General features: G+C 36.9%; 1 protein-coding gene across 1 annotated transcript; it reads left to right on the top strand.

Annotated features, from left to right (window-relative positions):
* Positions 1 to 93,114: 93,114 nt before the first annotated feature.
* LOC149779669 (D-3-phosphoglycerate dehydrogenase-like) lies at positions 93,115 to 143,850 on the top strand. Its single transcript, XM_089940492.1, has 11 exons — positions 93,115 to 93,340; positions 103,719 to 103,867; positions 107,128 to 107,193; positions 107,811 to 107,964; positions 110,830 to 110,962; positions 112,975 to 113,123; positions 120,471 to 120,623; positions 126,835 to 126,967; positions 131,664 to 131,809; positions 135,344 to 135,560; positions 140,573 to 143,850. The coding sequence occupies exons 1-11, from the start codon at positions 93,206 to 93,208 to the stop codon at positions 140,731 to 140,733; spliced, it is 1,596 nt and encodes a 531-aa protein (XP_089796618.1). The 5' UTR covers positions 93,115 to 93,205; the 3' UTR covers positions 140,734 to 143,850.
* The last annotated feature ends 329 nt before the right edge of the window (positions 143,851 to 144,179 follow it).

The following is a 144,179-nucleotide window of genomic DNA, read 5'->3' as shown; positions in this document are numbered from 1 at the left end:
AAATTCTTCTTGTATATAACAATAGTGCGTCGTAAATAGCCAATATCAGCTATGGTTCCGATGTCCCTGTTCTAGAAAACGATTATTTCCTTCCAAAACTGTACATTCATATGGTAATTTAGGTTCCTGAATTGGCCTTCTTTTAAGCAAAATGGCAAGAAACAGGAAAAGCTAAACATTTATTATTTCGTCCCATGCATTTGATAGATCGTTTTGTATTCCCATTATCCGCATGGTTTTGCATTTAAATCCCATGGTAATCATACTGAGCTAGATATCAAAAGCATCTCGAATACACCATATGCTTTAGTATAACAAATTCCTGCCAACATAAGCTTTCCTGGATTCTGCTTTGAATAGCACAGGATCCTTTGTTTAAATGTCTGGATTCAAGTTTTATTTAGAAATTCATCCCTGTGCAAATTACGAAACTGTGGAGCGAAACCTTAGTAATGACTATAGCGACTCGACTGTTTCAAGATCATATTTGCACGAGGTCTTCTAGTGAAGATTAGATAGACATATGTATGGATCAACAAAGGAAAAGCATAGTACTGTAATATGTGTGGAGTGGAACATTTTACCGAAAAGAAGAAACATTTATTCTAAGAGTTTTATTCAAAGTAAAAAAAATAATTACTATTTTAGAAAAATATTAAAAGAAACAAAACAAAACATACCGCTTTCATCAATGGGGACCTTGGAAATTCTTCATCAATGTCAATGTCTGCGAGCCATCTGAAAGAAAACCATAACAACAGTAAAATCAGGAAAGTTGGTATTACTGCAGCTGGTTGTCTTAAAACAGTGATTGTGGTGGTGGTGATTTTTTTATAATAATAAACATTTTGTTGTCATCATCATTGTTGATTGGAATATAACGTTATGAATGTTATCAATATGTCACATGCGTACTCTTATTTCCATCACATATTTCTTTCAAGCAGGACTCAGTAACCAGATTTTCTTGTGCGACACCATTTCACTCGGGCAGTTTACAAAGTACAAATATTAATATTATGACACTAGGTCTGATTTTAGTGAAAATATAGCACAGACACAAAGTCTATAAACACTATTGATTAAACACAGTAAGTCGATCACCGTGGCCAATGTTACACTTCGACTCACGTTTGCTGTATAACTGATTGAGGGGATGATTCACCAGTTGACAACATGAATTACAGATTAACTTCTTTCGAAGTAAGGGTTTTAAGCACTGCCAACTCAGACGGCACCTTTCCATGATAATTGGATACGTATCTAGAATAAATTTGTCTGCACGCTACGTTAGTACCTTGTCTCAAAATGAATATACATAAGCAAATATATGCAATTAACGAGCCAATGAAATAAGTTCTTTGCATCAACGGATGTGACATTTATCGATGAATGAGTGATTCTGTTTGGAAGCGAAACTGGCTCAGTCAGCTTGAAATGTCATTTTGGGTCAACTTTCCGAGGAAATGTTACTTGGAATTTCAACGGTGGGTTAAGCAAGTTTCTGCGTTAGAAACGAGGAAATTTTTCGCAAACAGCTACAAGTTTGAAGAACGTATTGGATTTTTGCTCGTGGCTTGCGACGATATGGTTAGTATAAATCATACAGTTTTCCCAATGCAGACATTACATTCTTGCCACACACAAATAATAAATGATCCCGTGACTTAAGAGTAGGTTCATTTATAGTGCAAACTTTATCACTTCGCCATTGTTTACATGGTTGTTTTTAAATTATATATACTTCAGCCTCGTGTATCCTAACTCCTTTGTGGACATGAAAAACGTTTGATTACATGGGCGTTTGGATAAAAGAGCTTAATTATACTAAATCTGCATCCTATAAGGATTTACAAGTTGTATGACAATAGAGGTGAATGATGTTCGATTAGGCTAGATTCTACTGTATAATAGTTACTTCTCTGCTGCGTAGAAAAGCATTATGTTGATATCGAACAAATTTACAATGATTTCTTTGAATGGCAAGATGAAAACTCACTCGTTTTGGCGGACATATTTCAATCCAATGCCCAGCTGGAATCTTCTTCCAATTGACTTTCTGCAAAATAAATGAATGGAAACCTATTTCAAACACTGCTTTACTGAAACGGAAAAAAATCATTACTGACAGTTGAAACTTCTACATAACTTTCTTTTTTTAAGGGGCTCATTAGGCTTGATAACAAAGTATCTATTTAATATTCTGATTGCATTATACTTTGATATTTGAATCCTTGATGTTATGACATACGTTTTGAACAGGGATCACAAATATGGAGCAAAGGATGTAATTACAACAAGAAAAAATTATTAGCTTATTTCATTAAGAATCGACTTTCATTATTTATTTTAAGAAATATTTTGAATACTCACTCTTATATTATTAATATTATTATTTATCATCAATCGATATTTTAATTACATTTTTTCATGTTCTAACTATTATTAATATACAACTGCATCTGTTCATATCGTTGTATCTGTCTGTCTGCCTGTCTGTCTTGGATTTTGAGTTATATTTACGGCTTCATGCAAGCTCTCATGAAAACTGATTTATAATATAGGATCAGTTACTCACTGCAAACAAGTGGCTATAAACTCTACGCCGGCTGGAGAGAGTTTTTTGTCCAGTAATTCTGGACCCTTCGTCTTGCTGAGAAGCTCATTGCGCTTTGTAAATGGACGTCTGAAACAAATAAGAAAGACATCTACCAGTGCCTTTAGAGGAAAAGTATAAATGCGTATGTTGATTGACATAACATGTGAAATAATTTATTGTTTATGGGTATCAGTTTTTGATTCTGTCATTCTTAGTCAAATTCGTAGATTTAGGAATTGCTCCTGCATTAAGCCAATGGGGTTTCTTTACCCAGCGATTTCATCCCTGGCGTGAATCCCTCTAGAAGTCACACGCTTCCCATCGATTCCAAAGACTTCTATACAGCTGCTGTTGGAAACTGGAAATTCCGATGCGCCCAGAGCATACATAATTTTATTCCAAGTAATACATGACAACAAATCTCACAAATACACATTTTTATCACAACTTTCTGTCAACTTCACAACTGCACGGTTTATCCCCCTTACATTTCCGTAACGTAGCGCCATTATTTCTCACCGTGAAAATATACAACTCAGCCACCTAATTCAGGGAACTATTTTTATTACGCCACCTTAGGTCAGTCAGATTATGGTTTTATGCCTCATTTCGCCTGTCTCTCTAAACAATATTTACTATCAAAGGAACAATAAACGGCGCCTCCCGACGACTAAACAGTCCCTTCTCGTTTGTTATATTGTGTATTACACCAGTCCCCAATTATAAATATGGAGTCACACAATCAATACACAATTCGATTATAATAGGGACTACTGAACTCCAAGGACACTTATGCGCTCTTACGTGAACTCACAAAAATAAACCACGTCATCATGAAATCTCACCAACACTTCACTCCGTGACGTTTGCTCCTAGTAATTAGCTAATTATTCGGTCTGAGGACTATTTCTCCAGCACCGACTTCCCATAATCAAACTAAGTAATCACAACAATCTAAGAAATCCTAAAAAAGGAAAGTTATAAACAATCACGCATTCTCCGAATTTATTACACTCCTATCATTTTCACAGAAGATTTACTGATCACTTTCATTTTATCAATAGCTGCGTCCACGAAAATTGGTACCCCACCAAACTTAGTGAATTCACTGTAGCTACAAATCCATTTAGACAGTGAGTAAACTGACGGATGTTATGCAATAACGTTTGTACCACATGTCTGAGTCCTTCCTAACCAGGACACATGTACACCTCTGTTTTTATAATATGTACCACTTTTCTGAGTTCTTCCTAACCAAGACACATGGACACCTCTGTTTGTATAATATGTACCACTTGTCTGTGTCCTTCCTAACCAGGACACATGGACACCACTGTTTGTATAATATGTACCACATGTCTGTGTCCTTCCTAACCAGGACACATGGACACCTCTGTTTGTATAATATGCACCACTTGTCTGTGTTCTTCCTAACCAGGACACATGGACACCTCTGTTTGTATAATATGTACCACATGCCTGTGTCCTTCCTAACCAGGACACATGGACACCTCTGTTTGTATAATATGTACCACTTCGACATCCTGCCATTTTTATAGTTGTCGTCAGAATTTTCAGAGGTTCACACAAATCTTTAATTTAAAAGAATTTGATACGTGAACAAGTATGGTAATGTATACTCGATAGGTCCGCTAAAAGGACGTATAGTCAGAAGCAAATGGAGAAGAGAAAAACAACCAATATTACTATTAGTGCTGACTCTACTTCTACTTTCATTCCTGCTGTCACATTTCTGCTATTACCTGTATTTCCTTTATTATTTCTGAAACATATCTAATTGTGACTGCTACCACTATTACAGTTTATCTTTTCTTACTACTACTACTACTACTACTGATATAACTTAAACCGCCACTTCTTTTGATTGTCATGGTTATCGTCTTATCGTCGACAAGATGGTTGTCAGCGGCGTTGAATCAGAACCAACAAGAACGACCACTACCACCACCTCCTTAAATTATCATTGTTAACAACGATTTACCTGCCGGTGATGATAAAATATGAAACACATCCCAAGGAGAATATGTCCGATGCCTGTTGTGGCCTGAACCCCGTCAACACCTCAGGAGACGCAAACCCAATCTTCATCGATTTTGGGCTTCTCCTAACTAAAGTCCTATTTGAGGGCCAAGTCACGGTCTCTAGTCCACCCTGTACAAAGAAAGCACATATTTGAAGATAAGCCTCTCTCTCTCTCTCTCTCTCTCTCTCATAAAACCATCACTACTCAATGTCAATCATTAATTAAATTCCTCCATCATTTCTCCTAAGTTATCAGTATTAGAAAATTAGAATCATCCATGTTTCCAACACATTTACTTACAGCATTAGATCATTGATTCGTTCCACTCGTTTTTATATTTTACTTAAATCATGTTCAGAATTAATGGCTGAAAAAGTATAGAAGGTGAAGATATCCATGGAAATCCAAGTCCCGTATTTTTCTCTGATGTCAAATCATTTATAAATATCCGGGATCTACTACACATCTCCGTTCAAATTGTCAAGTAAATAATGAAAACGTCATATTTCTGCACTCACCACCAAATGTCAAAAATAGCATCAGTACGTTTGAAAATGATATATTGAAAAAGTTAGGAGTTGCTTTTGGCACGGAACACATACTATGCCTGCTTGATATTAAGGCTGGTCGTCATTTGTTTCTTCTTACGGATAAATGCACAATTTAAAGTTACTTACTAGCATAGGCATTCCCAAGTTATTTACTAAAATCTTGCTGGGCCTTATGTCTCCATGGACCACCCCGTGTGTCTGAAGGTAGGCAATGGCCGACAGCAACCGCGCAGTCACGAACTTGGCACAGTCTTCACCAAATACTGTCCTGAAAAGGATGGTACTAATTTCAGCAGCACGATTCATGCATTTCGCAATGCAATATAGAATGTTTCTGTTTTTGGTAAAATTTCATGTCTAGATGAATGTAACTCGGTCCAATCAACCGAATGTACCTTCAACTTTTGCTATATTTCAGTATAGCTGTAACAACACTAAAAGAAACGAAAGCGCCTGCGCATACCTTGCATTAAAAGATTTTCAGCAATAAACACTGATATGTTTAAAATGGCCTGTTTACGTATTTTATTAATTTTTACATAGAGAGCTAGATAGAAAAGGACATATCTTTCCATACATAACATAAAGTTATGGGCATGATGTTATGGACAGTCCGGCAACGTGCGCTGTAACAATGATTTGTTGATGATAAGGAAAAGTAAACCTACTTTTTATCCCGACTTGTGCCAGATGTAATTTTTTATCGCGTGTGTGTTCGACCCCCACCCCCACCCCTCCAGGGAGACACGAAAAGATTATAACTAGCCAGCATTTGTATCTGTGTCAACAATGTTATCGTTTGCCCATAATGAGTAACATTTGAACAGATTTTATTCCTTTGAATAAAGTAATTTTAATGGATATCGAATTACAAATATCCATGCACATTTTCATAACTGCTAGGGACTGACACCCCCCACCCACCTCCCACCCCCCGTAGCACTTAAATCAAGATTCCCAAAGCATCTGAATGGTGGGTGATGTTGGCACACGTTTGTGATGAACTTACGCAATCTTTTCGGAGTATATAATCCCCATTAATGAACTATTCAATGAAATTCGTGTTATGATTTGAAACAATTAAAGGAAAACAAATAATAAATCAACCAACCACCGTAATCCCAGCGAAATAATTGAACATATTACCCAGAGTAATTTTGAAAACTTGCACCGTATGTCGTTAGTAATGTGCATTAAAGGTTCCAAAACACATTAATAAAAATCTAGTATCGTTCTATTATAAAGAACACGCGAGAATTTCTTTGTAGACTTTATCAGAAAGAAATCTTGACTTAAAATTAAATTCTTGCATACCATTAGCACTTTGTGTCAAAATAATAATGCAAAACCCAGAATCTAGTCATCACAAGTAAATGACTTTTTGAAAAAGGTGGAACTGTAGTGTTCCGTGAACTACACGTTTTCTACAAAACATAAAGCTTAAAGGGAAAAAAAGTTATAATATGATATTTGATATGTTTGACCCGCGTGTTTGGAAACTTTCTCGCCAGAAATTAGAATGTATTATTCGCTTCATTAGAGCGTACGTCGCGAGTAGCCGGTGTCTCTGAAATGACTACGAGTGAGCAAACATGTACATGTTGGTACATTTGAGTTTTGAAGTGGCTTCATTTGTGATGAAATGAAATAAATATTATATATAAATAGATACATAAATAAATAAACAACTAAACTTACCTGTGTGGGTCTTTTTTGAGGAGTGTATAGAGATCGCCAAATTTCGCCTCCACGTATATGACCCACCTGTGGCTGTTATATTGGAGAATCCCAAACAACCTGTGGAAAAACCGTATTCTTATGTAATTTGAAATTTTCGTCAAATTATTAAAGTATGTTAAATTGCATACACTTACAGTTTTTGAATAAAATTTTGAAAGTATATGAATGAATCGATTAAATATATGGTTATGCATACCATCTATTTTAATTTTATTTCTGTTTTGGTAAGGTTTAATCAAGGTTTGGCTTTTTATTATTTTCGATACTTAGTTATATTAATTTCGTCTTTCTTTTCTTTCATCTACTTTTTCAATGAAAATTACGCAAAATAATTTTAATACATAAACCTTCATCTTTGAGACAGAAAAGGAAAGAACACGTTAGAGGCGTTACAAATGTAATGCTGTATATAATTACTCACTCTGATAGACTGGGAGACCGAAGTCTTCCCAGCACGTTCATATCCAGTTTCTTCGGAATCCTTCTGTAATCACTGGCCACGAAATGGGTGTCTCTGTAATAGCCCTATTTAAATCAAATACAAAAGCCTCCATAATTGTTCAAAGCACGTACATTCGCATAAAGGTCTTTAACCGATTAAGGTATGAGATGGCACATTTGAACTCCTCTGAGGATAAAATAAGCAAGAAGACCAGGGTCAACATTTCGAGGTCACGATCAAGAAATTGCTGTTAAACGTGAGACCCTAACATCAAGATCGATCGGTAGAGCGAGCACGTCGCAGACTGAATTGTCTTAGCCTGATAATAGTTCATCCAAATTATAAAGAAACGCTATCAAAGGAAATATGATCAAATAAAATAATCTTGAACCAAATCAAACTTTCTGCGAATATGTTATTAACCAAAATTTTTAGGGGCGAGCGAGCCTTTCGCACAAACAACCTCGAACGGGGACGTTACTGCAATGTCTCGCTTCCAGCTAAAATAGACTAAGAAATGAATAAGGACGCTAAAATAGACTAAGAAATGAATAAGGACACTAAGATAGACTAAGAAATGAATAAGGACGTTCAATATTTTCTGAGTTCGATACTCTATTGTTTGTTCGTTTTTTTCGGTGTCACAAAGTATCTTCGTGAGCCTACATACATTTAAGATAGAATTTATTATAGAAAATTTTAATGTGCTTTATAATTACGTTATTTTTCACAATGCTTCTCTATTTGATAAAGTGATCCTTAACTTACGAAATCTTAAAGAGAAAAGAAATGGACCTTGCAGTGTAACTTACTCTGTACAGCTTCTTGTAATCTGCATCTTCTACCAACAATGACGTCAGATGGATCTCTTTGATGTTAATTGGAATCTGGGACCAGTTAACTTCCAAACTGTCCGTGGAGGGAAGCTTTGAGATTCGATTTTCAGAACTAGGTTGGCTTTTGATAGTGTGTAGGTCGGCAATTACTTGACCAGTTTTTGCATTGATTGAACGGGTCTCAGAATCTGTGCTCTCCATATCTCCTTTTGATCCTTGATTGGTGGACTCTAATTTTCCAGGTCTTGTCAACTGCTCATATTCGCAGTAATATACACCAGCGATTAGATGGAGATAAAAGAGAGATTTCTTGTCCACGTAGGGGATGATCTGCATTTTTGTTGGCAGCGACGGATAACTCGACCAGGAGCACTCGAATTTTCTAGAAATTATCCATGATCTTTCTAGTTCTTCGTATCTTGTCGTAATTGGTACACCAATCTGCATTTCTACGGTACTCCCCTCCCTGATGTCAGATGTTTTCGTGATCCAGGGGAGAGGAATTACCTTGGATATCTCCCGCCTCACTATTGGGGATAGTCCCTGATTGCTGGACTCTAATTTTCCAGGTCTTGCAAGTTGCTTATATTCGCAGAATAACACGCCAGCGATGAGATGGAGATAAAAGAGAGATTTCTTGCACACGTAGGGGATGATCTGCATTTTTGTAGGCAGCGACGGATAACTTGACCAGGAGCACTCGAATATTCTAGAAGTTATCCATGATCTTTCTATCTCTTCGTATCTTGTCGTAATTGGTACACCAATCTGCATTTCTACGGTACTCCCCTCCCTGATGTCAGGTGTTTTCGTGATCCAGGGGAGAGGAATTACCGGAAGTATCTCACGCCTCACCACTGGGAATGGCAGCTGCCTCGCATTCCCTTCCGTCAAAAGTATGAGAAGACTATTATCATCTTCCAGACTGAAGATGTCTTTGCTGAAATGTTCGCGAAACTCTAAATCGGAGCGATCTGATTTTTGAGTGGATATGTCAGGATTGAGTTGCGTGTACGTTTGTTCAGAAGATAGAGGAGCTTCAGGAAGAAACTGCAAGAAATAATAAACAGGCTAGTAAAGAAAATCAGTATTGATGATCAATAAAGCAAATCAGTATTGATGATGAATAATGCAAATCAGTATTAATGATGAATAATATAAATCAGTATTGAAGATGAATGATGCAAATCAGTATTGTTTTAGATGAATAATGCAAATCAGTATTGTTTTAGGTGAATAATATAAATCAGTATTGAAGATGAATGATGCAAATCAGTATTGTTTTAGATGAATAATGCAAATCAGTATTGTTTTAGATGAATAATGCAAATCAGTATTGTTTTAGATGAATAATGCATTTCAGTGATAAAAATTACAAAATATGATTGTTTTGTATAAGTTTCTAAAAATGCATTTCATAAGTCTGAGTCTTCACATAATCATTCGTCCAACTTGACTTGGACCACGTTGCTAGGAAAGGAATGGTTAATCTGCAAATAGAGGATACTGAGCCTCGCAGGACATAAGGTTTCACAATAAGCGGGAACGGCATAAACGCAGGCATACATATTTGATAATTCCGCTGTATCATTTGTTGGCCATGCACCGGATGGGTGCATGTTTAATAAAAGTATAAAACAACGGCAATAAATAAATGAATAAATTACAAATAATAATAATAGCAATAACAATGTGGACTTATTGCAGCGCCTAATCTTTTGTAGTTCTATGCGCTTTATAGTATCAGATAACGCATATAAACATATACAACGACAAGATGATAAAAACAATCGAGATGAAATTCTAAAATGCAAACATGCTGAAAATAATTAAGGAAGTAAACATTATTAATCCCTTAAGTCTGTTCGTGTACTAGAAATAGGTGAGTTTTAAGAACACTCTTGAATGGGGTGAGAGTGACCTTGTGTCTAAGATCTCTAGGCAATTCGTTCCATTTATCCAGGACTTGGTAAGTAAATGAACGTTGTATGTATGACTTTGCTTAACAGTATGAACAATGAGAATGCAAGTGTCGAAAGAGGACCGTAAGTTTCTAGATGGAGTGAACACGTGATGAGTTCAGATAGGTATACTGGACTGGAGCAAGCCAACGAAATGCGGCATAGTAAACAGAGTTTGTGTTTGATTCTGAATCGAACGTGTAGCCAATGAAGGTCACAGAGAAGGCGGCGGGAAATGCTCAGTTCTTCGTACTCTACGGATGATCCGAGCAGCCGTGTTTTGAACTTTTTGAAGTTTCTGTAGTAGATACTGAGAGGAACCAGATATAAGTCTATTACAATTGTCCAATCTTGCAAGTACAAACGAACACACAAGTGTTTTAGTGGCATCAGTGGAAAAGGAAATTGCGAATGGAGCTGATGGGTCGCAGCTCCAGACATTCAGCCTTGCATATGTTCATTACATGTTAGTATAACGAGAGAGTACTGTTGAGAGGGACACATAGGATTTCGTACTGACTGTGTCAATTTAATATTGGATTTGTCGATACGCATTGTTTGAGTTAAGCGATTTGAATGAGAAAGTCTTTGCGTAATGACTAGGATGGCTTCAGTTTGATTATCATTCATCTTATGTTTGTTACATGTCATCCATGACTCCACGTTGGAACTGCACTTCTCTATGCCTTAGATGGTAGCCTCAGCTTCAGCTGGGTAGCCGAAATTGTATATATGAGTATCTTTGGCGCACATATGACGAGACAGGGGATGTCGAGCTATGACACTTGAGAGCGATTAGTGTATCGAAGGAAGAGATCTGGGCCTCGACCGAACCTTGTGGAACACCAAAACGTATATCAATTGGGCTGGAATGTTTTATATTTACAGATACAATTTTTGTCCTGTTAACTAAGTAGGACTTAAACCATAGTGAGGCTGTATCATGAATACTAAATACATACTGGAGGCGGTGAAACGGTGAAGTAATAGATTGTGGTCTGCTGTGCCCATTGCCGCAGACAGGCCAAGGAGTCTGAGCACTGTAAACTATTCTCAGAAAGGCAGTTTCAGTACTATTATGAGGGTGATATTACGTAATTAATTAATTTAATTGATTATGTTATGGTTATGGTTACACAGATTTTGAAATATTATCGTCTCCCTCAATCCATCAGCAACTACATCACAAATATAAGCTCGAGATATCCTACATAACAATCAAGATTCTCTCTCTCTCTCTTTCTCTCTCTCTCTCTCTCTCTCTCTCGCACACACATACACACACACACACACACACACGCAAACGCATACAAACTTACCTCAGTCTCGATGTCTTCGATTTTTTGTTTTCTCTTATTCTTTTTCGTGATCCGCCAACAAAGGTTGTTTGTAATAAACTTTCTTAAATTCGAAAGTAACTGAAATCGTTTCTTTTTCATGATGATCCAAACAAAACAGTGCAAATATCACAAGGAATTATTTCGCTAGCTAAAAGCCAAACACATTTCTGGTTTCTATGAAGCGAGAAATGACGTCATTTCTTACACTTACTATTCTTCTCGTCACGTGACGTATGCAGTTTTACTACCGTACCTTTTGAAACGAACTGGCTTTCCATTCCAAATTTTCGTGTTTTGCACAGTGTTAAATTTTAAAAGATAAAGCTAGTCTTGACATTTAACATTCAGGATCATGTGTAAAAGAAATGGGTGTTGCGGACGTTTAATCTTTGAGAGTTTATTCTGCTTATTTTGACGTAAATCGGTTTAATTTACGCATTTTATCTGTACCAGCTGCTATGAAAATGTTGTTTTTAGTCCATATGTTGCTTGTAACTTTCTCCACAAATTCTATATTTAACATTGCTAACATTTTGTAACTTTCTCTACAAATTCTATATTTAACATTGCTAACATTTTGTAACTTTCTCTACAAATTCTATATTTAACATTGCTAACATTTTGTAACTTTCTCTACAAATTCTATATTTAACATTGCTAACAATTTGTAACTTTCACAACAAATTCTATATTTAACATTGCTAACAATTTGTAACTTTCACAACAAATTCTATATTTAACATTGCTAACATTTTGTAACTTTCTCTACAAATTCTATATTTAACATTGCTAACATTTTGTAACTTTCTCTACAAATTCTATATTTAACATTGCTAACAATTTGTAACTTTCACAACAAATTCTATATTTAACATTGCTAACATTTTGTAACTTTCTCTACAAATTCTATATTTAACATTGCTAACATTTTGTAAAGTACTCTCCCCTGTTTAATTTGCAGCGCAAGCTTACTTCCATTTAGAGACTTACTTTCTGTTTCTTGACTTCAGCAATATTTCAATTGAAACCTTGAATTGGTTGCAATGTTATGATGTACCGGTAGTATATAGAAATCGTCTGATGACAGACTAAATCCCTGTTGAAATTATGATCAGCTACATTAGCTACGTATATGTAAGAAATTATGTATCCATCAAATTATATAGACAACATAAACATAAACTCTGAATGAAGAAAAATAGAGGATTTATTCTAGTCTTCAACTGTCAGTAAATAAATGAATATAACATAAATGATATATTCTCTTAGTATTTTCTCTCTATTTCAGTACATGTAATTATAAAACCAACAGTCTCGACATTTTTTATTAAATAATAATAATAATAATAATAATAACAATAATCACATAGAATGTACTATTAAGATTTAAAAATATTCATAGGGGTAACATTAAAATCCCAATAACAATCGAATTCAAATAAATATAATTATCGTGCGAAATGGATGACAATTTATATTACCATAAAAATACAGAGTCGTACAAATGTACCGAAAAATTTTCTTTGGTTTTCTGAATATTTGTATTGCAGAAATGAATGTATATTTTCTAATATGATCATTTTTAATTAATTTCTATTTAGAAAATAATAATATTCCCTTTCACGTTAGAAAACTTATTATACAGTATATATTGCATTTGCATACGAACTTGATACCGGTTGAAGGAAAACTGACTGGTGTGCACGACACCCCCATTTACAAACTTGGGTTGCACTACACAATGTAAAACTCCGCCAGAAAAGTACTTAATACTGCTAGGTATTTAAGGTACAATAAATAATAAATATCGATAAAACTACTGAGATTCAAGATAACTACTGAATACTAATTATAATTACACTTTTAATGACAAATGTATTACCGAACACTAAAGTCATTGTCTTTTATTAGTATTACCCTTGCAATTTCACATAAAATGCATATATAATTACTTGAAATGTAATTGATGAATGCGGATAATACTAATTAAAAATTGTTTTATATTTTGCACAGAGAAAAAAAATTGCAGAAAAAATTTCATCATGATCATATTTTTTTTCTGCATCAAAGTTGAGTTAAATGGTATTTTTAACATTAAAGGGTTTTTCTGAAATATTTGAATAATAATGCTTGATTTGCTCATTGTTCAGTATTTCCTTTCCACGTGTTATTCGATTAATCTGAAACTTCTATCAATAAATGTGAAAAGTGCGACAATTACATATATTATATATGATTATCGGACTTTCCACATGTTATTCGATTAATTTAACACTTCTATCAATAAATGTGGAAAGTCCAACAATTACATATATTACATATGATTATCGGACTTTCCATATGTTATTTGATTAATCCGAAGCTTCTGTCAACGAATGTGGAAAGTCCGATAATTACATATATTACAAATGATTATCGGACTTTCCACATGTTATATGATTAATCTGAAGCTTCTATCAACGAATGTGGAAAGTCCGATAATTACATATATTACATATGATTATCGGACTTTCCACATGTTATATGATTAATCTGAAGCTTCTATCAACGAATGTGGAAAGTCCGACAATTATATATATTACATATGATTATCGGACTTTCCACAAACATGACAGAATAGTCATTTGATTAATCTGAAGCTTCTATCAACGAATGTGGAAAGTCGACAATTACATATATTACATATGATTATCGGACTTTCCACATGTTATTTGTTTAATCTTCAGCTTCTATTAACGAATGTGGAAAGTCCGACAATTACATATATTTCGTATGATTATCGGACTTTCCACAAACATGATAGAATAGTCAATTAAAGACGTAATCGCCCATATGGGTATGCTCGTCTGTTTACATTCCGAAACGGACTATTTAATTTGTCATGAGAAATGGAATTCTGACACATTCAACAGGCATTACTGTGCATAAAGAGCACTATTTAAATCAGCCGTTAGATCTTGAGTCAGTATGACTGGCTTCATAGACCCTAGCTACCTGAATGTAAGGCTGTACACGAGTGGGAATAGACCCAACACGCACTCATGTTTAAATATATTTAATTCAGTCTGCCATCAACTGAGCTGGATGTCAACCAAAGCAGTATGTAACGCCAGAAGCGATAGGTTGCCACTATGACATCACATCGCTAGACATATGCTTTAGACGGGTAGAAATAGTTCCACATCTCCGTCGTAATACAATAGTCCGGGAGAGACAAGGGAGGAAATGTACCCGTAAACAGGCGCAAACGACACAAGGCCCACAAACGCCAGTTCGTACTTAACCAAATCTTGTCCAGTTATTCTAATGGGCATAAAAATACCAATAATGTGTAAGCATCCTATACAATTAATCCAATAAACTGAGTCTGAAATTTTAAAAAATGATTCATAATTAAACTTGGAATTTTGTGTACAAAGTGTACATCGTAACATTAAATACACCAATCTGTTAAGTCAAATTGACTACAAAATATTTTGAATCACGCATAAGAGTAGTGAAGGGGGGCACCCTACGGACAATGGGAATTAGCATTACAGACCCCCTTGGGCAAATCTACGGACAATGGAAATTTAACATGGAGAAAAATCGTGGGCAAATCTACGGACAAGGGGAATTAACATGGGAATAAATCGTGGGCCACTTTACGTACAAGGGGAATTTAACATGGGGAATAGAGTTTGGGTCTGTCTAGGGACTAGGGGAATTTAACATATGGAAATTGAACATGGTGGGTCTGTATAGCGTCAAGGGGAATTGAACATGGTGGGATTGTCTAGGGACAATGATGGTAGAGGATCAAACACAACAGAGACAGAAACATACATACACTAGTACAAGCGTGAGATTTATATATAAAGCATTACCAAGACCTGAAATCTTGCTGGGGTGTTCAAAAATTTGCATAATTGTAATGATGCTATAAATAGCTATAATCAAGGAAATGCTCAACGACAAAATGGATGTGACTAAAAGTAACGCTAAAATGGCGAAATTGTCCCAGAATTTAAAGGAAAATAAACATATCCCCGAAAATTAAGTTACAATGGTTTATACTAAAATGGATAAAATTAGTAACTACTTACAATATCAACTTCTGTGACGATCTTGGATAAATACCTATGTATCTATAATCAGCTGAAATTCCTATGAAATCCCACTATCTATTTATAGCTCCAACTTGTGGGTTTTTCCTTTGGAAAATCCCACTATCTTTTTATAGGCTCAGTTTGAGTGACGTTCCTGTTTATCAATTCTAGTATATATGTATAGCTACAAAATGTGGAAATCCCCAAGTCGATATTTATAGTCTCAAAATTTCCAGCGTCAGTGACGTCACTGTACTGAACACTAGGGGATAAATGGCAACAGTGTTGCAAGTGGCTGACCTGAATACGCGCTACTGTAGGTAGGTAGGTAGAGTGTATCTGATAGGGATAAAGTGAGTTTTATAGGGACAAACAGAGACCAATACACACACACACACACAACATACGCGCGCAGACACACACACACACACACACACACACACAGAGGGAAGAGGAAAAAACAAACCCCAAATATACTATCCACACTCGGGAGGAAAAAAAAAACAACCAAATATACGATCTACACAACGTACGCGAACACACACACACACACACACACACACACACACACTATAAAATGGATAAAATTACTAACTACTTACAATATCAACTTCTGTGACGATCGTGGATAAATACCTATGTATCTATAATCAGCTGAAATTCCTATGAAATCCCACTATCTATTTATAGCTCCAACTTGTGGGTTTTTCCTTTGGAAAATCCCACTATCTTTTCATAGCCTCAGTTTGAGTGACGTTCCTGTTTATCAATTCTAGTATATATGTATAGCTACAAAATGTGGAAATCCCCAAGTCGATATTTATAGTCTCAAAATTTCCATCGTCAGTGACGTCACTGTACTGAACACTAGGGGATAAACGGCAACAGTGTTGCAAGTGGCTGACCTGAATACGCGCTACTGTAGGTAGGTAGGTAGAGTGTATCTGATAGGGATAAAGTGAGTTTTATAGGGACAAACAGAGACCAATACACACACACACACACACAACATACGCGCGCAGACACACTCTCTCTCACACACACACACACACACACACACACACACACTCACGCACGCACACACACACACACACACACACACACAGAGGGAAGAGGAAAAAACAAACCCCAAATATACTATCCACACTCGGGAGGAAAAAAAAAACAACCAAATATACGATCTACACAACGTACGCGAACACACACACACACACACACACACACACTATAAAATGGATAAAATTAGTAACTACTTACAATATCAACTTCTGTGACGATCTTGGATAAATACCTATGTATCTATAATCAGCTGAAATTCCTATGAAATCCCACTATCTATTTATAGCTCCAACTTGTGGGTTTTTCCTTTGGAAAATCCCACTATCTTTTTATAGCCTCAGCTTGAGTGACGTTCCTGTTTATCAATTCTAGTATATATGTATAGCTACAAAATGTGGAAATCCCCAAGTCGATATTTATAGTCTCAAAATTTCCAGCGTCAATGACGTCACTGTACTGAACACTAGGGGATAAACGGCAACAGTGTTGCAAGTGGCTGACCTGAATACGTGCTACTGTAGGTAGGTAGGTAGAGTGTATCTGATAGGGATAAAGTGAGTTTTATAGGGACAAACAGAGACCAATACACACACACACACACAACATACGCGCGCAGACACACTCACACACACACACACACACACACAGAGGGAAGAGAAAAAAAACAAACCCCAAATATACTATCAACACAGAAGGGAGATAATGTAAACCCCAAATAAACTATCCACACAAACGTACGCGAACGCATACAAACCCAAATATACTATCAACACAGAGTGAAGAAGAAAAAGTTTTTTGAAAGCACCTAAGCCCTCACCTGCAATGACCAACTCTGCCAAACACCTACACCCCACCCCTCCCCACCCCCCACTCCCAACACTACAAAACCCATTTAACCCGTTATTTTATGGCATCAGTGTGTGATTTAGGAAACATCAAGACACAAAATGATGGATGAATAGACTGACTATTGTTTACCGACTTGCATGCCTAAAGAGCGTGTGTGAAGGAAAACATCCTTCCATTTCAATTCTAACTAAAACATGATCCAGAGGGATAGAGAGAGGTGAAAGAGCACAATTTCATAAAGTGTGAGTAAAAACCAAAACACGCCATCCTTATTATACAATGTCAAGACCAAGAGACACTTACGTTTTCTTTCTGGTCTATTCTCTTTTAGAAGGTAGTATGAAATTTCACATCAGGGCCAACGCATCGGCTCACATCGTCAATTTTTCCATTTCCATGTCTTTACTGGCACAAGTTCTTCATCATCTTCAATTTCTTCTTCTTCTGAATCCCTCTTCTTTGTTTCGTCTTGTTTTTGTTTCTTCTCTTTTCTCGTAGGGCACTCTGAATTCCAGTGTCCTTTCTCCTGACAACGATATTAGGTATCTTGACTTTTGTCTCTCTTTCTTAGACGAAGCAGGTATTCTGGAGACAAATACCCATTTACCTTTGCAGATATAGCAAACTTCATTAGCACTTACACACTTTCGTTTGACTCTCATCAAATCAACGACCAAAAGAGTAAGTTTTGTTGCCACTTTCGCATGTGAATTATGCTTTCGTATGACTTTTAGCAAATATTTGACCAGCAGGTCGATCTGTGCTGACTCTTCCATCTTCTTGATCGTTTGAGAGCGGAATGAATACTCTGACGCTAAGACACTCTCCTTATATACAGAGACCTGCCGCCTATGTAACCTAGTCAAATGTAATTTTGTAATAAGATGAAACGATTTCATTGAGGAAGTAAAAGGCAATGATGTACCGTATCGCCTCACACAAAACCTGAAGTGTTAGTTCAAATCCGTGTCAGCGATTTCGAAGACGACATAACTGGGCTTTAATCAATGCTCTCCATTTCTGCCACAAAACCACGAGTCCTGATTCACGACAAAAGAAATTTCGTTCGGTCCATAAAAAATAGTATTACATCTGAGAAACGCAAAAACGAACTTCCAGAAAATTGAGAACGACGGCTTACACCTACAACGTAAATGTATGAGTTCAAGTAGTGCGTAAAACTTAGTCAAATTAAATTTTTATAGTCAAGACGAAACGATCTCTTTTCGAAGAAGAAAGCAGACACCAAACGACAATGGCGATCCGTGTCACACAACACTTTTCAAAATGTGTATTATCAGAGGTTTGTTCTAGCGATCTGCACGGTTAAATTAAATGTTGATGTATTTTGCAATAAGACGGACACAATTTCCATGGGATCGCCCATGGTACGATTGTTCGTGCATTAGTTTAATTTTTAAAAATATTTTTTTATATAAATCGCCTATAGGATAGACCCAGTAAAGCGTGACCATTCTCGTCACTGTCTGAATAGCTACTCAAGTCAATTCGAAGCGAACGCGGTAAGAAAATAAGTATAGCCAATGAAATGGCTTACAACGGGTGATGCATTGTTTTGTTCTAGGACTGTGTGGCATAATAATCCCTATGTTCTTGCGTTGTTACCATTACAGTGCAGACACTGAAATGTGAACTTACAAGCCCTCTTTGTGTGTGTGTGTGTTGTACCATTTCCTCTTACCACATCAAAATACTGAGCGTCACAGTATTGGTTCGCGTTTTCAAGCTGACCATTTTTTTTATATTTCACTTAAACATTTCGACATAAACACTCTCACATCGGTAGAGTCAGAACAGACGTATTACAGTATTGAGGGGCATGTTATCTTTTTTTTTCAAACTAATAAATTTGGGGTTTGTATGAAGTAAAGAACCGAAAGTACAGTGAAACTCAAGGATGATGACCCAATCTGTCTCTCTATTGATGCGTGTATTTACTTAAGAAGAAATATGACCTCTAAAACACAAAGAGATACGGCAAGCATGATTAGATTAAACACAACGATGTTTTTTTCCTTCACGCCCGTGTAATTTAGAGTTTCAATCGTCTTTGAAGACAAACTTGGTCTCCTTTTGTAGGGCTTGAAATAATAAAAAAAGCTGAAAAATCTTAAGCACTTTGCTATAGATAATTTCATCAACAGACTAAACAACATAAATACCGTTACAACAATAGAAAGCCTTAAATCTTCTATCAAAAAGAAATGCATGAAAAAAATTAAAGATTAACGATAACTAACCAATGAAACCGAATTTAACAAAGGCAATGACATGTGAAGAAATGCCTCTCACTTTGGAAAGGTAGGCGAATGTACTCTGCCATGCACCATCAACTTGAAAAAAATTATAAACAGAGAGAAACCTGAATTCAAAATTCAGTTGGTTTTTTTTCTTCAAAATTATTTCGTTTTTTTTTTTCTTTTTTTTTGGAACAAATCTAAGCACTAATATAGAGTGGAAAAGGGAAAATGCACATACAAGCTTTGATGTTTCTGAAAAAATGAGGGGATATTCCTGACGTTCATAACCACCTATATATGCTTGGACTTGTCTGTGACTTATCCACAAAACAAGATGTACATATTTCTGGTCAAGCTGCAAGTGTGTGCGTGTTTTTTAAAATGGTAAAACTTGGATATACAATTTTCTCGTGACACTTATAAAGTGAAGAGTCTGTGCAAGTGTCAAAAGCCAAAGTCATATAAGTTTTGTATTTTGTACGGCTTGTAAAGATTTCCACTTTAGGAAATGTGAAGTATCACAAGTTATTATCACAAACAGAAGTGGAACATAGGGGCTTGCAAGAAAGAAAATAACCCAGACAGTTGGTGTCATCAAGAGTGCTAGAGACGGTACCCAAACTTGCTTGCTTGCTTACTTGAATTAAAGTGATTTTCGCTCTAATGGAGCATGTATCACTGGTTTAATAACGCACCGCGTGATTTTTAATTACTCCTGGGAAAGGAAAGAGAGCCTCATCCCCCAGGCTTTTATGTACTCACAGACTATTTTTAAATTTAGCCACTCAGGTGTAGGACTAACTAGTCCTTAACAACCTGACTGAAAGGCTTTACACATGAGTGGGAATTGTCTCACCACGCACTCATTTTTTCTGTCCGAGCGTGGTAAAGGAGGAAAAAAGGTGCTCAGCAAGACAGCCATGGATGTTAAGTACTCACCAAAACGCTAGCCCGTACTTATTTCAAATCAAGTCCCGTTTTTTGCTAATCGACAATAATAAGTACCAATAATGTGTTAACCACCTGTGCAATTAGTTCAAATCTAACGAGTCTGTTAAATTTCCTAACATATTTGTCTAATATTAGTACTTAGTGTACATAAAAATAGCCATACTGATCTTATTTAAATTATTATGTCTAAGCGACATATACCAGTTTGGTCACTGTTAGATTTAAAAAGTTAAGTTTGTTGCAGTGTTCCAATGGGTCAAGTTTGTTTCGAGAATAGTTTAGTCAAGGAGGGATACCAAGCCAAATATGGTTCCCTATTTAATAAAAAGCAATCTTTTGGAGCCCTAAAAAAGTCTGTTTTTTCTGTTAGAAGGTAATACGTTTCTCTTTTGCTTTCACGTTCTTTCCCGCACTTCTAGTCTCATGATTCTTGATATCAGGAAATGCGTAGCCATGATGGGCGGTAATGTAAGCAGCGGCTTCTACCAGTTGACTGAGGGGGTATCCAGTGTAGGTATGTCTGTAGAATTGGGGAAGAACTCTGACCCCTAATCCCCATTGAGAAGGTCTTGGTTTAAAGGTGTCTAGAGATCTGTAGGCAACGTATTGTATGGCTCTAATAAACTGCCCTGCTATGTTGACGTCATACAATGCTTGATCTAGCCCCATTTCGGTGTACTTTTCAACGAGGGTCAGCGTCCCCCTCCTCCTCCTCAACCGCCTGAATTTCTTTTTCTGGTTCTGATACTAATTCTTCAGTTGAGGTAGATAGTTTCAAATCCGCCGCTATGGTGTCTGTCGCTGTTATTGTTGTTGTGGTTGTTATTTCAGCTGAGATTGCCTGTAGTATCGGAGTGAGAAAAGAACGTAGTGCCTCCGATAATTACATTTGAGTTTGCCATACCGTTTGTCTAACATAATTGGACCTTTGTTTTGCCACCACTCTTTCCGGGACGGGTTATTTGTTAGGTATAGTCGGCTGTTGACTAGATGTTATTTGTGTTCTCGAGGTGGGTGGAGTGCTAACTGGCAGAAACCGTAAAGTGGGCAAACGACGTCAAAGAAGTCAAAGTACGTTGGAAAGGATATCCGACCAGTTATCATTCTTGGATCGACGCTTCGCACGTCATCGACTATAAAAAGAAGTGACCATCATTCCCTTTCACACAGATTCAGCTACTGCGATCACTCCTTCACCCAATTCTTCTCTGCAAGATTTACAAAAACAACCCTTGTGGGTGAGGTATAGAGAACGTGTGCCTAAAACGCAAATCGTCTTTTTCTGCCAAATCTTCGTGGTGTATTGTGTCATCGGGGCAGCCATCGCCAATTTGAGTTTGCAACAAGGAGACAAACAATTGTGGACCACTGTATTGAGCAGTTACATCGGTTACCTGCTTCCCAATCCCTCCCTGAAATTCTCCTCGAACGGGAACCACGGGAACCTTGTGTCCAGTGTCAGTGCCAGCCACCACTCCAACAACAACTCCATTTTGGGCGGAGACACTCTGACTTCCAGTATCGCCTCGGAGAGCCACAAAACTCTGGAATTATGAGCAATAACAACCAATTTTACTTAACCTTACCCAGTGACAGTTCCATGGAGGTGTTTCCCAACAACACGTTGTGCTGTTACACGGTCAAATTACCTCAGACCATCCAGTTAGATCACGAAGCCCATTGGGAAGTGGCTTTAGTGGAAATCATTCACCCAACACAAATCAAAAACATCATCGAAAAGCAAAACACTTTCGAGGTGGAAATCCTGAATGCCCAATTGGAGGAAGAAATCAACAAAATCGGGTTTTTAGGGGACACAAGACCAGCCAGCAATCCAGCCTTCATTATCTACACCTTGAAAATTCCTTCAGGTTATTATTTTAGTGGTGAACATTTGGTGGACACTATTGCGGACAGGTTCAACTTAGCCTTTGGCAAAGCACTGAACAGAGCCAAAAAAAGTGTGAAGATTGAGTACCATAAAGTGGCTCATCGTCTCGTGATCAAATTTCAAGATACGGACACATTGTCCCTCAGGTTCAATGGTAGTTTGTTTCAAATTTTGGGTGGACATGCAGAAATGGTCGCAAACAGTATGAGCCCCAAGATCAAAAGTAATATGGATTTTTACAGAGCTTTTGGAAACCCGGTAGAACTGAACCAAGGACTTAATTTGATCTTTGTGTATTCCGATGTGGTGGAGTACAACGTGGTGGGACACACCTCTGTGCCGTTACTGCGTGTCATTCCTTTCAAAGTGGATAGTACCACAAACAATGACCAGGAAGGTGCAAACACCTATCACGTACACCGTGAATTTGTACATCCTCACTATTTACCCGTCAGTAAGTCGTATTTAGACACTGTCAACATTGCTATAAAAGGAGATCTGGGACAAAATATTCCCTTCTCCAAAGGGAAAGTTACAGTGAAACTCCATTTTCGAAAACGGTTCTCTAACGAATTGTAAGTCAAGACAGCGACGAGTGACATTTTCACCCTATAAAATCCGGCCAGATGCGTGTGGAATTTCAGTTTGCAGAAAATCTACGCGCAGATAATACGGTGAACGTCATCCTGTATGCTGAATTGGACAATACGATATAAACCAACAGTTTGAAAGAGGTCATTCTACTCTATTAGAAGTCATGGAAGACTTTTATCAATGTTTGTATAGTAGGGATTCTTTGGACATGGAATGTGAAGATCCTGAGGAAGGAGAACCCCAAGACAAAGACGAAGAAGTCATCATGATGAAGTCTAGATGGCCAGAACAAGAATCACATATAGTTTCCTGTTATGCAATAGTCTTGACAGAAAAAAAATTAAGGAATTGATCAAGAAAGATTGCTATGGATGTCATAACGATCATCCCAGTCAAATTCAACACGATAAATGCTAATGCTGAGTCAAGAAGAAAAATTGGACGAATATCTGGACGAAGCTTGGAGTCTCATCTCGGAAGAAGACGTGTTACAACAGTGGTATAAAGGCTTGCGTGAACATTATTGTCCTCCATTAACAACTCAAGAGATCCATCGCATCGAAGCTCTGTTGGATCAGAGTTGGGAGACAAGGCGAAGAAAACGGTTACTTGTCAGACATTTTCAAGCAGAAAGTCAGGATCAAATTGATGACTTAAGAAAAAAAAACAGAAAATGGATACCTGAGAACTTTTATAACCTTTTGAACCACAGTTCGTACACTGCTTCTTGGAATCCTGTCGTCTGTGATAAAGATGAACTCCCTCATCGCAAACCTAAAGACCATCAAGCTTACGTGATCAACACGGACGACAGTCATCTCCCAGGAACCCACTGGGTAGCCGTTTACTTTCCTCAAGAAGGATGTGTGAAATATTTCGATTCGTACGGATTTCCCCCTTTGGAAGACGATATCATTGACTTTATGAGAAGAAATGCTTAGACCACCCGATTCAATAATGTGAAATTACAAGGCACATATTCCTTGGTGTGTGAACAGTACTGTGTGTATTTTCTGCATCATCGCAGCCTGGGCTATTCCTTAGAACATTTAGTGACTCATTTTGATCCTCGTTCTTCTTCAAGAAACGATGTGAAAGTAGATCGATGGTTTTGTGACCAGTATGCTTATATTTTGTCTCTAACTAGGAAACGTAGTGTCCATCAATGGCCTAATGACTTCCAACAGTGGAAATCACAATTTCATTCACAACGTTGTCAGCCCTGTTTAAAGTAGAGTGTGAATTGAAAAAAATGTTTGGCATTTGAAAAAAATGTTTGATGTTATAGTGTTGGATTATTGTTAAAAAATGTCAGAGTTGTTTGTTAGTATGAATAAAAAATGTTGTGTTTTGAAGAAGAAAAAATGCCTTTGTGGTTTGTTTGGCTATAAGAATCTTGATTCATGCTCTTTGACTTCTCTCTATCCCTCTCATAACACTATTTGAACGTTCCGGCTCGAAAACCGTGTAGTAATGTTTTCCTTCACGTCCGCGCTTTGACCATAAAAACGGGGCAGTCTCCAGTCTGCCCATCCATTGTTAACTTATCTTCCTACGAAGATGTGCTCAAGATTAGCCAAGTTGAACGAAGCCTATGTGAATTTGCATAGGGTCATGACAAGTCTGATACCGAGACCTGAAGAGATAGACAATATCATAATGTTGAAAGTCACTGAAGACCTGAAAGAAGAGCTCTTCAAGGAGGAATTCAAGAAGGAGAAAGAAGAATGGATGGAGAAGTACAGACTTCATAAACGGCAGAGAGAGAGCAGCAACAGCAGCAGCATGAACCTGACAGAGGCTTTGTCGATTGTCGTATCGACACCAAAGAGTTCTTCATCTTTTTTCCGAAGAAGCAGACCTTATCCTGTGAGAAAGCCTGTCATCAGAGGAGGCCGCCATCTTATAACCTAAGCGATCGCCATAGCGTCAACTTCCCAAAAAAAATTTCAGGGCTACCCCATACTCTCGAAAAGAAATAACATTCCATTGCCTATGATATGTTAGTCAGTTAGAAGAAAAAATACAGAAGTGAGTCTATCAGCACATGATTTCTTTATCTTGGTTAGAAAGTGTGACTCTAAGTTGTTCGTTTCCGTCGCTTATCATAATTTTACAAATAGTAATGTTCTGTAAAAAAAGTGAGTGAGTGTTTCTTTTAGGTCTGTGCGTTTTTGTTTTTTTTTTGTTGGTGATAATATGGATAATGTAAGTTCGGGTACAACGAAATTAAAAGAATTAGGCCCAGAACTCGGTGTGGAGGGAAGAAATATACGCAACAGCAGCGGGAGCAAGAAATGCAGACCTAGCCAGTTAGCATTGAGGCATTCTGCGTTTGACAATGCTTTTGATGTCGTACACGTCGTCTTTTTTTGGTGACACGACTTGATTTGAAATAAGTACGGGCTAGCGTTTTGGTGAGTACTTAACATCCATGGCTGTCTTGCTGAGCACCTTTTTTCCTCCTTTACCACGCTCGGACAGAAAAAATGAGTGCGTGGTGAGACAATTCCCACTCATGTGTAAAGCCTTTCAGTCAGGTTGTTAAGGACTAGTTAGTCCTACACCTGAGTGGCTAAATTTAAAAATAGTCTGTGAGTACATAAAAGCCTGGGGGATGAGGCTCTCTTTCCTTCCCCAGGAGTAATTAAAAATCACGCGGTGCGTTATTAAACCAGTGATACATGCTCCATTAGAGCGAAAATCACTTTAATTCAAGTAAGCAAGCAAGCAAGTTTGGGTACCGTCTCTAGCACTCTTGATGACACCAACTGTCTGGGTTATTTTCTTTCTTGCAAGCCCCTATGTTCCACTTCTGTTTGTGATAATAACTTGTGATACTTCACATTTCCTAAAGTGGAAATCTTTACAAGCCGTACAAAATACAAAACTTATATGACTTTGGCTTTTGACACTTGCACAGACTCTTCACTTTATAAGTGTCACGAGAAAATTGTATATCCAAGTTTTACCATTTTAAAAAACACGCACACACTTGCAGCTTGACCAGAAATATGTACATCTTGTTTTGTGGATAAGTCACAGACAAGTCCAAGCATATATAGGTGGTTATGAACGTCAGGAATATCCCCTCATTTTTTCAGAAACATCAAAGCTTGAATGTGCATTTTCCCTTTTCCACTCTATATTAGTGCTTAGATTTGTTCCAAAAAAAAAAGAAAAAAAGAAACGAAATAATTTTGAAGAAAAAAAACCAACTGAATTTTGAATTCAGGTTTCTCTCTGTTTATAATTTTTTTCAAGTTGATGGTGCATGGCAGAGTACATTCGCCTACCTTTCCAAAGTGAGAGGCATTTCTTCACATGTCATTGCCTTTGTTAAATTCGGTTTCATTGGTTAGTTATCGTTAATCTTTAATTTTTTTCATGCATTTCTTTTTGATAGAAGATTTAAGGCTTTCTATTGTTGTAACGGTATTTATGTTGTTTAGTCTGTTGATGAAATTATCTATAGCAAAGTGCTTAAGATTTTTCAGCTTTTTTTATTATTTCAAGCCCTACAAAAGGAGACCAAGTTTGTCTTCAAAGACGATTGAAACTCTAAATTACACGGGCGTGAAGGAAAAAAACATCGTTGTGTTTAATCTAATCATGCTTGCCGTATCTCTTTGTGTTTTAGAGGTCATATTTCTTCTTAAGTAAATACATGCATCAATAGAGAGACAGATTGGGTCATCATCCTTGAGTTTCACTGTACTTTCGGTTCTTTACTTCATACAAACCCCAAATTTATTAGTTTGAAAAAAAAAAGATAACATGCCCCTCAATACTGTAATACGTCTGTTCTGACTCTACCGATGTGAGAGTGTTTATGTCGAAATGTTTAAGTGAAATATAAAAAAAATGGTCAGCTTGAAAACGCGAACCAATACTGTGACGCTCAGTATTTTGATGTGGTAAGAGGAAATGGTACAACACACACACACACAAAGAGGGCTTGTAAGTTCACATTTCAGTGTCTGCACTGTAATGGTAACAACGCAAGAACATAGGGATTATTATGCCACACAGTCCTAGAACAAAACAATGCATCACCCGTTGTAAGCCATTTCATTGGCTATACTTATTTTCTTACCGCGTTCGCTTCGAATTGACTTGAGTAGCTATTCAGACAGTGACGAGAATGGTCACGCTTTACTGGGTCTATCCTATAGGCGATTTATATAAAAAAATATTTTTAAAAATTAAACTAATGCACGAACAATCGTACCATGGGCGATCCCATGGAAATTGTGTCCGTCTTATTGCAAAATACATCAACATTTAATTTAACCGTGCAGATCGCTAGAACAAACCTCTGATAATACACATTTTGAAAAGTGTTGTGTGACACGGATCGCCATTGTCGTTTGGTGTCTGCTTTCTTCTTCGAAAAGAGATCGTTTCGTCTTGACTATAAAAATTTAATTTGACTAAGTTTTACGCACTACTTGAACTCATACATTTACGTTGTAGGTGTAAGCCGTCGTTCTCAATTTTCTGGAAGTTCGTTTTTGCGTTTCTCAGATGTAATACTATTTTTTATGGACCGAACGAAATTTCTTTTGTCGTGAATCAGGACTCGTGGTTTTGTGGCAGAAATGGAGAGCATTGATTAAAGCCCAGTTATGTCGTCTTCGAAATCGCTGACACGGATTTGAACTAACACTTCAGGTTTTGTGTGAGGCGATACGGTACATCATTGCCTTTTACTTCCTCAATGAAATCGTTTCATCTTATTACAAAATTACATTTGACTAGGTTACATAGGCGGCAGGTCTCTGTATATAAGGAGAGTGTGTTAGCGTCAGAGTATTCATTCCGCTCTCAAACGATCAAGAAGATGGAAGAGTCAGCACAGATCGACCTGCTGGTCAAATATTTGCTAAAAGTCATACGAAAGCATAATTCACATGCGAAAGTGGCAACAAAACTTACTCTTTTGGTCGTTGATTTGATGAGAGTCAAACGAAAGTGTGTAAGTGCTAATGAAGTTTGCTATATCTGCAAAGGTAAATGGGTATTTGTCTCCAGAATACCTGCTTCGTCTAAGAAAGAGAGACAAAAGTCAAGATACCTAATATCGTTGTCAGGAGAAAGGACACTGGAATTCAGAGTGCCCTACGAGAAAAGAGAAGAAACAAAAACAAGACGAAACAAAGAAGAGGGATTCAGAAGAAGAAGAAATTGAAGATGATGAAGAACTTGTGCCAGTAAAGACATGGAAATGGAAAAATTGACGATGTGAGCCGATGCGTTGGCCCTGATGTGAAATTTCATACTACCTTCTAAAAGAGAATAGACCAGAAAGAAAACGTAAGTGTCTCTTGGTCTTGACATTGTATAATAAGGATGGCGTGTTTTGGTTTTTACTCACACTTTATGAAATTGTGCTCTTTCACCTCTCTCTATCCCTCTGGATCATGTTTTAGTTAGAATTGAAATGGAAGGATGTTTTCCTTCACACACGCTCTTTAGGCATGCAAGTCGGTAAACAATAGTCAGTCTATTCATCCATCATTTTGTGTCTTGATGTTTCCTAAATCACACACTGATGCCATAAAATAACGGGTTAAATGGGTTTTGTAGTGTTGGGAGTGGGGGGTGGGGAGGGGTGGGGTGTAGGTGTTTGGCAGAGTTGGTCATTGCAGGTGAGGGCTTAGGTGCTTTCAAAAAACTTTTTCTTCTTCACTCTGTGTTGATAGTATATTTGGGTTTGTATGCGTTCGCGTACGTTTGTGTGGATAGTTTATTTGGGGTTTACATTATCTCCCTTCTGTGTTGATAGTATATTTGGGGTTTGTTTTTTTTCTCTTCCCTCTGTGTGTGTGTGTGTGTGTGTGTGTGTGTGTGTGTGAGTGTGTCTGCGCGCGTATGTTGTGTGTGTGTGTGTGTATTGGTCTCTGTTTGTCCCTATAAAACTCACTTTATCCCTATCAGATACACTCTACCTACCTACCTACAGTAGCGCGTATTCAGGTCAGCCACTTGCAACACTGTTGCCGTTTATCCCCTAGTGTTCAGTACAGTGACGTCATTGACGCTGGAAATTTTGAGACTATAAATATCGACTTGGGGATTTCCACATTTTGTAGCTATACATATATACTAGAATTGATAAACAGGAACGTCACTCAAGCTGAGGCTATAAAAAGATAGTGGGATTTTCCAAAGGAAAAACCCACAAGTTGGAGCTATAAATAGATAGTGGGATTTCATAGGAATTTCAGCTGATTATAGATACATAGGTATTTATCCAAGATCGTCACAGAAGTTGATATTGTAAGTAGTTACTAATTTTATCCATTTTATAGTGTGTGTGTGTGTGTGTGTGTGTGTGTGTTCGCGTACGTTGTGTAGATCGTATATTTGGTTGTTTTTTTTTTCCTCCCGAGTGTGGATAGTATATTTGGGGTTTGTTTTTTCCTCTTCCCTCTGTGTGTGTGTGTGTGTGTGTGTGTGCGTGCGTGAGTGTGTGTGTGTGTGTGTGTGTGTGTGTGTGTGTGTGTGTGTGTGAGAGTGTGTCTGCGCGCGTATGTTGTGTGTGTGTGTGTGTGTATTGGTCTCTGTTTGTCCCTATAAAACTCACTTTATCCCTATCAGATACACTCTACCTACCTACCTACAGTAGCGCGTATTCAGGTCAGCCACTTGCAACACTGTTGCCGTTTATCCCCTAGTGTTCAGTACAGTGACGTCACTGACGATGGAAATTTTGAGACTATAAATATCGACTTGGGGATTTCCACATTTTGTAGCTATACATATATACTAGAATTGATAAACAGGAACGTCACTCAAGCTGAGGCTATGAAAAGATAGTGGGATTTTCCAAAGGAAAAACCCACAAGTTGGAGCTATAAATAGATAGTGGGATTTCATAGGAATTTCAGCTGATTATAGATACATAGGTATTTATCCACGATCGTCACAGAAGTTGATATTGTAAGTAGTTAGTAATTTTATCCATTTTATAGTGTGTGTGTGTGTGTGTGTGTGTGTGTGTGTTCGCGTACGTTGTGTAGATCGTATATTTGGTTGTTTTTTTTTTCCTCCCGAGTGTGGATAGTATATTTGGGGTTTGTTTTTTCCTCTTCCCTCTGTGTGTGTGTGTGTGTGTGTGTGTGTGTGTCTGCGCGCGTATGTTGTGTGTGTGTGTGTGTATTGGTCTCTGTTTGTCCCTATAAAACTCACTTTATCCCTATCAGATACACTCTACCTACCTACCTACAGTAGCGCGTATTCAGGTCAGCCACTTGCAACACTGTTGCCATTTATCCCCTAGTGTTCAGTACAGTGACGTCACTGACGCTGGAAATTTTGAGACTATAAATATCGACTTGGGGATTTCCACATTTTGTAGCTATACATATATACTAGAATTGATAAACAGGAACGTCACTCAAACTGAGCCTATAAAAAGATAGTGGGATTTTCCAAAGGAAAAACCCACAAGTTGGAGCTATAAATAGATAGTGGGATTTCATAGGAATTTCAGCTGATTATAGATACATAGGTATTTATCCAAGATCGTCACAGAAGTTGATATTGTAAGTAGTTACTAATTTTATCCATTTTAGTATAAACCATTGTAACTTAATTTTCGGGGATATGTTTATTTTCCTTTAAATTCTGGGACAATTTCGCCATTTTAGCGTTACTTTTAGTCACATCCATTTTGTCGTTGAGCATTTCCTTGATTATAGCTATTTATAGCATCATTACAATTATGCAAATTTTTGAACACCCCAGCAAGATTTCAGGTCTTGGTAATGCTTTATATATAAATCTCACGCTTGTACTAGTGTATGTATGTTTCTGTCTCTGTTGTGTTTGACCCTCTACCATCATTGTCCCTAGACAATCCCACCATGTTCAATTCCCCTTGACGCTATACAGACCCACCATGTTCAATTTCCATATGTTAAATTCCCCTAGTCCCTAGACAGACCCAAACTCTATTCCCCATGTTAAATTCCCCTTGTACGTAAAGTGGCCCACGATTTATTCCCATGTTAATTCCCCTTGTCCGTAGATTTGCCCACGATTTTTCTCCATGTTAAATTTCCATTGTCCGTAGATTTGCCCAAGGGGGTCTGTAATGCTAATTCCCATTGTCCGTAGGGTGCCCCCCTTCACTACTCATAAGCAATATAAAAAATGAAATTTTGACAGCGGTCTCGAAATGATCAAATTAGGTTCTAAGATAGAGATTTTATCTAAAGCAGTTTTCAGCCAAATGGAAACTGCATGATTTTCTAAGGCAATTCTGGTAGGTTGCTCGACCTTTTCAATATCGAGTATGCCCGGGGTCTTCAGAAGTAAGGCAACACTTGGTACACAGTGAGCTATCGTACAGTCCCACATTCGTCGCTGGTCCCACTCTTGAAAAGGTCTCTCCTTAGGGTCCACATCGACTACCGGACCGCTAACTTCCCAGCTGGTATGTATTCGCTTGAGTACTGCAGAGTAAGGTTCCTTTTACTACAGCAGTATACTCTACTATTATTCAATAATAGAGACCCGTTGTCATGTAGGTATTGACGGACAACTGCCTTTGTCCGCTCTTGCAGTATGCTTTCCATGCCACCGTCATGCAACTTCGTCCTAGTACCAGCTGGGGCTTTGAAATAGCACCTCAATGGCGCCTAGAAAACCATGGTTCAGCAAAGGCAGTTTTCCAGCGAAGTAATCCTGCATTACTCTTTGCAGTCCCGGGCAAACCTAAGTCCCTGTTTGGCTGGTGGGTCATCATTTCTTCATTCATCGTGATTAATTCATAGAGGCCCATGGTTCTCGGATGTAGTGCTCCCTGATGTTTGCTGGTTCTACGTCCTCTTGCTGAATGATGAATGAATATGAATGATTCGCTAACGACCTATCTATCTATTTGGATTGTAGAGGTTTGCGCTTTTCCGAGCATGTACCTCTGATTTGTGCCCACATGGTAGGCTGTTTAATTGATCCTAGGGGAAGGAATTGTAGCCACTTCCCCCAGGCATGTATGTGTTCAGAGAGCACATTTTTATTGAAGCTGTTAGGCAGTGGACCTAATAGAGGTTCTAACTGTCTGAATGGAGGGCTTGAAGGCTAGTGGGAATAGATGCAGCACACACTCAATTTTATTCAGTCGGCACTATTCAGCTGCATTTAGGTATGTATGAGTGGGAATGGACCCATCACGCACTCATATGTTTGGTACTGAATTTTCAGTGGCGTTAAGTGCGTGCCTGCACGCTGATTGTTTTTTATGGCCAGCTGTGGCAAGGGAGAAGAGAGCGGACAGGTGGATCCAAGGTCACAGGTCGGTGCTCCTAGACTCCAGTGTATCGGGTCTAAATTGTCGTTCTACAGAATTAAAAAAAAAAATCTGTGCTGTTTTAAGTTAGAGTTTTGCTAAGGAGAAGTATCGTAGATGACAGTTTTTAGTAACGCTTGCCGCCTTGTGTTGCTGGTCCTGATGGTCTTGGACTTTTGAGACCATCTAATGTTTTGGATTAGGGTTTTTAGGGTCATGCGTGTCTAAAGTATCGTGGTTTTATTTTCGGCCTTGTGCTGCTGGGCCTGATGATCGTTGATGTTTTAGACCACCTTATAGAAGCTAATTTGAGGTCTTACTTTCCTAAAGTTATTTATTGGTCTAATTTAAGGGACCTAGACATGTTCGTGTTATATATATATATATATATATATATATATATATATATATATATATATATATATATATATATATATATATATATATATATATATATATGACTGTCACCTTCGACTAGAGTGTTCGTTTCTCAGAGGTATTAATGGTGTTATGTACATGCTGGGCTGTCAGATAGAGTTTACAGAAAGAGGATAAAGGAGAGGTTAGTTTGAGGTTATAAAAGAGAAGTAATTATAATATTTTCCCTCCCTTCCCATTCATGTTCCTAGCTGCATTATTTATCAGGTGTTATTTTATGTCAGGTTAAATTAGTTTGGTGTTATTTTATCTTCAGGCTAAGTCTATTTGGTTAAGACAGATATCTTTGCCGAATACTCAGGTCGTTAAGACTTGTCAAAGACATCTGATCTTATTTATTCCCTAATTTTAAGTTTGTTAGCCTGTCTGCTAGTTATGATAGGTTTTGGACTTATTTGTTTTGTTTATTTTTCTCGTTTGTGAATAGATTTATTTATGTGATGTTATTTATGTGATGTCTTACCCTACCGCTTTAGTCCTGTTTAGTGATTGACGTTTTGTTGAATGTTATGTTTTTATTTTCTTATGTTTGCTTATATTTTATCATGTTTATTAATTTGTTTAAGGTACCATAGTATATTTTTGTATGTAGCTTCGATGTTTTTATTAAATATCTTGTTTAATATTTCTGAGTATGTCGTAGGGTATCCGTATTTCTTCTGTTCTTGGAAGTTAGTTTGTTGATTATGGTATTTGGGGCAGATGTTGAAAACATGGTCTAATGTTACCATTGTTGGACAATGGGAATAGTTTGTGGTTTGGTTTGTTTCTTTCTCGATATGTTTTCCAAAACTGCTTCTTAGTAAAGATTTTCCTGTTTTTAACCTATTAATAATGCTGAAGTCGGTGGTTTCTGTGTCTTTACGTGTCATGATGGTTCTGTTTACCTCTTTTTGCAGTTGGAATAGACGTTTGCCCTTGTTGGTATTTTCCCAGAGTTGCTGCCATATCTTGTTTATTTTAACTCTTATTTGACTGTATACCTCTTGTACACTGTAATCAAGGTGTGATAGTGTAATGTTTATGAGGCTAAGTTTTGCTTGTTGGTCAGCTTTGTCATTTCCTGTTAGATTAATATGCGAAGGTACCCATAATAATTCAATGCTTTGTTGTTTTCCTTCAATCTCTCTAATCGATAGCATTGTTTCTTCTGACATTTTACCTCTGCCTTTTGTTATACCAGTCTCCAAGGATTTAAGCACGCTTAGAGTCTGTTATAATAACGTATTGACTGTACGTTTGGGTTTTAATCCATTTAAGTGCATCATTTCTTGCCCAGAATTCTGCTGTTTAGATAGAACAATCATCCGGGAGTCTGTCTCGGTGTTCGGGTATTATTATTGCAGCTGCTGTTCTTTTTCGTTCTTGGGATTCGGATCCGTCTGTATTGATTTAAGATGTTCAGAGTATGTTTCGTCGTTGGTCTTGCGTACTTCTGTTAGTAGATCCAAATGTCTAGGCAATACGGTTGATTTTGGGGGTGTACTTTTTCCATGGAGTAGGATCGCATATTTTGTGCTGTTCTGCTTGAGTGCCTGGGAGTTCCATTTCTTTGCAGTGGATATGTATTTTTTTGCCTGAAAGGGGTGGGGGTGGGACACGTTTTTTGCTGAATGGAGTGTTACAATTTTTGATCGTAAGTTTGGTTGGATTGGAACCTTTGTTAATTGAGTTTCGAGCGGCATATCTCAATATTTGTTCCTCTCGTCCCAGATGTAGTGGTAAATCCCCTGTTAATATTTGGAGTTCCTCAATTGAGGTATTAGGTAGAGCTCCCGTACAAAGTCTAAGCGCTTTGTATTGTATGTTGCTTAGATTTTGGAGCCGAGTGTTGTTGGCCGATGCATACACTTGGCAGCCATAATCAAGTTTAACCCTGATTAATGATCTGTAGAGCATGAGCATTGTTTTTTGGTCCGCGCCCCACTTTATCCCCATGATACTTTTTAGAAGGTTGAGGTCCTGTTGGCATCTTTTGGTTAGGGCTGTTATGTGCTTTTTCCAGTTGAGGGTCTCTTCAATTAACATTTCCAAGAAATATGTTTCTTTAGCAGATTTGATTGGCTTATTTTGTAGATGGAGTTTGGGATGTGTTATATGTCTATTTGTCGTTGGGGAGAAAAGCATTACTACAGTTTTGATGTCTGATATTTTAAATCCCCAGTTGTCTGTCCATTTGCCGAGTTCTTCTAGGCTCTGTTGTATTTGGTTGATGTTGGTTTGTTTATTTGGGTTGCCTGCTTTCCAGATTCCACTGTCGTCAGCAAATTGATTAGTTTGTTAGTAATATTGTCGTGGAGGTTGTTGACCATAAGGTTGAATAGTGTGGGGCTTATCACACTTCCTAAGAGAGTTCCGTTGTCCAGAGTGTATGTGTCAGAGAGAGCATCTCCTACTCTGGTTTTGATTTGTCTCCCCGTAAGGACTTTTGAGATCCATTGGTACATGCGCCCCGTTATGTTAAACTGATTGAATTTGGAGATGAGGCCTTTAGTCCAGACCAAATCAATGCCTTTTCAAGGTCTAGAAATATTGCAATTAGGTGCCTATCTCTTTTTCGTTTGGCATTGAAGACAAGTTTAATGTTTGCTTCCAGTCTAATTAGTTGGTCAATGGTGGAACGTTTATTTCAAAATCCACTTTGGTTTTCTGTGAGCAAATAGTTTTTTCCAGGTGGTGTCTTAGCCGGTTGTTAATCATTGTCTCCATGATTTTACAGATGGTGTTAGTCATGGAGATGGGTCTGTATGATGGTGGAATTTTGGGGTCTTTCCCTGGTTTTGGTATGGCTATAACTATTGCTTGTTTCCACAATGTGGGTATATTTCCTGTTTTCCAGATTAAGTTGATCATATCTTGTGTGATGACTGGCATATTTACTGGTAGATGTTTATAAATGTCATAGCCTAAGTTGTCTTCTCCTGGGGATGTTGTCCTTTTATTAGCTAATGCTTTTTTCCATTCTTCAATACTGAAATAGTCGTTGATCGGTGACTCTTTCTTGTTTTGATCCGTACATAAGTGGTGGAATTCTTTTTCAATGTTAGTCTTTGTGTCATGAATTTTTGGGAGTGATTGTTGTTACTGCTAGCGTTGGCAAAGTGTTGTGCTAGTTGTTCTGCTTTTGCTTGGTTGGTATCAGCTCCTGCTAGTTTTGGTGTTGTTATTGATACTGTTCCTCTCATGGCTTTAATTTTTGTCCAGACCTCTTTAGAGTTGGTGCGGTGGTTGAGTGTGGAGCAGTATGCGCGCTATGAGTTAGTTTTTGCTTCATTTATTACAGTTTTGGTGTTGACTTCCTTTTGTTTGTAAATCAGGAAGTCCGAAGCCAGTTTTGTGTGTTTAAATCGGTTAAGAGCTTTCTTGTTTTCTTTAATGGCTATTCGATAGTTCTCGGTCCACCATGGTATACTGTTTTTGCTGGCTTTCCCGCTTGTTTTGGGTCCGCTGTTTTGTGCTACTCCATTTATTGTTTGGATTATATTGTTGTAATATTCGTTGGTGTAGTCATTATAAAGATATTCTAGTTGTATTTAGCTCAACTGATGTTGGAACATTTCCCAGTTAGCTTTCACTATTTTCCATCTTGGCATATTTTGTTGCTGCTCTTTGAGGCTTTCTTGATATATTGTAATACATATTGGAAAGTGGTCACTGCCCAATGTGCTTTGCTGTAGAACTTCCCAGTCCGTAATCAGTGCAATATTTGGTGTTGCAAGTGTGAGGTCTAATGGAGCTAGGTTTCCACTGATAGGGTCAAGTCTGGTAGGTGTGCCTGTATTTAGAATTATAAGCTGGTGCTCCCTGGCATATTTTCAATGTTTTGTCTATTGTATCTACATGGTCCCCACCCCATTCTGTGTTTTTTTGCATTGAAATCCCCACATATAATGATATTCGTGTCCTTATCTTTAAATAGATTTATATAGCTTTGAGAGGGGTTAGCATTATTTGCCCCGGGTCATATATATTATAGATGCTGAATTTTGTTTTGTCCTTTGTTGACAGTGATTGTTTGACAGTCTTTAAGGTTTCCTTTTAAGTCAACGTTTGGGTTTATTTCTATCACCAGTGAGAGGGTATTAGCCCTCCTCTTTTTTTCCCATTGTTCCTGTGTTTGAGGAATTTTGTGTCATAATCGGTTATTTTAGGTATGGTTTTACTTGTTTCAATTAAGTGTGTTTCTTGGAGACACACGATATGCTGCTTGTTGGTGGTGGTTTTGATGGCCGTTATCAATTCGCCATGGTTTGGTATTAAGCCTCTGCAATTACATTGCCATATGATGAATTGATTTGAATAGGTTTTATCATTATGTGTATCCATTGTTATAGGTTGTTGTTTTTGTGTTAAATGTGTTGTAGGGAGCTTTGTAAGTGCTATTTACCCTTTGGATTTTTTTGTCTAACATCCTGAATAGTAGTAATGAAATCCTGCTTTTTAATCTGGTTATGTTGTGTGTTTTTCTCGTAGTTCCTTGATGTATTGTGTTATTTGGGTAGGGCTGAGATATTCATCATTTGCATCTTTGTCCCCTTTTCCAACGCTGTGGGTTTTATTACCCCTGTTTATGGGTTGATTATACCCTGATTGTTCAAGCTCGCTTTGTAGTGGGTTGTTCCCGTTTTGTTTACTGTTTACCTTATTCGTTGATTGTTGTATATTGTGTTCAAGAGGAGTATTTGTTTGTGTCTTGTCGTTTCCATTGTTTGTTCGGGATAGGTTGCTTGTGGCTTGACTTCCTTCAGTGGGAGTTGTTGCTGATTGAGTAGGTGTCGTTAGAATTGTTTGGGTCGTTGTTTGTGTTGTGTTGGTACTTTTGTTTTGTTTAGTTTGTTGGCTTTGTTGTATGAAATCTGTTGGTCTTCTATTATATAGATAGTTTTTATCTGTGTTGTAGTGTAGGGACACTCTTTACAGTAAGGAGCATGCTTTCCTATGCAATTGGCACATTTGAGAGTTTTAGCTGTACAGTTTCCTTTGTGTTTGCCGTCACATTTGGAACATCGTGCGTGGTATCGGCAGCTTAAAGTAAAATCGCCCCATTGTTGACAGTTGTTACAAAAGCAAGGTTTGTTTATATACCTTATTAATTTGAACGCTTTTTCTGGGGACCTAGCTTGATTGTCTTTGGTGGTGGTTCTGCAAATTCTAGCAACACCGTAGGAGTTTCCCTTCCCTGATGATTTCTTCATTTCCTATTGTGTTGTTAGTTGTGGATAGGTTGCTGTGATAAAGGTCTTGGGCTTCAGTTTCGGTTTTTGTTTTGATTTCAGTTGTATGTTAATCATTTTGTTCTTCTTTGACTTCGTTATTAGCCTGTATTTTGATGTGGTGATATGTGAGATCATATACTATTTCTCCAGTAGTTTTCCATTGGAATGTGCCGGTTAATTTGAGGATGGCTTTGAATGCACAGTTTGGGTTGTTCTCTTCTCTGCTTCGTGTTGTAGTAGGTGGTATGTTGGTGCCCCTCCATTGGAGGGTTTTTTAAGGGGGTTGCATTAGTTGCTTGGTGCCTTTTGATAGAGACCGTCATACCTGTAATGCTTGTTATTTCAATGTATTTCGCGAGTTGTCTTGCACTGTTGAAACATATGATAATATTTAGCATCCGGTCGAATGATCCTAAATGTTCCTCCGTGATGCTGTATTAGTGTGGCTGCTAGACTTTTGCTGCTCATTTTTATGAATCTTTGGTTGTTGCTGCTGATATATAATGTTAGTGCTTGTGGGTGGTATTGGTATTTCACAGGTCAGGTTCCTTACGTTGGTGATCCCACATAGTTATGTGTGTGTTTTCGTGTGGGATTGGAAGGTTGTCTGTGTTTTTCATGTTTGTTTAGTGCGTGTGCCTTTTATTGTTGTCTTGTCTGTTAACCGATTGCGTTTTTGGATTTGTTTGTTGGTTGTTGTCGACTATTGTGGTTCTTTTGATGTTTTGTTTACCTTTAATTGGTTGTTTTCCTATTCCCTGCAAGAAACGTCTTATTCATATTCTGGTTTGTTATAACCATTGTTTGTTGTTGTTTCCTGTTATTCACGGTCTGCTTCTTGAAGGGCCTTTTTCATTTCCTCTATTTTCCTTTGTGTTATGTGATCCGATGGACCTGCTTGTTAATATTGTGTACGGTGTATTTAGTATTTTTAGTTGTTGATTGGCGTTGTGTAGTTGTATGTGTTGTTATTTTTGTTGTTGTGGGCGTTGCATTGCTTTGTTTGTTTGTGTAGTTAAATTTACTGGTGTAGTTGTCATTGTGTTATCTATCACCATTGGGATAGTGACTATCACCACCGGGTTGGTGTGTACTTCAATAGGCTCCTCATTGTTGTTCTCTGTTATATCTTGTCCGTTTTGTAATTCTTGATGATGTTGGGTGCTGCACGTTATGCAGTCGATAGGTGTTGTATATGTTGTAGTAATTTCTGTTTCCTTATCTTGGTGTTGATTAGGGTTGCGTGCCATGTTGTTGTTATGTAATCTTGATTTAGTAATGTCTGCTGATTTATTATCAGTCTTATCCTGTGTGGGTGTCATTGGTGTTATCGGTAATATGTTGTCTGTCTCAGTTAAGTTCTCATCTTAGTCATTTTGATGTTGTTTGAAGGTGTGTATCATATAGCTGGTATTTATTGTTGTTGTTATAGCTATACCTGTTGAATTGTTGTCAGTGTTGTCCTCTTGTGAGGACGTCACTGATGTTGCTGGTGCTATTCTATTGTATATCTCTTCATTTCCTATTGTGTTGTTAGTTGTGGATAGGTTTCTGTGATAAAGATCTTGGGCTTGAGTTTCGGTTTTTTGTTTTGATTTCAGTTGTGTGTTAATTATCTTTTTCTTCTTTGACTTCCCTCCAAAGGGGCCCCGAGTGGCCGAGTGGTCTAAAGCGCTCTTCGTTACGGATCACTGCCATCTCACCTCTGTCTGCGGCGGTTCGAGTCTAACATTCAGCCAATGTGGGCATGTGAGAAAGCTTGCCAGTAGCTTCTCGTGGGTCGGTGGTTCTTTCCGCGGTTTTCCGGGTTCTTCCTCCACCATTAATACTGGCCGCCATGTATAGCCTATCGTGCTGAAAAATGGCGTTAAACCCCACAACAACAACAACTTCCCTCCAAAGTTGTTATTTTGTCTTTTGGTTTGTTTTGTGTTTGCTCTTGTGGTCCTGGGTGAGCATGCTTGTAAGGTTTCTAGCTCACGTTGAGTTATTTATTTTATTGCAGGAGAGGTGAGGTAAGTTTCTTTAGTGTTCCTTTGGGGAGTTCTTCACGTGTTGTTGGACATGTTTCATCTATGTTGTGGTTGTTTTAAGATTGATTGGGTTTTTTTCTTTAATTTTTTGTTTCGGCTTGCTTTTCTTGACTGCTTCCTTCCTATTTTTGCTTAGGAGAGCAATTTTATTCCTGTTACCTTGAGATATATTTAATTACCTTACCTTGTCTGTTTTGTATGTTTTAATAATAGATGGTGATTTATATATTGTATCAAGTGCTTAGACTTATATTGGACAGTATTAGTTGATATAGTTGTTAGATGGGTTTGTTATTAGTTTACGTTACCTTTTATTGTTATTGTGTTAGGTAAATATAAATATTAAAGATATAAATTTGTTTAAGTATAAGATTTTTACAACGTCTTGATTTGTTATAATAATAATGATAATAATGAGGACTTTGTATAACGCCTAATCTTTAGAAGCTCTAAGCGCTTTACAACATTAGACAACACCTATAAGATAAAAAACATACAATGATATTATTACAAAAACGAACAACATGAAATTAGAAAAACATTAAAAAATAAAAAACATGAGAATATTTCAGGTAGGAAACATTATGAGGTCTTTAAGTTTGTTCTTGCAGTCGAAATAAGTGAGTTTTGCGAGCCCTCTTGAATGTGATTACTGTGTCTTTGTGTCTAAGTTCAGTGGGCAATTCATTCCACGTTGCTGGGCCATGGTATGCAAAAGAACGCTGTCCATATGACTTTGTTTTCATAGTGGGAATAATGAGTATACGATTGTCAGAAGAGGAGCGTAAGTATCTTGCTGGTGTATACACATGGATGAGATCGGATAGGTACGTTGGACAAGAGTGCGACAGTGAAACGTAGCACAGAGAATAAATTTTGTGTTTGATTCTGGATCGAATGGATAGCCAGTGTAGGGTACAGAGCAGCGGGGAGGTGTGTGCTCTGATCGTAGTACTCTAAGTATGATCCGAGTAGCTGTGTTTTGAACTTTTTGAAATTTCTGGAGTACATATTGAGATGAACCAGACAGAACTGAGTTACAATAGTCCAGTCTTGAAAGTACTAATGAACACACAAGTGTTTTAGTGGCATCAACTGAAAGATATTTGCGAACTGAGCTGATGCGTCTCAGCTCAAGATATGCAGCCTTGCATATGTTCATGACATGTTGGTGCAATGTGAGAGTACTGTCCAGAGTAACACCTAGGTTTCGTACTGATTGTGTGAATTTAATGTTGGCGTTGCTGATATTTATTGTTTGAGGTAAAGGATGTGAATGAGAAAGTCTTTGTGTTGTGTTCAGAATGACCTCAGTTTTATCATCATTCATCTGCAGCGTGTTACAAGTCATCCATGATTTCACATCAGAAATGCACCTCTCGACACCTTGGATGGTAGCATCAACTTCAGTTGGGTGGCTAGATTTGTATATTTGGGTGTCATCAGCGTACAATTGGTGAGACATTGGATGATGATCTATGACACTTGAGAGTGGCTTAGTGTACAAAATGAAGAGAACAGGTCCAAGAACAGACCCCTGTGGAACACCACAACATAGATCAACTTGGCTGTATTCCGTTTGCAGATACAATTTGTGTCCTGTTGACCAAGTAGGACTTGAACCACAGTAAGGCTGTATCATGAATGCCAAATACATGCTGGAGACGGTGAAATAATATATCATGGTCTATTGTATTAAATGCTGCAGACAAATCAAGGAGGGTGAGGACTGTAATCTTTCCGCTATCCAACGCAGAGAGAATGTCATTAACTACTTTTAGAAGAGTTGTTTCAGTATTGTGGCAAGGGCGATCTGCAGATTGCACATTGCTAAAAAGACTGTTTGAATTTAGATGAGATACAAGCTGTGATAAAACAACCTTTTCTAAGATTTTTTATATGAATGGGAGATTAGAAACTGGGCAGTAGTTCTTTAAATCGTTATGGTCTAGTGTTGGTTTCTTCAGCAGAGGCTTTACAATGGCAGTTTTGAAAAATGATGGGAATTCCCCGGATGAGAGAGAGGTATTAATAACATCAGTTAGTGAAGGCAATACTGGATCTAAGCACTCAAGAAGCAGTGATGTTGGAATTGGATCACGTTCACATGACTTTGGTGCACTCTTCATCACGATTGTACGTACAAAATGCATAGAGACAGGTTCAAATGCTGCCAATGATTGCCGCTCAAATTATGTCAATGTCTTTTATTATAAACAGACTTTGGTGAAAAATATTATGACAACACTGGTTTGTTGCTTCTATTTAAAAGGATTTCACCCAGTTTTTGCTAGGACGTTTTTCCTAGCACCTGTTTGGGGTCTGTTCAAGTTAGTATAGTAATGCTGTAGTCTAGAATTCCAAATTTGTGTGGTAATTTCTAACTTATTTGTGTCAGTTATATAAGGTCAAAATCTGGTTGGTGGTTGAATTCTTGGGTTGGGTGTTTGTTTTTTATTATAAAAACTCAGGAATGTGACGTAATCAGCTTCAACTGCATTAAGCCTTTGCCACGGCCAAGGCCTACTTCTGGCCTGACTTCAGTCGATGATGATTTGGTAGAAATCAATAAGGGTGGTATCGCAGACGTTGTAACAGGGCTGGGTTGTTTGGCTCGGAAGGTCTTTTTCTCTTGGGTTGTATTAAAGAAGTCTGATAAAATTTGTTTCAGACTCCTCTGCTCTGCTAAAATGTCTAAGAGTACCGTCACCGTTTGACTTTCACTGTCCTACTTCTCTCCTAGACTTTGTTTCTTCTCTGCTGCTTCTTCTTCTTCTTGTTGTCGTTTCCTTCTTCTTGTCTCTTCTTCTCGCTGTTGCTGTTGCTGTTGAAGGAGAATAGCTTGTTCTGCTTCTTTCTGCTGTTGTAAAGATTTCTCCAATTCTTCTGTCTGTCTCTATTTAAAATCCTTGACTTGTAGTAATGAAGGAGAAGGTGGCGAAGGTACTGGTACCGGAACAAATTCTTGCGAAGAAGAAATAAAATCGACTAAATGCCAATTAAAATTGACCTTGTCTGGAAGTAGGACTGTGTTGACCTTTCTAGCCACTGCTATACAATCGTTTCTCGTCTCCATGGCCGGTGCATCCCAATACCGCGTCTTCTTAGTTTCCGTCATGTTTAAAAACTCTTGCATGGATTGACTGCGCACAGACGCTACCGCACCTACATAGGAAATGTGAGGCACGGGTAGCTCTCTTCGGATTGGAAGACAGACTCCACACTATGACTGGATTTTGGAACGCGTGTTAGGATTGGTGAAGAACTCAATCCTTTTCGATCCGCCCTTCCACTTTAAATAGCCCCGTTCATTTCATTCCCCTCGCCTGTTCTCGTCACAAGATGTGGACTAATGTTCATTCAAGCAAGCCGCAGGCAGCAACCTCGCAAAAAGTCTAGTGTTTATTCTCAAAGCCAAGTGAATATTGTTTTGATTATTTGAGCTTCGCTCACTATTAGTGAATTGTTTCACAAGGACCTCTAAAAAGGTATAATTTTTGTCTTCGTAATTTCATTGTGTAAATTGTCCATTATTTATATTGTACAAAATGTTTTGAATTTTGTTTTATTTTATTTTAATTTTCTTGCTTTTTTGTTTGGAGTTTTAAAATATTTTGTGAAGGTATTATACGCCCAGCACCTTAAACAACCTCTAGTGGGTAGTTCTCGAGCTATTCCATGACAAGCATGCTGGAAAGTAGAGTGAGCAATGCTGAGAAAGGTGGAAGGATCAAGAATTACTTTCCAACTAACCTAAAAGTGACAGAGCATGGAAGACTCTTGCCCATAGGATGCCAGGCTGACAGGTTCTTGACCTCACAGGTTTTACAGAACCACGCCCGGCGGAAATCCTGCAGTATCTAGTATTCAGAGGAACCAAACCTAGCGACATTAAAGGGCTGCAGAACTGGGGTAGATGCCTCTACTTCCTATTTGCAAAAGGAGAAACGCACATATAAGGGATTAACCAAGCCATATAATTCAAGGGCAAAGCAGTGAAGATTTACGATCCTCCATCCCTAATCAAGAACCTGGGAGAGACGTCTGTGTAGGTTCACTTCTCCGGATTACCCCTAGAAGTGCCCACGAGTGAACTTACAAGCAAGGTGGAGAAGAAAAAGTGAAAGTTATAAGGTTGCACATGTCCGCTTACTGGGGCTTTCCGATAATATATACGGGAGTCAGAGTTCTGAGCCTTACCATGGATGATGTCAAAAACATTCCCCCATTCTTCTACACGATGGGATTCATCATCAAATCATGGTACAAGGGATGTGATAACCACCATCCTTGTAACAGATGTGGAGCCACTGGCCACTCCCCCAGAGATTGGCACTACCAGGCATTGACCAATGCATCTCCAAACACGGCCACGAAAACGTACGCCGCAGCTATAGCAACTACTACAGAAATACAGTGGTACCTCGGGTTACGAACTTAATTCGTTCCAGAACTGGGTTCGTAACCCGAAACGTTCGTAACCCGAAACATTGAAATCAATGAAATAGAGACAATCCGTTTCAAGATGAAAGAATCGTTCTTTTTTATTAACATCCGGTCGTTTACCTGACAAAACGCAAAGAATACGTGTACTTCACGTATTAAATAAAGAGAAAGAAAACAACCAAATAAATTAAATGTAAAATAAAAAAGATTTTGTATATCTTTCTTCCCAAGAAAACGATCATGGGAAATTTGTCACTTTGTTTGCTATTCTGAATCATTAGTTTCAGGAGTTTCTTGTTGCTGTTTCTTGGCAGCCAACTGGGAATCTTTCTGCACCAAGAAACTATCAAGGGAAATTTGTCGCTTCCTTTGCTGGAGAATCTTTCTGAAGTGGGCCATCGCGTTATCATTCATCAGGTTTACTGCACGATGGCCAAACTTTCTTCCAGGCAGACTTCAAGGTACGGGTGGAGACATCATTCCAGGCCTTGTCAATGAGGTTGATGCAGTGGAGGATGTTGAAGTGGTCTTTCCAGTAATCTCTCAGAGTCAATTCGTTGTCATTAGTGACCTGAAAACACCTTGAGAAGAACTCTTTTGTGTACAGTTTCTTGAAGTTGGAGATCACTTGCTGGTCCAATGGTTGAAGCAGAGGAGTGGTGTTGGGAGTTAGTACTGCGTGGCCTTCGTTTGTACTGTACGCGATCGTTTGTCTCCAACGTTAAACCTTGCTCTCTCTCTCTCTCTCTCTCTCTCTCTCTCTCTCGCCTTCGTTCGTAACCCGAGGCACTGTTCGTTACCCGAGACAAAAAATTTTCGAAGTTGTTTTTCGTAACCCGAATTGTTCGTGACCTGAGGCGTTCGTAACCCGAGGTACCACTGTAACAGGAATTGCTAAAATAGAGACCTTGCAAGCGGTGCCAGAACCTTTAGAGGAGAAATCAGAGTCATTACAAGAGGACAGTCAAGAGAACTCAACATATGACAAGGAGAAGTGGGAAGCAGCAGATCAGACCAGCTCCGCTGAGAGAAAAAGGGCCAAAACCAGCCAGGAAAGGTTCCGAAAATAAGAGAGAGAGAGAAGTTAAGCTGGTAGTAAAGACCACAGCCCCCTTCTTCGTCCTATAAGAGCCGCAATTTGGAGAGAATCCAAAAAATCCAACACTTACTGAAAGCCCAGAAATATCAACGGTAGAGGAAACAATCGCTTTAGAAGGGAGAGAAGAAATATCAACCGGAACAATTAATCCCCAATTCAACGACAGGGGGAAAACCAGGATCGTAAGAGGTCAACTCCCATATTGCCAGCTAAAGGGAAACGAAGAGCATCCACACCCCGAACTCCTTCCCAAACAGACATAAGCGAACTGATAAAAAGTTTCAGATCATCAGAAACAAGAGAATTCCGCAAGGAAACTAGAGAGAGAGAAAAAGAACAAACAAGGTGCACTGTCTCCCTGAACAGAGGCAAAAGAAGGAATGTCAGCCTGGAAGAATATAGAGCAAAGAGAACTGCCCACTGAAGCTAACAACCTTAACTATAAATAATTTTAATCAACTTATTAGATACCAGTTACCAAAAAAATTATAATACCAGTACAGAGCCAAAATGGAGGGACTAAACCTACATATCTTGACTATAAACATAAACGGCATCACAAACATAACTGATATAATTATATTACAAGCTAAAATCTATGATATATACCTAATACAAGAAACAAACGGAATGCCGGAGCATGTGGTGAAAAAAACTAGAAGATCTTGACGCTTTAGTTTTTACCAGTAACCACCCAACCGAAAGTAAAGCTGGGGTGGCAACAATAGCTCGGCGGACCGCCAATCGCTTAAACCTGGAAAATCTTATAGTACAAAATGAACTAGAAGGACGCTTAGTCAATTTAAATTGAATAAATGGCATATTTTCAATATATATTTACCACCGGGAGAAAATCCAAGAAAAATTAATTTTATTGTTAATGCAAACCGCTATATTCAGCGATATTCTCTAGATTATTGTGTAATAGGAGGCGATTTTAATTGGTTAATGAATGACTTTGATAAAAGTGAAATACTCACGGAAACCGATAAAAACAATTGCATAAATGGATCAGAATTTTTTTAAAAACTAATAATTAACAGATGCCTTTAGACACCTAAATAATAACAGTATGGAATATACATATAAATATGATGATACTAAAGAAATCCGCTTAGATAACTTGTATGTAGCAGAAGGGCAAACTAACACAATCAAAAAATGTGTGATTATGCAGAAACAAATATTGGACCATAAATTAGTCTTTATTGACCTGTTTTTCATAAACACAATTATATGGGGACAGGGTGTGTGGAAAATGAACAGTGCTCTCATGTTCGACGACGAGTGTGTGGGTACTATTTGCACACACCTGAATAAATTAAAAGAAAATCATACTGTTAAATTTGTCATGTGACCTGAATTAAAAACAAATAACTAATAATGTGTTCGGTAAATGATTATATCGCATTAAATATACTTAACAAAGACAACAACGATAATTATTTCTACAACAAATTGATTCATGGACTAAATGACGATAAATATTTCATGCAACCAAAAGATACACAAATCACATTTAATATCATTGACCTTGACAAAGGTCACGAGAAATAATACCTATCATTGGTAAAACAACTGACGTAACGATGTTTTCACTGATTAGGATTAATGAAGAGTTTGTAGAAGGGTTTAATCGCCGATTCAACATCTTATCTCTTCCTACTGGCTAAGTACAATAATTTCTTGATAGACCACTAGCAAAAGAGGAAATAAAAGCTAAACTGATTGTTGATGAAATATTTAACAATGACAAGGTCAATCTTGATATAAATCAAGGATGATAAATAAAAAAAATAATTAACAACAACAAGGACAAAGACGAGATAAAATTACCAAAGACATAAGGAAGGAAGAAAACAGTTATATCTAATACTCCTTGATTATATTATATCTCATTTTCTTTGCTATTATTATTGTTGTTGTTGTTATTATTATCATTATTATTATTATTATTATTATTATTATTATTATTTAAGAAGCCATTATTTTATCTAGTTTAGCTATTATTCAATCATTCTCCTTAAATAATCTCTGATCACGCAGCTCTTTGATTCCTTTTCGTTTTTTTCCGCATGCTAATTTTTTTCAATAATTAGTTGGTTATATCTTTGTATCCTTCTGTTTAACCATGATTCCATTTTACGGATTTTTTCTTCAACAAGATTAATATCATCAACAAGCTCTGAGAGTTTCTCAGATTTTATCAATGACATGTACTTGTTATTCTCAGATTTTAATCTGCTATTCTCAGATCTCTTTTTTTATACTATCACGATAATTATTATCATCAGATTTTAACAACGATATTTCATCGTGCAATAACGATATTGATCTATGCTCTTTTGACATTGTCAAAGAAGGGTGATTTAACTAATATTTCTTATTTGTTTTATCTCACTATACAATTATTGGCCTGAAATTATTATACCCAATAATCTTGTCAGCATTTTAATTTTTACTGACATTATCACCAGTAACATTATCACTAGTAACATTATCACTAGTAACATTATCACTAGTAACATTATCACTAGTAACATTATTACTAGTAACATTATCACTAGTAACATTATTACTAGCAACATTATCACTAGTAACATTATCACTAGTAACATTATTACTAGCAACATTATCACTAGTAACATTATCACTAATAACATTATCACTAGTAACATTTTTACCAGTAACATTATCACTAGTAACATTATCACTAGTAACATTATCACTAATAACATTATCACTAGTAACATTATCACTAGTAACATTTTTACTAGTAACATTATCACTAGTAACATTTTTACTAGTAACATTATCACTAGTAACATTATCACTAATAACATTATCACTAGTAACATTATCACTAGTAACATTATCACTAGTAACATTTTTACCAGTAACATTATCACTAATAACATTATCACTAGTAACATTATCACTAGTAACATTATCACTAGTAACATTTTTACTAGTAACATTATCACTAATAACATTATCACTAGTAACATTATTACTAGTAACATTATTACTAATAACATTATCACTAATAACATTATCACTAGTAACATTATCACTAGTAACATTTTTACTAGTAACATTATCACTAATAACATTATCACTAGTAACATTTTTACTAGTAACATTATCACTAGTAATATTATCACTAGTAACATTATCACCAGTAACATTATCACTAGTAACATTATCACTAGTAATATTATCACTAGTAACATTATCACCAGTAACATTATCACTAGTAACATTATCACTAGTAACATTTTTACTAGTAACATTATCACTAGTAACATTATTACTAGTAACATTATCACTAGTAACATTACCACTAGTAACATTATCACTAGTAACATTTTAACCAGTAACATTATCACTAATAACATTATCACTAGTAACATTATCACTAGTAACATTATTACTAGCAACATTATTACTAGTAACATTATCACTAGTAACATTATCACTAGTAACATTTTTACTAGTAACATTATCACTAATAACATTATCACTAGTAACATTATTACTAGTAACATTATTACTAATAACATTATCACTAATAACATTATCACTAGTAACATTATCACTAGTAACATTTTTACTAGTAACATTATCACTAATAACATTATCACTAGTAACATTTTTACTAGTAACATTATCACTAGTAACATTATCACTAATAACATTTTTACTAGTAACATTATCACTAATAACATTATCACTAGTAACATTATTACTAGTAACATTATTACTAATAACATTATCACTAGTAACATTTTTACTAGTAACATTATCACTAGTAACATTTTTACTAGTAACATTATCACTAGTAACATTATCACTAGTAACATTATCACTAGTAACATTTTTACTAGTAACATTATCACTAGTAACATTATTACTAGTAACATTATCACTAGTAACATTATCACTAGTAACATTATCACTAGTAACATTTTAACCAGTAACATTATCACTAATAACATTATCACTAATAACATTATCACTAGTAACATTATTACTAGTAACATTATCACTAGTAACATTTTTACTAGTAACATTATCACTAATAACATTATCACTAGTAACATTATTACTAGTAACATTATCACTAGTAACATTATCACTAATAACATTATCACTAGTAACATTATCACTAGTAACATTATCACTAATAACATTTTTACTAGTAACATTATCACTAGTAACATTTTTACTAGTAACATTATTACTAGTAACATTATCACTAATAACATTATCACTAGTAACATTATTACTAGTAACATTATCACTAGTAACATTATTACTAGTAACATTATCACTAGTAACATTTTTACTAGTAACATTATCACTAGTAACATTTTTACTAGTAACATTATCACTAGTAACATTTTTACTAGTAACATTTTTACTAGTAACATTATCACTAATAACATTATCACTAGTAACATTTTTACTAGAAACATTATCACTAGTAACATTTTTACTAGTAACATTATTACTAGTAACATTATCACTAATAACATTATCACTAGTAACATTATTACTAGTAACATTATCACTAGTAACATTATTACTAGTAACATTATCACTAGTAACATTTTTACTAGTAACATTATCACTAGTAACATTTTTACCAGTAACATTATCACTAATAACATTATCACTAGTAACATTATCACTAGTAACATTTTTACTAGTAACATTATCACTAATAACATTATCACTAGTAACATTTTTACTAGTAACATTATCACTAATAACATTATCACTAGTAACATTATTACTAGTAACATTATCACTAGTAACATTATCACTAGTAACATTATCACTAGTAACATTATTACTAGTAACATTATTACTAGTAACATTATCACTAGTAACATTATCACTAGTAACATTATCACTAGTAACATTATCACTAGTAACATTATTACTAGCAACATTATCACTAGTAACATTATCACTAGTAACATTATTACTAGTAACATTATCACTAGTAACATTATCACTAGTAACATTATCACTAGTAACATTATCACTAGTAACATTTTTACTAGTAACATTATCACTAGTAACATTATTACTAGTAACATTATCACTAGTAACATTATCACTAGTAACATTATTACTAGTAACATTATCACTAGTAACATTATCACTAGTAACATTATTACTAGCAACATTATCACTAGTAACATTATCACTAGTAACATTATCACTAGTAACATTATCACTAGTAACATTTTTACTAGTAACATTATCACTAGTAACATTATCACTAGTAACATTATTACTGATAATTTCATCATCAACGATAAATTTATCGTCATTATTAACCACACCAGTACAGTATTTATTCATATTAATAATAACCTCATTTGTCCTCCAAATTTCATATAATCTGATTAAACTGATATGAGACTGCCTAGCCATGTCAGTTGCAGACATATAATTACGTAGAATGATAATTGTTTTTTCATCTTGTGGCGTTATGTTTGTAATTCGCGGCATTTCAATATAAAAATAACAATATTTTTCAGCTATTATTTTCTAAAGTTCATGGCTGGGGAAAGTGTACAAAAAATTATTATAGTAATTGCATAATTTCCTCACTGACGATAGAAGCCTCAGAATAACAAACAAAATAACTGTTGTATTATTGATTGGCGAAAGTACGATAATTACTATATATATATATATATATATATATATATATATATATATATATATATATATATATATATATATATATATATATATATATATATATATATATATATACTTATCGTACTTTCGCCAAACAATGATACAGGTCTCACAATGAATAAATAACTGTTGTATCATGATATTTTACTCCGACGTACGTACATATATTTCATGACTGGCAAAATGCCCCAATATTATAATGTATTTATAATTGTAGCGTTCCGCCATCAACGATTCAAGCCTCAGAATAACAAAATAACTATTGTATCATCGATTGACGGAAGTGTCGAAATTACTATATATATATCTATATATCTATATATATATATATATATATATATATATATATATATATATATATATATATATATATATATATATATATCGATACTTCCCTCAATCGATGATGGATATCTCAGAATAATAAAATAAGAGTTCTATTATTATATTTTACCTGAACATCTACTAACTTGTAAGAGAAAAACTGATCAAATTGCATATTTTCAAAGGGTGAAAACCCCCGCGATTCTCTAAACGATTTTAACGATTTATTGATAAATTCACGTGAAACAGTCTGAATCGATGTTTTATGGCAGATTTATGGATGATTTTTAACTGAAAAATGAACAGAATCGGTAAAAGTATCGATAAATCCTAAAATCACTTAGAGAACTGCGTGAGGTTTCACCCTTCGAGAATCTGTAATTTGACTGGTTTTTCATTACAAAATCGACTAAATTAAGTGAAAAAATGATGAATTTTGACTAAATGTCATCAAAATCTCAGATGTTTCTAAGAAAATTATTTCAGAATGATTCTAAAGCAACCAAAAAAAATATTATTCACCACATCTTGTTTGGTGCGTGTGTGTGTGTGTATGTTTGTTTGTATGCCTAAGCGTACGTTTGTGTGGATAGTAGCGTGTGTGTTTGCATGCGTGTGCGTACGTTCGTGTGGATAGTAGATATTAGGGTTTTTGATAGTAAATATTGGGTTATTTTTTATAGTTGATATTGGGCTTTTACCCTTCCCTTCTGTGTGGATAGAGAGTGTGTGCTTGTATGCGTTCGCGTAAGTTTGTGTGGATAGTAGATTTTGGTTTTTTTATAATAAATATTGGAGTATTTTAGATAGTAGATATTGATTTTCATCCTTCCCTTCTGTGTGGATAGTATATTTTGGCTTTGTTTTGTTTTCTTCCCTCTAGTTTGTGTGTATGTGTGTGAGTTTGTTTGTAGGCGTTTGCTTACGTATGTGTGGAAAGTAGAGCGTGTGTTTGTATGCGTACGCGTACGTTTGTGCGGATAGTAGATATTGGGGTTTTGATAGTAAATATTGGGTTATTTTTTATAGTAGATATTGAGTTTATTTTCCCCTTCCTTTCAGTGCTTTTTCTTTTCTTTTCTTCTTCTCCCCTCTGTGATGTGTGTGTGTGCGTTTGTATTCGTTCAGGCACGTTTGTGTGGATAGTAGAGTGTGTATTTGTATGCGTGCGTTTTCTTTTGTGTGGATAGTAGATATTGGGGTTTTAGATATTGTTTTTTTTTTACCCTTCCCCTCTATGTGAATAGTAGAGTGTGTGTTTCTATGCGTATGTGGTTAATATATATTGGGGTTGTTTGACAGTAAATATTGGGGTATTTTTGATAGTAGATATTGGGTTTATTTTCCCATTCCCTTCTGTGTGGATAGTATATTTTGGCTTTGTTTTTCTTCTTCCCTCTGTGGTGTGTGTGTGTTTGTTTGTGTGTATTTGTGCGCGCGTACGTTTATTTATGTGAGTGTATTGGTCTTTGTTTCTCTCTATAAAACTCCCTTTATCCCTATCAAATACATTTCACCTACCTACCTACCTACAGTAGCGCATATTCAGGTCAGCCACTTGCAACACTGTTGCCATTATTCCCCTAGTGTTAAGTACAGTGACATCATTGAAGCTGGAAATTTTGAGACTATGAATATAGTCTTGGGTTTTTCTACAGGTTGTAGCTATAAATAGGTAATGGGTTTTTAAACAGGAACGTCACACAAGTTGAGGCTAGAAATAGATAGTGGGGTTTTCCAAAGGAATTTCCCACAAATTGTAGCTATAAAAAAAAGTGGGATTTCAAAAGAAGTTCAACAGGTTATAGTTATAAATAGATACTAGGTTAGTTCATTGGACTTTCTTAGAAGATGAGATTATAAGTAGATAGTTGGTTTTTCATAGGAATTTTCACAGATTGTAGCTATAAATAGAAAATGAGATTTCATAGGAATTTCAACAGGTTATAGCTATAAATAGATAATAAGTTAGTTCAAAGGACTTTCCTACAAGATCAGATTATAAATAGTTACATAAATAGTTACTAGGTTTATCCATTTTAGTCTAAATTCTGGGACAATTTCGTTATTTTAGCGTTACTTTTAGTCACATCAATTTTGACGTTGGTCTTTTCCTTGATTATAGCTATATATAGCATCATTACAATTATGCAAATTTATGAACACTGCCAACATAACTTAGGTCTAGGTAATGCTTTATATATAAATCTCGGACTTGTATTAGTATATGTCTGTCTCTGTCTCTGTTGTGTTTGGCCCTCTAACATCCTTGTCCCAAGAAAGACCCTATACAATTTCCCCATTGTCCCTAGACAGGCCCATCCATGTTCAATGTCGGCTTGTCCCTAGATAGTCCCATATTCAATTCCCCTTGTCCCTAAACAGTCCAATTCCATTGTGGCTATACGTTCACTATATTCGATTCCCCTTGTCCCTATACAGTCCCAACCTATGTTAAACTTTCCCTTGTCAAGATATTGTCCCACCCATGTTAAATTTTTCCTTGTCCCTATGCCTTCTCAGGGTGTTTTTCCTTATGTTCTCATTTGCCCTACGGTATCAATCTATGTATATGTGTTGTATGTGTTATATATGTCTATGTATATATCTTTCCTGTATTTGTCTCTCCAGAGTAGCACGTATTCAGGTCAGCCCCTTGCAACATTGTTACCAATGTTCAGTACCGTGACGTCACATCACTGTTCTATTCCTATTATTGCTATACAACACCCCCACTTTCCTTTGACGCTATACAGGCCCAATATTCCCCATGTTCAATTCCCCTTCAAGCTAAGCTTGCTCAAGGTGAACTGAAAGGTCTTGACGCTATACAGGCCCAAGGGGGTCTTTACAGTATTTTCCATTGACGTTATATCGCCCCCATACACTACTCTTTCGTTTTACTGTTGACATAAACAAAATTCTCTAGTAAATTTACATTCATTAATATAAAAAAAAATCTCTGAGAGTAAAATAATCATCTTTGGCAATATTCATTAATTCTTCCTCTGTATTTTCCTCAAACAAATTAGTAGGATGAATAAAATCAGGATCATTTTCAGCACAAACACAAAATTCATTGATTTCACATTGATGATTTTTGTGTTATCAATATCAGGGACTTCGAAAGTGTGAATTGGACATCCCGCGTGAATAATTTTGCAGATAATATCACACACATGATTATTCGCTGACATCATATAATAATAATAATAATAATAATAATAATGAGGACTTTGTATAGCGCCTAATCTTTAGAAGCTCTATGCGCTTTACAACATTAGACAACACCTATAACATAAAAAAACATATATAATGATATGATTACAAACCCAAGAATAGGCGGTTGGTTTGTTTATGTGATATAAAAATCAAGTTCTTGATCCATGCAGTTTAATTTGCATTTGCCTATGACAATTAGTTTGTCACCAGAGTAGCTTGTGAGGCGGGTCTTGGTTTTACTTCAACGTTGTCAATGTGCATTGTTTCCAAAATATGATTTGGAATGAGGTTTACTTGCGAGCCAGTATCAATTTTAAATTTGACAGCAGCACCATAAAGAGTGGCAGTGACGTACCATTCTTTGTCACTGGTTTCAGTGTTTGTCTTTGTCAAAGTTCCTACAAATGATCTTTCTTCCTCTTCACTTGAGTATTCTTGCATACTATGCACCCGTTTTGTCTTGTAGCATTTGAGAAAATGATGCTGTTATCGACACATGTAGCAAGTTTTTCCATAGGCTGGACACCTATCTTTTGCATGTAATTTGCCACATTTACCACAGTTGAATAATCTGGAGTCTGATTTCATATATAACATTTACGCAAAATTTGGTTGTGCCTTTTCTTTTCTTTTTTCTTCATTTTGACACCATGAACTTCTGATGCCGCTGCTTCATTTTGCATACTTTGAATCTGCTTTTTGGATTCTTCATCTGCTCTGCAGATAGCCAGTGCTTTTCGTAATGTCAGTTGATCTTCTGGTAAAAGTCTTTCTTTTACTTTTTCAGAATTAGTCCCACAGACAATTCTGTCTCTCATCATTTCATTCTGTAGATTTTCAAATGTGCAGTTCTTTGCAATCAATTTAAGTTCAGTTACATATTGGTCAATGGTTTCATTCTTTTGTTGGATTCTTGTATTCAATATGTGCCTCTCTACTGTAATGTTCTGCTTCGGACTGCAATAGTCCTCAAACTTCTTGATAAGTGGAGCAATTTTTCAGCTTCATTGGCCTCAAAAGTAAATGTGTTGTAAATGTCTCTACCATCCTGACCAATAATATATAGGAAAACAGTGAATTGTTCTTTGTCTTCTTTATCTGCAAGAGCAACATCTAAGTAAAACTGCATAGTCTGCCTCCAACTCCTCCAAGATTCTGCTAGATAGTGAGAATTTAAGTCCATTTCAGTGGCTGATTGAGTTTTTCCATGATATCACAATTAACACATAAACTTGTTCATCCAAATTTTAGTGTTGTTTTGGAGATATACTTCCTAATGGTATAATCCCCAACTTATTCCAAAATTTTCACTTCTGACACCATGTTATAAATAACACAAAACATGGTTTGGTCTAACTACTTTAATGGCTAGACTACAACTGTCTCAAACAATGAAAACACACGCATGGTGGTTTCTCACGCTAATGTTATCATAAGGCATATAGTGTTACAACTGAGAGAAGCCTGGAGCTGACCTTGGGTGACCTGTAATTGTCAGACTATTGTAGCAACCGAGTGTTAATACCGTATATTACCATATCTAACTCTGGCACCCATTATTATGGTTGACTTTGATGTGTGATCTAATGTCACTGTTTTTGGATTACACCTAAGGATGACTTTATTATGATAGTGAAATGTCAACGGGAAAATGGTCTTAAAACATTTTAATGCCAATCCAACAAGCAAAGATCTGAATAAATGCAGTAAATATCGAGCTAAAGTTCGACGAGAGTAAGAAGAAAACCTGTAGATTATATGTCTCTTCTTTTAATTCAATATGGAATATTGTATATATATTTTTTAAAAAGTACTTTCAGAATCAGTATGGAATATTGTACAAAAAAAAAGTATTGTTAAAATCAAAATGGAATACCGTACAAAAAAGTATTGGCAAAATCTATATGGTATATTGTACAAACAAAGTATTGGCAAAACAAAAAGCAGCTATATCAAACATGCAAAAACAACTAATGAAATGGTCACGACAGTACCATAAATCTCACATACATTGACCGAAATATTCTCAAACAAAAACAACCTCACAAAAGAGTTGCTCTGTAAACATCCACGACCTCGAAAGCCGGAAGGAAAATGTTCCTCTAAATGTTTTATCTGCTTATTATGAATATGACAATAAACCTTTGACTCTCAGAACATTACATGGTTATTGATAGAGCCCGGAACACCTCGGCAGGTCTAGATACACCTACCTGATCCAGCTTTCAATACACTGCTAAACATTTTTTTTTCTTCAAAAACAAAACTAATTAGGAAACTAGCGACTTCCAACAGCCTTGGTGGGACGCGACAATGATACCAGTTTATGAAGCTGGAAAGGACCAAACCGAGCCCTCGCATATGTTGCCAAAAGTTATTAGCAAGTCGTATTTGCAAAATCATGGGACGGATGATGAATTTGATAAACAACTTTTGTATCTCGAAGAAAAAAATAATAATATCAGTCGTTACAATATAGATTCAGACTCCATGGAAGCATGATAGAACATCTTTTCAGACTCCATGGAAGCATAATAGACCGTCTTGCCAGACTCCATGGAAGCATAATTGTCAGACTCCATGGAAGCATAATAGACTATCTTGTCAGACTCCATGGAAGCATAATAGACCATCTTGTCAGTCGTTACAATATAGATTCAGACTCCATGGAAGCATAATAGACCATCTTGTCAGACTCCATGTAAGCATAATAGACCATCTTGCCAGGCTCCATGAAAGCATAATAGACCATCTTGTCAGACTCCATGGGAACATGATAGACCATCTTGTCAGACTCCATGGAAGCATAATAGACCATCTTGTCAGTCATTACAATATAGATTCAGACTCCATGGAAGCATAATAGACCATCTTGTCAGACTCCATGGAAACATGTCAGACGTTAAGCATTTAGTAGAGACGTTTTCATAATAAAGAACTATAGCTGCCGTCTTTTTCGACTTGTAGAAAGATTATACATCAAATGGAAGTATGGTATGATGAATGCAATGTTAAACATAGGCCTAATGAGCCACCTACCTAACTTATCTCCAATAGAGATACAATACAGTTGAACGTCAACTAAAGATACGCTTGCTCAGAGTTCAGAAATGGACAGAAACAAACGGATTCAATTAAACTGGTTGTATGCACTTCTTCTGATCACATCGAATGCATGATGACCTAAAACTCTTTCTTAATGGCTGTCTTCTTCAGGTTCCGACGGAGATCAACTGTTTAGAACTTGTTTTCGACCGTAAACTAACTTTCTTCCGCTTGATTAGTTACTTCATTGGCAAATATCAAAAAGCCATGAATTAATAAGGATCGTAGTAAATACAGAATAAAAGCAGATGGGACGGTACTAATCTGGTTATAAAGGTCATTAGTAAGATCTAAACTTGACTATGGTGCGATTACGTATGTACGTCAGCCTATAGGTCTTGACTCCAGCAGCCAGGTCCAGTACACAGTTATGGACTAGGACTTCGCCTAAGTACATTTCAAATTCCCCCTTTACGATTGTGAGGGGCAAATTTCTGTCGATCTACGAAAAGCACATTAGTTTGGACCAGAGAACAATTAATTTGATGTATGGGGACAGGCGCTTGTTAAATCGCTATGCTGCAGTGATTCAAAATGCCTGGTCGGTAGTGGTAGTGATTTTTAAATTAAGCATTCGTTTACTTAACCGCGAGACGGACTATTAGGGACACAGCTAACTTCGATTTCATTGTGGAACTGTCAAACTTGAAAAATTCCAGTAACCGTTAGTCGAAAACCTGGAAGGTCAAATTGACCCCAATTTTAACGCCTAGAGGAAAAGGCGGTAAATATATTTCATCCTGATTGGCTACGCTAAATAGGGGCGTGTTTCCCACACTAAATTTCTTAGCTGTAAATATTCCCCCATCGAAAATTCTAATCAGTCTAAGCTTTGCTGCAAGAGTAAAGGTACAGGGCACTCCGAGAGTAATTTGGAAGAAAAGTTCTCGTAAAACATTTGCCCAAGGGACCGGATGTGTGGCAGGTCGACGGACACAATTTTGGCGGTAGAAGCGAGAAACGCTTGAAAGCAAAGAAAAAAACGTGGGTGGGGGATAGCTCTTCAGACGTATTCGCAGAAGTATCCTCAGGTGTACCTACGCACTGACGTATCCAAGCATATGTGTATTTACATGCTTACACATCCACCTACCCACACAAAGTTTGAAGGACGAAGGGAGGCGAAACAATAGGAAGGTTAGATTGAAGAAGGAAAAAGGAAGCAATGAAAGGGCGAAAGGACAGAGAACAGCTACAGTGAAATTAGAGGGAACCAAACTAAGTAGATTATGCAACTGTACAAGGCAACGACTTCGATTGTTCACTCTATCGTATGATGATCCAATTTTATCAGTTAAATAGATCTGCTATTTTTATAAATATATTTGCGTTTTGAAATTCGGTGAAACATTTATTCCAAAAAGAAGTGTATCTTCCTAATGTATTGTGTTATCACCATTGTTTATGTAATTGATTAAATTTTAATTTTCTATGTACGGGGGCTCGAGTCATTCTGTTCTATATATCTGCTCAGATCTCTGTTTATTCTACGTGTAAGTTTACTCGATCCAGGCAATAACACCGAGAGTAATCATCTCCTAGATAACGAGAACCAAATAAAGCGGACACCTTGAAAGAAGGTACAATCCGACAATCAACCCTCACCCTTTACAAAGAGTGGGGGCGTTTTTACAACGATGAGGCAAAGAACCATCGATTTATCTCCGAAAAACGAAATTGGCTTTTCAGTATGCTACCAAATTATATTCTATTCCACTAAATCCCGCATATGACGTAGAATTAAGGCTCAAATGTCAAATCTTGTACGCTCACGAGCCTTTTGGCTAATAAATTCGTCCTCACTCCGATGCAGCAAATACTCCAGGTTGGAAATACTGCAAAATTCCGAGTTCCAAAAGCACCACTTTAGTTGTCCACATCCCCATATTTGCTTTTTGCTAGTTCACAGAGCCTTCATCAAATCGTCTCCTTCTACAGAGTAGCCAGAGCCTCATTTCGTAGCAATACATTGATGAATGCAGACAATGTTGGACCTGCCCTTGCAACAACCTATGGCACCATCTCGAGTCGATTACAACAAAAAAGTTTCAACTTTCACTATAGAAACTGCAATCATACTTACAGCTTTGAGCTATATTTCAACCTCTCAGGAAACAAATTTCGTCATCTTGTCCGATTGCCTTTCAGCATTGAGACCATTGCAGTGCCTTCAGTATGACAACCCGTTATTATCTCAGATATTACAGAAACATGATGTACTGATGCAGTCTGGAAAAAGTATTCTGTACTGCTGGCTGCCTAGTCACATTGGTGGAAACGGTAACGATAAGGCAGATAAAGTAGCCATAACTACTCTTCATTCGCTCGTTTCTGAATGAACGATTCTATACACTGACTTCAGCTAATGTATAAATCGTCAAGTTCCTCAAATTTGGCAAAATATAGGAAATAAAACTCTACACTCAACTTCAGTCCATGAAACCCACTCTTGGAGAGTGGATGCGTCGTACAGAAACCAATCGCAGAAACGAGGTGGCACTGTACCGAACGCATATCGGACACATATACCTCCAAAAGAGTATACCTCTACCAGAGTGCATACCATGCCAGTGACCACTAACGGTACCAATTACGCAAGTCCAGGTGGGCGGAGCTTAAGGTGTATGGAACATTGCATTCAGAAATAAAGAACAACACTAGCTGTGATTGGTGCATTATATAAGAGTTGTACTTTCTGTTAGGCTTTAGAAAACGTTGTGCCTCTTGGCAACATGTGAGATTATGTTAATTCATATCTGGATCATATTTTGTATTTTTTATGATTTTTTTTAAATGTGGTACACATGGCTGAAAATGTGTATGTTGTGACTAGATAACTCTTATCCCTGTCTAGTTCCAGCAGAGTTATCTCTCTTAAATGCAATGGAGTACCTGGTTTTGTCCTTGTCAAATTGACAATCTAGCATTGTTCTCTATGACAGTGTGTTACATGCATGCTGAGGTAGGATAGAAAGTATATTTATTTCACAAAACATTAGCATTGAGGTATATGGAAAAACAATTGGTACCGTGATAGTAACATTCTTGTCGAGTGTGTCGACTGCAACCATTCGAGACAGAAGTATCGTAATGCTTTGTCGTCGAGATTCTATTAGATTGCACGAGTTGCCTCCCATTTATATAATGCCACCAAACCAAAATATGGTGGAGGCAATTGAATCAAAAGGATACTTTGTAAATTTATCATCGAAAGTATGACTACGTACCAGAAAGAAGAAATAATATCCGAATTCTCATTTCAAGTCAATGTCATTAACATAATCCACGTGCCATAAGCAGACATGGGAGAAAAATGCTCAGAACTAATGAAACACGTTCAGATTCCTGAAATAAATATTCAATCCATTTCAATCAACTATACTGATTAATTCTGTCCCACTGCTGTGTAAGTGTAATTTATATAAATTGTATGCCTCTCTAAATAGGCGACCAATGTCAAACTTAAGCAGTAATTACAATTTAGTTTTCTACCCGGGGCTATTTACCGTCGCGGTCCGGATATCTTAATATTACAGTCCGTGATTTTTGTTGTTCTTGAGTTTAATTATATTGGCGTGCGCACAGTTGTTCATGTGCCTCTTTTTTCTGACTGCACCGCAGCCTGCTAGTTGTTCCTGGGGACGGGAATGGTGCCACCTCCCCCAGGTTTAAATGGATTCAAGGAACCCTGAAAGTTTGGCCTCAATCGGTGGGTCCATAAAGGTCCCTTACAGTTGAATGGTTGGCTGTCATTAGTGGGAAGGAGAGCTCGGGAACGGTCCTGCTTGCTTTGCATCGCTGGTTTCTTGTTGCATTTGCCTGGTGTTTCTTGCGATTTTTTTCTTCTTCAAAATGTTCTAAAAGGGGAGGGGGGGATGTTCTATACTGTTTATAGAGGTTCTTAGTAGAAATCATGTATGAAGAGAGATTTTCAAGGATATTGTGGTATTACTAGTCGAGGTGTTTAGGGTGTTTCCTACGTTATGTTATTTATAAGTTTTTAGATATTACCTCTTTAAATTACTTATTAATTAATGTTTTTAGAGATTGAATGTTATTTATACTTTATTTAGCAAGAGACCGGAGTCCTAGCCGATTACACGGTTCGTTAAGGACATCTAGGACCGGAATCCTTGCTGATTACTCGGTTCGTTAAGGACATCTAGGACATCCGATTTTGCGGTTTCCTTAGTTTTTTATAGATGCTTCGTAAGTGAATTATTTATTAATACTATTATAAAACTGAATGATATGTTATGGGTTTTTATGTGGTGGCTTCTAAATTTATTTAGCTAGTTACTGGGTCTTTTGGTTTTGTGGGGATAGTAATTATATTTTGTTCCTAAGTCCTGCTGAGTCTATGAATTAATTTATATTTTTATATGCTGATTGTTTATTTTTATTAGAGTCCATAAGTAACTCTGGGTATGTGTGTGGTGATCCAACCTCTTTTTGGTTTTTGATAAATATTTTCCGAGTGGGTTTATATTTTGGGCATATATTGAATACGTGGTGTAGATCTTCGGTGGTGTGGCAGTTAAAGCTGTTAATGGTTGCTGGTTTGGGTCCTATAAACCTTCAAAAACTGCTTGCTAGTTTAGTTTTGCCAGTTATTATCCTATTTAAGGTCTTCTGTTCTAAATAGGTACCCTTAGGTAGCTGTATGTTCCTATCTACGTTTTTGGGGGGTTTCATGGTGATTTTTACCTTTTGTGGAGGAGTTCCAAAAATCTTGCCATGTTTGGTCTATATATGTTTGTGCGAAGCATATTGCTTCTGTAGAGCTATAGTTAAGCTTGATAGAGTTTTGATCTCCTAGTTTGGTTTTTGCAACTTTGTCTGCTGTTTCGTTGCCAGAGATTCCAATGTGCGACGGTATCCACACGAGCTCGACTAATTCATGTGCTGTGGTGATATCGTCGATTAATTGGCATGCTCTGTCGAGGAATTGTTCCCTAGAGTGTGTATTGCGATTTTGGATCGATTTGATAACGCTTAGGGAATCGCTTATAATGACTGCTTTAGGTATTTAGTTGCCTTTGATCCATTGTAGTCCGTGATGCTTTTGAGCCCGTCAATACGTTTCCCTCTATCCAATAAAAAGTATTTTTTATATAAAAAAACAACATTATGTCACCTAATTCCATGTACTATCATTAAAATGTCACCTTTTTATCGCTTCTTCTGGGATATTTACCAATTCGCGTAGCCGTTATCATTTGTAACTAGTATAACCCGACTGTCTGATAGTGTGTGTGTGTGTGTGTGTGTGTGTGTGATTTAGATTTATCCTGACACCAGGCCGACCAGGCCTTACACTAACCTCTTAATGCTGAGCGCCTAGCGGGGTAGCTGTTGTACCATTTTAGAAGTCTTTGATATGACTCGGCCGGGATTGAACCCACGACCTCCCGCATCCGCGGCGGCTGTTCTAACCACCAGGCCACCGGAGCCTGATATTGCATTGCTTTCAATATAATTCCCGCCTAAAATTCACCCATGATCCTTTCAAAAACGAGACAAATTACTTGTATAACCCATTCAGACTCGAATTATGACTAAGTGGACGTATGCAGGCCCATTACTAATAATTTGTGTTTACTACATCCAGTATTTCATCCTATAAACGCATAAAAGGACTTAATTAATGGAACTGTTGCCGATCTTCGGATATATTTTTTGTTGTTGTTTTTTTATGGTTGTTTTTTTTGGGGGGGGGATTTTTTATCGACGTCGCTTACAGGATACAAAATAGTTTAAACTGGCTTTAGCACAAAAATTTACTTATTTAATCATACCAATGTCATTAATAATAATAATAAAGATTACACCATACAAGTAATAAACTTAAATAATTCTGCCCAGAAAAACTCAAGTGCTATAGTTTGTGACTATGGCTTTTGTGTACTTTCTAAACTTTAAAACAGAACATGATTTATAGTAATGAAAAACTGCTAAAAGATGAAATCAACGTTTTACTCATAGATGAGTCATAAGCAGCAGAGGGGGCGAATCCGACATTTTGTCCAATCGTCATTTGGCTTAATTAATACTTTCTGCACTCAACGATCTAGTGTCGTCAGCGCCTGGTAAAAAAAAAAAACGACGACGTCGTTGGGGGATCGTCCAATCGTCATTTGGTTTAATTAACACCTTCTGCGCGTCGATCCCCAGCGTCGTCAGCGTCCGGTAAGCACATCGATGACCGCGTCGATGTCATCGCCCCCCTGCTGCTAAGGGGTTATTTACAATGAAAATTATTTACAATTTAACCGAATATTTGGTCAAGTCCGATACGATATCGTGTCCGATGATAATCATCCGGATCGAGTTTGGTAACGCTGCAACATGCTTAACTGGTTCTCTTGTTTTAGTCGCCGAAAAATCAATTATATTCATATCTCTATACATAAATTATGGATCTATATTGTGTGAAGTGTAGAGTGCGTACTGGCACAAATGATATGACAACCGTTACAACAAGAAATAACAGATCGGCGCTTACTGGTAAGTGTGTACAATGCGGTACAAAGAAATTTAGATTTATTTCTATTAGACCCGGGGATGCTTTAAAAAAAAGCGAGGAGGTGATATTGCAGCCAAGTTATCAAAACTCCCCGGAACACCGTGGGCAAAGTATCCAGGAGAAAAGCACCTCCCAGGATATAGCTACTGTGGCCCCGGAACACGATTAGATATCAGACTCGATGATCAAAATCAGCCCAAACCCGGTGAGTATCCAATAAACGCTATCGATAAGGCGTGTCATGCTCATGATGTTGCTTACTACAAAAGTAGCGATCTGCAACAGCGTCATATCGCGGATGTAAAATTAATTCACGCGTTAAATGCTATTCCTGATAAATCATTCAAAGAAAAATTGGCTTCATGGTTGGTAAAATCGGCTATGAAAGGTAAATTAATGATTGGAGTTTCTCGCGCTGGTAATTGAAAACGCTAGCGTTTATAATAACAACATGGAATCCATCTATTATTCTCCGAGAGGATACTGGAAAGGAAAGGCCGCAATTGGTAAACTCGCAAGCGCTGCAAAGGTAACAAAGGCCGTTGCGGCTAATTGGTTATCCAAACAGGCTATATGGCAAATTTATCTACCACCGCCTAAACAAATCAACTTTTCGCGCTTTGATGTCAGTGTACCTAATGAAGTTCATCAGGCTGATATACTATTTCTGCCGCATGACAACGGTTACAAATACGCGCTAACCGTAGTTGATGTTGCGAGTCGATACAAACAAGCGGAGCCGTTAAAAACAAAGTCAGCAACTGAAGTAGCCAATGCGTTTGAGCGGATTTATCGAAGAGGTCCTCTGCGCTGGCCAAATCTATTACAAGTTGATCCTGGTAGTGAATTTCGCGGCGCTGTTTTATCAACGCTGAAACATCATAGCGTCGCGATACGACGAGGTCATACTGCGCTACATCGTGATCAGGCAATTGTTGAACGATTCAATCGGACTCTTGCTGAACGGTTATTTGGGTATCAATACGCGAAGGAATTCATCCAAGAAAAACGATCTCGTGAATGGGTCAAAAGGTTGCCAGGCGTAATTGCAGCGTTAAATAACGAGATTACCCGAGCAATCAACATGAAGCCCAGCGACGCGATTAAATACGAGTACATACCCGGAAGATCAAAAATAGATAGCGTTTCCAAGCCGATTCTCGGCGATGTTACCGTGAGATATCTACATGAACCAGGAGAGCTTGAAGGCGGTAAAAAAAGAGCTACTGATCCTATTTGGAGTGTTACCACACATAACATATCAACGATAACACGATCAACTGGTAGACCACCGATCTATAGACTGGATTCAACTGCCCCACAGCGCGGATTTACACGCGAGCAACTACAAGTGATACCTGACGATACTCAATTACCCCCGCGTGGTCTTAACTAGCGCCGTTGCGTCTATTACACTCAAGACAAGTCAACCTCACATTGTTTTTGACATGACCGAGACTGTTATCGATCCTGTCCACGGTAAATTGGCGAGCGTCTTTATCCGAATAGCGCCAACTCATTACACAATTACAACTCGCGCAGTGATTATTCTGTTGTTGTCGTAACGCAATTATTAATTCGGCATCAATATCAAAACGCCGCTGTTTTTTTTTTATCCTGTTGGCGGTAACCCGAGAGTTTTCTATCAATGACGCTTGCATCGATGGTGACTTTGTCGCCGGCTTCGTCACTGGCTTCGTCAATAACAATTCTTCGAAGCTGATTTATCCTTCGTACTCGGGACACTGCAAGATAGACTAGATTCGACCATTCGATGCGATTATCAACCATCCAAACAATTGTGTCCGTGATGGTTAGTCCCTGCGAGGAATGTATTGTTGTTGCGTATCCTAGCGTCCACGGGGATTTATCAGCACGTAGCGCGTCCTCGACGACGCTGATATCAACGAGCACAATATCATTCAGCACGAGAATTTGTTTTTCTGTCCGGCCCGGGATTTCAACTTCAATGTTCTGCCGCCGTGTATCCGCGGGTCTATAACATAACGGCACTGGACGCGTTGGAAACTTTTCCTTATGCAACGTAAACAACTTCCGCTGAAGTGTGTCCCTGACTATCTTTCTACTCGCTACAATCAAATCGTTTGGTCTCCATGTTTCCCAGAATTCATTTAACGGCGTTTCCGGAATCACCTCGCGGATTATTTCACACTGAATTCTATCCGGCTGTAATCTGATTAATTTTTTAACCCCGCGCAGTTGTTCATCAAGTGCTCGGTAATCAGTATCGGTTTCTTCATAATAGTCCACAAAACCCTTTAACCAATCATTTGGGCCCTCGCCGACAAATGGTGGTGGTTGACCATGGTCGCCACACATGATCACCGCTGTATTCGCGAGCAGCAACCAATCAAGAAACATTTGTAAAACATCTAACGAAACAGTACATATTTCATCCCAAATGATAACCCCAGGAATAAATTTTTCACCCATTCGATCAGGAGTCCACTCACCGCCGCTGTATCGAAAAAAGCTGTGATAAGTAACGGCGTCAACATTTCGTTGTTTTATCTCTCGCGCTAGTCTATGGGTCGGTGTAAGCACGATTATACTTGCCCGCGTTCGAAATAATTCAATTGCCCGAGTCGTCTTTCCTGACCCGCCACAGCCGCTTAAATAAACTGTTTTATATCTACAAATTGGATCAGAACACGGTGGTGCATTAGACCATTCTGATAAATTATCACCGCGTAAGTAATTATTTTCAACGGTGACATCTGCTGACGGGGAATAATCGCGTCGTATTTCATTTTTAATTCTCCATGTACCCCAACTCTCGTCCGGACTAGTAAACTCGGCTACGTTTTCCTTATACGCTACGTCAACATAAAACGAATCAACGGCTACTCTAACCGCGGTGTCGGGAAATCGATTTATCATCGAGAATAAATTGATAGCGGCATAACCCAGCATAGACGCCCTCAAATGTGGATATGCCGGGCTGTCTCCATCGCTGTAGGTAACAACTGTACCCAACTTTGTTCCATTGGACAAGAAAGCTGTTTTGCAGTTCACGTATCTATTTTTTGCCACTGCGTCCTTGATTACGAAATCATATTCTGCGTCATCTATAATCAGCCGTGAGCAATATCGTTTGTAATCGCAGTTTTTTCCACCTTGTGTGAACTTACCAATTATTCTTCTACCGAGATCTTTTGCCTCGCGGTTTCGTTGGTTGAATATCCTCCTGGACCATTCGATGATATATTCCTCGTCGGCATCAATGTGTTTTCTGGACTCGTCAATTATGCTATCTAGACGCTCCGGTTCTGGTAACCAGACTTCAGTCTGCGCCCGGTATGATATAATCGCGTCACTGACAATCAACGAAATTAGCATTTTACAATCAATCATATACCGTAGCAGCGCTATTGGCAGCCACTTCTTTTCAGACATGTGTCTACCGATCCAAATATAACAACAGCGATGGAGTCCTGCCGCGAATTCAAATGATACTATGCGAGCGAATCCGGTTAAATCAAAATCAGGCAGTGGTCCATTAATAGCAACACGAGTCATTTCATGTCTGGGGTGTCCAAATCGTCTAAAGTACTTAGCGGCGGATCCATACCCGAGAAAACTCGCTGGATAACAGGCAACCATATCAACGGAAATCATAGCGTCGCGGTTGTATTCAGTGTTCCATAATCCACCGTGATAATACTCCAAACAACTGGATTGTACATCCGGCAGAAATTCCTTGCGCGTTGGTCTCCACGCATTTTTCCTTGCTGCAACATGAGCTACAACCGATGGAATCGTAAAACAATTTGTTAGCAGTTGTTCATCATGCTCCTCAAATTCCATGGCGGTTTTTTTCATCTTGTTGTGAAACGCTTCAGTGCGATATAATTCACCGTTTGGTCTTACAAACTGATCAAAGGTATCCGCATCGTTTTCAGCGCTGCGAAGTAACCACACTGATACAGGGTCGTTTTTACACAAGTAGGCAATAGCATCAAATAGTTTCCTCTCCGCGAGAAAACCATCCCGGGAGAATTCTTCTCCTAAAAATTCTTCGGGTATATACTTTACTGTTCTATCCCGTGGAAATATTGTGATCGCGGGCGTCCATGCGTGTTCGTTATGATCAATAATTTTGATTGGGGCCCCATTTGATTTGTACTTTGATTCGTATAATACTTCACCGGTTATCGTTGTAACGGTTATTGGAAATCTCAGCGATGTTTCTAATCTCGCTATGTCGCTGATGGTTGCTCCACGCTCTTTTACGGTTAGTTCCCACTGGTTGATTTTGCTACGTCGTAAATCAGTCAATTTGTTTCCTCGACACGCATTTGTAAAATGCTCTATTACTCGTTCTGCTACACAATTTATCCCCGTTGACTGTTTCATTGGTTTCAGTTTTCCGATATCAGGTTTCTTATTTAACGGGTATATTCCATAAACAACTGCTGTTTCAGGATACGCTCGTTCATAGTATGGTCTGTCAATTCCGGTTAACAGCCCCGGCTTGGAGTCGCGGCTAACAATGACTGTTTTCATGTCGCTGAGAACTGGTTCAAATTTATCACGTATGATCCAATTACCTGATTCCACCCGGACAATGAATTTTACTCTGAAGAAATACCTTTTACCGTCAAGTTGTGATATTATCGTTGCTGCGCGGTTGTCGTTCATGGTAGCATCAACAACGCCATCAATTCGAAAAGTTGACCAACTATGAGATGCGCCATCACGCTTGAATTCATCGATACAATCGCGTATTTTACTCAACAGGGTTCTATCGTTTATTAACGCTTTTGGTGTGTCCTTGAGGACTCTATCGAGATTGAACTTAATATTTTTCCGGGGCTTAATTGCTGCCAATCTCTCGAACTCATTCATATAATTAAAACAAGTATTTAAATGAAAGAATATAGTATAATGAATCACTGCAAATGGTTGATGATTGGGTCGACAACCCCGTGCAATAAATCATGTAGAGGTGAATTCTGCGGATATCATTTACAAAGCGTTCGTAATGGTTCTCTTGGCCCCATCCCGTGCTTGGTTTGCCACGTCGGTGTAAGAGGAAAATCGCAGTTGTGTATTAATTGTGGCGGAAAGCGATACAGGGAACTAAAACGCTATATGACAAGCGAATTAAAAACGCCGTCATTGACCCCACCGCTGACTTCGTCATCAAAACCCCCCAAGACTACGTTGAAAGATTTATAATTAAACCAAATAATAAATTAGACAAATAGTATTATTATATAAATGGACCAAGAATTTCAGCCGCATCCTGTGCTCGTCAATTACGAGGCATCTCGCGACGGCATTGTTAGAAACCGCAAACTGAAGAAGCCGGTTGGTACCGTAAGTAATCAGGGGTATCTGATGTTTGGTGCCGGAAAGAAGAAGTACCATGTTCATAGGGCGGTATTTGAGGTATTCAACGGATTAATCGAAAATGGACTTGTGATTGATCATATTAATAATAATAAGACTGATAATTCTCTTATAAACTTGCACGCTGTCTCGCAGAGTCAAAATACCAAAAAAGGCCAAACCGGTAAATACCCAAAGAAAGCAAAACCCGTAAAGTCATTTGATACAACAACTCACGAGGAAAAAATATTTCAGTCGATGAATGAAGCCAGTAGATACTTTGACATTTGTATCGCCTCAATACGAAAAGTAGCAGAACGAGTATATCAAACAGCAATCTCAAAAAAGACCGGGCATAGAATTCGATTTTCATATGTAAATATCAGCGAGTGACGAAGTCACCGGCGCCTATGGCGCTGACGAAGTCGCCATGACAATAAATTGTCCATTCCGGAAGAAAACAAAGTATTCAGTATTGTTGAACACCTCGGGATTGATACACGGGGTTTCATTTTTTTTTATTTAAAAACAAGATGTTCTATAAGAATAATGAATATCGAAGACATCAATAATATATTAGCCGAGATTTCAAAATTAAAAAATCAAGGAATTGAATTATCTGATGGTCTCGACAGTGAAAAAATATTATCCGATTATGAGATTATTAACGAACAATCGAAACGGGGGCGTTTTACCCTGGCCCGCGAGTACTTTTTTATAAAACGATTACAACATACGATCAATGAAAACTTGTACCACAATGACGCAAATGCATTCATTGGACTATTCACTGCCGTTGAAATAATACGAAAAAAACTCGGACGTGTTTATGAACGACGCCGGGAGATTTCTAGTAAGATCAAAAACATTAGAAGGATTATAGACGAAAACTCCGGCGAGAAATTAGAAATTGCTTCGCAATTGCAATAATGGTAGGCGAATCACTTACTACTCGGCTAGCCAGAGAGCGGCTAGCAGCGCTTAAAAAGTTCATACCGTTACGAGACAGGGTCCGAGAACAACTTCAAACGCGGCAGCAACTACAAACCGATTTTACTGTTGGAAGCGAGCAACTCTTTGCCCCGGTAACTAAAGCGACCAAGGATGTTACGGCGGCAACTGTGCCCGTCCTCGATGCGCTTGAAAAGATAGCGGCAGAGACAAAACAAACAAAAAGGTCTTTAGAAACACTTCCTGCGAAAATAGCGGCTGCTACAACACGGAGGCCACCACCACTCGCTATAACCGAACCACAAGAACCTTATGTTACAATGGCCGACGAGGAAGAATTAGGTGCTACTGCGAAAGAACCAGAAGAAGAAATACCGGAAGAAACACCAGAAAAAGAAACACCGGAAGAAAAAAAGAAGGAGGGGAATATACCCCGTAATGTTCTTAAAAAGTTCGCAATAGATCAAATTAGAGACATCGACGACGATGAAGAATTAATTAATTTTGTTGTTGCAACATCAACTAAGAGCCTTCGAGATGAGTATATCAATGAAGGTTACAAGAAAAAAATAACCTCGACGGATAACTGGGCAAGAATAGTGTATTTAGCGAGTAAACGTAGAGACGCATTACCACATCGTGGTGATCCCGATTACGATGAATTCCTCGAGAAAGTTAAGAGTAGAACACCAAAAAAAGGAAAAGGATACTCTGTTGGTAAAGAATCCTACGGCGTTACCTGTCCTGGCAGTGTTCTCAGTGATATATCACGGCTAGAGGTACTAATTGGAGGAAAACGAGCCGGAAATAACTCTACGGAAATAATCAATGAGGCCGCTGATATTTGCAAGCGGTTATTTGCAGGCGGTATCATGGACATTAATGCATATCGAACGCTCATAGACGAGTTAGTGGATGATTAAAAAAATTATAAAATTATAAAATTATAAAATTATCGTTTTTGTTAATTTTTGACCGTTTTTTGACTGTTTTTGGCCATTTTTTGACTGTTTTTGGCCATTTTTTGAGGGCAAAAACCCAAGGAAATCATTTAGAGAAAATCGATGTTTTTCTGAAAAATCGAGAAAAAAACGACTATAGGCAACAAAAAACGACCAAAAATGACTAAAAATCAAGAAAAAACCAGAAAAAAACCAGATTTTTATCGAGGGCAAAAACCCAAGGAAATTTTGATAAAATTTATTCCGGTTTTTGATTCGGTGGGGGGGGGGTGATCAATCACTGGTGATCACAATCACTAATTGGAAAACTGGTGTTTTTAATAAAGATGATCATACACTACAACCACGATAAACCAGTACTCGTCTACGTGGTAAACTCGCGATTGCCTGTTTACCGCGCGTGGTACGGAGACGGTCTCGGTAGCACCATTGCGGGGTTATTTACAAGAATGGCTCCAAAAGTAGCGCCGTTAGCCAAACAATTAGGAATGAAGGCTATTGATGTTATTCGTGATAAGGGAATCAGCGCTATTGGAGATGTTGCCGGAAAGGCGCTTTCAGCCGCGCGGAACAAATTAATGTCGTTGGTAAAATCCAAAGGATTTTCACGAAAAAGAAAACAGATGCCATCAACGACAGTGATGCCTGCGAATGTCAGTAAAGTAATAAATAACGCCGTGGAAGAAAAATTAGAGTCGTTGGCGGCGACTTCGCCATCCGCCGATGCGTCAACCAACGCGATCATTAACGCAATAGCGGGGAGTGGTTTAAATTCAAAGAATTTACGACGAAAACGACGTTGATAGATTTCAATTGAAAACACCGACATGAATAATAATAGAAATGTTTGCGCGAACCGCTGACCCCGCGTTTGATATGGATGCCCCAGTGCGCAGGGATGATTCTGTCCGTGATTATCAATATTATTCTTATTATGCAGCGCAACCTGACCTACGATCGCGAATTGAACTTCAAGTCCAAGATACCAGTAAATATTTTTTGCCGTGTGAAGCGTTTATCGAAATCGAGGGAGAACTCGTGACAAATGCTGCCGATAATACACCGTACGCAGATGACGATCGTGTTCGAGTTGGCTTCGTTAACAACGGTATCATGGCGTTATTTGAGAGTGCCAGATATCTTATTGATGGGCGAGAAATTGAATCAATAGAACGCGAGGTTGATGTTGCAACGACGATAATTGGGTTAGCGAGGTATTCAGATGATTATACAAGATCGGCGGGCCCATCTATGATGTTCGCAAAGGACACCACTAATAACGCTGATCATCTTCAGTATGTTAACGTGCTAGTGGAAAGAGATACCGCAGTTGACCCACAGGCTGAAGCAAATAACCCAGACCGCAGAGCAAGACCAGGCGCTAATTTCAATATTATAAAGAGTATCAACAATGATTACAATCTAGGATTCGCAACACGAGTAGGGATGTTGCAAAGACCACGCCGGCAGTTTTCATGCGCGATTCCACTCCATCACATATTTGGATTCTGCAGAAATGTTAGAAAAGTTATCTATGGGGCCAAGCATACAATCGCGCTGACGCGAAGGGGCGATGATAACAATGCAATATGGCATGCTGCTGGCGTCGCTGCCGGTAAAGTCGTTTTAACTAAAATGGCATTGTGGATGCCGGTGTTGACTCCATCAGTTACCACGGAAGCACGATTGTTAGCATTTATGGAACAGGGAGGAAAATCGTTGTTGAGTTGGCTAGCGGTAACAACTGATGCTAAAGAGGATAACGTCGCCGATACGTTTACATGGCACCTGGCATCAAAACAGGGTGTTTCAGCCCCGCGTCATATATTCATAGCGCTACAGAATAGGGAACGATTAGGTAATCAAGAACGCAGCCATATGATATTTGATCGATTAGGAGTCAGGGAGGTTTCGCTGAGAATAAACGGACAACAGGAACCATCCGAGGATATACAGCTTAATTACGGTGACAACCATGTCGCACGTGTGTATCATCGATTGCTGTCATATATGGGTCGTGATCAAAACGTCGACACTGGTCTGCAAATATCACAACTTGATTTTAAAAACCTGTATCCGATTTATTATTTTTCGTTGGAACATCTTGATTTAACGAGACAATCCGTTGTTGATATACACTTCCGAGCTCGTATAGCCCCGGGTGGTGCTGATTATAGAGCGGTTGCTGTCATTCTCAGCGATAAATCAATGCTGTTGGAAGGTGTTGGTGGACGAATGAGAATCGTTGATGCGCCAGTGGAAAACATGTAATTGAAAGCACAAAACGCGTTTACAATAAATGTCGTATAGTGTTGTCGGTGTAGAGTTGACCGATGGTCAAGTCAAGAAATTACGATCAAAGTCCGCTAAACAATGTGGAACCACAATAACGCTGAAGCCGTCACAGATGGCAGGTGGTAATCATAAGATATCGTTGACGGCGCGTCAAATAAAACATTTCAATGATGCGATGAAGAATAAAAAGGGAGTTCAAATAGATTTTTCAGCCGCAGCAATTAAAAACATGGAAAAGACCGGTGGGATATTTCCGCTGTTAGCTGCGATTCCAGCGTTGATTGCCGCTGCCGCACCAGCAGTGGCTAAGGCGGCGGCGTTAGGAGCCGTTGGTACCGCGGCGGGAATGGCATTAAAAAAGGCAACCGGGAAAGGCTACAAAAAAAAACGACCCGTGGCCGGAAAGGGTCTAAGACTACCGGGAACCCCGTATTCATGGTACTCGGGAAAGGGTCTAAGACTACCGGGAACCGTTTATTAACGCAGGAGTCAATGACTCCCATGTCTAATTTTGATTTAATAGACGCCGCCGACGCGTTAGCGATAAAAAACTTCAGAGGTGTTTTTATGAGGGATCAATTACCGGCGGCACCAAGGAATATTGAAACCGGTATAATTAACCTCGATGGGTCCTCCGGAGCGGGAACTCATTGGGTTGCGTACGCGATTGATCCGCGTGCGATCGTCTATTTTGATTCATACGGGTTAGCCCCGCCGAACGAGTTCATGCGGTATGTCCGGGCGTGTTCAGCCCGGGCGTGTTCAGCCCGGGTTTTTTATTCCACGCTGCCAACACAGCGATTAAGCGACCCACCGATATGTGGCCGTGAGGTATTAAACGTACTTGCGGCGATTTCATCATCGCGAAAACCACCTCATGTGGTTGTAAATGAATACACTAGTGGGAAATTTAGAGACAATTACATTAGATAATAATGATTGATATTTGGGGACGACCGGTTTCGGCGCTGAAAAAATCCACGGAAACGCCCGCCACCGATGACATAAAAAAACTAATTGAGGATGAAATCGCTGATACGTTGAATTTAACCAGTGTTGACCCAGGTGAAATAGTTGTATTTCAAGACCGCCAGGGTAAATTGAAATCCAGTAATGTGTCGCTGGATGACGTTTTAATACGACAGCGTGATGCCGCCGAGGGCACTATCGCGTTGTATACCGGCGACGGACGACTCAAGCCGGGTGAACATATATCGGCGATAACATTAATCCGAGACGGTTTTACAAGGTTGGATAGATCAGTGACCGAACTTGACGCGCGGGTGAATAAATCTGCCACCGAGGTGAAAAAATCTGTCACCGATATACAACTCACTACCGCTAGTTTTTTTGGGACCCCGACGATAACCGAACCGAATCTTGCAACAATAAAAAATACTATTTTGGAGTTTACGACGCTGTCGGGCCAATTTACCTCGTTACGAAAAAATTTTAACAGGGTTGATAGCGCCGTTGATAAATTCCTTGGTAAAAAAAATATCAAACCGGATGAAATCACAATAACTATAAATGATATCACTGCGTATGGACAGGAAATAGAAACAATCAAAACTGATGTTGCAACGAACAAAAGGAGTGTAGACGTGCATGAACGGGAAATAGAAATAATTGGCGCTAATGTTGCAACGATCATAAATAATGTAGACTCGCATGGACGGAAAATAGAAACAATCAAAACTGATGTTACAACGATCATAAATAATATGGACGCGCATACACAGGAAATAGGAATAATCAAAACTGATATTGAAGCGAACAAAAAGAGTGTAGACGCGCATACACAGGAAATAAATACACTCATTACTAAGTTTACAGCGAACAAAAAAAGTATAACCGAGAATACACAGGAAATAAATACACTCATTACTAAGGTTGCAGCGAACAAAAAAAATGTAGACGCGTATGGAGGGGAAATAAGTACACTCATTACTAAGGTTGCAGCGAACAAAAAAAATGTAGACGCGTATGGAGAGGAAATAAGTACACTCATTACTAAGGTTGCAGCGAACAAAAAAAGTATAACCGAGAATACACAGGAAATAGGAACGATCAAAGCTGATGTTACAGCGATTAAAGACGGGCTACCGAGAGTAGCAGAGCAATTCGAAAAAATAAAAACCCCTCATGAGAACATCATCAACACAGTATACACAATTCGGCATGGATCATTCGATTGGACTCCTACACAGAATACAGTAAATATCACCGCAACTGTTAAGGGCATTTATCGACTGACACTGGTTTCAATGATGCAGTTTAATATATTATCGTCGAGTTCATCCGGGTTTAACAATACAATATCAACAATTATAGACAAGAACGCAACTGAACTGTTTACAATTTATGCCGTTGATAGAAATCTAGCCGGGGCAAACATCACATGGTATGTGGAATTTGTAGCGAATCTAAGTAATTAAAAACACTAGCTCTTTTAAAATAAAAATGACCACCGGGGTAATTGAATCAGAGGTATCACCGACGTCACATCAATATCGATTCGATACCGCAAAAGAATTTTCCGCGAACTTGAAAACGCTTTCCGAACAATACCGTGCAAAAATAAAAAAATACCGCCGAAAAATAACCGCCATCGACGCGGTCGTGTACTCGGTGTCGGGTATAGTGGCCGGTACCGGCGTCGTTTTATCCACGGTGACCACGATAGCCCCGATCGCTGTTCCAATCGCCGTCTCCGCGATGACAACAGTTGCTGGAGTCGCCAACGCAATCACTAGGAAGATATCATCGTGTTTTCAGAAAAAACTCAACGAGTATACAGTAAAACATCAAATAGTATCCGACGCGTACTCGAAATTATCCGGGTTGATCTCGTTGTCAATTGATAATTTGTTCGTATCCGATGTTGAATTCTCCACGATGGTCCAGTTGTATAGCTCCGCGATGTCAAAAATCGAGGATTTTCAACTGGAAGCCGGAACCACCTGGTTGTTGAAATTAGACACTAAAGACAACGAATAATAATAATGTCGCTGAACCCCGAAGGGTTTCAATTACTTCAGCGGATCGCGGAGAACACCACTCCGGTACAAACAAGTATGATATCGATAACGTCAACGAAACCCGAATTCAGTGTGAACTTCCCATCGCCGGTTCCAGTGAAGGAAATAGCGCTGGCAAAATTGCGAATATATCACAGTTGGCCTAATATCCGAGCGGACGCATTTAACGGACAACAACCTAATAACTCGCTGGTTTTTGCACGGACAAATAAACCCGATGGGACCCCAGACTGGGAGGAGGTTACAATACCAACTGGGTCATACCAAATAGAACAAATCAATAAAGAATTTCAACGCAGGATAAAATCAATCACAGGAAAAGAATCAAAAATCGCTATTACGGTTCATGAACCGACGTTATCGTCGACGATTGAAATAAGCACACCGGGGTATATGGTTGATATTTATAACAGTTCAATAAGAACCATACTAGGATGGCCTGAGAATCCACCCGCGGACACCCCCCCTTCAACTATCCTCAGACACGATAACGGAGATGGTGGTAGGCATATTGCTCCACACAACGTAAATATTGCATCGGTGATAGCGATTAATCTAGTGTGTGATGTTATCGAAGGGAGTTACCAGGTGGATACCAAGCAATCAAATCAGGCTCAACAGGGGTATATCCTTTATTCATTTTCACCAACAGCCCCTCCGGGATTTTTAATCATTGAAAGTCCGATTAATCCGGTCTATATGCGATGCCATGATCGGTTTTTAACGAGAATTAATTTTAGAATTACCGATCAGTCAAATAACCTAATTGATCTACAAGAGGAGGAGTTAGTGATCACTCTGTTTGTAAGATCATGAGGATCTTCATTGTAAATAACCACTTAGCAGCAGGGGGGCGATGACATCGACGCGGTCGTCGATGTGCTTACCGGACGCTGACGACGCTGGGGATCGACGCGCAGAAGGTGTTAATTAAACCAAATGACGATTGGACGATCCCCCAACGACGTCGTCGTTTTTTTTTTACCAGGCGCTGACGACACTAGATCGTTGAGTGCAGAAAGTATTAATTAAGCCAAATGACGATTGGACAAAATGTCGGATTCGCCCCCTCTGCTGCTTCATATGTTAATATTTGTATACCAGAAGAGACCAGCTCGTGTATACCTTTTTCATATATCAGCCAATAAGACGTAGCCAGAGAAAAACGGCGAACCTCATCAAGAATGAATTGTCCGAGCTTGACTTAAGTGAGCACGTTCAGTAAAATGACATACCGTGTCAGCACTCTTTATCACCCAGTCAAGCGAGTGATTCACGGATCAGTTGTCCGAGACAAAGCTTAGGCTCAACAACAAAACTGAACGAGTCCCCCACCCACCCGGTTAATTTAAGTATATATGCCATGATGCAAAATAAAAATCTCCACCTACATGAAATGAAAGATGGAAATAAAAAATATGGCAATACATGAAATGAAAGATGGAAATAAAAAATATGGCAATACATGAAATGAAAGATGGAAATAGAAAATATGGCAATACATGAAATGAAAGATGGAAATAGAAAATATGGCACTACATTAAATGAAAGATGGAAATAGAAAATATGGCAACACATTTAATGAAAGATGGAAATAGAAAATATGGCAATACATTGAATGACATGAAAAATTATCATATGGCAATATATTGTACAAATTTCACAAATGTTTTAAGTTTTCGAATATAATTTCTTTTATGCAAATCATGTTCGCAGGAATAGGCCAAAACACTCATGATACACACGTGAAAAGCAGTAGTCGTTTTGTTTGCGTTATGTAAATGCGTTTTGGTAGATATTCATGCCGTTATAATAACTTCTGTGACACTTATAAACGCGTTGCGTTTTATCAGTGAGACCTTCCATAGGACTGGAACCAGTCAGTGTATGTGTGCTGTACAAACACTAATCTAGTTTTAGCATTTGTTCACTTTTACTTTTTGACGGAGGGAACTTGGTCTTCGGTTTAACTCATAATGTGATCGCTATTGTTTTGAGCACAACGTGTATTGCATCAAACGAAGCTCGTCATCTATATCTTCTACCATATAACATTACCATTTTATGATCCAATTCCTATTTCTCCAAGACAGAACAATAATATACAGTTATTTAATGGCCATATAGGGATCAAATCAAACATTAGCCTGGAGGCGAGGTGGATAATTATATGTATTACTGCCCAAGGCCATATGCCTTGGGTAATAGAACAGGTACGTGTCTACAAGTTTGAATGCCGCGTGCTCACGTTACAACTTAAGAGTCTTGAGTTACCTGTCATTCAGACGTCAGAAACAGCGTACCTCACTGGATATATTAGTTGTAAGATAATTTTCCCACACTTGTATGATGATTACTATATATATTCAAGTATTTAATATGTGCTGTCCTTAAATTCATACTAGTAATTCAACACTGAATATTTACATTTAATTTCTGGATATTTGATTGGGTATTTAAAACTCATGTTCCTGCCATGTATTTCAACAGTTGGACAGTGTAAAGGTCTAAGTCGGGAAAAGATAATAGTAGGAAATATATAGGAACCTGTATTTAGAATTCGCATCCCATTCAGCCTACAATATGCTTCAGTTGTATATGGCCATTAAGTTATATTTACCTTGCACAACTGGTAATAAATATATACTGTAATCTCTATACTAATTAGCAATTTAATATATGTACATATGTAAGTCCTTGACTAGGAGTATACCCCCAATGTGTCACTGTTTGATTTATTATTTATCAGTACATAATTTTACAGGGATAAAAATCTTCAGCGTTCTTTTTAAATTCATTGTTGAAAATTTAAAAACTTATTATTATTCTTCTCAGTTCAAACATGAAGGTTGTGAAATGCGAGGCAGCATCGTTTCCCAATCTGGGCCTGTCATATTATGGTGTTGTCCATAGGTACTTCCATATGTAAAGTAAACATGTACTTGTCCAGCCCATTAGTGTGCATACTTCACGAGAATTTAATAGAACTTTACTAGACTGATTATAACTTAATAGTTTCACGCCTCTGTCTCATATGTACATAACTTGTGTCATTTCATTCGATTTTATTTTTTTTTTCTGGGAGAGGGAACTTGCTCCTACTGATGCAAAAGGACAATTTGAATCGTTCATGCCAGTCTGCCCTCTCACGTTCATCCCTTGATGCTGCATCGCACAATTGCACACAAAAACGTATCATTTTAGGCACACCATGAGTCGATTCTTGTATGATACGCCATGACATTAATGTTTTTGCATTAGAGACGATAATGCATAATGACACGCTTAGGGGCATGCATTTTTTGTTAATTTTCTATGATTTTGAAATAACAAATTATATTACCTGCTCCAATTGTTACAAAAATAACTGTTGCCTCTATGCTTGTTTCTGCTGCAAATACATGCAGTCCAATAATAAAAAACTGAAAATATATTATATGATGTTCAGTTCTGAGTTTGTAATTATAGCACATGTGTACAGAATGTACTGAAATGTCATTTATATTAGGTTTCTAACTTGAATTGAATATAAAAGGGTGGCCCTCGTTGGGCTGAAGTACACCAGTCTTCCAACGTCTTGAAAAGCGAATTCAAGAGCTAAGTACCTGCGTTAGATCCATCTCACCAAAGTTTCTCTGTTCTAGCATTGTTAATAATTTGCCCAGTTATGACACGTTCTCTACCTCGTCATCTTTACTGGTGATCTACCATAAAACAAGCATTTCCACGTTTTAATATCACCCATACTGTGTATATATGTGTGTATGTATGTATATATGTATATATATATATATATATATATATATATATATATATATATATATATATATATATATATATATATGTGTGTGTGTGTGTGTGTGTGCGTGTGTGTGTGTGAGAGAGAGAGAGCGAGACAGACAGAGAGACAGACAGAGAGAGAGAAACGCAAACACAGAAATATGCAGATCAAAATTCAGTTTTGTCGACCTAAATTGTTTTTTGTTTAATCGTATTAAATTTATTTTTATCCACAAAAGTTTAAGTTCACAAAGTACAAAGAAATTGTAAAGACATTAAAAACTGCTTTAGTGGCCCGAAATGTAATCAGATCGTTTGTGTATGCGTATACACGTGTTTTACACATTTCAGTTGCTGACCTTCAGCGGATTTGCTTACACTGTGTTTGCAAGGTTTGTGTTGAAAAGGTCAACCCTGAAGAAATTCGAAAATGTATATTTAGAAAAATCCGTGTTTGGGTCTAAAGATCTAATTAAATTATCATATATGAATATGCTTACCCAATTTCACTTGTGTAATGTTTATGTTGTGCATATTTGTGAATGAAAAGAAGCAAGCTCTTCATTTTTAGCTTTAACTCAACAAGCGTTACCCATGTCGTACTCACAAACTGAAGATAAAAAAAAATGTCTGATTCGCTCATTAAGGGAAACAAAAATAAGTCGGGATGGATATATGGTAGGGAAAAAAACGAAATAAGGCAATACAAAACAAAGGAATAAGATATAAAAAAGGAAAAACAATATGTAAACAAAACAAAGGTGACGCCTGCATACTCAACAAAGCAACTGATTAACTAACTGAACAGCAAAGAAGTGTATGTTATATTTGCCATTGCACACGTGTCACCAATTATGCACAGTAAGTAAGACTGTAGACGCTTGCGATAGACGTTTAACCTGGGCACACAAAGGTGGACAGCCTGAACTATTTGCCTAGGGCGATCAGAATGAGCTGGCAATTTGCCTAGGGCAATCAGAATGAGCTGGCAATTTGGTAAGAAAGAATATGCATTAAAATGTGAAACATACCGTCTGTACTCGCTTATAAGTCGGATTAAGCTGCAAATAGTATAGACGTTCATCTACTGTACCATAATGCAAACAGTATAGACGTTCATCTATTGTACCATAATGCAAACAGTACAGACGTTCATCTACTGTACCATAATGCAAACAATATAGACGTTCATCTACTGTAACATAATGCAAACAGTACAGACGTTCATCTACTGTACCATAATGCAAACAGTATAGACGTTCATCTACTGTACCATAATGCAAACAATACAGACGTTCATCTACTGTACCATAATGCAAACAGTATAGACGTTCATCTACTGTACCATAATGCAAACAATATAGACGTTCATCTACTGTACCATAATGCAAATAGTATAGAAGTTCATCTACTGTACCATAATGCAAACAGTATAGACGTTCATCTACTGTACCATAATGCAAACAGTATAGACGTTCATCTACTGTACCATAATGCGCTGACAGATCAGGATCTATGTTGTTTGTTTTACTTGGGTGGTGGGCATCAGACAGATCCCCCTAATTTCCCCCCAAAATAAAAGTGTTTTCATGTTTTTATGTATCCCCTAAGGTGTGTTGCGTTGCGTTTTTTTTTTTTTTTAAAGTATTTGATTATATAAAACAAAGTGTTAAATACAAAAATTGTGATTGTGTGTTTGTTATCCTTAATGTATTATAAAGGGTTGTTCATTCGATCTTGGCTTCAATATCCAATTCGGAATCACTTCATTTGTATATTCAAGTAATCTTTGCTAAGATCTCCTATGCCCTGTATATGCTATATGTGTATTTGCTATATTGTTTGTATGCTATAGATTTTTATGTAAGGACAACATTATTTCCAAATCTTCTCCTTGGTTGTCTTGTTATTGGGTAATATATTTAACAACAAAAAAAGGGGGAAAAATTGTATGGAAACTATAAATTCCGTGTTTTCTTTTTGAATTACTTTCTTAAACTTTAAAATCAGTTTTGGAATGAGAAACGGTTGCTTTTACAAAATAAAAGACCCTAATGTATTAGTGTGTGCGATATTGTGAGACGTTTCTCGTTTTTCCTATGAATTTTTCAAGGGTGGAAAGACCATGGTCTTTTTAGGGAATCGCACTGTCTTCATTTTATTCATCGTGTTTCTCCTTCTGAGTGGACACAACCTCATCCGCGACCTTGAATTTGTTCAGAAGATCTGCACTCTACTGACTAGAGTTTTATAACCATTCTAATACAGATGCTTCTTGTCAATTATAAAAATGTATCACTAATCAAAAAGACCCGAAAGGTTCTAAATTTTAAAATAATTTTTTTTGTTAGTTGGTTACTGGGACTAGGTTTATTTTTTCTGGGACTCTTTTGCATGCCTGTTCACTTCGCGTCGCGCCTTGTGACAGCCCTGCGATATCTATGCCCCCTACTTCTTCTAGTCCACATGTTCCCTCTCCCTGTAAGTGAAAACTGCAATAAAATTCTTAGAAAGTTTGGCATTTTCAAATAGAAGGTGTGTTTCCCCTTTAATTGTGTGGTGTTAGTTGGTTATAGGCATGGAAGGATCAATGATTGTAATTGTGTATCATGAAGTTTTTAAATTAGTTTTAATTATTTTAGCTCTTATACTGCCATAGGGTGAAGAGATGAGGTGGGTGCTCCAGCCTGCGCTCAAACTAGTACCCGCCCCATCTTGAGCTGTAAACCGAAGCCACACACCACCACCCATCTCCCCCCCCTCCCCCATTTGCAGGCTACTTATCTATCTTTATAACCTGTCCACAAGCCATCATAATTTTTTATTACATAATCCGTGACTTTTATTAATAAATTTTTATCAAAATTCTCATCAAGGAAAGGTATGTTGTTCCTTCGGTACTTTTCTCTCTTCCAGATTTCCATGATTATTTTTAATCTTTCATCTTTCCTATTTTCACACTGGGCTATTACGTGATATTTAGTGAAGTTCGACCTTTTACATAGTGGTCTAAAGCTACAACAACAACAACAACAACAACTACTACTACTACAACAACAACAACAACAACAACAACTACTACTACTACAACAACAACAACAACAACAACAACAACATAGTGGGCATTTGGGTATGATTCTAATCATGTGTCTTCTTAAAGCCACTTCACCCGTCAGCCATGTATTATGCAGGTACATGAAAATTAGACTTTATATTTTTAAAGATTTAATTTGGAACCAGTGCCCCCACACTCTTTGCTAAATTATACCCTAGTTTTCTTGTTCTACTTTGCATCCTATATTTTAGTGACCTCTTCTCTTATCCATGCGTATGTTTCATCTTTAGGTTTTACCCATGATTCCTTTTTGTCTCTAAATTTAATTAAAAAGCTCATTTATATTTCTGAATTTTCTCGGTACTTCTAACTTCTTCATTAATAATTTGTTTTTATATACGTTTGGTCTGTTCCTTATTATGAAGCCAAACCAGTATAGGTGCAGTGCGTCCCAGAGTGTCCATGGTTCTGGGTTTAATTTTTTGATTCTGTTGATTATAATTGAGCATTGTAGAAGTATTGGACTAGGTAGTGCTAAACCCTCTCTCTTATTTGTCATATATAGTATTTCTTTTATTATGCAACAGGTTTTGTAACCCCACATAAAATGTATTATTTCATTGTCTAGTTTATTGAGCCTTGTGTTATCTATTTCTAATGATTTTAGTATCTAATTGATATTAATATTTAAATATGATTTAACCACTTTGGCCCGATCCATTAGGCATAGCGTCATTAGTGCCCAGACATATGCGTTTTCTTTAATCTTTTTAATCATATTTCTATAGTTTTCTATCTCATCACCTTTTCCGAAGTAGATTCCTAGTGCTTTGACCCGATCTTTCACGCCAGTTTCCTATTTTTAAGATCTCTGTTTTATCGTGGTTTATTTTCGAATTCTTTCACTAGATGTTTAAAAGATATGGTATCTTTTATAAAATTTGTACAATCGTCAGCACGTTGGAGCATCTTAATTTCCTGTCTTAGGTTTGGGATATTTATCCCTTCTATTTCCTTGTTGTTTCTTATCTTGTGACTTAAGATTTCAATTGCTATTACAATTAATAGCATAGATAGTGGGCATCCTTGCCTCACTGATCTCTGTATTTCAAATTATTTCGTGGTCGGCCCATTTACCTGTACTCTTGAAGTTATTTTCTTATACAGGATTTCAGTCCAGCTTCGGAAATTATTTCCAAACCCATATTTCTCTAAAACGTTCTGTATGTAATTGTGTTCTAATCTGTCAAAGACTTTTCTTGGTCGAAAAGTACCGTAGTAAATTTTTGACCTGTTTCATTTATGTAATCAATTACTGTTCTTATGCTGAGGATATTGTTTTGAATGTCTCTACCTTTTCCCCACACAAGTTAGGTTTATATTTATTATTGTTCACAATCCCTTTTTCTTTTTATCCTATTAGCTAAAATTCGGCTTAAAATTGTATAATCTCTCTTTAAGAGGGAGATGGTCCTTCAGTTTTGTAATTCTTCCCTTTCTCCCTTCCCTTAGTATATTATTGTAGTTATGCCCTCCCACATAGTTTTTGGCATTGTGCCTTTTCTTATTAAAATGTTATTATATAGCATTTCAAGGATCGGCGATATCTCACCTTGGAATATTTTTTATAGAATTTCGTGGTGAGTCCATCTCCTCCTGGCGATTTCCCTTTCCCTAGTTGTGTAATGGTTATTTTTATTTCTCACCGTTCCGGCGGCCTAGTGGTTAGAGCGTCCGCATCGGATGCGGAAGGTCGTGGGTTAAATCCCCAGCCGAGTCATACCAAAGAATTACAAAAATGGTACTAACAGCTGCCTCGCTTGGCGCTCAGCATTAAGAGGTTAGTGTTAGGACTGGTCGACCTGGTGTCAGGATAATGTGACTGGGTGGGACATCATGCTACATGTCTGCGGCATGATGTCACAGTGCTAGACATCACTATAAACTGCCACACTGCAGACATCGCAGCGATATGACTGAAAAATTGTTAAAGCTCGGTTAAAAATCCAAGTCACACACACACACACACACACACACACACACACACACACACACATTTTTGTTTCTTTTGTCGAGATGAAATCATCACATATGTCTGTATGTTTTGCCGATATCACCTCGCATTGTATCTCATCTATATGTTTATTTATGGTATTTGTGTCGTCAATTTGTTGAGATGTGTCAAGTTCCTTTTAATAGTTTGAAATTCACTCCATTATTTCTATATCCCCCAGTTAATTCTTTATTTTGTCCCTTATTTTATCTAATTTCTTTTCCTCTCCTTTCATATTTCCTCTCATTTACACGGGCCTTCCGCCGTCTTATATAACTGTGTGTACTTTCCCGCTCTTATTTGTCTTCCATTATTTTCGTCTTCCTTTATTTCCCGGAGCACCGCTCCGGTGGCCAAGTGGTTAGAGCGTTCGCCTTGGATGCGGGAGGTCGTGGGTTCGAACCCTGGCCGAGTCATACCAAAGACTTCTAAAAAATGACACTAATAGCTGCCTCGCTAGGCGCTCAGCATTAAGAGGTTAGTGTTAGGATTGGTCGGCCTGGTGTCAGGATAATGTGACTGGGTGGGACATCATGCTACATGTCTGCGGCATGATGCCCCAGTGCTAGACATCACTTTAAACTGCCACACTGCAGACATCGTAGTGATATGACTGGAAAATTGTTGTTGTTGTTGTTGTTCTAGGGTTTAACGCCATTTTTCAGCACAAGATAGGCTATACATGGCGGCCAGTATAACTGGTGGAGGAAGAACCCTGGAAAACCCAGAGAAGAACCACCGACCCACGAGAAGCTACTAGCAGGCTTTCTCACGTACCCACGCTAGCCGAGCCTTGGACTCGAACTCACGCAGACAGAGGTGAGATGGCAGTGATCCGGAACGGTGAGCGCTTTAGACCACTCGGCCACTCGGGGCCCCCTGGAAAATTGTTAAAGCTACATTACAAATCTAAATCACACACACACACACACATTTCCCGGAGCATTTTCTTCACCTCTTTTTCTTTTTCCTCCGTGTTATTCTTTCCTAATTGCCTTTTTAAAGCATCTTTTTCCATGTTGCGTAATTCCTTTCTTCTTTTAGAGTAACCGATCGCGATTAATTTTAATTTTAAAAATTGTCCCATTCATTTATAATGTTTCTATTTTCTTGTCTAAATTCCATTAAGTCTTTTTTTGTCATTTCTATGAATTCTTGTCCTTCCAGAATGTTATTGTTCATTTTCCACTTGCGTTTTTCCCACTTGCTCCTATTTTTTATACTTATGTCTAAATTTATTAAATTATGATCAGAGATTTTTACATCTGATATTGCTGTGTTTTTATATAATTTTTTTTCTCATAGTTTGTAACATAAAATTTGTCCAATCTACCAGCTTGTTTGTCTTTATATTCATATGTATATCCTTTGCTTAATAAGTTTAACCGCCTATAAATATATAATAATTTGTGCTTTGCTATTAGATTTTCCATCTCTTGTTTGTAAAGTTTATCATTAGGTGTTAGTTCTACTGTTCTATCAATGTTCTCCCCCACCCAATTAAAATCTCCCCCAGGATTAAATTATCCTTAGAGTGTTTTTGGGGGTTGGGGTGGGGATTTGTTTCTATTTGCTGGGAGGTACACATTTATTAGGTGGCATTTTTCTGTGTATCATCCTCCCTTTTAAAAAGTCCTCTTCTTCATTTCTTTCCCAACTTATGCCCTTTCTGTTGATTTTTTTATATATTATTGTTGCTACTCCTTCCCTAATATCGTGTTGTACATACTTGTTTGTTATCACTATAGCGTTTAGTTTACTTTCTATCATATTTAGTTTACTTTCTATCATATTTAGTTTACTTTCTATGATATTTAGTTTACTTTCTTTCATATTTAGTTTACTTTCTATCATATTTAGTTTACTTTCTATCATATTTAGTTTACTTTCTATCATATTTAGTTTACTTTCTATCATATTTAGTTTACTTTCTATGATATTTAGTTTACTTTCTTTCATATTTAGTTTACTTTCTTTCATATTTAGTTTACTTTCTTTCATATTTAGTTTACTTTCTATCATATTTAGTTTACTTTCTATCATATTTAGTTTACTTTCTATGATATTTAGTTTACTTTCTTTCATATTTAGTTTACTTTCTATCATATTTAGTTTACTTTCTATCATATTTAGTTTACTTTCTATCATATTTAGTTTACTTTCTATGATATTTAGTTTACTTTCTTTCATATTTAGTTTACTTTCTTTCATATTTAGTTTACTTTCTTTCATATTTAGTTTACTTTCTTTCATATTTAGTTTACTTTCTATCATATTAAGTTTACTTTCTATGATATTTAGTTTACTTTCTTTCATATTTAGTTTACTTTCTATCATATTTAGTTTACTTTCTATCATATTTAGTTTACTTTCTATCATATTTAGTTTACTTTCTATGATATTTAGTTTACTTTCTTTCATATTTAGTTTACTTTCTATCATATTTAGTTTACTTTCTATCATATTTAGTTTACTTTCTATCATATTTAGTTTACTTTCTATGATATTTAGTTTACTTTCTTTCATATTTAGTTTACTTTCTTTCATATTTAGTTTACTTTCTTTCATATTTAGTTTACTTTCTTTCATATTTAGTTTACTTTCTATCATATTAAGTTTACTTTCTATGATATTTAGTTTACTTTCTATCATATTAAGTTTACTTTCTATGATATTTAGTTTACTTTCTTTCATATTTAGTTTACTTTCTATCATATTTAGTTTACTTTCTATCATATTTAGTTTACTTTCTATCATATTTAGTTTACTTTCTATGATATTTAGTTTACTTTCTATGATATTTAGTTTACTTTCTTTCATATTTAGTTTACTTTCTATCATATTTAGTTTACTTTCTATCATATTTAGTTTACTTTCTATCATATTTAGTTTACTTTCTATGATATTTAGTTTACTTTCTTTCATATTTAGTTTACTTTCTTTCATATTTAGTTTACTTTCTTTCATATTTAGTTTACTTTCTTTCATATTTAGTTTACTTTCTATCATATTAAGTTTACTTTCTATGATATTTAGTTTACTTTCTTTCATATTTAGTTTACTTTCTATCATATTTAGTTTACTTTCTATCATATTTAGTTTACTTTCTATCATATTTAGTTTACTTTCTATGATATTTAGTTTACTTTCTTTCATATTTAGTTTACTTTCTATCATATTTAGTTTACTTTCTATCATATTTAGTTTACTTTCTATGATATTTAGTTTACTTTCTATGATATTTAGTTTACTTTCTTTCATATTTAGTTTACTTTCTTTCATATTTAGTTTACTTTCTTTCATATTTAGTTTACTTTCTTTCATATTTAGTTTACTTTCTATCATATTTAGTTTACTTTCTATGATATTTAGTTTACTTTCTATCATATTTAGTTTACTTTCTATCATATTTAGTTTACTTTCTATGATATTTAGTTTACTTTCTATCATATTTAGTTTACTTTCTATCATATTTAGTTTACTTTCTATCATATTTAGTTTACTTTCTATCATATTTAGTTTACTTTCTATGATATTTTGGAGTTATTTGGTAAGGTTATTGTGACTTTCTTGAATAAAGAAAATATCATATTCGGTTTCTTTTATTAGTTCAATTACCCGTTCTTTATCAATTCCATTTGTATTAACTGACGCTACTCTGAACTTTAATTCTTCCATTTATTTCCCTATCTTGCCAGGTTGCCGCATCTTTTGCCGTTGTATTATCTAGTTTTAGGGTTGTTCTTGTTAATATTGCTGCTTATTTTTTATAATTATTTTATTTTTAAATTTGTATATTTAAATTTGGAGGTCACTGGCCCTGTGTCGGATCTTGATGGTTTGAATTTTCATTTTGGATATTTTCCGTTTCCTCTGAATCGATTTCTATTTTGCTGTCTTTTTCATTGTCCTGGTCAATTTCACTGTCAGTCTCATCGTTCGTGTCTGTGTCCGTGTCCGTTTCCATGGTATCTCTTTCTGTCAGGGGTTCTTTCCCCTTTCTTTTTCTTCTTGATGCTCAGAGCTAATGTTTTGTCTGGCGTGATCGCTATTTGGGAGATTTGATTCTCTGTTTGTTTTACTGATTATTTTAAAACTGATTATTTTAAACAAACTCCATAGACACACATCTGCTGGCGCCTTATGCGATCGCAGATCTGGATTCTCAGTTTGGAGTTGGACCCCACTAATAATTGCGTATATTGTTATGTATATTTAATTTAATTGTTTGTTTGTTAGTTTTAATTTTTTTAAAAATTTCATTACATGTTATTGTAATGTAAAATTGTTTGCTGGACTTGACCTTGTCTAAAACTGAGTTCATTTCTGCTTGACCTGATTAATTATTTTTATTTTTTTTTAAATTTCATTTATATAAACAACTAATACTAGCTTCATTATTCTCTATGTGTATGAGCTTATTATCAGGATTATTATTTAAGTAAACAAAGAAAGAGTAAATATGTTGGTCAGGGTCAGAGTTTTGGAGATTCCTACGTGAATTTGTATAGGCTATTGCACTGTAAATAAACAACGCTCATTAAATCATTCTAGAAAGTTATTTTCCATTAGGTAATGGTTATTTTTAGAAAATGCTAATTTTGACTTGGTGTCAAGCAGAGAAATTTATCATCTTGTGACTGTGAGAATTTTACCAGTCGTTCTTTAACATCTAGCACTTTAAGTTGTATTATGTTGTGACCAGTTTGGGCTGAATTTTCTTTTCTTTAAATTATTTTATTCAGTTGATTTTCTCTGGCAATACAAAAGTGCTCTGATAAAACTCTTGGATAAAGATATTCACTGGAATTTATAATATATGCAAACCTGGAATAATATTTTTGTGATTCAGCAAGAGACTGTTGACACATCAGCACTTCGCAGACCATAACAGACACGTCATCGCCTTCAATTTTGGATCTCTTCGGGACTTGAACTGAGTTTTATTCAGGACTTTTTATTACTAGGACTTGTGTCTTCAATTATTGGATTATTTTTGGATTTAACTCGCAATACCGTGAGTTTTTCCTTCTTCTCAATTTTCACTTTGTATTCTAGGGAAATAAATTATTTGTTATATTTTACAAAGTTTGTTGTCTTCACTCTTTTCTGTTAATTATTTTAAGAGCATAGATTGGTAACAATATAAGTATGGCGACATACATGTATTTAAAATTGACTACATGCTAGCTAATCAGTCCAAATTTAAAATGCACCATGGGTTCATATCACCAGATCTATTATTTAAATGTATGGACAACATGTATATCTCAATGAAAGGCCATACTGCTTTGTCACTTTACTTCGGGATGCTAATCGGTCTAAGGTAAAGCAAGGCCAAACTAGCCTTGGTGTAAATGACCTGTACATGCAGGGACGTCATGGGGGGGGGGGGGTTCTCCCACCCCCACCCCCCGAATTTGCACGTGCTGTAAAATTGCTGTAGCCTATATACGAAAATTAACAAGCCCGTCAAGTTTTGCCACCACCCCCCCCCCGAAAAAAAAGGTTGAAATGACGTACCTGTGTACATGCATTCGAATGTAGCAATAGTCTCTACTCTAGTTTTACATGTACGTTAGTCGGTTGGTGGGGCTTGTACTTTCAGGAGCTGGTTAGTCAGCGATGAATTAAAATTGATAGTTTCTAAACTCGTTCTAGCTCAGTTGGTAGAGCATTTGACTCAACCAGAACGTGTCGACCCTTTTGGGGGAGGTGGGGAGAAGCACTTTGCTCCTATTTCCTGGGCATGATATAGACAAATATACGTAAAATTGAGGTCAAACCCCACCCCCAACAATAACTTAAAAGGATACTCTTTTAAATTTATAAAGTTTTTAAAAAAATAAATATTAAAGATATACATACAGGTTTTATTTCTGAATATACTGAGATAATCTCTCACTCGGCTGAGTTTATTTTTTTTTTTATTATTATTGGAAGATCCCATGTGCCCCATGTTAAGTGATGACAATAAGGGCACTGTTTAGGCATCCTAGCTATTTAGGTACGGAAAAAGTCACCAACTCATGGTTACTAATAGTTACTATTTGTTGTTGACGCAACTATTTGTAATTAACTGTCTGTTACAATATGTCACTGACTTAATTGTCTAATGCAAGACAAAGACTCGACTGTGCTCCAAAGGGCCAATCTTCACAATATATAGACGCATGTACACGGTCATATGCCGTGCTCTGCGCGTGTGCCATAGGCACATATACCGTCACGCACAAACAACTGTAACTTCTTTGGTTAATGTAGGCCAAGTACCCACATCAGATAAGAATTGCAAGGTTAGTGTGCCTTCGATTCAGACAACATGGGTTCGATCCAGGAGCATCGCAACCATGCTGAAGGATCCTGAGCGGTAACACTTTCGACGTCAACAGAACTAGGTCATCATGATGTACCAAATCATTAACCAACTGGATGAAATACCAACAACTGGGTACTTGATCCCAGCAAAAGCATCAACCATGGGCCATGCCAACATACATATAGGGTACCATACTGTTCCTTTGAACGCATAGAGTTCATTCTTCCCCACAGGCATCCGTCTTTTGAGCTGCTTGCCAACGACAGCCATTACAGCGCCTTCCATTGATACCTTTAAGGTCTGCATTGGTGTTGTAGTCCCCATGTCTTTGCATGTACACCTTGTGTTAATTTAACCTGTTTTTAACTGTACAAAAGGGTATTCCTTCACACATGTACATAGTTCACTACAGTGGGACTATGCCTGAATATGGGCTAAGTACCTAATTGGAAGATGAACGTCGACGTAACTAAGCTTCCTGTTTTCTTTACAAAACTGGAATATTAAATAAAAGCTACATAAAACGCCCGAAGGAAATATAATATTATATTCCAAGCGCGGAAGGTAGGGCTGGTCACATAACGATGTAGGCAGTTATAGTACGAAATATAACTCAATGTTTGTATTTCTAATGTATATTATTAACAACAGTGTTGAACTGTGCGAGTAATCCGCGTGTAAGTTACTCGCGCATAAAGCAATAGAGAGCATTTGCTGTTAGGCACCTGTAACGCGAGGACAGAAGACAGGTTGATGAAAGATGGCACTGACACTTAAAAATGTTCTAATAAGTGATGAAGTTGATCCGCAATGCATTGAAATATTGAGAAGAAACGGTATTGCTGTGACAAAAAACACGAAATTAAGCAAGGAGGAGCTTATTGCTGAAATACCGGTAAGCCTAGTTTGTAAACATGCGCACGTGGTGACTGTTTGTGAGGCCGCTTGTAGCAACCCAAATACAAGCACATGAACTTTGTATCAATTTTCTGATGTAAAACTATGAACTTTTTAATCAGTTTGGGATATTTTAAAAATGTAATCGCGAATATAGTCTGTCTTACTGGAGGAAAACATACGTTTGCATTATATATATATATATATATATATATATATATATATATATATATATATATATATATATATATATATATATATATATGCTGAATCATATGGGATTGCATAGTTGCTTATAATTTACCAGTAAGTTAGTAAATAATACATGTACCAAATTTATAGATGCAGTAAGATAATAGCCCTTGTGATTCTCCAGGTGAAAACTTGCTCGTCAGCTATATCTGGCATCTTAATAGGATATCTCACCTTTCCAATTAGAGCGTAAAGTCGTCAGTCAAAGTCACTGTTATTTAAAAGATTTTATTGTGCACAATAACTTGGGATTAGACCAGAATGTTGCAAACATTTAATATAAAATTATACAATTAATTTGCTTCCATTATGGTTGTTATAGTTTCCTTAGATTTGTTGTTGAAAAGGTAAATGGTCAAAGTTAGTTGAGATGATATTGTCATTTATTTGTATTTATTTAGAAATGAAATTGGTATTTTTGTCCCATTTGGGTTTAATACAATTTGGCCAGTATCATGCCCTTGTATTTTGAAAGGTTATGCATTTTAATCTTGCAGGATCAGCTGTCAAGTTGTATTGTTGAGATTTCTTGTTTCTTATTGCTGACCCAAGCACTTTTCTCCAATGGTAAAAAAAAATCCCCCCCCCCCCAAATCACATTATATATATATATATATATATATATATATATATATATATATATATATATATATATATATATGTATGTATGTATATATACATATGTATATATAATGTTTATTTTTAAAAATGACCTGCCTTCCCACATTTTCAAACAGGTGAAAAGGGAATGCCTATTTTGTTGTGGCCGTAGGTACAAGTTTAAGACCATAGAGTTGTCAAACCAAATTTAAATTATAGTTTGAAAATTTCTCAAAAACATGGGGAAATTGTACAAGTTTAAATGCTTTCTGTTTCCTTTCATATCTTGCATGAAACTTCAAAATGAGGTGGAATGAAATATCTGATTTTCTTGTGGAAAACAGTAACATGAGAAATGGAGACAGATTGTAACCACTATTTAGTTTTTTGTACAACCATTAAAAGTATAAATGAATGTCATGGTAAGCAACGTATAACCTTTTCATCATTATTCAACATATAACCTTTTCATCATTATTCATCAAACAACATTAAAGGCAGTAAGCACATGTTGGTTAACAATGTATACAGTTGGAAAAAGTTAAGGCATAATTTGGTATACTGGTAAATTAATTATGGTAACTTGCTGGATATATTGTTTCATTGTCAAGTCTCATAAATTTCAGTCATCAGAAGACTTACGGCATAATGTTCTAACTGAATAGATGTATCTTTCATGTGACATGGGCATTATCATAAAACATACATGTATTGGACAAATAGATGTATCTTTCATGTGACATGGGCATTATCATGAAACATACATCTATTGGCCAGATAGATGTATCTTTCATGTGACATGGGCATTATCATGAAACATACATCAATTGGCCAGATAGATGTATCTTTCATTTGGCATGGGCATTATCATGAAACATACATGTATTGGCCAGATAGATGTATCTTTCATTTGACATGGGCATTAGCATGAAATATACTTGTATAGATCTTTATAGACCAAATAGATGTATTTTTCATTTGACCTGGGCATTGTCATGAAGTATACTTGTATAGATTTTTATAGACCAGATAGATGTATCTTTCATGTGACATGGGCATTATCATGAAACATACATGTATAGATCTTTATAGACCAAATAGATGCATCTTTCATGTGACATGGGCATTATCATGAAACATACATGTATAGATTTTTATAGACCAAATAGATGCATCTTTCATGTGACATGGGCATTATCATGAAACATACATGTATAGATTTTTATAGACCAAATAGATGTATCTTCCATGTGACATGGGCATTATCATGAAATATACATGTATGGATCTTTATAGACCAAATAGATGCATCTTTCATGTGACATGGGCATTATCATGAAACATACATGTATAGATTTTTATAGACCAAATGTATCTTTCATGTGACATGTGCATAATCATGAAACATACATGTATAGATCTTTATAGACCAAATAGATGTATCTTTCATGTGACATGCGCATTATCATGAAACATACATGTATAGATCTTTATAGACCAAATAGATGTATTTTTCGTGTGACATGGGCGTTATCATGAAACGCATGTACAGATCTTTATAGACCAAATAGATGTATTTTTTGCGTGACATGGGCATTATCATGAAATATACATGTATAGATCTGTATAGCTTCATAACCAAAGTCACCCTATTTATGCTTGTGAAAATTATGTTGATTTCTAATAATTTTGATAACTGGTTACATCTGGAACTTACTGTCCAGCTTGAGGTAAAGTAGATGCATAACTCTGCACAATGTTGCTCAGAATTGTGTACAGGAGCTGACATGGTCATCTGATATTGTTAACAGACTAACTTTTATAAGTTAAAGTATACTGTATTATTTTACTGTTTAAAACCCCATGAAATAGCCAATCTTTATAGCTGGAGCCTAGAGGAGTTAAAACTGTAGTAGGAAAAATTTACAAGTAGAACTTTGTTAGAATATACAGCTTTCATTCAAGTAGCTGGGTCAGAAGCCAGGTCGGGAAATCATCAACCTCTGGTTCCAAATGGAACTTTTTTTGATTGGTTGAAACCAAAGGTGGGGTTAGACATTAATAAATCACCTAGGTCAGGTTTTCTTTTATCCTCTTTTTTTTTGCTGAAATTTGGCCCCTGTTCATTTGTTAAAGGCTTAACGTTAAAAAGAAATATATGCCAGTTTAAATTTGAACTTATGCCTTTTTGGGGACATAATGACTGAGTTATTGACCCCTTTGACTTCAAACTAAGCCCTTGCATATTACATCAAGGTTTCGTTCATTGTTGCAGGGTCATCCATGTTTTATGGGTATATTTTTTGTCTTGTTAAAACATATCTCCAAATTATGTTCACAAATATATTAAAAATTGGGTTGGTGGCTTGTTTGGGTCATGTTTAAATAGCAACTACAGAATTTGGTCTTGAGACAATGGATGTAAAAATGTCTTGCCCACCAACAAACCATGCCAGCTAACCTGTACTGGTCTGGGCAGAATTTTATCCCTAAGGCAAGTATTGTGAATTCAGAACACTGCAAATGCATATATTTGGTATGTCTGTGAAAACTACCTAGATGGCAGAGTCGTTATTCAAATGGTTTTGAAATGCACTCATTGTAAAGGTAGTTATTAATAGTTCACAGTTGGCTTGCAGTCTGATTGGGCATTGGTTATGCATGAGCGGTAATTGACTGGGTTGTAAATAGGTCAGGTGTTGTGTTCATAATCAACAGAAAAAGCAGCAGCAGTCCAGTTGACTGGGTTTTAAATAGGCCATGTGTTGTGTTCATAATCAACAGAAAAAGCAGCAGCAGTCCAGTTGACTGGGTTTTAAATAGGCCATGTGTTGTGTTCATAATCAATAGAAAAAGCAGCAGCAGTCTAAGCCATACATTTTAAATACATTTTCACATTACTGTGAATGGTGATAACAATAGAGTTGGGTGGGGGTGGAATGTCACAATTCCATAACTTAAAATAATGGTAGTAGAGACACTTTTACAGGACTGTACATACTCATTTATCAGTAAAGTCCAACTACAAACAGCACATTATGCACCAACAGATCAGGGTCTATGCTGATTACTCCTCAGATTAAAATGACCTAGCTTTGTCAGTGCATTATGTGATAGCAGATGTGGGTCTGTGCAGTTTGCAGGTGGGCTTAAGCAAGTATATATGCTACCTTTACAGGCAAGATTTTATCTGGATCATATTTTATAATAGGATATTCAGCAGAGTTACACCTAATGCACTTATTCCCTAACTTTATTCAGGATTTTTGTGTTGTTAGCTAAGGTCATTCTCTGTTCTTGTCATGCTGGGATGATGCAATGATAGAACATAGATGATGCAATAACTGTCAGCATACACAGGCATTGACAGATGACTGCATACATGATGCAATACATGATGCAATGACAGAAGGGACATTGTTTGCAATATTAATAGTCAGTATACATGTTTAAATATATCATTTATGTCTTAAATTCTAAGACTTGAGAGGTTTTAGGGTAAAATATTACAACAAAGACATATATTTCTCTTATATCCAGATTTTGAATGCTGTTTCAACTTCATCTTGCAAATATTTGCCAACCCTTTACTTTTTTGTGTTGCCTGGATTGTTGATCCTCAATATAAAGACCACAAGGTCAATTTTGGTCAGTCCTGAGGCCGCTGACCACTATTCACAGCTTGGATTAGCTGTAGTTTCCTGCAAATACAGATAATCTCTCTCTCTCTCTCTCTCTCTCTCTCTCTCTCTCTCTCTCTCTCTCTCTCAGAATATGTACTTAAATAGCTAATTGCTGTAATGTAGTCATCAGTGATGTAGACCTGCAAATACCTGGACATATGATATTATAAAGTGATGAACTGAAAGATGTAAGACCAGATATGATTATGCTTTGTTTGGTAAATACAATGCATTGGGGCTATGTACGCTCAGCACATGCAAACATATGCCATTGGGGCTATGTACACTCAGCACATGCAAACACAGTGCCATTAGGGCTATGTACACTCAGCACATGCAAACACAATGCCATTGGGGCTGTGTACACTGAGCACATGCAAACACAATGCCATTGGGGCTATGTACACTCAGCACATGCAAACACAATGCCATTGGGGCTATGTACACTCAGCACATGCAAACACAATGCCATTGGGGCTATGTACACTCAGCACATGCAAACACAGTGCCATTGGGGCTATGTACATTCAGCACATGCAAACACAATGCCATTGGGGCTATGTACACTCAGCACATGCAAACACTGCATTGGGGCTATGTACACTCAGCACATGCAAACACAGTGCCATTGGGGCTATGTACACTCAGCACATGCAAACACAATGCCATTGGGGCTATGTACACTCAGCACATGCAAACACAATGCCATTGGGGCTATGTACACTCAGCACATGCAAACACAGTGCCATTGGGGCTATGTACACTCAGCACATGCAAACACAGTGCCATTGGGGCTATGTACATTCAGCACATGCAAACACAATGCCATTGGGGCTATGTACACTCAGCACATGCAAACACTGCATTGGGGCTATGTACACTCAGCACATGCAAACACAGTGCCATTGGGGCTATGTACACTCAGCACATGCAAACATAATGCCATTGGGGCTATGTACACTCAGCACATGCAAACACAATGCCATTGGGGCTATGTACACTCAGCACATGCAAACACAGTGCCATTGGGGCTATGTACACTCAGCACATGCAAACACAATGCCATTGGGGCTATGTACACTCAGCACATGCAAACACAATGCATTGGGGCTATGTACACTCAGCACATGCAAACACAATGCATTGGGGCTATGTACACTCAGCACATGCAAACACAGTGCCATTGGGGCTATGCACACTCAGCACATGCAAACACAATGCCATTGGGGCTATATACACTCAGCACATGCAAACAAAGTGCCATTGGGGCTATGTACACTCAGCACATGCAAACACAATGCCATTGGGGCTATGTACACTCAGCACATGCAAACACAATGCCATTGGGGCTATGTACACTCAGCACATGCAAACACAATGCCATTGGGGCTATGTACACTCAGCACATGCAAACACAATGCCATTGGGGCTATGCACACTCAACACATGCAAACACAATGCCATTCATTCAATTCTGATGGCAATGTAATAAGCCCTTGTGACCTAAGTGTCACAGCTGGAGGATTCATTGGCATGATTTTGTACTAAACACCAGACTACATATTTATTGGGAGCAAATTGCCTTTCCTAAGTACATGCCAAGGGAGCTGATCCAGGTTTGCCTGGGTGGGTATTGAACCTAGAACCCATAGTACTCTACCAACTGAGCTACTGCATTTCCTGAAAGGAATAAATATGTGGATGATTTTTAAATACAGTGGAAAGATAATATGGTACATGTTTATAAATATGGGGATGATTTTTCAATACAGTGGAAACATAATATGGTACATGTTTATAAAGTTTTAAATAAAAAATTCTGGTAAAATATGCTATTACTAGACAAGTCAAGTTTCCTTTATTCCATAGCGATGTTCCAGCTAGGATTTTAAATGACAGGGGTGCAGACCACGGCACTTTGATCACGGTTTCAAGATCAGGGCACTTCATGAATGAATGGATGTCATATCGTAACCAAAACAAATTAAAAAAACCTAAGTAACTTGAACTCAGAATCATTTATTTCTCAAACTGTACACTATTTCAGCTAATATGTTACTAAAAGCTAGGATTCTTCTTCATTATGTTTTGGGTCTTGTTGTTGTCTTGGTTTCCTTAGTAGGTTGATTTTGAGAGAATCTAACACAAATATAAATGATCGTTTTATTCTTCATGCTTCAACAATATTTATGTAGATTCGAAGTTAAAGATTTGCAATAAAAATATACTAAAAATAGTAATACAACAACAACAATAATGATAACAAATGACCTTATGGTCCACACAGTATATGATAAATGGAAAATTAATATCATAAAAATTAAAACCATGAAACTTAAGGAATAATTTCTTTCTCTCTGTATTATATAAATAATATAATATTTTTTTTTTTAAAATAGTTGCTTTAAAGCATCATTGTTTTAATTGTGAGATATGTTAATTCCATTATAAAGGCAAATCAACGTTCATCCACATATCGTGCATTCTGAATAAATTAGTCAACGAATCAACGATGCATATAAATGAAAAAAAAGAATAAATTGAATTGAGGGTTACAGCACATCAATAATTATGTCTTTATAGACACATAAGTAAGAGTATATAGACAAAAAGGGCTGCGGTTTTCTGTTTTCATATTAAATCAACACATACCCAACAGAAACAGTTTTAGCTTACCAAGACAACGGCTCTTCATGATGGTGCAAGGATAGGGGTATCCAATAGGAATAAAATGCTCTTATTGAAAATATTGTCAGTTTCCTCTTTAGCTTAGATCCCATCTTTGCAAGTGAATTATGAACTCTTTCTCTGGTAGGAATTTTCTGTGTTGATTGCGCATGCATTGATAATGAGCCTTGATGATAAAAACCAAAGTTAACAAATGGCATGACTGTTGCTTAGCTGGAACACTGCATAATATATGCAAGGATTCATGCTCATTTTTGGTAGGCATTAATGTTTAATCTCAAACTTGACTTCATGTCAGCTATTGATTGCCCAAATTAATTTTGATACAGACCATTTTACAGACCTACAGCTCTTTAATGCCTCAAGTGTAATCTTGATTGCAGTGGCATGTGAAGCTCTTGTATGCCCAAAGTGTAATCTTGATTGCAATGGCATGTGACGTTCTTGTATGCCTAAAGTGTAATCTTGATTGCAGTGGCATGTGAAGCTCTTGTATGCCTAAAGTGTAATCTTGATATCAATGGCATGTGAAGCTCATGTATGCCTAAAGTGTAATCTTGATTGCAATAGCATGTGAAGCTCATGTATGCCTAAAGTGTAATCTTGATTGCAATGGCATGTGAAGCTCTTGTATGCCTAAAAAGTAAGCTTGGTTTCAATGACATTCGAAGCTCTTCAATTCCTGAAGAAAAAGCTTGGTTGTAATGGCTGGTGATGTTCTTAAATGCCAAAAAGTAAGCTTGGTTTTAATGGCTTGTGAAGCTCTTTGATGCCTAAAAAGTAATCTTGGATGAAATGGCTTGTGAAGCTCTTTAATGCCTAAAAAGTAATCTTGGTGAATGGCTTGTGAAGCTCTTTGATGTCCTAAAAGTAAACTTTGTTACAATGGCTTATGATGGTCAATAATGCCTAAAAAGTAAGCATGGTTGTAATGGCTTATGAAGCTCTTTAATGCCTAAAAAGTAATCTTGGCTGTAATGGCTTGTGAAGCTCTTGAATGGCTAAAAAGTAAGCATGGTTGTAATGGCTTGTGGAACTCTTTATGCCTAAAAAGTGAGCATGGTTGTAATGGCTTGTGAAGCCCTTTAATGCCTAAAAAGTAATCTTGGTTGTAATGGCTTGTGAAGCTCTTTAATGCCTAAAAAGTAAGCTTGGTTGTAATGGTTTGTGAAGCTCTTTAATGCCTAAAAAATAAGCATGGTTGTAATGGCTTGTGGAGCTCTTTAATGCCTAAAAAGTAAAGCTCTTTAATGCCTAAAAAGTAAGCATGGTTGTAATGGCTTGTGAAGCTCTTTAATGCCTAAAAAGTAATCTTGGTTTGAATGGCTTGTGAAGCTCTTTAATGCCTAAAAAGTAAGCATGGTTGTAATGGCTTGTGAAGCTCTTTAATGCCTAAAAAGTAATCTTGGTTTGAATGGCTTAAGCTCTTTAGTGCCTAAAAAGTAAGTTTGGTTGTAATGGCTTGTGAAATATCAATTCATGTATACCATCACTACAATGTTCCTCATTATAATGTAGGTGTGCATAATGTAGGTATGTGTAAAGACTCATTATATTGGTCAAATTCAGTCTTTGCTGCATGTTATGTTATTCCCATTTACCTAAAAATATCTGGGGAAGGGGGTAGTATTTTAACTGTTGATGTGTTTGTTTCTATATTCTTTCTTGTGTTTGTATGTTCATTTGTTCAGTTTTATTTCATTTGTCTGTTTGTTGTGCCATTTTAATCTTAGACCCACTTTAACCAACACACAGAACAATTTGTACAGTGCTCTTTCACTTAATGGCCCTTCACAATATCGTCATTCCTGTTGTAAGGTGTGGTCATGAATCCCATTTCATTAGTAAAATGTAGAATGTTCTTTGGTACAAAGCAGTCTTGTACTCCACGCAAAGAGAGTGCTTGTGTCTTGTGCTATAAATTTATATTGTGTGACATATATTATTTAATACACCAATGAAAATCTCTAATATTTCAGAGTATGTTTGACATTAAAACATGCTAAACACCTCACCATGCAGTTTCACAAGAAATATTGCAATAATTTGGAATTCCATGTTGTTGAGTGCTATTTCTCAAGAAAAGCCTTTTCCCAAGTTGTTGTACAACATAAACAAGAAATTTGAAACAGTAGTTGGGGTTGTGTTGCATTACAGATTGTCAAACATAGGATTGATACTGAAATATTCTGTATATATTGCTGAAATAAACCTTCAGCTGACCATAACTCAAGTCATGAGAAATACCAGTAAGTGTTGAAAATGTACACCGATGTGTGCAGACTCAAGTGTCTTCACAGCATTACACATATTAAAGAATGGGCAAGATCAGCCCATAAACCATCAGTCAGTATCAGTATAGAAATGGAACTGATTTATCAGACTATATGATGGCATCTGGCCTCTACTCCTCCCAAATGGGTGGCTATATTAACATGTATTTTGTGCCAGTAGACTTCTTATGATACCTGATTTTGGTCCTAAATGAAAATGGTGCCAGTCATATGTCCAATATGGCTGCCATGATGGTTTTAATGAAAATATTCCAGTCACAACTCACCCAGAATGGATGGTCATATTGACCTGATGTTTTCATCGATGGACTTCAAATGATGTCTACTTTGTCTGAAATGAAAATGGTGCCAATGTTAAGTCCAGTATATCCATCACAGCAGTGAATCAATATTGGAGATGGTTTCAACACTTAGTAGGTTGTTGTTGTTGTAGGGTTTAACGCTATTTTTCAGCACAAGATAGGCTATACATGGCAGCCAGTATAAATGGTGGAGGAAGAAACTTGGAAAACCCCGGAAAGAAAAACTGACCCACGAGAAGCTACTGGCCAGCGTTCTCACATACCAACATTGTATGTAAAAGGAATGGTTTTATCTTAAATTCCCAGAAATTCTCTTCATCCAGTAGAACGCAAGTCCTATCTTTTTAGTTCTTGGTATGTTATCTTGTGTAATTTTGTCATGAGGCACCAACTTCTTACTTTATAATTTTGTTTGCTGAACTTTAAATACTAATTGTGCAGAAACGGCAGCTCCAAAATTCTTTTACTTTCTGTCGTTCAAATTGTTATGATAAAAAGAAAATGGCTTACTATACAGTTTACATATGTACATTATACAAAAGGTTTAATTTTTGCAGAAATATGATGGACTCATTGTACGGTCAGCCACCAGGGTCACAGCTGATGTTATCAATGCTTCCAATCTGAAGATTATTGGGCGGGCTGGTACTGGAGTGGACAACATTGACTGTGATGCTGCCACAAAGAGAGGGATCATTGTTATGAAGTATACTATCTCAGTAGTTTTCGGTTCTTAATCATTATGAACATATTTGATCATGCATGTTCTTAAATGTAATTTTACCTTAATAATGTTAATGGGAAAGAATTAAAGTCTCTAAATAAGTTGATTTCAGTATATATTATCCTTTTAACCTAAAATTGCGAAGGCAAGGTATCATATTTTTTCAACTTTTGCTCAAACTTAAATTGATTTCTTTTATAGTTTGTTTTGTTTTTTAAACCTTTCAGGATGTTGTCAATTTTTTTTCTTCACCTAGCATGCTGAATTTTAACAACATAATGTAACGTCGCCCTCTTAGTAAGAGGGGTGGTTAATTGGATTTGGCTGGCATTATCTAGAGGATGACCTCTCTCGATGTTATAGCCTGGTGGGAGTGTAAAAAGAATAGCACTGAGCAAGAATATTGGGAAGAAATAAAGCAATACAATCCCCCTTAGAAAATAAAATTAAACAATTAAATCAAAACAAATTAAATGTGGCAATTCCAATTCAATCTAAATTATGTCAACAGAATTTAATAGTGTCCAGTTATCCAGTGTCCAGTCTGGATTTATTCCATCATAATAATGAGTGGTGAAAAGAGCGTAATGTCCATGACTGATCGCATCACCTCTCTTCTCTTCTTGATTGTGTATCAATGTCTTTTCCTTGAGCCTTCCTATTCCCTATGCTTCACCCCTTCCTGGACTTCCTAGTCCTTAATTCTGAATTTATCATTCCTTTTTCTTTGGACTTGTGCCCTTGGACTGTTCCGTCTCCCCCAGGAAGCCGTTCATTAAAGGACAAAACTACCCCTAAATATCTGTATGTACCACTTTCTACACGGACATAAAATTCCCTCACTTCATTACTCAGAAGCATGCTAGCTATCCACACACTGCATAAATTCTAACTTAGTACAGTAGAATATTACCCTCGCTTCACAACGACAGGCCATAAATTACCACGTTAGCATCTATCGAACATTACCGTATTCTTTTACCTATGCTACTACATGTTTGATTGCTTTTGCATGAAATTCACAAATTCTAACTCACAGCAATCTCAAACATACAAGATTATTTAAACATTACAAAATCAGATATAAAAAGGTAATTATCATTAACTCGACGATAATCAGTATTGTCCAAACAGACAAAGGAAATTATTTCATATAACCCTATGAATCCTACACATATGAAATTTTGGATTACATGCAGTCAATTCTACTAATGAACTAATAACTGTAAAATTAAAAGGTAAATTGCATAACAACTCTAGCATCAACACATATCCATGAAACTGAATGAAATAAATTGTATAACAACTCTAGCATCAACACTTTTCCATGAAATTGAATAAACGCTGCATAATATGGAACCTAGTCATAGCAAACAGTTGTAAGCAGCGGTTCCTAAATTTTCTCCAAGATAATAATTTCTTCTGTCAGATTTAGACAGCATAGAATCTGTGAACTACCGGGTATATCAATTTCCCTTTGAAAATGATAATTTGACATGGTTTCCTATCAGTCGGTTATGGTTGGTAGTTTACATTCTCAGGACAGTGTAGTAATGCCCAGGTCAGTCTCCCCGAGTCATAAATTTTAGCCTTTCAAGTTTTAACACTGACACGGGGGAAGAAAAGAAGAAAGGTCGAAGTGACCCTTCACAAAGATTTTTCTGGCTTACATGCGATAATATTTTCATACTTAATGCACTCAACTTTTAGGTTCAATACAATTCAAAATTTGATTTATGAGAAATATCTTATTTTCTTATTCCTGAAACTTTTATATCTCCACCTAGTGTGTTGGGTTTTCAATATGTTGAGTTATTAGAAGTATCTTGCCTACCTAGTATTCCTGTCTTCACCTAGCATCCAGGATTTCATGGATGCATATTCATTAGAAGCATCTTATTTGCTCTGTATTCTTGAAATTTTTTACTACAATGTTGATTTTGATTTGGAGTTTTACAGCACAAGTATTTTGTTTACTGAAGTAAAGTGCCTTGCCCAAGGAAACAACATGGTAGCTGATTAAAAGCTTGATTCAATTTCAAGAGATTTCGGTTTCCTGTGGTTTTGGTTTCGAGAAGTTTTCACTGTAAAATGTCATGAACTATGCTAAGAGACTTCCCAGTATGAGATTTCCCATAGTAAAAATACTATCCATTATGAAAAAAAGAGATGACATGTTACAAGAGAAGTTGTATCATAAGAGACCACCCATTATGAGAGAAGGACTATCCATCACTATTCATTATGAGAGAGACTCTCCATTATGAGAGAGGGACTATTCATTATGAGAGAGGGACTATTCATTATGAAACGTGGATTATCCATTATAAGATGGGGATTATCCATTATGAGAGAAAGATTATCCATTGTGAGACAGGGACTGTCCAGACTATCCATTATGAGAGTGAGACTTCTCATTAGGATAGAACACTCGTAATGAGAAACCATATTTTGCTGTTAGAATGACTGGCCTTGAACGGCACCATGTACAATATTATGTGATGGAGCAATTGAGAGCAAGTGACCTATTTAAGAGCACAAGAGCTGTGTCCACAGTAAATTTCTATATCCAGCCCTTGGTCTCGTAGTCATGGTCACAGGACCTTTCTTAAGAAAGTCGGGAACAAAACCACTTAACTGTAAGGTCCAAAATATCTGGGTTGGTCAATAAGTACTTTGTAGACCTCAACTGCAACAGTTTTTATGGTGTTGTTTTTGGTTTGTTGCCTTTGATATTTTCAGAATTTCTTTGGGGTTAAATTTCTTTGTTGACACAGTTATTTATACATTCAATAAAACTGTCCACATCACAGTAAAATTGGCTCTCATCATCCTTGTTTCATTCAGTGACATAATTTTTCCCAAGTATATATTATCTGTACTCAGAAGCCAGGTACAACTTAACTTCAAAACAACACAGACCTAGATCTGCCATTGCATAATATGCCAGCAGATCATTTTTCTGTGTTGTTTCTTCAGCTGAAAACTTGTAACAAACTACATATACCCAGATCTGCTGTCACATCATGCAATGGCAGATCTAGATCTGTGAAGTTTGCAGTTGGACTTAAAAGCAAGTATATAGAGTACAAGTATGCCATAATGTGTACATTACTGAATATAGATCATTGTGACCTACAAAGGCTTGTAAGAGCTGCTTGGAGCAGGTTTCCAAAATCTAGCCACATACCTTGATAATGTTATGAAACCATATCTTAGAACTATATCCTTCATTCTTTCAGCACTCCAGGTGGGAATACACTTAGTGCTGCAGAACACACCTGTGCTTTGATATGTGCATTATCCAGGTGAGTTTAATTTCAGGTATGCATATTCTGAAGAAGTATCCAGTAACTTTAAGTTGTTCATTAATGCATCTGAAAAATCAACTTTTAGAATAAAATGAGCAATTATAGTAGACAAATTTTGGCATCAGTTATGTAAACTCAAAATTGCTGTTGCCATCCCTTTCACAGAGTGCCCACATACTTGACAATTTTAAAAATACAGTCTATTACTCCACATTAAAATATGTTAGGTGCTTGGTTAAAAAGTGTCTTTATTTGGTATAAGTACTTCCAGAAATGTGGCATCCTCACTGTGTTTATATTAATACAGTCCAGCATGGCAGATCATGAAGGATACAAATCTGCTGAATTGTCATAAGCATTGGGAATTAATTCATCTTCAGTTTGTAAAATTTTTAAAGAATTTTTTGTCTAATGCTGTAACATAAAATGCAAACATCACATTGATAAACCAGTGGTTGTTACATGGCAGCATAGGAACACAGATCATTCAAATGAGACATCTTTGCAGAAAACTTGATTTAATGAATCATCTAGTGAGAAAATTGGTATATGTATTCTCAAGACTTGATGACACCTAATACTGCACAAATTAAGACCCTTATTCATGTCATCAGAGATATTCCAAATGCTGTACAGTCAATGAAAGAGGGACGCTGGGACAGGAAAAAGTACATGGGGTCTGAACTTAATGGGAAGACCCTGGCCATCATCGGACTAGGCAGAATTGGCAAGGAGGTCGCCCTAAGGATGCAATCTTTTGGAATGAAGGTATGAATTTTTGGTAAATGCAGGGCTGATCAAATTTAATAGCCCAGTGTCCAGGACTATAAAGTTTTTATGTAGATAAGTAAAAATTTCCAGTTTGCTTGTCCAGGACAAGTGCTATTTTCCTATTTCAAAACAGTGAGGCAGGCACTAATTTTTATACTTTAATCACTATACAACCTTTATGTGGCCATTCTGAATTCTTAAACCTAACCTCTCATTATTGATTCATTCACTGCCTATGTTACTGCCAAAAGTGGTCATTGATAACTGTCCCATATGAGTTAGTTCTATTACTGTTTGGCTGCATATTGGACTAAGTGACCAAATTATTGGCTAGTCAAAACACTTGAAAAAAAGCTGGTATGGTTAATTAGCAGTGTTGTAAATGACCTTGAGTTTTTTCAACCCAGATGTGTGCGAGCGAATCATCCTTTGATTTAAATCCAACAATTCAAATTGATGCAATTGTTGAATGGCACTACCAACATAAAGTATCCATTTCCTTTATGAACTGAATAAATGACATTAACAGTTCTTTAATTTTTGTAATTGATTATAAGGAGGATCAAGTTCAGTATGTGCTAATTTCTTGTTGGTTAATTTTGCGTATAAGCAGCTGGATGTACATCAGAGTATAAGTACTAGTGGTTGTTGTTGTGAAATGGGGTGATTTTTTTGTTTGTTGATAATATGAGTATTTTCACTTGGATTGCCATGAAAAAGATCAAGAGAAGGAAAAATGCATGTTAAAGTGGAGGGGTAAAATGCAAGGCTGCAATTCAGTTCTGAGATCTCCAAAGAGACAGCAACCAGACTATCTGGCAACGAAACATATCAAATATAACACAACAAAGAGACAGAGAAATTTCAGCCACATTGGGTTGATAATTATCCATAGCTTGAATTCAGTAACTGTGAAGGAATAAAAAAAATTAAGCTATTGCAGATAATATCTTAAAGTGACATAGGTTGGATATTCAACTAAAGTATTCATGAACTGAACTGACACATTCAGGATTGAATCATGTCTCATGACAGTTTTGGACCTCATAAAGCCTTTGCAGCACAGTATATACATGTCATAAAGCCTTTGCAGCAGTATATACATGTCATAAAGCCTTTGCAGCAGTATATACATGTCATAAAGCCTTTGCAGCAGTAGATACATGTCATAAAGCCTTTGCAGCAGTAGATACATGTCATAAAGCCTTTGCAGCAGTAGATACATGTCATAAAGCCTTTGCAGCAGTATATACATGTCATAAAGCCTTTGCAGCACAGTATATACATGTCACTAGCCAACATATGCAGAAAATCCTGGAAGTTGGGGTTGCCAATACTCCTCCACATGGAAAGACCATTTTAAATTTAAATGAGAATGAAAAGTACAATGAGAAAACTCTTTTAACACAGTATACCCTCCCCCCCCCCCCCCCCCCCCCCCCCCCCGGCCTGATATGGAAAACACTGAGAAAACTCTTTAACACAGTATACACCCTGGCCTGATATGGAAAACAATGTTCTAATTTGAAAAGGCTGTGTCCAGGAGAAAAACTGTGATAAACTTGGTGCTCATTATAAGAAGAAACTTGGGGCAAGGGACTTTTCTTTGTCAATTGAGAAAATCTCGATACATCTGAATTCCAGTAGCTTTATTTCTGTTCTGGCAGACGGAAGTATGGATTCCCCGTAACGGAGCAAGAAATTATTGTGTACATAATATACCCTGACAGTAAATAAAAAGTTACGCCCTGTGAAGAAATAAATTTGCTGGACATTGTTTCTTTTGAATTTGTTTCTTTGGAATAAAATGCATATATCTCACCCAATCTAGGCAGGAGATGGAAATTTGGAGACGAGAATATGTAGGTTTGAGTTTAATGAAACAACTTATCCTGAACACATGGATAAAGAAAAATTTGATCAGCCCTGAAATGTTTTTAAATTGTTTAAGTAAATTTTTCATGTTTGTGATTTACAGTTTTCATGAACCACACAAAATAATTTATTTTCTAATCTCCTGTGATGCAGCATAAACAAAATGTTCAAAAACTGTTATGTTTTCAAAATTGTATGTGCATTGAAACTCGGATCTGTAATTTATCTCAGTTTCTTACACTGTTCTAAATATTTCTTTATGTTAAAATTACCTTCTTGAACTCGGTTTCACCAACAGATATCTTAAATGAAGTCTGAACTTAGGACACTTGATTGATCCATTTAAGATGACCAATCAGATTGTTGGATTCTAGGTTTAAATTTAATTCTTGACTTAACATGGGTTGGTGAAATTGAAACCTTGTTATAGGAGTTAATAATTTGTGTGCTTCATATTGTCTTACCGTGGATTATCTCCCATCATGGGAATCTTGTGTTACTGTATTATCTCCATAGGATGTTTCATTCTACTCATGAATCTGATGGACAAAATATGTCCGACATTTTTTCCCGGCTAACAAAATTGTGTCATAATGGGGCATAACTCTGGAAATAAATCAGATGTCATAATGGGGCATAACTCTGGAAATAAATCAGGTTATATGACTGTTATAGTAGCATATATTCTTAGATAATAAAATCAACTGTTCTCAAATACGATTCAGAAGTTGTAAGAGCAGTTGAACACACAAGCCATTGTAACTGATGAATGCAACAAAAATGGGGAGACAGACTTGACTAACATGTGATGCTCCTGATCTTATTTTTCTTCAGGGTATTAAAAGCCAGGGAGATGAGAAATTTACTTGTTTGGAGTGATTTTATAAATGAACTGGGGATAATTATACAACATTACTCATCACTATAGGAATATATTCTCTTAGACTTTCTCCTTATCTTGCTGTACATAACTATTTTCTCTTCTAGACAATTGGTTATGATCCTATTGTACCTGCAGAGGTCAGTGCAGAATTTGGAGTCCAGTGGCTTGCCTTGGAGGAGATTTGGCCACAGGCTGACTACATCACTGTTCATGTTCCACTGATTCCACAAACCAAAAGTTAGTACCAGTCAGCTGTGTAAGTTTGCTAAATGCTGATCTAATCCAAGGGCCTTCATGTATAGGTTTGTGTTGTTCATGTTGGCAGTGTATCTGATCCAAGGGCCTTCATGTACAATTTTGGGTGTTAATGTGCACACTGTATCAGATCCAAGGGCCTTTGTGTACAGGTTTTGGTGTTGGAAATTTTCAATGTATCCGATCCTAGGGCCTTCATGTACAGGTTTTGGTGTTGGTATGTGCAGTATATCTGATCCAAGGGCCTTCATGTATTGGCTTTGATGTTAGTGTTGGCAGTATATCAGATTCAAGGGCCTTCGTGTATTGGCTTTGATGTTAGTATTGGCAGTATATCAGATTCAAGGGCCTTCCTGAATAGCAACTGGAGAAATTCCAAGAGCAAGGCACTTGACATAATTAGACCAACAAATTCCATGAGCCAGGCACTTGCCATAATTAGACCAACAAATTCCATGAGCCAGGCACTTGCCATAATTAGACCAACAATTTGTTCTCTACCACTTTTTATTTTCCCCGATGTTACTGGTCAAGGTGGAGAATGTTTGAACAGTGACAAATGTAATGGTGGATGATTAGCTTTGTAGAAATTCCATATATCTGGTGGCTTGCAATTAAAGAATTCAACAATCTCTCATTGACCTATTGCACTGAATCTTAATGCTATATGACATATGTGAACTGCAAAGTTAAACACATGCATGTGCAGCTCCTCTCTAATTAGGCCACCTGTCATTTCAGCAGCTATCACACATTTGTGTAAACTGCTAACACATGGTTGTGCAGTTCATCGCTACATGGACATCTATCATTCAGCAGCTGTCAAACTCCTGTGTGGACCACCAATACATCTTTCTCCAGTCTATCTCAAAATCGATGTCATTCCAGCAGCTGTTAAACATGTTTGTGAACTGCAAACATGTACATATGTAGTCCTTCTCTAGAAGGACATCTATCATTCCAGATGCCGTTAAACTCCTGTATGATTCATGCTTGTGGGTCAAGGTCAAGGACATCTGTCATTCCAGATGCCGTTAAACTCCTGTATGATTCATGCTTGTGGGTCAAGCCAACCACCCTTGACTTGCAGCTTCTGCTGTTCTGTGTTCTGACCAGTAATGTAAAGTATAATACTTGTAAATACCTCCAATGTATAAATGGATTTCAGCAGTCACAGGTGGTGATTATGTAACTTGTGATTGGTTACTATCCCTGCTTGTTGGTTGGGGTGGAGGACACTATGGGATTCATGTACTAGGTTGAGAGAAGATGATGGGATAATCACCTGCCTTACAAAAAATCAGTAGGCTTAGAAAGATTCCAACAATTTCGTTTTATTAATCAATGCTTTAGGCTCGTTTTGATGGCATATTTTGGTTTATGTTTTACAGTTAAGTTGAATAAAGTCATGTGAATCTGCAGTTTATATTCTATAAATTAAAAAAGTTTCAAAATACCTATGCCTCTACTCAGAGACCTGTTAGGCACAGATATTTTGCACTTTTGGACTTTTTTATAATATAACCAAACCTTGAATATGTTAACAGAAAAATTGTCTTTTTATTTAAAATACTTCTGACTCTGTAAATTGCTCTGCCATAAAACATGAAGCCATTATTAGCATCATCATTACTAAAAGCAGATTTGGAACTGATTACAATGAAATAAATAGTGATCATTATAATAAAGATAACATGTGTCATGAAGTTTGACCTTGATGTTTGCTGTAGTTGTTTTATGGATAACTTTTGAAACTTTTTCATATTGTCCTCATTATATATATATATATAAAATGGTGAGCCCAGGGGAGGTAACTTTCACAAGCTGACTTTATCAGTATAAAAGTTTAGATGCATTATTTCCCTTTTCTGCCTGCTTCATACCTTTTGGCACAAGAGATTTATTGTTTTAATTTTTAATGTGATATTTTTATTTTTCACACTTTTCAAAAACTTTTATAACCAGACATTTCAGTATCTGTCCTTTTCTTTCAGATCTCATTAATGAACAAGTATTTTTAAAGTGTAAACCTACTCTGAGAGTCCTGAATGTAGCTCGAGGAGGTATCATAGATGAGCAGGCATTACTAAAGGCCCTTAACTCTAATCAGTGTGCAGGAGCTGCCCTTGATGTATATGAAGAGGTAAAGATAGGAGACACACAAATTTTGAGACAAGCAATATATGAGGATCATATCATTTAGGCTTTGTTCAGCATTGTAAACTATCATAATTTTTGTTCTTTTAAATGGCCATGACTTCCTATCTCAGTTTATGACAGATAGGACTCGTACTTTGTCAAGTTCAGAGATTTCACAACAGATACATTCCCTGATCACATTAATGTTAAGATATAAGCCTGCTACCTCCCAAATCCAGCCCTACTAAAATAACAAAACTTCCATCTTTTCTGACTATATCCTTTAGACAGAGGGCAATAACTCTGGCCCATATCCTTGCCTTGCTTGCAACATAACTTCCCATGAAGATTCTGGACAAGTCCATCCTTTTTGAACAACCTAGGTCACAGGTGTTCCACCCATGCCCAGATCATCGTCCCCTTCATGTCTGGTTCTTGTCAAGAAAACCTTGCAAGAGAAGTAAGACCTTCATTTGTGGAGAGAAGGCTTATGATGGAAAGTGGAATATTTTGAGGGACTTATGCAGGGTCAGTAACATCATTCCTTTGAGTTCCTTGATCCCAGAAATGGCCAACATTTTTGTCAGGCTCAGCAAAAAAAGTCCGCCCCAGTAGCCATCAAAGGCTATGGCTTCATAATATCTGATACATTCAGGCATCATGGAAGAAGAGATATTGGGTATGATAAAGCACTTTCAGACGTACCAGCCAGTTTTGGTTTAAAAAACCCAAAATCCTTCACCTTGGTTACAAAATAGAATCATTATCATACTCATTTAAAATAAATTCAAGCCTTTAACCAGAACCTCACTAAAGCTACTTTCAAACAAAACATGTTTCCTGATAGCATTAGTTTTGATGTGTTGCCCTAGTGAGTTACCTACCCTTCATTTGACCTGATCTAATGGTTTGGTGGTTCTCTTGATGCAACAATGCTTTGTGTCCAAATATAGGCATCAGTCAGAGCTGCCATGTGCTTCCTCTCTTAGATAGACATGTCAAGAACTGCAACTTGTAAATCTTTATCCCAGAAGCAAGATATCACCCCTCAAGACCCATCTTTGTAATGGAAGTGGGTTATGTGTGCCATGTACTCTGAAGTCTCACAAGATTAGAGTAATTAGCCTAATGAGGATTTCAGCTGATTAAATTAGAGCAAGCTCAGTGAGCCTTACTTTAAAATTAACACTTGCACGTAATGTTTCAGTACCAGAGATAATAAAAGCTGTTGGCTGGCATGCAGAGTTAAACATCTTGAGTTTTTATCTAATAAATTCAGCTTCCCAGAGACAAACTCTGAATTTGGCCCAGACAACCTTCAGATCCAGTTAAAGCCAACATAACATCCTAGCTTTGCTATATTTGACAGTGAAATCTGGCTGATAAGAAGAATTCAATAACAGTCTTAACTGGATATATAGGTTTCACAGATCAAGTGACCATATCTGGGTTCATATCAAGTTGGAGAGCAGGTTATCATTCATATATGGAATCCTTCTATTCCGTGGAAGGATACCCACTCAGCAGCAACCTACCTATTTTATTCCGTGGAAGGATACCCACTCAGCAGCAACTTACCTATTCTAAAAACATTAGGTTGGTCAGGCAACATACTTGAAGAAGAAAGGAAATATTTTTAAGTAAATTGTTTCTCTGTGAATGCTTGCCTGATCACATTGTCTCAAATCCATCCCAACCGCCTTGCCATGCAAGCATCCTCATTGGTATTTTGCTCAGATTAAAAACTTGTAAATAGGTGGCAACAATCAGAATTAATTAATGGGGAGAAGTCTTTGCACATTGTCTATATGATGTAGACAGAAAAGATGAATTTTCATCTTCTTAGTAGGGCTGGATTCATGAGGTGGCAGGCTTTTATCCATACATAATGTGTTTGGGAAATATTTCTCAGAGAAGCATACCTTACTTCAGAATTAGCTTTCCAAGGAAACAAGAGCAAAAATAGTTTTGTCTTTGGATTTTTATTTTCCTGAGTGTTATGGCAAATATTTTGAATTGTAAAACTAGGGTCAATAGTATGATGATATTAGACCAAGTTTAAGAGGTGGCCATTGTTAGGTACATGTATTATCGTTATGGCCATTGTTAGGTACATGCTTTATCATTATGGCCATTGTTAGGTACATGCATTATCATTATGGCCATTGTTAGGTACATGCATTATCATTATGGCCATTGTTAGGTACATGTATTATCACTATGGCCATTGTTAGGTACATGTATTATCATTATGGCAATTGTTAGGTACATGCATTATCATTATGGCCATTGTTAGGTACATGCATTATCATTATGGCCATTGTTAGGTACATGCATTATCATTATGGCCATTGTTAGGTACATGCATTATCATTATGGCCATTGTTAGGTACATGTATTATCACTATGGCCATTGTTAGGTACATGTATTATCATTATGGCAATTGTTAGGTACATGCATTATCATTATGGCCATTGTTAGGTACATGCATTATCATTATGGCCATTGTTAGGTACATGCATTATCATTATGGCCATTGTTAGGTACATGTATTATCACTATGGCCATTGTTAGGTACATGCATTATCATTATGGCCATTGTTAGGTACATGCATTATCATTATGGCCAGTGTTAGGTACATGCATTATTGTTATGACCATTGTTAGGTACATGCATGTATTATCATTATGGACGTTGTTAGGTACATGCATTATCATTATGGCCATTGTTAGGTACATGCATTATCATTATGGCCATTGTAAGGTACATGTATTATCATTATGGCCATTGTTAGGTACATGCATTATCATTATGGCCAGTGTTAGGTACATGCATTATTGTTATGACCATTGTTAGGTACATGCATGTATTATCATTATGGCCATTGTTAGGTACATGCATTATCGTTATGGCCATTGTTAGGTACATGCATTATTATTATGGCCATTGTTAGGTACATGCATCATCATTATGGTCATTGTTAGGTACATGCATTATCATTATGGCCATTGTTAGGTACAGGCATTATCATTATGGCCATTGTTAGGTACAGGCATTATCGTTATAGCCATTGTTAGGTACATGCATGTATTATCATTATGGCCATTGTTAGGTACATGCATTATCATTATGGCTGTTGTTAGGTACAGGCATTATCATTATGGCCATTGTTAGGTACATGCATTATCATGCTGGCCATTGTTAGGTACATGTATTATCATTATGGCCATTGTTAGGTACGTGTATTATCATTATGGCCATTGTTAGGTACATGCATTATCATTATGGCCATTGTTAGATACATGCATTATCATGCTGGCCATTGTTAGGTACAGGCATTATCGTTATAGCCATTGTTAGGTACATGCATGTATTATCATTATGGCCATTGTTAGGTACATGCATTATCATTATGGCCATTGTTAGGTACAGGCATTATCGTTATGGCCATTGTTAGGTACATGCATTATCATTATGGCCATTGTTAGGTACATGCATTATCATGCTGGCCATTGTTAGGTATATGCATTATCATTATGGCCATTGTTAGGTACATGTATTATCATTATGACCATTGTCAGGTACATGCATTATCATTATGGCCATTGTTAGGTACATGCATTATCATTATGGCCATTATTAGGTACATGTATTATCATTATGGCTATTGTTAGGTACATGCATTATCATTATGGCCATTGTTAGGTACATGCATTATCATTATGGCCATTGTTAGGTACATGCATTATCATTATGGCCATTGTTAGGTACATGCATTATCATTATGGCCATTGTTAGGTACATGCATTATCATTATGGCCATTGTTAAGTATATGTATTATCATTATGGCCGTTGTTAGGTACATGCATTATCATTATGGCCATTGTTAGGTACATGCATTATCATTATGGCCATTGTTAAGTATATGTATTATCATTATGGCCGTTGTTAGGTACATGCATTATCATTATGGCCATTGTTAGGTACAGGCATTATCATGCTTTTTGAGGTTTCCATATTTGTATTTATTCAATCAATAGTCACATGACATGATTCCAAACTAACTTTTGTAAAACAATCATCATATGAATATGACCTGTAAAATTAAGATTTGAATGGCAGTAATACATTACTTGCAGTATTGTGGGCCCCAAGTGGCCGAGTGGTCTAAAGTGCTCACCATTCCGCATCACTACCATCTCACCTCTGTCTGCGAGGGTTCGAGTCCAAGGCTCGGCTAGCATGGGTACGTGGGAAAGCCTGCCAGTAGCTTCTCATGGGTCGGTGGTTCTTCCCTTGGTTTTCCAGGGTTCTTCCTCCACCAGTTATACTGGCCGCCATGTATAGCCTATCTTGTGCTGAGAAATGGCGTTAAACCTTAGAACAACAACAACTTGCAGTGTTGTATCTTTTCCTGGTATTAGTCACACAGTTCAAGGCCAATGTTTCCTCCTCCAGTTAGTTGCTGGAGGTATTGAATATAAAAGCAACAGGATCCCAGTCTGATACCTTAGTCCACTTCCTACAGTGATAGTATCATCTTTGTTTTCCTTGAACTTCATACATTTACACGTATCTCTAGGGCATGGTCTAAGTCAGATTCTGTCAGTCATATCCATTATGTGTTGTATTTATCATGTTCTTGGAGTCCTTTATTTTCATGTATATGTGTCCATTTTCATTGATTTTGAGGGTTTTCGAGTACATTGCTTGCAGAAGCAGTACTTCTTGTGTTTGATCCCTTAAAGAGTAATTGGTAGGCAAAAAATGATGTACCCTGTGATATTTCTGAACATTTAAAAACAATTTAATGGGGCCATGAGTGGTCTTAAGCGCTCATTGCCATCTCACCTCTGTCTGATTGTGTTCGAATCTCGGGTTCATCCAATATGTTTATGTGAGAAAGCTTGCCAGTAGCTTCTTGTGGGTCGGTGGTTCTTTCCGGGGTTTTCTTGGGTACTTTTTCCACCATTTATACTGGCTGCCATGTATAGCCTATCGTGTGCTGAAAAATGGCGTTAAACCCTACAACAACAACAACAAAATAATTTAAGTTATATGGCAGGGGCCATCGTTAAATTTCTGGTTCTCATTTAGCTCGTAAAAAAATATTTTCAATTTATAGCAAAGTAACACCATGTTATATCCATATTATATAAAAAAGATGAATTATCTTGAGATAAAGGAAATTAAATATCTTGGCTAGAAAGAAAATTGTACCACCACCCCAGTGAAATGGCAAGTACCTTGTAGCAGATGAATTTGCAGTGTGTATGTAAATTGTTGTACACATTGTCATCTAACAACTGTAATTAAAGTGAGATGACAAAGTTTACACAATAGCTGATACCTTGTAAAAGTCACAGTGCTGACATTAGAGAACTTGTTGATACAAATGGGAAGTATTGACACTGAAGCATACAATTTACTAACGACACTGTATATAATAGGCATGGAAACTTTGGGATTTTTCCACACGGGCAAGATCATTATCATAGAGGACTAGTAAGCATAAGATGCAACTCATCAAATCAGAAAATATTCTGTGGATGAGGGAAATTAAGTAGAATTCTGTGGACGAGGGAAATTAAGTAGAATTCAAACAGAAAAATCCCCTGCTCTTCTGAAAATTTTGGTATTATCATACCTGTACTTAAGACATTAACATATGCTAGTAAACAACTAAAAAAGTGATATTTTCTTCTTTTTTTCCTGAAATTATTTCAAAAGTTGGATTTGGACCGTATATCTTTCACTGCGGCCGATTAGGCCACCATTTTGGTATATGTGACACATATCAAACATGGGATTAAAGGTTATAATATAATTATATTTGTAATATTCAAAATTTATTTTTGACAAAAACAACTATTTTGTAAAAACAAAACCTTAATAATTTTTGGAAATATTTTGTTATGAATGCTTTTAATATCATTATAACAAGATTACTCTGGAATTTCTATATATTCCTTACTCTCAGAAACTACCAGGGTGCATTTAAAAAAGTACCTAATAGTAAAAAAGTTCAGTGGTAAATTGGTATACCGATAATACTGCATGCCTCAAAATTTTATATATTCCTTTTGCCTTCAGTAGTACCACATGGTTTTGGCAAAGGGGGACATAAAAAAATACAATGGGGGATGTCCACACCACCTGTATTTCTTGGCACATGCAGACACTGATGGTTGCTGCATTTGTGTTTTGTTGCCCAGCATGGTTTGGCAATTTTCAGAAAAGTTTCAGGGCCTATAGGACAAGGAAGAAGGGTCCTGTGGCTTCTTCTTCTCCTCTGAAATACCACTTCCATTCCCAGTAGATGGATGTAGCACCTTGCTGTTGTACAGAAAGAGAAAGATGTGAAAGAGGTGTCAAATGTTAGGATGTTGTCTGCTTCCACTTTGGATGGGGGGTCTGATGGAAGGATCCACATTAGCTGACCAGTCATTGCCCACCGCAGAGTACCAGGCACTGGTCACCAGGAAAGGTTTCTAGTGAATATCATAGATCTGTTGCTGGGCATCTGTCCCCAGGAAATGTGTCTAGTGACAGGCACAGAAGGTCTGATGCTGGGCATCCGTCCCCAGGAAATGTGTCTAGTGACTGTCACAGAAGGTCTGATGCTGGGCATCCGTCCCCAGGAAATGTGTCTAGTGACTGTCACAGAAGGTCTGATGCTGGGCATCCGTCCCCAGGAAATGTGTCTAGTGACAGGCACAGAAGGTCTGATGCTGGGCATCTGTCCCCAGGAAATGTGTCTAGTGACTGTCACAGAAGGTCTGATGCTGGGCATCTGTCCCCAGGAAATGTGTCTAGTGTCACAGAAGGTCTGATGCGAATTACCAATTGGTAGAGGCTATAATGCCCTTGGACTGGTGGTTTGCACCAGGAAAAATATACAGTAATGCAATAATAATAGCAGGCAAGTTTTACATCAATAAAATTAATTTGACTTCATCTGCCAATCACATTTTAAAAAATAGACCTTGGTTCAAAATTCCTGCCACAATCGAATCTGGTTGGGTTTTGTAATAATTAAATTCGGCAGACAGTTTTATTGGATTGAAACCAGAGAGACAAAGTGATTACTGAGATAAAAGACAAGTTATTTTAGCAAAATAATGTGCAGATTTATTGATTTTCTGAAATAGATCACTGTTAAACACATATCTATTTGTAATAGTTTCAGTAATTTAATAATGTCCCACTTTAATAATGTCCTACTTTAATAATGTCCCACTTTAATAATGTCCCACTTTGATAATGTGCATTTTCATTCCAGCTGACAATTTTGCATGTTTGCTTTATAAAAGCCTCATCTGCATGTATAAATAACTTACTCTTTCAGGAGCCTCCAAAAGACTTTTCTTTGGCACAGCATCCAAAAGTGATTGGCACTCCTCATCTTGGAGCTAACACTATAGAGGCCCAAGAGAGGGTTGCATTGGAAATTGCAGAACAATTTGTAGATGCTGTAAATGGAAAGAGTTTATTTGGTGCGGTAAGGACATGCTGTCAGTTGTATTTATAGCTTCACATACAAAATTATAATTACCTGGTTGGAAACCTTTTCAGATACACTTTCACTAGCATTTGGAATCAGAGCTATAACATGTTATATAATTTTCATTAAACCCCCAGTGTAATAACAGAATGAAGCATATAGTTTTAATGCTTTTTGTCCATATTTCTACACAAGTCTGTGTGTTCATCCCATCAGTTTCAAAACATATTGGACTTCATACCATGAAATTTTGCAAACTTTATCATGGTCATGAGGAGGTGACCAAATAAGATTTTTATGAGGTTTTCACCAGAAGACTTCTTTTGATGTTGGTTCTGTATGAAAATGGTACCAATCTGACTGCCAATGGATGCTGTGGTAGCCATCTTGCTATCGCTGCTTCTAGGTTGGTGGTCGTATTGACATGAAATTTTCATCAAAGAACTTCTCATGTGGTTTTCATGGTCCTGAACATGGCGCTAATCTGATGGCCCCCATGGGAGCCAGCTTGAAAATCTTGTTATTGCTGTTCGTAAATGGAAAATCATATTGATATGGAGTTTTCAGCAGAATATTTCATACAATATTTAATTGGTCCAAAATGAAAATGGTGCCATTGTTACACCCATCATGGTTGCTGTGACTGCTATTTTGAAAACTCGGACACTACTTCTTGGATGGTCATGTTGACATGGGATTTTCACAGAATGACTTCAAATGGCAAGTTTGTCCTAAAGTCAAATATTCCTAATTTGAAATTCATTATTGCTAGTTTGAAAACCTTATCACATAGGAATATCAGAAATGTTTTCAAAACTTGTTTTTTTAAAAAGAAACAGTCTTTGCTTCTTAAAACGCATGTACAGACTCTAAGAGGTGCAAAAATTGACAACATCACGGACAGAATAATGAATACTGACCTAACCAAATACAGCCAAATTATTATTTTAGTAGATGGAAATGATGCCAGTGATGGAAGGTCACTAAATCAAATCAGAACATATTCTGAAAGTTTACTGTATGCTGACGGATATTGCAGCCCAGATACATGTAAAATTATGATATCAGGACTACCTCCTCATGTGAACACCAGGGTGAAAGAAATCAATGATCTGATAATTGACCTATGTGAAGACTTAACCTACAGTACATTCCACAACTGACATCTTTCTTTCTTCAGAACCAGGATGTCAACCTAGGTCACTACCAGAGACAAAATTCATTAAGCAGAAAAGGAACCTATCAACTACTGAGAAATATTAACATGTATGCCCCCATTATCAGTCACTATAATGAAGAGTACTGTCTGTACTGTGGAGAAACTGGACATGTGACACAGGTATGCCATCATGGCAAACAGATTGAGTGCTTCAGATGCCATAAATTTGGACACAAAGACTGTCAATCAATGCATTATACATATTAGGAAGCTGGCAAAGAGGAGAATGCCAGTGCTTCATTTATTACAAATCTAAATGTACCTACTGAGACTTTTGACCTTAACTATTCGGTGAACACTATTATAAATACAGATTTTCAAGGTATGTGACTTTGAAGATGCTAATATATATATATATGAACATTTAAATATAGAAATAGGATGTCAGAATGATAAAAGTAGTATGGAGACAATCTCAGTGATTACCCCATTGCATGATGACATACATATAATTGATATGAAACTAACTCAGAAGGTTTAACATGGGTCACTTAAATGTACCAGGTATAGTGGGAAACAGACCAGATTAAGTTAATGGTGTCTTCCAAGGAAAATAATGTACATGTTTTAGGGCTCACTGAAACCAAATTAAATGCTAACCACAATTGAAATTCATGACCACAACACGAGAAGTTCTTTAATGAAAACTTCATGTCAATAGCATATTTCACTGTCAAGGCTACAATAAACCATTACGCCGGGACAGAGACAGCAAGGGGGGGGGTCTTGCTGTATATATTAAGGAAGATGTAAATGCAGAAAGGCGACTTGACATGAAATTGAGAGTTCCTGGTTGGAAATTCTTCAAAATAAAGCAAAATCATTCCTGGTTGGTTTCATTTATAGGACATCTCCCCTCAAAAGCAATTTTGGAATGATAACTTTTTGAAACAAATGGAAAATGTTCTTGCACAGTAAAATATAAAAACATATACTCAGTGATATACATAAGGACCTTCTCAATACTCAAATAAGGAACACCTGGATGGAATGTATTGAATCATTAGGCCTAGACCAGCTGGCAAATGAGCCTACAAGGGTAACATAAATATCAAGCACTCTTATTGATCACATTTATACCAACCTACCAGACAATGTGGCTTGTGTTAATGTACTGAATGTTGGTCTTAGTGACCACTATCCTCCTTTTTTGACAAAAAAAGTTAACTGCAAGAGAAATAAGAAAAATACATACAAAACAATCACAGATCATTGAAAATTTTTAATGAAGAACAATTTTTCAATGATCTATATGAAGTTCCATGGAATATGATCCAAAATTTGGATGACACAGATGAAGCACTGAGGGTGTGAACTGACTTATTTATGGATGTAGTCTCTAAGTATGCACCATTGAAAGTACATCGAGTAAAGAATGAAATCTAACTTAATTGGCTTACTACTGAAATCCTAAATGCTATGAAAACATGAGACCAATTCATGGCTAAGGGAAACCATACACAATATAAAGTATGGAGAAATAAAATAACTAATGCGATTAAAAAGACTATAACAACTTATCAATCATTGCCTGAAAACAAAAAGAGCAACACAAACTCCATTTGGAAAGTCTTCAGTGAACTCATTGGAGGAACACACAGAGATCAGAAAAATACAATTCGCTCACTTCTGGTAAATGACACCACAGTCACAGATGACTTTGACATTGCAAATGTTTTCAATGATTTTGTCACCAACATTGCCACAAACTTAAAAGAACCAGTGATAGAAAACAACTTTAATGAACTGAAAAAGTTCTGCATCAGCAAAATCTCTTAGGGGTATTTTTCTCTATCCCACCAGTATAAAAATACTTAGTTAAAAAATGTCTCAGTGAACTTGATACCAAGAAAGCTACATCACTTGATCATGGATTGGTCCACCTCAATGAACTTGATACCAAGAAAAGCTACATCACTTGATCATGGATTGGTCCACGATTCATTAGATGCTAAAGTAACTCCTGTTCACAAATCTGATTCTAAGGATGATTCTGATAACTACCGGCCAATCTCAGTACTACGAAACTTGGCAAGTTTACACCCACTTATCCCAAGGTTTCAATTGGTCCTGTATTAAAAGAGAGCTGTTAAAATTTCCAATATGGCTACTACAGTGGCCATCTTGAAAATCCTGTTATTGCTGCTCCTTCTGAATTGATGGTCATGTCATTATGGGATTTTCACTTAAAAAAAGACTTCTTAATGATGTCTAGTTGGTCGTAAATGAAAATGGCGCTGATCTGATGTCCATTGTGCCCTCTAAAAGAGCCATGTTTAAAATTTTCTTATCACCATCCCCTCGAGAACTGAAGGTCATATTGACTTGGGGGTTTTACCAGAAAATGTCTTGTTGGTCACAAATAAAAATAGTGCTGCTTGGACATCCAATATTGCCACCAGAGCTGCCATCTTTAAAATCTTACTGCTGATGGACTGGTCATTTCAACATGGTGTTTTCATGAAAGATGTCTTAATTTATTGATTGACTCATTGGTCATGTATTTTATGGTGCACCAGTTTATAGTGCCACAATAAAGGTTATTTGTTAAAATAGTATGTATCAGAAAGATTATTACCAATGAGGGAAGACCGCTCCGGTGGCCTAGTGGTTAGAGTGACCATGTCAGAAGCAGGAGGTCGTGGGTTCAAACCCTAGCCAAGTCATATCAAAGACTTACAAAAATGGTACTAACAGCTGCCTCGCTAGGCACTTAGCGTTAAGAGCTTAGTGATAGGACTGGTCGGCCTGGTGTGAGGATAATGTGACTAGTTGGGACATCATAATACTTGTCTGTGGCATGATGCCCCAGTGCTAGACATCACTATAAACTGCCACACTGCAGACATCATAGTGATATGACTGAAAAATTGTTAAAGCTGTGTTAAAAATCCAAATCACACACACCAGTGAGTGATAACAGTACCAAAAAAAACAATGTTAAAAATATATGACGGTTTCCAATCAGTGAGGGATGTATATGGTGTGTATAAAGGGTAATTAGATAATAAAAAATAAGTTAGCTTAATAACAGTATGAATGATGGTTAAAAAGACTAGAAGGAAATAGGTTTGCACAAAAGCAATATTTTGGAATAACAGTTCACTTCAAGATATTTAAAATACAAGTCAGATTTACTGTATCAAAAAGTTCCTTCATGTACTGAACATTGTAATAATGGTCACAAGTATGTTGGAGATCAAAACAGTCTATCACAAAGTGCTTCACAGTAAAGGATTCATTGCAAGAAACGTCCCTTAATATGTAGGAGTGGGTTATATAAGTATGGGTTATGTAAGTATGACCAGTTATAATTCTTGTAGTGGAAAGACTTCTTAAATCCAGCTGGTTTTAAATGACAAATGGTGCTGGTCAGAGTACATGATATATTTATTATTAGTTGAGTCTAAGTGAACATAGAGTGAATTTAATATCCATTATATCCACCATGGCAGCCATCTTGAAAATCTTTAATTGCTGCACGTTTTGAATGGAAAGTTGTTGACATGGAATTGTTGCTAGAAGACTTCTTGGATCTAGTTCATCCTAAATGAAAATTGTACTGATCTGACATCCAAAATCATCCAAAATGGCCACCACAGCTGCCTTATTAAATGGAAAGTCATATCAACAATGTGTTTTCACCAGAAGACCTCTTATTGTGCCCAGTTGGTCATAAATTAAAATTATGCATCTCTTACATCTAATTTGGCTGCGTGAAGTGGACAGGCCTGCGAAATAGTGACAGAAAAACCCACGCAGAGGATATGGACAAACATAACAGAAACATGGGGAAATAGTAACATTTAAAGAAGAACAAGTCTAACAATACTAACTTAACTTACACATAAATACAAGTTATAACTTTTGGAACTTTCAATTTCACTTTCAATAAAGGAGAGAGCTACACTCCTTTAAAGGCGAAACATTCAGAAAATAAAGGAAAATGCGGAACCTTTATCGGACAAGCCTCTCATTCAGTAAAAGTAGAGAGAAAACGACACATATGACCACTCACTCAAAACAATCAGTTTCTTTTATAAAAACAAATATCACATCGTTTTCTCTACCAAATTTCGAAAACTCGGTCTAAATATTTAATAAAATAAATATCCTCTGAATGCAAGAGAGGACAACTGGGGAAATTCGACAATAAAGGCTGTCCCAATATATAAACATATAGCACACATACACATAGCATATACATATAGCATACACGGGACTTGGGGATCTCTGGCAAAGATCACTAATACACATAAGGGAAGGAATTTCGACATCAGGGATAAAACCCAGTGTCGGATGAACAACCCTTTAGATAACACTAGGGATTAAATACCCCATCAAAAATGCAATAACATTTTTGATCAAAATTCTACTATAAATAATACAAACATACACACCTTCAGGGGAGACAGGAACACAACAACCTTTTCTTTTTTTTTTGGGAAATGGGGGGCATGTGTCTGGTGCCAAAAAAACAATTTGGCTACCATGGCAACCATCTTGAATTATTTTAATCAATACTCCTAAATGGGAAGTTTTCACCAGAGTACTAATTACCTATTTGGTCCTGAATGTGAATGGTGCCATTCTTATGTCAAATATGGCTGCCATGATGGCCATCTTGAAAATCTTATAGTTATTCCCCCTGAATGGATGATCATATTGGCATTGGGGTTTTCACAAAATTCTTATAATGATGTCTAGTTTGGCCTAAATGAAAGAGCAGACATACTTTATGGTAGCCACAACAATTTCAACACTCATTATTTAAAAATAAGAAAAGGCCTTACCTTGAATTTTGGAAATTCTTTTCAGACATAGAATTTAGTCCATTTGAGGGACTCTTGTTTATCTCAGCTGTTGCAACCTTGTAAAAAGGACGTTTTGGATCCTGTTCTATTTGAAGATAGGATGTATACCCTGTTATGAATATTGTAATTTTATTTATATATCCTATCATGAACAATATATAATTTCATATTTCAGATAAATGCTCAAGCTCTGTCAAATGCTCTTAGCCAAGAAACCAAGCCATGGGTGGAGCTTGGCAGATATCTTGGTGTGCTGGCTGCAACTCTAAGTGAAAACAAACCACAGACTCTGCAAGTAACATCATACGGTATGAACTTTTTGTGTCCCCATTATTTGCAGTGGGGGGCATCTTGATTTGGTTCTGTACATCCTAAGAAGTATGTTAGCAAGATTGCACAAAAATCATTCAGTGTAGGGAAACGTTTTTCCTTTCTTGTTAGCAGAAACAACTTGGGGGACACAAATTTTACAGGCATGTTTGTATTTTGTATATGAATGATGTGATCAGGTTTTCAGGCTATGCAGTACTTTTTACCTTTATATTCTAGCTCACCTGGATACTGGCCAGATAAGTTTATATCATTGAGATTAGTCAGTAATGAGGATATCTATACGTAATGGGTGCTACTATGCATATTAATGAGGTGTTCTTGCATCTGATTGGCTACACATGTGAACACTTTAGGGGCCATAATTCTGGTCAGATTTTGATCAGATTTAGTTTTTAAGCTTATAACTACAAAACCTCAAAGAAATTTGATCATGAGTAACATCTAGGCACATTAATGAGGTGATCTTGCTTTGGATTGGCTGAGTTTGTGTGCACTCTATAGGACATGTTTTTGCTTAGATTTCGACAGGATTTGGTGTGTAAGCTTATGTCATCAAGATTAAATGGGTCTGATTACAGGTGATGCCCATGTATATCAAAAAGGTGAGTGTGCATCTGATGGCCAAGTTTATGAATCCAGAGGTCACATTTCTGATTAGGTTTAGATCAGATTTGTTTGTAAACTTGTATCCTCAAAGCCTTGGGTGACTTCCACTAATAAGGGGATCGTGGATCTGATTGGCTGAACTTGTAAATACTCAACAAGTGGCCATATTACTGATTAGATTTTATATGTAAGCTTGTATCATCAGGATCTTGGATGAGTTTAGTTATGAGTGACATCCACGCTGCTCCTGTGGCCTTGCGGTTAGAGTGTCCACCTTGGAAGCAGGAGGTTGTGGGTTCGATCCCCGGCCACGTAATACCAAAGAATTACAAAAATGGTACTAACAGCTGCCTCGCTAGGTGCTCAGCATTGAGAGGTTAGTGTTGGGACTGGTCGACCTGGCGTCAGGATAATGTGACTGGGTGGGACATCATGCTACATGCCTGCGGCATGATGCCCCAGTGCTAGACATTACTATAAACTGTGACACTGCAGACATCGTAGCGATATGACTGATTTTTTTTAAAAGCTAGGTTCAAAATCCTAATGACACACACACTCATATTAATGAAGTCATCTTGCAGTTGATTTCTGAGCTTGAGAACATTCCAGAGACCATATTTCTGAACAGATTTGGATCAGACCTGCTATATATGCTTGTATCATCAAGATGATTTCAATTACAAATGAGATATGTGCATATTAGCCAGGCTGATCTATGGTGGTGCTTGAACCTGTAACCTTTTGGTCACAGGTGCAGTGCCGTAACCACCGAGTCACATCTTTTTTTGCATAGATATGTAAATCTTATGTAGAATGGAAAAAAATCAAATAGAGAAAGCTGAAAAAAGTAAATTCAAACAGAATGGTTTACTTATATCTGTAAGGTTACTAGTAGTCAGATAGGACCATAAGCTGTGCAAGGGTTTAAAAAACTGATGCATGTATCGTGTCATGTATGTATATGAGAGAACAAGGACATCATGTCACTAGATTTCATTTTTATCAGTAGATTAGCTTTTAAATCAATAGGATTTTTATCAGTATAAATTTCTTATGTTTTGAGGGGGTTCATTTCCTGTTGACATTCATTGTGACTATTAAGTTTTACACTTAATAGCTGTCTTATCAAAGGTCTTTGTGTAAACCTGGTGATTTCATTTCTTCCCCCTCAAAAAAGTATCTACTTTGATTGAAGCTTGCAATGTAACCTCAAGACCTTTGCTACTTTCCTATACCCACTTCTAAGCATTATTGAGACTTTTTTGATATTTCTTAGCCAGTGATCTTTAGAATTGGGGGAAAGTGTACATTTACCATTTTGCATATTTTTTCATTTTGACATGTATTGACACTGGCTTATTTGCCACATGACACTGGCTTATTTGCCACATGACACTGGCTTATTTGCCACATGACACTGGCTTATTTGCCACATGACACTGGCTTATTTGCCACATGACACTGGCTTATTTGCTCAGGGTACTTTGAAGTCTCAACAATCAGAGTGATCTTATGAAAATTTTGGATCATGAGGCAGTAGAAACCTTTGACCTTTTCCTTCAGTCAATCTTGTTGAGCTTTTATGTCCAGGATTTAGCTTAAGAGAGAGTTTGAATCTGACATGTCCAGTAGCTCTTACTAGTGGCTATCAATATGCATGTATCTAGTGTAGTGTACTATAATTAGAACACCTGTTATCTCCAGACACGAGTAGAGTTTATGGCAATGTAGTATATTATGAAGTAAGACCATTTGACCTTTTTGTACTTATTTGTTATCAATGGATCTTTATTATTGTATAATTATTTGTCACAGAAGAATTATTATATGCTTTAAAGACATGAGAAAAATCATTTACTTTTAAGTCATTGAATCTGTGTGTGACCAACTGTAGCTAATATTTCTCTAAATCTACTGGTTCATTGTCTCATTGTCTTTGTCACTAAATCATTTAAATTTGATAAGTTGTTGAAATCAGTGTTGCCTGCATCGATATTTTATTCAGTAAAGTCTTCATAGTCATCCAAACTCGAGACAATGCTGAATGAAATCGACTGCCTCCATTCTGGACAGGGGGTAATCTGCCCCATTTACTTTAAATTAGAGATTGCGACTATATCTTAAACAGCAACTATGTGATGTGATGTAATGGTCATTTACCTCAGTGCCAGTAGTTTCTCCCAACTAGCTCAAAATGACTGTTTGCTCTGTGTAATTTAGATTTTAATGTAACAATTTTCCAGTCATGTCGTTACAATATCTGCAGTGTGACAGTTGATAGTGATGTCTAGCACTGGAGCATCATGCCGCAGACATGTACCATGATGTCCCACCCAGTTATATTATCCTGACACCATGCCGACCAGTCCTAACACTAACCTCTTAATGCTGAGCATCCCCAAAAATCAAAATGGAAAACGACATGAAAACAGTAATTTCACATGGAAGTTCAGACCATTGATGTTGTAAAATGCCAACAGCATTTCTGCTCTCACCATCTCTTGCTCTTATATTTCCAATCCAATAGAATATTAGCTGTATACATATAAACATTTAATTTGAAAAGGGTCTTTTTACTTAAATGCAATTAAAAATTATTTTAAGAGTTTTCAAGATCACAATATTGTCTTCTTTGGCAAGGTGAAACCTGAGTCAGCTTGACTATTTTTTGTCTGTTTGAACTTTCAGCAAGGCTGGGGACACTTCATATGGGAAAACATGTACTTTCTTCTGAAGCAGATGTATAGTCCATTTGTTTTTATGGCTGACATTTTTTTCAGGTTTCATCAATATCTACTTTTTTTTTGAGAAGTCTTAAGTCAGTAATATTGGCATATATATTTGGTCGATACATTTGGGATTTGTATCTAGCCTACCCAAGAGGGAACTTGCTGTATGGCCCTACATTAATTCTACAATTTATGCTGAGTCATTATCAGATATGGCCACTGTTACTAAGTACCTTTCCCATAGATGCGATGTGGCAGCTAACCTACGCTTATACTGAACCTTTGATCACTGGATTACTAGTCAGATGATCTCCAGACTGAGCGACCATAGCTCTCATATTAATAACTATACAAATGCATACTGTGACAAGTTACGCTCAACAGGTTAACTGTATATTGTATATATGACAGAGTATTCGAGCCTGCCAAAACTTTCTGGTCAGAAATCCTGAGATTTTTATTTAGTACCTGTCTTTTATCGGGTGATCTGGTAGGCCTGTAAAAAAAACTGTAAGAAGCAAATTTGATAGAATGCATCCTGGCATAAAAGCCATTCAACTTTGATCATGCTGATCTGCCATCAGATATGGCCACTATTACCAAAATAAAAAAGCTTCAGAATATTTTTTAAACACCCCTGAAACAGGTTTGACCAAATTTCACAGGAAGCATCCTGGTTTTAATGCCTTTTAACTTGTTTAAAAGTTGGTAATCCATCATCAAACGTTGCACCATACTTAAAATATAAAAATATTGTTACAGCTAAAGAACCACTCAACAGAATTTAACCAGACTTTTAATTTGATGGAGAATATTTTCGTATAGAGGCCTTTCAAATTTAAACATTTAACAGAATTTAATGAAATTTGATATGGGTTACTATCTTTCATTATAGGAAAGCTGGTGCTAACTATAGGAAAGATGGTGCTAATTATAGGAAAGATGATGCTAATTATAGGAAAGATGGTGCTAATGTGTCATCAGATATGAATAAAAAGACAGAAAATATAGAAAGCTTGAAATGATTGTTTTTATAACATGTGATAAATAGAAGTGGTTTTATAACGTGTGATAAATAGAAGTGGTTTTATAACATGTGATAAATAGAAGTGGTTTTATAACATGCAATAAATAGAAATGAGGAAGATATTTCTGTGGAAGGCATCCTATTGATCCATGTTTTGCACCAGATAACCTTGATTGTAATGAGGATCCATTAAGACATGATATTTATGCGTCCTGATTTGTTGACCAACTGTTCATATATTTTGCTGTTACGCATATGTTAGTCCAGTGAATGAACATTTGCCCATTTATTCATGTATGTTTGCAGGATCTCAAATGCAGAATGCTGGATCATATTTGAGTGCAGCTGTCCTGGCTGGCATGCTAAGCAGAACTTCAGCCTCTGGATGTGGAAAATGTACCTCCCTCAATTTAATCAATGCACCAGTTTTTGCAAAGGAACAAGGAATCACGGTTAGATGAAAACTTTTCAATCAGCAAATTGTAACATTTCTAAAGGAAATATGCAACTGTAACTCCAACACAAGCAGCTTTACTGTGGTTTTGAACAAATTTATTACTAGGTACATTCTTCCATGATACTTTGAGATGGAATAAATGCCCCCCACCATCTTATACCATGCTTGAAAAGCATGATGTTTGCATTTGCTGTGACAGCCAAAATATATTTGTATACATTGTATGATGAAAGCATGTCTTTGAAAATTAGCTTGGAAAATCATAGCTGCCAAGTGTCCAGTTTTTTTCCATATTTGTCCTGTATTTTGGATCTGAATACGGGTGTACATTTTGTTGTGTGCAAAGAAATACATTTTTCAATTTTAGCAAATAATAAAATATTTCCTTGCAGTTTTCAGTTTAGAACAGGCACTCAGTTCCATTCTGTTAGAAATGTATCACATGTATACAGAAATACATTTCTACAGTATGATTGGTTCATTCGAAATCAAGGCTTCCATGCCTGTCTTTATCTGCCATATTTAATTTTGCAGACAGTTACCACTGTCACTGTATCTCATCTTTGTAATATTCAACTTCTAATGATGTTGAATAGGAAAGCAGAATATTCAGAATTTTCTCCAGGAAAGACAAGAAAACCGAACTGGAAGGACAATTGTGCCATCTTGTTTAGATTCGTGAAACCATCTAGTAAAGGAGAAGACTCTATGTTTTGCAAATTGTGTAATGTGATTACGCTGTTAGGCATAGTGGTGCCCATGAAATACAAGAGCACGAAAAAGCCTGAACTTATGACATATATAAATACCAGAGAGAACCTTGATGTAATTTTATCAAAATTTGGTTTATCAAATTTCTGTTAGAAATGAACCTTCCTCTTTCAGTTACTAGTGTTGCTGGCGATTTATTTCACACACATTATCAAGACAGTCAGAATTGCAAAGGACTACTCATATGCTAGAATGAAAACAGTTAAGTAAGAAAATCACACAGAATTGAGATCATTGGTAAAAGTTGGTACATTCAAATCGATAATAATTAAGAAAGAAAATAATGTGTGGAAAAGGCTACTATAAACAGCCTGTGTCTGAGAGTGTTGCACTCTTGCACCTTCTGAATGGGTACCTGAATGGAACATGGTACAACACTTGCATCTTTGACATTAAATAATTATGTAAAGCACTGTCCTACTTTGCTGATGGTTGTATATGTTGTAAATAGATACATATGCATTAAAATTTTAAAAATCAGTATTTGTTCCTGTACTTTACTGATGGTTGTATATGTTGTAAATAGTTACATATGCATTAAAATTTTAAAAATCAGTATTTGTTCCTGAAAATCAGTATTTTTGTCACAAGCAGTCAGTATTTTGTATATGGGGGTTGGCAGCTATGGAAAATTCATAATCTCACTACTTACAAAAATGACGTTACTCAAGATTGAATTGGAAACAGGTCAGTTTGTCATTTTATTTGGTTGTATTAAGCTTCACAAGGGGGGGCCCCGAGTGGCCGAGTGGTCTAAAGCGCTCTCCGTTACGGATCACTGCCATCTCACCTCTTTCTGCGTGGGTTCGAGTCTCGGATTCGGCTAATGTGGATATGTGAGAAAGCTTGCCAGTAGCTTCTCGTGGGTCGGTGGTTCTTTCCGGGGTTTTCCCGGGTTCTTCCTCCACCATTAATACTGGCTGCCATGTATAGCCTATCGCATGCTGAAAAATGGCGTTAAACCCTACAACAACAACAACAAAGCTTCACAAGGGAAACAATGGCTCAGCATAATTTGTCTCCCTTAATCAGCCAATCATACATGCCACCCAAAAAGTTGAATTATTTTCCTTTTAAGTACATGATTTTGTGAATCTGTAGAGCTTAATATCACCCTTCCCCAAAGGTGCATGATATATTGATAGTGTCTCTCCATTTGTAGTATTTAGTTTCCACAACATGGCATTTTGCTGAGGACATGTTGGGTTTTCTTATTTGGACCTTATATGTGGCTTACCCATGGATGTAGACAGAACCTTATCAATTTTTGGCAATGTCATCCATGGTCAGAGTTGCTCTAATTGGCAACAAACTTCATAGGCAGACTACACTTTGGCAGGGGCAGCTGGCTATTGCAAGTTGCAAGGTCAAGGTCACTAGCTGATATTTAAAAAAAAATGGTTTCTGTTTGATTTATCAAGTTTCTTGGATCCAATTTTTTACCATATGTCAGAAGTAGTTTACACTTGGACAAAGGCACCTTGCTATTGATGCTAAAGGGGGAGGTCAAAGGTCAAAAATTAGCTTTGCCTACATCAACAAGAGGGCCTGTATCTGACTTGTTGAAGCCTTGAATGTCATAATCCTACTCATCCAAACATAAAAATTTTGGAGAGTAGAGAATCTGACCCACTTACCTTGAATAACAGATTATGACTATATTTCCAATAATAACCACATGATGTGAAGTAATTTTAATTTACCACAGTACTGTTAGTTTCTAATTGGGGGTGGTGGGTCCCCAAATGTGGTGCTTCAAAAACCAGCTCAAAATGGCTGGTGTTTACTGTATGTATTCAAACACACTTCCATGCAGATGGTGCAGAGGTGACCAAAGACAGTTGTATTCAAATCAGATTGGGGCATCCAATAGCATGTCTATGAAAATTGACTAGAGGCATCCAAAAATGCTTACATGGGGTAAAGAGTTTAGAAATAAATGCCAACTATTAAGCTTTGTAAAGTGAAATTCTTGTTTCAGTTTAATATTTGCATTCAGTGTCAGTTTATTCATCTTTAATATGTCTTCCTCTTCTATTCAAATGTGATTTGTCAACCGACCATCCAAGCCTGGGAGTGTTTCCACGAGAACCTAATTAAGTGCAAACTTGCTAACATTGGAAATATGTATGATTTTAAAATATTCCTGATTGTGACAAGGACTCATCAGAATCCCATACAAATTCTTTCATCATTAATATAAATCTTCGTTATTATGAAAAAATGTAATTAAATCAAACTTCTGTTATATTACATAATAAATGATTATACAAATTATACCTTAATTCAGATTTTCTTCCAAGGCACAATTGAGTGGTCTTTAAGGTGGAGAAAACTAGCTTACTTGGTATCAGGATAAAGCCTCTTGCCATGAGGGGGTAGTTTTAGCCAGTGATCAAAAAACAGGGATTACAGGGATGTAAAGCACATGCTGTAACCATGATGCCATCCATTGATATAATTGTTCAATTCAGAGAATTCACTTTATGTTTTTATTTCCCCACCATGTCTATGGAGATGGCATATAATGTTGCTCATGTCAGTCACACTCGGTCCTGTCACATCATGTCACATTCTTTCAATCTGCAACCAGACTTGGCTTTACATTAAGAAGACCTAGGTCCAGTTCAATTGTCAACCATTTCAGACAAAATTTTAATAGTTGTGACACCTGTTTGACTTGGAACTTTGCCATTTAATTGCATCATATTATGTGGGGAAATTGCTAGTCACTCATTGCATGTATTTGTGTTTTCAGGTTAACACAAAGTATGAGGCAGATGCTCCATCCCCCTATGTGAAACTTGTGACTGTAACTCTGCAGAGTGGTCTGCAGCTCAGTGGGACTACATCAGGGACCCAAGCCCTCCTTGTGAAGATTCAGGGAAGTCTATTTCTGGTGCCACCTACATTGACAGGGTCACTGTTGATATTCAAGGCAGCCTCAAGCCCACAGCTCTTGTCTTCGGTCGCCGGTAAGGATTTGTTCTGCCCCTTGGCTATATTCTTTTGAGAGAATCTGTCCATCTGCTCAGTCCAAAAGTTGCAATTTTGTTTTAATTGCAACAATAACAATACACTACCTGATACCATTGCATTGCTTACCTTTTCCAAGATACCAAGTCCCCAATGCAAACCAAATGTTCCTCTTCCAGTTTGACCACACTGGTGGCCTAAGTCGTTAGAACGTTCACCTCAGATGCCGGGAGGTTGAAGGTTCAAACCCCTGCCAAGTCATACCAACAATTTATAAAAATGGTGCTAGCATACCTTGCTTGGCGCTCAGTATTAAAAGGTTAGTGTTATGACTGGTCGGCATGTTGTCAGGATCGTGTGACTGGCTGGGGCATGATGCTAAATGTCTGTGGCATGAAGCCCCAGTGCTAGACATCATTATAAGTTGCTACACTGCAGATGTCATTGTGATATGACTGAAAATGTTTTAAAAGCTCCATTAAAAATCCAAATCCCACACATACACTCCTCCAGTTTGTACTAGGAGGCCCACAATTGATAAGATAATGATTCCAGTCTGATAACTCAGACAACACATGGACTATCTTCCACTATTTCCATACACATGCATCAGGATGCTCAACAGATTTCACCATTGTTGTCTTTAACTGTTCTTTGTTTGGGAGGGGGGGTCAATCATATCTTTCTTTGAATTGTTTGACTCTTTTTCTCACCAGAAGTCCTTGCATTGATTTTTTCTCAAATAAATACATTCCCTGTATGTTAGGGAAAAAGCTCCATTAACTCTTGTATCCAGCAATCAGGAAAAGATTAAAAGTTTCATCGTTCCAGATTATATGAGATAGAGACAAAAGGAATAAACCCTTACCTCCTATCACCACCACTTTGTGTCTATGGTTGTTTACCAGCTTTTAGCTTTTGATTGCAGTGTATATCATATCTAGTACTGTTCACAAAATCTAAGTTATTTCATTGGATTATTGACCACCAGCTTTTTGGGATGTGATGATCTGTTTTGGAGTCAGTCCAGGACACACAACACTGTTCTTGCTGCAAATACAACTGCTAGCTCCATTCTTTATGGCTTGTCTTTTTTGGAGATATGAAAGTGTACACAGGGATGATGGCATGGCCTTATCCCTGCCACTGGTATGTTTTATTCTCTTGACAGAATTCCCAATGAGGACAACACCCATAGTGTGTGTCTAGATAACTGTGATGACTTGCTGTCCTACAGTGCATATATAAATTACAGTTTTAAAGCATCTGTGGAGGAAATCTACAAAGTTTTGCCAAATTTTGAGTGCCCAGTCCTATCAGTTGCAAGCCAGACCTATAAGGTTAGGGCCTCAGTGGTTTTGGAAGACAAAGACAGACAGCTATCCTTCTGTCTTCATACATAATCTGCAAAGTTTAAAGAAATCTCGGACCACCTAGCTGGTGAAATACAGGACCCAGGCAATTTTAAAACTTTATTTTGAAAAGCCACCTACTAATGCCATTGTCCATGCTTGTATTGCACACATTTTCTGATGTTCTGCACTGGGCTCTTATCCTTGGACAAAACATTGCAGTGTGATCAACCCTGAGTTTTATAAGATAGATGAAAATGTCTTTCATATCACCTTAAAGTTGGTGTGAAAATAATTGCTGCCTCCTTGATGCCAGATTTGGTTTCATTAGAAATTTTTCAACAGGTACTGGTGTTTTGTGGGAATCTATGGCTCACGTTGCCAAGATGATTAACAGGTCCATGCACCACATGATGGTTACAGCTTCAACTAACCTGGATCTAATGTTGAGATGCCTTCTAGCTGTTCTGCAGAATATGTAAGGAAGTATGAAAGCAGGAATCATGAAAACTACTACTTCAAGTTGCTTTGCCACCTGCATCTAATTTCAGACCCAACCAGTCTCAGAGATGATCACTGGCAAAAGGAAGCTGAACAATACTCAGAGGCAAGTTTCTTCCTGGGTTCAACTTGAGCAACATCAGGCCCATGTAGTTTGGAGGCAGTTTAATAATGGGGAAGGAAACAAAGTTTCTCCTTTCATAAGCCTTGTAACAGTATATCTTGACATACCACCAACCACCTGCAGACAGTCTTCTGGTGGGTGTCAACCTCCTTCATTTTCAAACCACATGGATTGACCTGTTTAACAAATAACAAATAGTTGGTCCAAGTTTTTTCAGAGGGGCTTTGGGTTTGAGTTATCCAACCTGTCCCCTTTCAACTTCCACGCCCATGATGGATTTTCCATCTGATCTGGAGAAAGCAGGAATTTTTACAGAAGGATATCTAGTCACTACCTGACAAGTGGGTGGGGGTTAGGTACAAAATGGAGATGCAAGATCAGTCCAACTTTAGTAAAATGAATTTGCATTTTCAATTTCACTGATGCATACTTTCCCGTCCCTTTATAAACATCCTTGTGCAACTTCCTTTGCTTGAGTTTACATATACAGTCGGCTCCACTTAAATGCAAATTGTTTAAGTGCATAGCAAAAGTATGGTCCCGTTTTTTATTGTAAATACATGTGAATTCCGCTTAAATGCATACTCCGTTTATATGCATGTCTTGGGTCTGGTCAGGGTTAGGGTTAAGGGTTAGGGTTAGGGTTAGGGTTACCAAGCGTTTAACAATTTCATGCTTTACTTTTTGACCTCAGTATTAGGCTTTCACCAAGATCATCATCATTGTCATATCTCATCCAGTTTCAACATCTCCCTCGTCAGAGACAGAGACCAGGAAGAACAGTCCTATATCACCTTGAGAGCAAATTATGGATGTTGATGCACTTTCTATTTTAATTTCCAGCTTCTTCCCGCATTTTGAATTAGGTGATTGAGAGTTGGAGCAGGGGGAAGTATAGACATTTGATAAGGCAATACATTAGCTCTTCAGTGCTGGAGACTGGCAAAAAGATAAAGGCATACTCTTTCCATGTTTGTGGTGCTCATTATAGAACTTCTTCACCTCCACATAGATGCCTCCTTGGAGATGTCCCAAGGTCTTTGCTAGACACATAGCAAGAACCTGTTGAGGGCTGCACTGCATAGTGAAGAGATGGTCTTCAGCAGTTTCATCTTGTCTGTAGTATCACAAGATTTGAGAGAGCAGCAACACTGGTCCCTGGCCAGGACTCTGGGCTTGTTGAAACCAGATGATAAACATGTCCATGCTGATAGATGGGCTGTCTTCAAAAGTTTTGTTTTCAGAAAGAGCTAACTTCTACAGCAGCCCCAGTTCAAAACTTCCTCCAACCTTTCTGTCTCTAGACAAGGTAATCAGAGAGACCAAGATAGGAAGTCTCTCAGACTTCTATTTCAATAAGGTGGAAGACAACTGGCCCTAGAAAGTTGCATCCCTCTTCTTCACTGTCTCCTTTCCAGCATTCCAGTAGATGACTGACTAGGTTTTTTTCTGAGGCTTCGTCAAGCATCACAGATGACATGTGGAACCTTTCTCCTTGACTGACAGTTATTGGCTTCCTTTCCAGGAACCTAATCTACTGGGATTGACCACTGTTAGATCTATTTGTGACAAGATGAAATGCAAAGCTTTTGACTTTTGTCTCGCCAGTCCAGGAGCTGAAGGCCTGGGCATTCACTGCTCTTTACATAAGCTGAAGGCCTGGGCATTCACTGCTCTTTACATAAACTGGAATGGCTTGGATGTCTATGCATATTTTCCTACAAACTTGGATTCCAAATATGCTAAAAACACAAGAGAATAAGAGTGTCACCTCATAATTGCACCCATCATGTGGGAAAAATCATGGATAAAGGACTTACTCCAGCAGTAACTGAAGTATTCACAAGAATTTGTCTCATCCCTATAGAGGGGAACTTATTCAGAGGGCCACCTGTGTGGGCAGACAACTTTTAACTTTAATAGCTAAAAACATACAGCCTGGAAGAGCAGGATTTGTGAGGTGGTGGTACTACTCCTAAGGTATTATGTTTGAGTATCTATTATTAAAGAAACATTTTACTTAAAAGTTGGTTTCTATTTAAGAGGTAATTTATGTAGACATTTTCGATCACTTTAGAAAATTGATGGAAAATGGTGCATATTTATTTCATAAAATTTTCGTTGTCAAGAAGATGCCATTTGTCATCTCAGTTTAGGTTGACATATGAAAATAATTTTAACCCAGTGCAGATTATCTTATTCATGTGAATGGTCTGTGAAGATTCATATTAATGTGTGGTGTAGTTTCTGGAAGAGCGAGATTAATATGCCACATGTATACATGGTCCATCATACTTGCAGGTTATAATATGTCTGGATTTACATTTACATGTAATATATTGTCCAGTACTTGTGAGTGGATTACATTCATATGTTTATGCGGTCCAGCATACTCGCAGGTTATATTTTATCTGTATTTACATGTAATATGTGGTCTGGCATTTGCCTGTGGATTTACATGGACGTGTTTATGTGGTACACCATACTCATAGATTATATTTTGTCTGTGGATTTACATGGACATGTTTATGTGGTACATCATACTATATTTTGTCTGTGGATTTACATTTACATGTAATATATGGTCCAGCCTTTGTAAGTGAATTACATTCATATGTTTATGTGGTACATCATACTCACAAGTTATATTTTGTCTGTGGATTTACATTTACATGTAACATATGGTCCAGCCTTTGTAAGTGAATTACATTCATGTGTTTATGTGGTACATCATACTCACAAGTTATATTTTGTGTGTGGATTTACATTTACATGTAATATATGGTCCAGCCTTTGTAAGTGAATTACATTCATATGTTTATGTGGTCCAGCATACTCACAGATCAGGTTTTGTCAAATGATTTGCATATACATGAATACCTGAGATGATCAAAATATTATAACTAAAGCAGTCTTGAAGAAAGAACATTTTTTTAAAGAAAGCATGGAGGTCAAAAGTAATGTCTGCAAATGGATTTTTTGTTGTATAATAGGTTTTACTATCATTAAGCCTATCTGTCCTTTTATGTTACAGTTGCTCTTGCAAATGCTGGTGCCTTGGCAGAGAATGTCTCACTGTCTACAGAAGTGGGAGGACAAAGATGGGGTGTTGCTAACTTGACCACCCCTCCAAGTCAGCAAGTAGTGCAGGCCCTAGAATCAGTAGTTCAATTAGTTGTTTCAGTGGCATTTTAAATGGAACATTCCATATAGTGATCACTGTTGAATTTATGATTCTGCCTTTAATAGTTTACTTTCCGATATTTTAAACAACTCCCACATAATTTCTACATTAATCATTCCATTTGCCAGAATTTGTATTTTTTTTTTTCAATGTTCAGAAAATACTCAGAGGAAAAGAAATTTAATTTTGCTTTTCACATCTGTATTAATATATCAATAGATTGTTTGATACCAAAAATTAATATAGTGAAAGTCACACAAGTCATATAAGTGCATTTACTGAAATTAAAAAAATTATAAATTGTTATTCTGAAACTTAATGCTAAAATAGTTTAACCAAAGCCTATTCAATCCTGAATGTTGAATGCTTTGTGCCTTAAATTCTTGGGGGAAAAAATTCCAGATGAAAATTATTGAATGCTACGGACTATTACAGTGGGAGCCAGCGACTAAAGTGGATCAAGAAAAGAGAATGTCAGGTCTATCATATATAATAACAGGGTTGTGCATAGTTGTTTTCAGCATGTGCAGCTTTCATTGTGACATAATGTGCAATATTCAGTCCAGTTTATACTGGATCACACCTTTAGGTTAACCTTGACCAAAAATGTCAGCATGAATTACCATTGATTTTGACTTAAATTTTGTGTGTGTGTGTAAAAATAATCATCTAAAGGAATATGGATGTGTGTGGATGCAAATAAAGTGAATAATTGCCATCTAAAAGTATGTGCAATCAAATATACACTCATTACTGAAATAGTCGGTACTGAACACCTGTATGACTTTTTAAAAAGTGATTTGGGACCAAGAATATTTTCTTCTTGTTTAAATTAGTATGTTTTCATCAGATTGTAATCTTGGCTGGCAAAGTAAAATATGTATTTTATGCTTTTACTGCTTTACATCTTAATCTAGTTGTGTCCAGCCATCTGTTTCTTCAGAGAAGTATGTTAACAAAATTGCTCAAGAACTCAGCACAGACCAGTTACGATTTTCTACAAAAGTTTTATTCATATGTAGATGTCCTGATTACATTTTCTTAAGTGCCAGTTTTGGTATTGCATCAAAAGCAGTAATTGCAGGCAGTGAATATGTTGAATAGTGACAACCTGAATTGCTATGGACCTATTGTTTTGTATCCAAGTTTGCTTTTTGACAAGTTTTTTTTGGTTGTAGGCAAGAAAAGACTTGATGCCTTTGTGCTTTGGAAGTATAATGGATACCTTCAAGTAAATGCATCTAAATTCTCAGACATTCTTCAAAAGCAAGGATTTCACACTATCAGTATTATAATTCACTCGGCAAAGTTGGGATTTGGTCCAAGCTAAGATAATAAAAAGTCTTTCAACAAATCTGTAAATTGTTGGAATTCCTTGTTCCTCAAGTTTATTTATAGTCCACATAAAACTTTCATGTAGGCATGTCTTATTTTCATTCGCATGTTCTTTAAATGATCATTATACAAACAAACAAAAAAACCAGGACATTTTGATATAATATTGAAATATTTGTTCTCTCTAGTCAGTACATTTTGTTTAAATGGAATTTTTAGATTTTAAATTGAAGACAGATTTCTAATTCCTTATGCATTGATACATATAATTATTTTAGACTATAGAAAATAGAGGTAAACAAAATATGCAACAGAATGTATATATATATATATATATATATATATATATATATATATATATATATATATATATATACACAGTGGAGCCATATATATATGTATAGATACACAGTGGAGCCATATATGTATGTATAGATACACAGTGGAGCCTCGTTAATCCGGACACATTTGTTCCCTATGAATATATCTGGATTAATGAGTTTACCAGATAATTGAATCATGCACATTTTTATTTTACGATGTCATCACACCATGTTCATGTATATGTATATGCTAGTTGTAAATGTACTGTATATTCAATAATGGTTAAAATAAATTAATGAATACCTCTAATGATGGCGGCATGGTAGGCCGACATGTCTGAGAACCACATGAAGACGGCATCATTGACTTGCTGATATTTGGCATGGTGAGTACGGGTTAGGTCTGCTGAGTTGACAGGTACGGACAAGCATTTGTCCTTGTTTTTATGATGTCCGCAACTGTCGATTTGCCAGTGTCTAAGGACGAGTAAGCTATAATATGCTGGCATATATCTTGAATGGTAGCTTTTGGGCAATCTTCTTTGCTGGCCGGTATCTCTACTTCTCTATGCTTGCTTGATGGTGTCACCATAATATATGTAAAAAGTACATGAATACAAACTGATATCTCGCAGTTAAATGTGTTACGGTAAACTAATAAAATGCAGTCATTTTTATAAGTCGTATTTTACAGCTGTTATAGCTGGTAATTGACGTCCCCATTTTATTAGGAAATGAAGCCCTATTCTGTCCACAGCTTCATTCAATCAACTGTATTTGTACAACCATCAATAAACTGTGATTGTTACATACAATTGGTAAACAACAAAGATACTTAATGACACAATTTATTCACCATATGTTATATCAGAAAGCGTGGACGATTTGATCCCAGTATGTTTAATTATTAACACCCCCATCAGCGACTAACTAAAACAAACACTGTTTATACAATCACTGGTTACAATATGGTCACACTACTTAGTTTTTCAACACACATGATCCCGTGATCAGTTGATAACTTTAACATACCACTAGAATTTGACCAATCAGAGATTGATACATTGACACACCTCCAGATCTGCCTAGGTGAATCTGTATTATCTGACTGACTGTTTTTTCATATATGATTTTTCGAATTTTCTTATTTTTAACATTATTTCTGGATTATCAATACAAGTTTTAAAGTAATGCTACACTTTGGTCCCCAATTTTGATATCCAGATCCGGAATGCGGATTTCTTGATTATAGGAGCAAATTAACATTTTGGAATTCCGTTCCCATTGAATTATGTCCGGATAGTGAGGTTTCCAGATAAACAGAGTCCGGATTAACGAGGCTCCACTGTATATATATCTGTATCCATTTTTAGCTTTAATTTTTCAGCCAGAGATTTTTGCCATTAAAGTATGTTTTGGTAATTGTTTCTTTTACTTCCTAGCAAAATGATCAAATACAGTATCACATTATATTTGTCTTTGTTGTATTTCTATATTCTTGCATTTTTTAAAATTTCTCTACCACCTGCCACCCACTTAATTGAAATGTGAATCATTTTAAGGGTAGTCATTAAGGTATCTTCATATTAGGAAAAATATTTATTACAGCAGCTCAATTGTTCCTCTAAAACATATATTAAAGAAGATGTTATGACTCTATGGTCTTAAACTAAGTAACGGCAAAGAACCGAAGCCAAGAAGTTTTATAAATTTCAAAAACAATTTATTCCCTAGAATGCAAAGTGAAAAACTAAAAATAACTTACAGTATGGTAATGAAATTCTAAGAAGTCCTAAAAG

Source organism: Sinohyriopsis cumingii, chromosome 17 (assembly GCF_028554795.1).
Source record: "Sinohyriopsis cumingii isolate HCF-2022 chromosome 17, ASM2855479v2, whole genome shotgun sequence".
NCBI classification, from domain to species: domain Eukaryota; kingdom Metazoa; phylum Mollusca; class Bivalvia; order Unionida; family Unionidae; genus Sinohyriopsis; species Sinohyriopsis cumingii.
Note: the sequence above shows the minus strand (reverse complement) of the source record. Positions and strands in the feature narration are given on the sequence as shown.

Coding starts and splice junctions, on each gene's coding strand:
- LOC149779669 (XM_089940492.1), top strand. CDS start 93,206: ATGGCACTGACACTTAAAAATGTTCTAATAAGTGATGAAGTTGATCCG. Junction 110,963..112,974: donor ACTGATTCCACAAACCAAAA/GTTAGTACCAGT, acceptor CTTTTCTTTCAG/ATCTCATTAATGAACAAGTA. Junction 135,561..140,572: donor GCTCTTGTCTTCGGTCGCCG/GTAAGGATTTGT, acceptor TTTATGTTACAG/TTGCTCTTGCAAATGCTGGT.